The following is a 144179-nucleotide window of genomic DNA, read 5'->3' as shown; positions in this document are numbered from 1 at the left end:
ATCAAACGGAGGCAGGAGCACTCAGGGTGAGGGATGGGTGGGTGTGCTCTGGGCCGAGGCCAGAGTGGGTAGCCAATGGGCAGGTGCTGCCTGGAGATGAAATGAATTGCGAGAGGGGGCTTGGAGTAATGTTCAAGTCGCTCTCCAAGTTTGAAGAGCAGAGAATGCTCATGCTCAGAATCTTGTCCAGGAAGTCTTCAGGCTGGCCTTGGTGTCACAGTCATGCCCCTGCCTCAGGCTGAGTGTGTCCCCCTCTGAGATGCTGTTGCTGGGCACTGACTCGAAGGCCTCCTGGGTGCCTGCTCTTCAATTGCCCTAATCATTGTAACAAAAACAGCATTGTCTGAGCTCATTCTATGTGTCCAGCAATATGCTAAATATTCTGCATACCTCATCTCAGTGCATTTAATCATCCCCAACACTATGAAGTAAGTTTTATGATCTCCAGCTCGTAAAAGAGGAAGTTGAGATATAAAGATGTCAAGTCACCACCCAAGTTTATGTGTGAGACTAATGAGCAATGGAGCCAGATTTTGAGCCCCACTCTGTTTGACTCTGGGCTTCCCTGGTAGCTCAGCTGGTAAAGAATCTGCCTGCAATGCAGGAGACCTTGGTTCAATTCCTGGGTTGGGAAGATCCCCTGGAGAAGGGATAGACTACCCGCTCCAGTATTCTTGGACTTCCCTGGTGGCTCAGATGGTAAAGAATCTGCCTGAAGTTCGGGAGACCTGGGTTCGATCCCTGGGTTGGGAAGATCTCCTGGCATGGCAACCCATTCCAGCATTCATGCCTGGAGAACCCCCATGGACAGAGGAGCCTGGAGGGCTACAGTCCAGGGGATCACAAAGAGTCGGACACAACTGAGCGACTGAGCGCAGCACAGCTGTTTGGCTCCATGCCCTTCTGATTCTATAGCCCAAATGGCTATAACAAGGATGAGTTTGTTTCAACACGCGCAGGCGCAGGAGAAGTCATATACTAACAGCAAGATGCTAGTACCAGCTGTTACCGGGAGCTCTCACCTAAGCTCATTTTTCCAATTGAAAACAAGAGGCAAACTGATATGCCAAAGCTTTATGGGGAGTGAGTTAATCCCAGGCCAGATACTGAGGGAACTAGGACTGGGCAGACAAAGAGCAAAGCACATGCAAAGCGGTCCATTACTGAACTGACTGCGGTGCCACGAGAAACTGAACGAATGGCTCAGCCATGCTGAATGTCTCTGGAAGACCATGTGAAGTCACTGTACCCAGGAACAGTCTGCTCGGGAGAAGACTTAGGAATCTCTGTTGCTTCCTCCCTGTCTTGGGTCTCTTGTTGGTCAAAATTCAGCCTGTGGGGCATTAACTCTGTTGTACTTATGGGTCGCAAAGAGTCAGACGTGACTGAGCGACTGAACTGAACTTATGGGCTGTGTAGCTGGGCCCCCTGGGCAGCTTTGAGGCCAGACTCAGTGAGTCCAGGTCTGGATGGACATGTGTCCAGGGGCTGTTTCAGTTCCTCCGATCATGGGGGACATAATAAAGGTCATGCCCAAACCCGAAAATGACCCGAGGATGGCTGAGGCAGTCTGTTGTGTTAGGAGGTAAGGAACAGTCACAGCACAGCTTCTCCAATGAGCAGGGACAGGAAAAGAGCTTGGTGGGAGGCCTGTGGGCTGGAGCAAATTTACTTTCCATTCCCTTTAAGTCTACATCCAATTTCCTCGGCATGCATCCAGGACCTTGCATGGGGTGGCCCTAGCCTATTGTTTCAAGCTAGTCCACAGCACCTCCATCCACACCCCAGGCAGGGCCACCATCAGCCCATGAAGCACCTACATATGAATAAGAAAAAGGCACCTCTCTAAGTGGCCACAGCCCTGTGGCTCTGGCTCTGGCTGGCAGAATGGTGTTTGGGTGTAAATTAGAAAAATAAAACACTCTTCCTGGTCACAGCTCACACCAGAGTGTACAGCTGGATTTTCAAGTGTCCTCTGGCCACCGGGCACAGAGGCTTGGCCAACCACAGTAAATCCTGGATGAGGAAACAGGCCTACAGAGGTAGACGCCCTTGCCCAGAGTCACAGAGACCTGCCAGACACAGGGCTCAGCTTCTGACCTGAATTCAGCCTCTGCCTCCTACTTCACCCAAGGCTCAGCTGGGCAGCTTGGAGCGACCCCTCCTCCAGCCCACACAGAAATAATTTATGAAATTTCCCAGGTGTGTCTGGCATTGACCCCATGTTCTGGCCTGCTCTAGTGCCCACAGCTGTGAGAAAGGGTTGTACCCCCGCTTTCTCCCAGCCACCACCCCGTGACCTCCAGAGAATCAGCCCCTGGGGGCTGTGCCAATGACCTCATGGGGAACTGCTGCCCACTGACTTCCTGTTTTTATATTCTTTCCTCCTCTGCTTGTTTTTTCTGCTTTGTTGTTCTTTGATCATTTTTGGTTCTCCACCCCCCGGCCATTCTGCAGAAACTAAACTTGATTTTTTGTGATTATTTAAAATCCGTGTTTAGACAAAGAGATCTCATACTTCTCTTCTGTCCATTTGGGGAATTGGAGTTGAGGGTAATTGCCCCCCACCCCACCCCACCCCTTTTTCTCTCTCCTCATTCCCCATGGTTTATCTCCCAAATGACGTTCTTCAGGTTCCACAGCCCATGAGAAGCAAACTCAGAAACTGTGTCTGCAAGGACCATGTGACTTCAGGATTCTGCTTCTACTAGAGATCTTCCTTCAATTGGATGCTGTACTAGATGGAAGGGAAGAGATCTGCCAGCTTCCCCACTGTCATATCCTCAGCTCCAGGAAACTGCAGACAGAGCCCCTACGGAAAAAACCACACGCTTCTCCATTTCTTCCAAGATCAAGGGCAAATTCCGTAGCACGCATCAAAGAGCCTCCAAAGGGTGGGCGGCCCAGGGTCGCTTTCCACCCTAGTCCGTTGTTACTGCATCTGCTTCTCCCTCCTTCCACCCTCTTTTCTCTGTTCCAGCCACGCTAATCTCCTTACCTTTCCTGGAAACACTGTGCTCCTTCTTGCCTCCCCACTTTCACGCTTGCTGTTCCTCTGCCTGGAATTCTCTTCCCTTTCTTCCTTGGGAATTCTTATTTACCCTTCAAAGCCTAACTAAAACGTCACCTTCTCAAGGATGACTTAACCGTGTCCTCCAAGCTGAATTTGTTACCCCTTCTTCTGTGTTCCTTTGGCTCCTTTTTCCTAAGAGGAAATATAAATGTATTATAAAAGTAAATATAGGGAAGCCCAGTGGTTAAGAATCTTGCTTGCAATGCATAGGTTCGCTCCCTGGTCAGGGAACTAAGATGCCACATACCTGTGGCCCCCATGCCACAACAAAGACCCAGCACAGCCAAAAAGAAAAAAAACAGGAGTAAATATAAATGTTTATAACCTCATTCATCACTTCCCTCGTGGCTCAGATGGTAAAGAATCTGCCTGCAATGCAGAAGACCCAGGTTCAACCCCTGGAACAGGAAGATCCCTTGGAGAAGGGAATGGAAGCCCACTCCAGTATTCTTACCTGGGAAATCCCATGGACAGAGGAACCTGATGGAGTCCAGTCCATGGGGTCGCATAGAGCTGGACAGGACTGAGCGACAAACACACACAATTCAACCTCATTTAGGTGCTCTCTTAGGTGGTATTTGAGTCTCTTGAGCATTGCCTTTTTTGTTACTGTATAATAGTTTCCTCCTCTCCTTTATTGAATTAGTCCTGTGTGTTTATATTTATTTGCTTGTAAGTCTCTGAGACAAATGTTTCTCTTTATTCTGTGTATGCCTAGGAATGTGTGTGTGAAAGTTTGTGGTATGTATGAAAGTTTTACTGATTACAGTGTTGAAATATGATTTATGCCACAAAGGTCTGTGGGGCAATCCCTCATGGGAAGGCGTGAACTGAAAAGGTTGGTGACTCTCAGCGTTGGTCTCAGAGGAGATTATGGTTCATTTAACAGGAAGCCAGAACCTGTGGCAGGTGGGAAAGGAAATTCTTATGTCTTCAGGGCAGTGCTTATCAAAATATAGCTTGTGATCCAACCATATCAAAATCACCTGGGGATGGGGGTCGGGAGGTGGGACTTGTTAAAAATTCAGACTCCAGGGCTCAAATTCAAGCCTTTTGAATCTAGCTCTCTGGGGGTAGTTCCCAGGAATCTGCCTTTTAATAAACTGCTGGGAGGTTTTTCTGCACCAGCCTTTGAGAACCACTGATCCAGGTGTTTTGGGAGCTGGAGTGCATGCTACTGAAACCTGTGCTTGTCAAGGTCACTCGTTGTCACACCTTCTGAATGTTCAGTCTACTAGCTGCTCCCCGGCCTCATTCTCCGGCTCTTGGTGGTTTGGGACTCGGAGGAGCATGGCCTCTTTTTTGAATCTCTTCACTCCCTCATGTTCTGTGAAGCCCTCTGTTCCCGGTTCATATCCTGACTCTTGACTCATTCTTTTCCATAGTCCCCACCTGTCTCCTCTTCCTCCAAATGCTCCCTCACTCCTGGGGCCTCTCTCAGGTTTTGACCTCAGCCCTGTCCTTGACATTCCACACCACACCCGTGGCTTCCTCCGATGACTGTGGACACTGACGGTGGCCAAGTTTATGTTTCCAGCACTGATGCTCTCCCCAGATTCTGTCCTATACACATACCTCCCTATGGGAGGGTCCACTGAAATGGTCCAGGCCTCCCACATTGCACATTTCCAAGACCTTTCTGTGCATCTTCCTCTTATACTTCTTCTCTCTGTGGACCCTGAGCTGGACATCTAAGGGTCATTCCACCTCTGAGTGTCACCTTGGACAAGTGACCTATCTTTCTGTGCCTCCACCTCCTCATCTGAAATATGGGCATCATGATAGTTCCTGTCTTGATGGATTGTGAGGATTAATTGAATTTGTGCCTATAAAGGGCTCAGAATAGTAGCGGGCGTGGTGCACGTGCTCAATAAACACCAGCTATTAATAATAATGAGTCAACTCTTCGCGTGAGGTGGCCAAAGTATTGGAGTTTCAGCTTTAGCATCAGTCTTTCCAAAGAACACCCAGGACTGATCTCCTTTAGAATGGACTGGTTGGATCTCCTTGCAGTCCAAGGGACCCTCAAGAGTCTTCTCCAACACCACAGTTCAAAAGCATCAATTCTTCGGCACTCAGCTTTCTTCACAGTCCAACTCTCACATCCATACTTGACCACTGGAAAAACCATAGCCTTGACTAGGCTTTGGTTCGTTTGTTTCTAGGGATCTCATAAAAACAAAAGGTCCTATTTTATTGTGATTTTCATTACTTTATTGTTAACAGAATCAATCACCTCTTTGCCCTTTTTGATTATTTATGCTTCTTCTCTGAATTACTTCTTATTATTGAGTTCTTTGTCTTTTTTTTACTGCTATTTAGGAGCTTTTTGTGTGTCCAGGGCATCATTGGAAAAGACTCTGATGCTGGGAGGGATGGGGGGCAGGAGGAGAAGGGGACGACACAGGATGAGATGGCATCACTGACTCAATGGACCTGAGTTTGAGTGAACTCCGGGAGTTGGTGATGGACAGGGAGGCCTGGCGTGCTGCAATTCATGGGGTCGCAAAGAGTCGGACACGACTGAGCAACTGAACTGAACTGAACTGATTGATAATAATGGTGATGAGACTAACACTACATAGTAGTTATCAAACATTTTTATTGTTCTGGTCTCCTCCTCCTTCCCCTCACTCCCACCCACTAGACAGTCACCTTCCAGTTTCCGTCTCTAACACTTCCTCTCTCTGACGTCTGCCCCAGCTTCCCAGTCACCTCTGCTCAGTCTCGGTCAGAGTACCCTCATGTCTTTCCTGGACTTGTCTAAGAATGATCTCGCTCCTGAATTCTCATCTCCTTTCCCACCTTTGTGACCCCCTGAAGGGCTCATGCTTCATTTCTCTTTGGGTCTCCTAGCACCTGAGTGTATTTTAAGTATTTACAGGATAAATAGGTGAAATAGTGGATGAATGGATGGGTGGATGGACAAAATCAATGCATTACGTAGAAATCTTTGAAGATGGTAAGATGCCTTATAAATCAAGGTGGCAATGATATTTAGAAACTTGAGAAAACAAACTCTAAATAAGGTTGAATTCCCAGGGTTTCCCTGGTAGTACAGTGGTTAAGAATCCACCTGCCATTGCAGGGGACAGGGGTTTAAAACTTGGTCAGGGAAGATCCCCATGCCCCAAGGCAACTAAGTCCGTGGGCCACAAGTACTGGGGCCTGCACACCTGGAGCCCTTGCTCCACAACAAAAGAAGCCCGTGCACCGCAAAGAAGAGTAGCCCCCGCTGCCTGCAGCTAGAGAAAGCCCAGGCACAGCAACGAAGACCCAGCACAGCCAAAAAGAAAGAAGTAAGTAATTGTTTGTTTATTTTTTAAAGTTGAATTCCCATAAGGTGCTTCTGAGTAAAACAGTAGCAAGAGCTTCACCAGTCTGGGGAAACATGTCTCCCAAAAGGAATGGATCTGCAGAGATGTTGGAAGAGGAATCCCTGTCTACAAGCTGTCAGTGTGCCTCCTGTTATTCTCAAGGGAGACAGGCACTGGACCGGAGAGTCTGCGGTTTTCCCACTGCCGGGGAGAGGGCACTGTTGTCAGACAGAGGCATTTCATCCTCCTTTTCTGACTCGTGTGAAATAGCCGCTCTGAGCCTTCCCACTTACTTTCCTCTCATTCCACCCTCTTCATGGGACTGAGTCTTTGTGATGACCAATTTAGTCTCGGGAGCAGATAAGATTCATTATACCCTCAGAGAGTCCTCACGTTTTATTTTGCTGTCAGTATCTCACAAATGTGGTTCTTGTTGGTTTCCTCCCAAGAGACCAAGCAGCTCCAGATGCACTACCAACAATGAACTTCTGGACCTGTGAAGCTGGTGAAGAGATCTGTGGCTCTAGTAAAGTCACTTGGGACTGCCCCAGGCAAACCTGGATTGCCAGCTAGAGTCCCAAATCTTGGGTTTCCTTAGTCACAGAATTGTGTTCCCTGGTGATGTCAGCGGTCCCCAACCTTTTTGGCACCAGGGATATGTTTAATGGAAGACAATTTTCCACGGATGGGGGGTGGAGGTGGAGGGATGGTTTCAGGATGATTCAAGAGCATTACTTTTATTGTGCACTTTATTTCTAATCTAATGCCACCACTAATCTGACAGGAGGTACCAGTCTGTGGCCCGGAGGCTGGCCCTGAATAATGTCTGGTTGAGTTCACTCAGGTTCTGCCTTCACCATCACTGTTCCCAGGAAATGTTACCTAATTCATTGGAAAATCCCCTTTCCAATTGACCCATTAACATTTAACTTTGATGATTCTGCTTTCCTTACTCACTGACCACTGACTGATAATATGGAACAAGGATGGCACATCTAAGGCAGACATATTGCCTCTATGCCCACCCATGTTCTTTGTACACATTGCTAGAATCTTGGCTTTCTTTTCCACCAAGTTGTCCTCAAATTCTTCTCAACACAGCCTCCAGAAAGACACTACCAATCAATAAAATTGATAGATGGGATGTAACTTGTTTATCATTGCTGATCTAAGTTATATATATATATTTACAAAGAAGTAGTATCTCAATTATCTCTTATTGTATAACACGCCAACCCAAAAATCAGTGGCTTAAAACTACAATTATATTTTCTTTTGATTCTGTGGGTCAGTCAGCAACTTGAACTCAGCTCAGCAGGACAAGTCTTCTTCCGACTTTGTCTGACTGCAGCCATCTGGTGGCTTGGTAGGCACAGGAGGTTCTAAAACGGCCTCACTCACATGAACAGTGGTTAGAGCTGGCTGTGGACTGTGCATCTCTAGCAGCCTGGCTCAGGCTTCTTCATGTGGTGTGCATGTTCTGATGTGCTTTTCAAGCCCGTGTTGTATCATGTTTGCTAAGGTCCCATTGGTGCCAAAGCAAATTATGTGGCGAAGCCCAGAGTCAATGTAGAAGACATACAAGGACATGGACTCGGAGAGACATGATTCATTGTGGATCATTTCTGTAACCATACACCCCAGATTGGTTGGTACTTCATTGATCAGGAACTTACTGATCGGCAGATACTATGCTTGGCACAGCGTATAAAATGACAAAGAAATCTGGAAGAACTTTAAAGACTGGAAAGGCTCTGACTAGGTGCAAAGAGGGAAGAATTCAAACTGCTGTTTTTTTAAATATTTATTTATTTGGCTGCTTTGGATCTTACTTGCAGCACTTCATTGCATCATGTGGGATCTTTCTTGCTTTGCACAGTCTTAGTTGCTCTGTGGCACGTGGGATCTTAGTTCCCTGGCCAGGGATCGAACCTGAGTCCTCTGCATTGCAAGGCAGACTCTTAGCCACTGGACCACCAAGGAAGTCCCCAAACTGCTATTTGAATCCTGATGGATGCATTTGCCTCTATGCCCACATGTGTGTACATACTAGAAGGAAGAAGAGTGTTGAATCATTCAGAAATTTTTTTCTATTCTCCATTTCATGTGATCTATGCAGCCTTGGTTGAACGAGTAACGCTATTGTTGTCCATTGTGATCTGTCCTCTAAAGCTTTTCTTCAGACTCTAAAACGTTCAAAACAATCACAGAAGTGTGGTCTTCATGATTACAAAGAGCTACTTCAGGCTTTTTTTTTTTCCTCTAGAAACCTGGCCAAGTCCTAGGCTGAGGCCCAGGCTTGCTAACTCTGATCTCTCCTCCCTCCCCACATTCCTGCCACCCACAGCTGCTCCAGTGCAGAGTGAAAGTTCAGAGGCCAAATACTTACTGTCCAAATAGCTCTCCAGCGGTGATGGCAAAGAGACAACTCCACTTAGGAAAACAAACAATCACCCCTTCCACTTATATAGCTCTTGAGCCTGCTTTCCAATGCATATTCACATCCTTCCTCTCATTAGATCATCCCCAAAACCCTTTGAGGTGGGCAGGGCAGATAACAGATGGGGAAACTGAGGACCAGAGAGGGGAAGTGACTTTCTCAGTGAATGACAAGGCTGAAAGTAGAGCTCCAGCTTTCCCACTCTAGATCTCGGCATGTCCAATATGTTACTCAGCCATGAACTGAGCTGCATCCTCCTCCCAGGTCTAGGAACCCTGCTTTGAAATCCTGCTGGGGTTTTCTACTCCATACCTTAATAGTTCTACTGAAACGGAGCAGGGTCCTATGGCCCTTGTTCCCCACCCATGTCCTCTGCCTGCCTTTTGTCTGTGGGCAACTTTGGTCAAAGAACAAGTTTAATCAGAGCAGTGAGAAATGTAGAAACAAGGGAAAACAATCAAAGGAGACTAGATAATAAAAATGTAATCATTTAGCATAGTCAAGAACCTTTAGTTCTTTCTCAAGGGCTATAGACAATATTCTGAGCCATATCCTGTGAGCTGTCTTATACTAAAACACACAGGTGGCAAAATTAACTACATGATGACCAGACTGTACCCAGGACATGAGGTGCCACAATTCTGAGAACTGGCCTTAAAGAACAAACGGACCCTAGAATGAACAAAAGACCCTGAAACTGAAAATTAACTACCTAAAACAATTAAGATGACTCTGGTCAGACCACCGATGACCAATCTGAAGATGACAGTCAGAGCTGATTGTGCTATTTCTCCATGTAGCCCCTTCCTTCTGTCTATAAAAGCTCTTGCCCCTCTGGTTTCCCACTGGTTTCTTGGGGGCCATCAGCCTTTGGACAGACATCTGCCCTCCCCATCCCATCCCCCCCCCAGTTGCTGGCATCTGAAATAAAGCAAACTTTCCTTTCCACCAACCTAGCCTGTTTATTGACTTTTGAGTGGCAAGCAATTGGACCCTACACACTCTTTCAGTAACACTACTAATAGCCATTGATTTTTTTTAAACAGTGTTTATTAATTTATTTTTATTTTCAGCTGTGCTGGGTCTTCATTGCAGCGCAAGCTTTTCTGCGGTTGCAGCAAGCAGAGGCTACTGTTTATTTGTGGTGTGTGCCCTTCTCATCATGGTGGCTTCTCTTGTGGAGCACGGGCTCTGGGCCAGGGGCTTCAGTAGTTCCACCAGGTGAGTTCAGTAGTTGAAGCTCCCATGCTCTAGAGCACAGGCTCAACAGTTGTGGTGCACAGGCCTAGTTGCTTCACTGCAGGTGGAATCTTCCCAGATCAGGGGTCAAACCCACGGTTCCTGCATTGGCAGGCAGATTCTTCACCACTGAGCCACGAGGGAAGCCCCAATAGCCATTTAAAAGTTGCTTTACTTTCATTTCCATGGAAAGATTGAAGGGAAATATCAAACATTTCCCTGTGCACCAGTTTCTAAATCTTTTGTCACCAGAAGATAGAGGATTCTCTTTGAAGTTCCAATTTCCGAGCCATAAATGATCCAGGCAGCATCTTCCTGGTGGAAAAATAGGGGCCTGGAGCCAATGGCTCTATGATTACCCACTGAGCCTCCTCAAAACAAAATGTGATACAGAAGAAAATTTTAAATTAACATCAAGAGAAGGCTTGGAGAGGATAAGTCACATCCAAGAGTAAAAAGCGAGTTGACGAAGTCCTTGCCTCCGTGCTGCTAGAAGGCTTTGGTGCTGTGCAGGTCTGCTCCTTAGCACCAGTCAGCTCCTTCTTCCTAAACTCATTTTTCTTGAGAGAACTGGTTTTCTGTATCACCATCCTAGAGCACAGGAACCCTTTGGAAAGCTGGAACTGGAACAAATATACTGATTCTCGTACAGAAGGTCAGGGAGGGAGAGAGATCGTGGTACTGCTGCTTCCCACATTCCTTCTTTGGGGCAGACATGGCAATCTCTATGGTTGAGAATGGGAGCGGCTTAGCATCCTTCTCGGTATAACCCTTGATTAGGCTGCCATGCTGAATGAAATCCCTCTGTTAATTCCCTAGTTCCCTGTGACCCAAAGGCCTTGCAGAAAGGAAGAAGTGGGAAAGTATTCAGGTACATGTGAGGTGGACACTCCTCTCTCCTAAAGGCTCCCACGTGCTAGGTTTTAAATTCAGGGGGCGTGATCAGTTAGAAAGCAGAGCTTGTGGCTATAGAAGAGGTGACTGCAGGATTTTGACACTCAACATCAGAACATCAAAGTTTGCCTTGCAGTCTCTCCAGGCCATTAGTGTAGGATCAGTACTCAGCTGTAAGATTCAGAAAGCACAAAAGGTTGTGAGTAGTCACAAAAGGAGTGTTCCAAACCATGTTACTAAATAAACATCACATGAGGGAGGAAAACAGCGGAGCAGCTAAGGGAGAAAAGGATAGCAGAGCTCATTTGGTCTGGTGCCCCTGGTTAACTGATGAAGGAACGGGACCAGAGTAGGAAAGCAACTTCTTCAAAGCCACACAGCGCATTGACAGAACTGGAACCCTGTCTCCTCACTCCTAGCGTAACACGCTGTGGATTCACTGCATACCCTCTCCTTTCTTCTATACCCCTCACCTTTTGTTGTTTTGTTAATAAGTCACGTCTGACTCTTTTGTGACCCTGCAGACTATAGCCTGCCAGGCTCCTCTGTCCGTGGGATTTCCTAGGCAAGAAAACTGGACTGGGTTGCCATTTCCTTCTCCAGGGGATCTTCCCATCCCAGGGGTCGAACCTGCATCTCCGGCTTGACAGGTTGATTCTTTACTACTGAGTCACCTGGGAAGCCCTCCCCACACCAGTATTCCTTTATAAACCTGTTGCCGGCACCAGCACCCATTCCCTATCCAGCCACCTCCCTCCTTGGTGGGGAAGATTATTAGTTTAAAGAGTCAGCTCGATTTAAATTGTACTAGGGAAACTTCCCTGGTGGGCCAGTGGTTAAGAGTCCACCTGCCAATGCAGGGAACATGGGTTCTACCCCTGGTTTGGAAGATCCCACATACCGAGGAGCATCTAAGCCCATGAGCTGCAACTACAGAGCCCACACGTCCCAATGACTGAAGCCTGTGCGCCCTAAAGCTGGTGCTTTGCAACAGGAGAAGCCACCACATTGAGAAGCCTGGGCACTGCAACTAGAGTAGCTCTGGCTCACTACAGCTAGAGAAAGCCTGAGTGCGGCAATGAAGACCCAGCACAACCAAAAATAAATATATTTTTTTAAATTGTGAAAAATAAATAAATTATACTAGGAAGTTGGGGGTGGGGGATGGTGAGTGGGAAGAATCTTACCCTGTTGTTGTTCAGTCACTCAGTCATGTCTGACTCTTTGCAACCCCATGGACTGCAGCACGCCAGGCTTACCTGTCCATCACCAACTCCTAGAGCTTACAAAACTCATGTCCATTGAGTCGGTGATGCCATCCAACCATCTCATCCTCTGTGGTCCCCTTCTCCTCATGCCTTCAGTCTTTCCCAGCATCAGGGTCTTTTCCAATGAGTCAGCTCTTCGCATCAGATGGCCAGAGCATCAGATGGCGCTTCAGCTTCAGCATCAGTCTTTCCAATAAATATTCAAGGTTGATTTTCTTCAGGCTTGACTGGTTTGATCTCCTTGCTGTCCTGCTTTCTAACAAATCCGACAATTTGTGTTTCTGTTCTGAGCCCTCTCAGGGCAGAGGTGTGAAGTGAGAAGTAACCGAGTAGCCCAAGAGTACCCAGGACCTGGGGCTCTAGAAGGTGAGTAAGTCCCATAGATGACACGAAATTAAGAGCCTTTGCTTTTACAAGAAGCTATAGTGCAATCGTGTCCCCCGTGTGCACAGCTGGCCCCCTTCCTCTGACACTAACAGTCGGAGGAATCTGGTGCGTCCCTTCCTCATCTCACACAGCACAGACAGCGCTCTACCTGAAGCCAGGAGGTCTGGGCTCTGGGCCTGGGCGGTCTATTCTGCCACCACCCCCCGGTTTTATTCCTTTTGTAGCACTTTTGGCCAATCTCTGGGTTTCATTTTCCCAACATATGGAGATCAAAAAGTTGCAAGCAATTTGACTTCTGGGAATGGATTCCAAAAACGCATTAAGCATTTATGCAAATATTTAGCTGCATGAATGTTCATTACAACACTCTTATGAATAGAGAAAAAGTTGGAATAACGTAAGCGTTTAGCAATGAGGAACTGGCTAAATAAACTGAGTAATTTAGGTAGTAGGAATGTATGCAGGCATTAAAATGATGTGGAGAAATATATCTATAGCCTCATAAAATGTTAGGTAAGGGGCAGGGAAAAAAATTACAAAAACAGTATAAACAGGATGAACCCATTTTTGCTTGAAAAAAGTACATTTGGGGTGTGTGTGTATATAATTATATTATATATAATATATAGTACATTATGTATTTTATATAGTACAATATATTCCTTATATATAATAACATGTATACATATATATGGAGAAGGCAATGGCACCCCATTCCAGTACTCTTGCCTGGAAAATCCCATGGATGGAGGAGCCTGGTAGGCTGCAGTCCATGGGGTCGCTAAGAGTCAGACAAGACTGAGACTTCACTTTCACTTTTCACTTTCATGCATTGGAGAAGGAAATGGCAACCCACTCCAGTGTTCTTGCCTGGAGAATCCCAGGGACGGGGGAGCCTGGTGGGCTGCCATCTATGGGGTCGCACAGAGTTGGACACGACTGAAGTGACTTAGCAGCATACATATATACATATATATATTTACTGAGGAGGGTATTCTAATTATCTAACATGGTGTTAATAGTGTAAAATGTTATACCAATTATAAAAAAAATTAATATCATTATTTATATAGGGGGATATTTTAGCTATCTAACATGGTGTTACTACATGGTAATTGTTTAAAACAGGTGAGATTATGGATATTTGACCATTTCTTCTTTTCACTTGTCTGTATTTTCTCACTTATTTCTAATGAGCAGTGGTGCTGTTTAAAAAGAAAACAACAGGACGTCCCTGGTTGCTAAGGTAAGAATTCACCTTCCAAGGCAGGAGACTTGGGTTATATTCCTGGTCAGGCAACTAAGATGCTATTCATACATGCTGCGGAGCAACTAAACCCTCTCCAGACAACTGCTGGGCCACAACCAGAGAAGAGCACAAGCCGGTACGAAGACGCAGTGCAGCCAACAAATAAAAACCTTCAAAAAGAAAAAGCCAGTAAAAGAAATTTTATTTTGACAGAAAGGATCGCTTGACTATGACTGCTGAAGTTCAGTCATGCCCAAGAATTCTGGAAGGAAGACCCAATGCCGATAGAACGGTGGTGGGATGGCGAGAGGGAAGGATGCCTCGCCCTGGACTGAGGCTGGGGGAGCCACCATCACCTTGACTTTGGCCTGTACTCTCCCACGTGGATATCCTCTCCACCTAGCTCATGCACCATCCTGGAGTTACTCATCCCTGGCTTTCTGCTTATTTTGCCTCACTCCTCAGACTTCATCTAAAAGGAATTTCTGTTTAACCACAGCGCCCACATGAAGAATTCTACTAAAATTTCATTTTAACTAAATTCCAGCAGACAGATGACTAAAATAAGCTGCAGTGGACTCAGAGAAAGTGATGCTGCAGTTGTTGCTCATGGGCCTGATCAGCAGATGGGCAAACTCCATTTTATACACACGCCCTCGCCCCCTACATCCACAAAGTCCAGGCATCGGTTGACAACGTGCCCTTCGTTCTTGAATTCCCAGCGTGGACCGGTCGCCAGGGCTGGCTCCTGATGCGCCCCTGTCTCTACTCCAGCGGTTGAAGCGAAGCCCCTGTGGCACCAGGGGCACTTGTAGCCTTGGATCCAGAGTGACTTTGTGAGCTGTGGACGCACTGTTCCACCTCACAGGGAACCCTGCCATTTTCCCTGCATTTGGCTCGCCCGAATGCTGATTTTCCTTTCGGTTTATTTTCCCCCTCAGGCCCACCCAAGGAAGCTCTTCCATACCTCTCAGTGTGCTTCAAGAAATGTGCGTGGCCTTCAGCATTTTCTTGGCTGGCTCTTTGGGAAGGCCTTGATGTGCTGTTATTTTTCCTTTAATGTTAAGGTCCCCTGGGGTCCCCTTGACTCTTGTGGGCTGGTTACACTTGGCTCAAGACTGGACCCCACTGTGTGTGTGACCAGAAGCAGTGTAGCAGGGTAGGGCTGGTGGGAAATGGGGGTGGGGGACTTTTCCACATCTTTAAAGATAATATAATAACATCATGCTTAAGATGAGAATGGAAATATGTTCAGTTCAGTTCAGTCGCTCAGTATATAAGAGAAAGCAAGATTGTGAGACAGATGGGGAAAAGCTACCTGACCCACCAGTGGTGGAGGCTCTGCAGCCCCAACTCTACCAGCTTAGGTCTTGACCTCCCCTCTGCCTGTGACAACAAAGCTCTCCTTGGGATTTCTTAAGAGTCCTGGGGCTTATTTCCCAAGATTCCTCTGCTCCCTGCATCTGCAGTCTTTCTTTCTTTTAATTTTTGTTTTCAATTTATTTTTAACTGGAGAATGATTGCTTTATAATGTGTTCGTTTCGACCATACAGCAATGTGAATCAGCTATAAGTAAACATATGCCCCCACATTCTTATGCCTCCCTCCCACCTCCACCCCATCCTAACCCTCTAGGTCATCACAGAGCACCAAGCTGAGCTCCCTGTGTTGTAGAGCAGGGTCCCACTAGCTATCTGTTTTACACATGGGGCTGCCGTCTATGGGGTCGCACAGAGTCAGACACGACTGAAGTGACTTAGCAGCAGCAGCAGCAGTGTATGTATGTATATATACACACACACACACACACACACACGTATATATATACACACACACACTCTCAATGCTACTCTCTCAATTTGTCCCACCCTCTCCTTCCCCCACTGTGCCCACAAGTCCATTCTCTATGTCTGCAGTCCTTCTTGCAGCATGTCTCTGTTTAGCCCCATGACAACAACAGAGGCTCACCTCAGCCCTGCAGTGGTTTCCCAACAGCATCTCCGCACCATCTCCATCTCCCGTGCTGGCCTCCTGGACAGGTGCTCCAGCTTCTCTTCCTGATCCAGCACACTCTCTTGCTGACACTTAGGGTCTCCACTCCTTGCCCCTGCATCCCTTCACTCTATCCCTGGCACTTTCTCCCTTTCTCAGCATCAGACTTACCCCTTTTCTGCCATGAGGCACCAGGTCCTCTTCCTTTAGTTCTCATTTAACTGTGAATCATTTGTCAGGCAAATCGCTTCTCTGCCAGTGTCTGTTCAAAGGTGAAGATTGGCCTCAGCCTTCCCATCCTCCTCCCCCACCCCTCCCAATTCGAGGTTTCCAGGGACTACTTGGTGCCAACTTCTGCTTTTTTTTTTTTTAAGCTTATTATTATTTTTCTTCTAAGGAACAAGTGTCTGGAAGAAAAGTTATGACCAACCTAGACAGCATATTAAAAAGCAGAGACATTACTTTGCTAACGAAGGTCCGTCTAGTCAAAGCTATAGTTTTTCCAGTAGTCATATATGGATGTGAGAGTTGGACTATAAAGACAGCTGAGCACCAAAGAATTGATGCTTTTGAACTGTGGTGTTGGAGAAGACTCTTGAGAGTCCCTTGGACTGCAAGGAGATCCAACCAGTCCATCCTAAAGGAAATCAGTCCTGAATAGTCAATGGAAGGACTGATGCTAAAAGCTGAAGCTCCAATACTTTGGCCATCTGATTTGAAGAACTGACTCATTGGAAAAGACACTGATGCTGGGAAAGATTGAAGGTAGGAGGAGAAGGGGAAGGACATTAGAGGATGAGATGGTTGGACGGCATCACCATCTCAATGGACATGAGTTTGAGCAAGCTCTGAAAGTTGGTTATGGATGGGGAAGCCTGGTGTGCTGCAGTCCATGAGGTCGCAAAGAGTTGGACATGACTGAGTGACTTAACTGAACTGATTATTATTTTAAAATGAACACTATTTTATTTATTTGGCTGTGTCAAACCTTAGTTGTAGCATGAGGGATCTTTTGTTGCAGGGCACAGGCTTCTCTCTAGTTGCATTTCTTGGGCTCTAGAGTGAGTTGGAGAAGGCAATTGGCACCCCACTCCAGTACTCTTGCCTGGAAAATCCCATGGATGGAGGAGCCTGGTAGGCTGTAGTCCATGGGGTCGCTAAGAGTCGGACATGACTGAGCGACTTCCCTTTCACTTTTCACTTTCATGCATTGAGAAGGAAATGGCAACCCACTCCAGTGTTCTTGCCTGGAGAATCCCAGGGATGGGGGAGCCTGGTGGGCTGCTGTCTATGGGGTCGCACAGAGTCGGACACGACTGAAGCGACTTAGCAGCAGCAGTAGCAGCAGCAGCAGAGTGAGTGGGCTTAGATGCCCTGTGGCTTGTGGGGTCTTAGCTCCCTGACCAGGGATCAAACCCATGTCCCCTGCATTGGGAGATGTATTCTTAATCATCGAAGGAAGTCCCCAGGCTTCTGCTTTATACCTAGGATTTTGAATCATAACTAGTTTTCTCTCCTTGGACTGAAAAATGAGCTTGGTAAAGACAAGGACTGGGTCTTTCATCTATGCTTCCAGCTCTGCTTATGACTGTTGCCTTTAACATGCATTTGAGCAGGTATTGAGTGAAGTTGTGCTGGTGACACTGGAGACAAGACTGAATAATGCCTACTTGTAGGCTAGGTTGTCCATTTTGTGCCCGCCCACCAAGAGGAAATCCAGAAAAGTGCCTTCATGGATGGAAGAGAACTGGTCTGCAGTAAGTGGCGTATGGGTATGGTAAGGAAGGGAGCACCAGCCCATATGCCTCTTCTCAAAGGGGAGAGGTTCCCATAGCCTTCCCCAAGGGCCTGTTGGATGAGACTACCCTATCTTACCCTTGTCATTCATTCAACACCATTTATCAAGCATCAACTACTTCCCTAGAGGCTCAGATGGTAAAGAATCTGCCTGCAATGCAGAAGACCTGGGTTTGATCCCTGGGTTGGGAAGACCCCCTGGAGAAGGGAATGGCTACCCACTCCAGTATTCTTGCCTGGAGAATTCCACGGACAGAGGAGCCTGGTGGGCTGTAGTCCATGGGCTCACAAAGAGTTAGATACAATTGATCGACTAACACTTTAACTAACTACCTGCCAGGTCCTATCTCAAGGTTAAATGGGGAAACTGAGGCACCAATCAAGCCGCTTGTCTGAGGGCTCCCAGCTAGGCAATGGAAGAGCTAGAGGACAAGCGTGACTCCCATTGCAGAGCCCCTGTGTTTCGCCTCAGGGCCAGATGTTTGAGATGAAGAGCAGAAGCCTTGAGTGTTTCCTGGGTTTTGTTCAGCCTGGAATCTGCTGGGAATCTGACCTCCCTGCAGCTGGAGTCTGACAGTCTTTGGAGCAGCAGAGGGAAGGGACAATCTCTAGTGGAGTCACCTGTCCAGCTGGCAGCTGGCCTCAGCTGACTCTTGCTGGTGGTGTTTGGGCTGGGCATTTGTGGGGATCAGTGAGTCCACCTCCAGTTCTCAGGATAAACAAGCTGCACTGGTTGGCCAAGATGTTTGCAAGCGCCGTTTCCATTCAACAGCACAACCCAGATTTAGGTTTCTGAGACCTGCTAAGCAGCCACCCCCTTGGATCTTTATCCTTCCTCCTGTGTCCTTCCTGCCACCTGTAGTCTAAATTTAGAGACAAGCACAGTAGAGCACCTTCCGGCCTGGGTCACTCTGGCAGGCCCCTGAGCTGCTGATGAGCTGTACTGCACCATCTCTCAGCACCAACGGGGTGGGGAGTATGTGGGAGCCTCCTGATAATCATCCCGAGAGGGTCTCCTGAGCTAAGGGCTTTCTTGCATTGTTTTCCTTTGATTATACAAATGATATATAGCTTGGAAAATGCAGAAAAATATAAAGAAAAAATAACAATTCATTCCCTTTGTTAGGAGGTTTTCTTGTTAATATTTTGTTCAGGTTTGCTTCTTTATATTTAAATCATATTTTTATTTTGATAATAATAAAACTTATTGATAAAAAAAGATGATTATGAGCAAGGAAGAATCCTAGCCCCCAGAAATACCACTGCTAATATTTTGACATAATAGGTTGGCAAAAAAGTTCATTTTGGTTGATGTAAAATGGTACAAAACAACCAGAATGAACATTTTGGTCAACCCGATAATTTTTTAAGGTATTTTAAAATTTTTCTTTTTTTGGCTTACAGAGTTAAAATCATACCATACGATCAATTTTGTCTCCCACCCTCTCCACTTATCACTTTGCAAAATAAGCAGTCTCCAAGTTTTTATTTCAAACTCTTTAAAATCATTTGTCAACACAGTATTTCATTGCTTCAATAAACTATGATTTCCTTAACCATCTTGACTTCCTTCCATCTCCCTCTTTTGAGGTTGTTTCTGATATTTTGCAACTATAAATTATACAACTTGATGAACATCTTTATGCCTGAATGTTTAATGACATTTAGAATTACATCCTTAAGATTGGTATCTTAGGATTATAAGATAAAAGGCTATGAATATTCTTAAACATTGTGAGCCTTCCTGCCAAAAAGCTTTCCAAAAGACCTGGGTCATCTTTCGTGATCTGCTCCCAGTAGTGCAGTCAGCATTTTGATGTGCGTGAAACCAAGTTCAAAGAAAGAGAAAAAGAAATTAAATTCTTTGGCAAATAGTAACCTAAAGGAAAAAGTCAGAAAGGGAGAAAGTGAAGCATTATCTTTGCAGTGTGTTAATTGTTCAGTTATGTCCAATTCTTTGCAACCCTTTGGACTGTGGCTCTCCGGGCTTTTCTGTCCATGGAATTCTCCAGGCAACAATCCCGGAGAAGATCCAGGGGATCTTCCTGACCCAAGGATCAAACCTGGGTCTCCTGCACTGCAGGCAGATTCTTTACTGTCTGAGCCACCAGAAAAGCCCACAGAGAGAACAATTTTCACAAAAAAAGTCATAGGAATGAGACTCTTGGGACTTTTTCCAGATCAGTTTGGAAAGTCATCTGCTATTCCTTCCCTCACCGTTATGGATAACGCCCTTGTCCACTTCTCTTAGGACAGTGGCACAGCAGTCAGCTCCCCTGTGGACAGATGGCTCTTCCTACCACAGTCACCTTCCAAAAGGCAGAAACTTGCCAAAAGAAAGAGATCTGAAAATTTCTTTGGTCCAATCTTTCATTTTGTCAGATCAAAGTCTAGACAAATGATGTGATTTACCCAAGAAGTGACTCACAGCTAGTTTGTTGGAAAATGTTGGACTAGTACCCATATTTCCATCCACAGTTGATGATAAATAAAAGTCATTGTGTAACAGTTCAGCACAATCTTTGTATACGTGATTCCTTGTATACATTTCCCTCATTAAGTTTTGAGGATGTATGTAGCTGTCTACAGTTCTTAGAAGGTGCACTTAAGAAAATCTGAAAGAAGTTAAATTTTAAAGCCTCCCGACTGATTGGCATACATTACTAAGGCGAATGATTTCTTATGTCTTTGCAACTTGTCTGGATGCTCTTTAAGTTACCCTGAGGTCTACATCCACCCATGCTCCAATCCACATGTGTGCTTCCTGCTCTTGAAGTATCATGACCTGTCAGGGAGGGAGTTGCAGCACGTAGGTATGGGCGCTTCTTGTGGCCTTTCTCCTTTCACATGCATTGTTGTTGTTTAGTCAGAAGTCATGTCTGACTCTTTTGTGACCCTGTGGACTATAGCTGGCCAGGTTCCTCTGTCCATGGGACTTCTCAGGCAAGAACCCTGGGATGGGTTCCAATTTCCTTCTCCAGGGGATCTTCCCCACCCAGGAATCAAACCAGTATCTCCTGAATTGGCAGGCAGATTCTTTATCACTGAGCCACCACGAAAGTCCTTCACATACACCAGGACTCCTGAAGTGGGTTGAACCTCAGATATGCTCTTGCTGTTAAAAACTTAATCATTATTCAAAGATAAATTCAAATCCTATCTCTTTCAGGTAGGAAAAAAAAAATCCTTTGACCCACCTAGGCTAACATGTTCACTTTCTTTTCTAAACTTGGTCTGTCTATACCAGTGGTTTGAACAATCCTATTTGGGTATGATCATCTCTCTTTTTTAACTTCAAAAAATCTTTGCATAACCTACATCACAATAATTGTTCTTTTAGTACCTATTATAAAAATTCATGATGACCAAAGGATAGCATGGCAAATAGCTATGTATTTCACAAATCATAATATGTATTTGAAAAGTAAATATGTGTACTTTTTGAGATGTGTCTAAGTCATCTTATAGATATGTGGATTTCTGAGGCTTCGTTCAACCCATAAATTACAAGAGATTTGAGGTCCAAAGTTTGTGAATCACTGGTCTATGGATTTATTTGCAATGAATCACAGGTCAAGGGTACTGCTTGCATTGTCGCACAGCTCTTCAGGTTGGACTGTATTCTTCATTTAGACTGAATCCTCCCTGAGGACAAGAACTTCCTCTAACATGCCTTTGTACATCCACCATGCTAAATGGACCAATTAATCAAGGATCTTTAATTGAGCACTAACCATATCCAGGACACTGAACTTGATCCTGTGGGAGATACGAAGTGTAAGATCCAGTTCCTACCTGTGAGGTCTCACAGTTAGTAGAGACAGGACATATGTCTCTATAAATGGATTAATGAATGAAGGCTCTAAGAGAAAGGCTTGAGATATAAAGTAACAATTGGATTGCTAAACTCCACAGGCCTATAGGACGAATTATGAAATGAGTTGAACAGACACTAAAAGGTAAGAGCACAGAAAAGAAGGAAAGTGTGCCAGTGAGCAGGAAGGCTTTGTAGAGGAGAGCTCTGAGTATGAATCTTCAAGTAATCAGAACTTGACTGCTTCCCTCAGGCCTGGAAGGTGCTCAGAGAATAATTTAATGAATGTGCACAAAAAGCATTTTGGGTCATTTATACCTCTATAGATACAAGTGAAGTCCTTGTTCTAAGATGATGCTGTGAAAGTGCTGCACTCAATATGCCAGCAAATCTGGACAACTCAGCAGTGGCCACAGGACTGGAAAAGGTCAGTTTTCATTCCAATCCCAAAGAAAGGCAATGCCAAAGAATGCTCAAACTACCGCACAATTGCACTCATCTCACATGCTAGTAAAGTAATGCTCAAAATTCTCCAAGCCAGGTTTCAGCAATATGTGAACCGTGAACTTCCTGACATTCAAGCTGGTTTTAGAAAAGGCAGAGGAACTAGAGATCAAATTGACAACATCCGCTGGATCATAGAAAAAGCAAGAGAGTTCCAGAAAAACATCTATTTCTGCTTTATTGACTATGCCAAAGCCTTTGACTGTGTGGATCACAACAAACTGTGGAAAATTCTGAAAGAGATGGGAATACCAGACCACCTGACCTGCCTCTTGAGAAATTTGTATGCAGGTCAGGAAGCAACAGTTAGAACTGGACATGGAACAACAGACTGGTTCCAAATAGGAAAAGGAGCACATCAAGGCTGTATACTGTCACCCTGCTTATTTAACTTATATGCAGAGTACATCATGAGAAACGCTGGACTGGAAGAAACACAAGCTGGAATCAAGATTGCCAGGAGAAATATCAATAACCTCAGATATGCAGATGACACCACCCTTATGGCAGAAAGTGAAGAGGAACTCAAAAGCCTCTTGATGAAAGTGAAAGTGGAGAGTGAAAAAGTTGGCTTAAAGCTCAACATTCAGAAAACTAAGATCATGGCATCTGGTCCCATCAGTTCATGGGAAATAGATGGGGAAACAGTGGTAACAGTGTCAGACTTTATTTTTTTGGGCTCCAAAATCACTGCAGATGGTGACTGCAGCCATGAAATTAAAAGACGCTTACTCCTTGGAAGGAAAGTTATGACCAACCTAGATAGCATATTCAAAAGCAGAGACATTACTTTGCCAACAAAGGTTCGTCTAGTCAAGACTATGGTTTTTCCTGTGGTCATGTATGGATGTGAGAGTTGGACTGTGAAGAAGGCTGAGCACCAAAGAATTGATGCTTTTGAACTGTGGTGTTGGAGAAGACTCTTGAGAGTCCCTTGGATTGCAAGGAGATCCAACCAGTCCATTCTGAAGGAGATCAGAATTTCCTTCCTGGGATTTCTTTGGAAGGAATGATGCTGAAGCTAAAACTCCAGTACTTTGGCCACCTCATGTGAAGAGTTGACTCATTGGAAAAGACTCTGATGCTCGGAGGGATTGGGGGCAGGAGGAGAAGGGGACGACACAGGATGAGATGGCTGGATGGCATCACTGAGTTGATGGATGTGAGTCTGAGTGAACTCTGGGAGTTGGTGATGGACAGGGAGGCCTGGCGTGCTGCGATTCATGGGGTCCCAAAGAGTCGGACACGACTGAGCAACTGAACTGAACTGAATGGTGCAGTGACTCATCCAGGATCATATAACCATTTAGTAACACAGTTGGAACTTGACACCTGGGAGCTGGACTTCAAGGTTAGTGTACTTTCTACTGTATCCTGTTACCCATAGAATTCCCTCCCTTTTATCAAACTTTCCAGAACAATGTGTATAAGTTTCCCTGAGGCTAACCATTCACACCTCCTCCTTTTTCTAATCTCAGTGCTAGACATGCGTTTCTTCTCTTGCTATCCGAACATGCCCCAATTATAAATTAGAAGCAACTTCTGGGCCTTGGCCAATGCTTCAAAGGGACTGTGTATTGGCACCCACTATGCCAAAGCCATCTTGTAAAATACAAACTATTAATACAAAATCCAAACCATTGCTTTGTGGATTGTGGGGATCTCATGAGCATGGTGGGAGATGGGGGTGTTTCTGGAGGGGCCCTCTCCACTGCCATTAGGTTTCACCCACAACAGAGAGGGTTGCCTCCTTTAGGATACCACAAACCAATTAGTTTGGGACCCTTCCAAGGAAACTGTCACCATCTGCTGAATATTCAGGCAGCTTGGGTGATCTGAAAAGACAGTGGGTGGTCACTGGGATACACAGACAGGACTTACGGCCAAGGATGCTCCAGGCTCAGTAACCTGGAAGACAAATACCTTTAAGAAATTACCTCCAATCCCCTGGGCATCTGTGGCCTGAAGTCAAGCCATTGGTTTAGCTTGTTCCATTGTGAAGTATCTAGCAAATTCTTGGCTTCTCCTAACTGTACACTTCTCTTATTTCAGTGATAACTTCCTTTATTACTATCAAAGACTCCTGGGCTTCATACTTTCTCTTTCCTGATCTACCCCAATGAAGCCTTATTCTCAGAGCCTGAATCCATGAATCCACTCACAAAATGTATCTACTTCGCTGGCTTAGTACAGTGAAGTCACTACTTAAAGACCCCTGGGAGATGTGACTTCCTCTGATTCTACTGCTCACTGTGACTTGGGCAAGGCATTTACTTTTCTGGTCCCTCTGCTCTAATCTCCTTACATATAAAGTGAGGGAGTTATATAAAATGATTCTTTTTCATTCTATCTTTGTCATTCAAGGTAGGAGACAGAAACCACACCGTACTAGGAACAGGGAAGGTTTTGTATAAGGATTTATTGGCTAATAACAAGGAACTAGCAACTCAGGGGTAAAGCAAACTTCTAAGAATACTGGAACCACAGACAGAAGGAACAGCTTAGGGCCTGCCCCAGGGGCTGAGGCAGAGTACCCAAGGAAGGAACACATTTGGAGAATACCCACTTCCAAGGCTGAAATAAAGACCTTTAGCTGTATCCCGACCAATGGCACAGAGATTCACTGGGGTATTACAGAATGGGGCTGACAGGTGAGGGGTACTAGAAAAACTCATCGAGGAGCTGCCTGTCTCACGGAGAAGTCAGCTTGGGTGCTGGTGGAATTCCACAGATGTGCCTGTGGGGCGCTCCTGATACTCACCTGAGGTGAGCATGCCCCCAGCCCCTTGTCTCCACAAGAAAGCCGCAGGAGTAAGTAGAAAAGAAAACACACCCGGGAATTCCCTGATGGTCCAGTGGTTAGGACTCCGAGCTTTCCACTGCAGGGAGCTCAAGTTTGATCCCAGGTTGGGGAACGAAGATCTAAAGTAGGATTAAAAAAAGAAAATTTAAAAAAGGAAAGAAATCACACTAGAACCAGGAAAAGAAGTCCCTTTCCCCTACTTTCCCACAGTCTCTCTCCAGAACCCTCTGTGGTCAAAGCTTCCATCATGCTGTCAGATAAAGAGGCATGTTTTAGAGGGTCCAGTTTGCTGGGTAATGAAGGGTGAATTTGGAGATGAGAAGCAATAAGTCAATAACTGACACATCATCAGTATATAATGTGTGACTCTTTGATTTGTTCAGTTTTTACATTAAAATGTAAGAGAAAAAGCGAATCAGCTGTATTGTACCGAGCCTAGACATGATCTCAGCTTATTTTTCTATGCCTTCCTCAATAGTTAACAAATTGTTTCAGACTGAAACTACTTCTGAGTGAGATGACCTTTGACCTTAACACTCTAAACATGCCACAATCATGTAAGATCTAGAATAAATTTACATATGATTCTAAATATATATATATATATATATGTATATATATATATAAAATTGGTCATTCGCTATTAGTTATATCTATGCCAAGGACAGAGGTGGATCTGTGAGCTTCCAGGAGAATGACTAGAAGCTATCAAGGCCTTCCATATCCTTCCTGGTGACAGCAAATAACTCAGAGTTATTTGATTAAGAGTGAAGTTAATCTCAGACCAGATATTATCAAGAACCAGGTGAACAACAGAAACAGTGATAAAAGTTCATAGGAAGGAAAAAGATCCAAAGACTGAAATGGTCAAGCAAAGGTTTGTGATGGCAGCTGGACTTGAGACGAATGTTGAACCATGGACAGAAGTTGCACATAAAGTGCAAAGGAAATAGTCCAAGATGTGGCTACAGGTGAGAAACAGACTAACGGTCCCTCGACCCCGAATTGGCTAGCGTCAGCTTTGAACTGAGCCAGTCCATTGGCAGTGGATGTGTCATGCATGTAGGACAGATAGCAGGGACACCAGCATGCAGGACCTCCAAGAGTCACTGAATCTCCTGTGGCCTCTTTGAGGAAACATCATTACACGGACCTCCTCCATCATGTAGATACACCTGTGGTTCTCATGTCAATGGGTTGAGCGTTTGCTAGAATAGAGGATTTACTGTTCTAATAACTTCTCTGCACATTGTTTAACTGAAATACCAAAAAGTAAAGCAAACAGATGTCCCAAATAATTGTGATCAACTGCAAATTCAGTCTTGCCATGTCAGGCCATGTTGGGTGCCTTAGGTTTCTCTGTTCTCTCAGGACTGAAGATAGGGTGTGGCTCAGAAGTGTTCTGAGTGTTTGACAAGCTGTGCTCTGTGAGAATGACAGTAGAAAAGTAGCTGTTGACTTCTGTCTGTATCACTTGCACTTAGTATTTACTGGCATTTGGCCTCTCGACCCTAAAGTTTGCTGGCCTGCATTTCTGAATCCATTCTCTAAAGACTACCATTCCTTAGGCTCTGTCCTATGGTTTACTCTACATACCTCCTGGGCCTTCTTATCTATTCCTGTGGTTCAGATTATCATTTATATTTGCTGACAACACCTGAGATTTTTATCTTTAGTTCCAGACCAGAATGGCCTCTGTGCTGCTAGATAAGGATGCGTTATAGGCAACTCTAGCTCAGCACCAGAGAAAAGTCTTGAGCCCTTACAATATCCTGCTGGGAACTACGTGATGTAACTTTTTACTCCACCTTACTTCTCTCAGTTCATATCCATCTCTTGCCCTTTTTCATGTTGTTCCAGTCACATGGGCACGTTTCACTTTCTGTTCTTTGTCCTTCAGGAACAATGATTAATCTCAAGGAGTCTGAAGAGTGCCTGGCACTTGAAAAGTACTCAGCAAGTATTGAATGAATGAATGAGTGAATCCATTTTCTCAATCACAAACTCTCATATTGCTTAATTTTTCCTGTTTTTAATGATGCTCTTTGCTATTTCAATTGTTTTTTGAAATGTTTATGTAGAATCTCAATTTTAGACAGCATTGGCTAGATTTTTGCTTAAAGTGGACAAGAGAATGCAGGGCTCCTACAATACCAGGAACAGTCTTTTTCAACCCTACACTCTAAGTCCTGCTTGTTCTGACATGAATCAGGAATGAAAGCGGGAAGACATAATTTTGGAATTTCACATACCAATCACCAATCACCTGCGACTTTATAAATGCACCACTTTGGTGAGTATTCATAATCTTAAACCTGAGACAAGATGGTCAATGAATCCTTTGTTTAAGGTGACATTAACCTAAATCTTTGTGTGTGAGTTGTTTTCAGACAGAAAATTCAGTCGCTTACATTACCCAATGTCAACACCAACTTCTCAGCACTTATTTGAGGAAGCTGTAGGCCTCAAATTATACAGATATATTAAAACACAGAAAGTGACCACTCTGACTCTCTATATGTGATTATACCTTATTCATTTCATTATTTCAATATTTTGGGAAAAAAGACAGAAGATCTGAACAAAATGCAAACACTGGAACAAGATAATCTCTTACACCTATTCCTAATCCTAGTATCAAAAGTACATTAGAATCAGTGCTCTTATAGTGAGAGATTTCCTTTTATTTTATTCATTTAGCCCATAGAAGGGGTGCTATAATCTCAGAACAACTGAACTTTTGAGATCTCAAAGTCATCCTTGCTAAACATACCCAAGGAAGCATGAGGTCTGATGGTCCCAGAAGGTCTCTTACTAACTTTTTCCAATGGTGTGCTATAAGAGCTGATTCTTAAATTTTAAGGAATTTTTACAAGCTGAACTCCATGCTGACTTGAACTCCAAAGCAGGATTATTTACACTATGGGATTGAGCAATTACTGCAAACCCATTAACCCCACAAGAAAATTAAAAAAGCCAACTGTTAAACATTTTACCAATTCTGCACCACCAGTTGAATCACTTCTACAAAGTCACTTGACAGACTTTGTAGAATCAACTGGGGTTTCTAAATTCCCATTTATCCATGTTGGACTTTCTGAAGGATTTTAACTTTCTATAGCAAATTGTATACCTTTATAGGTATAGGTCTTTTATTTCAGTTTTGGCTTTATAGTTTTTTTCCCCCTCTGTGGGCAAATTATTAACAAGCATGAATACCTTATTTACTAATAGATTTGGTTTTGCATTCATTTACACAACATCTTTTCTAATTATATGGCATGATTAATAATGGTTGACTCTCTGTCTCTCCCATCTCATGGACAACTTCACCGTCTCTCATGTTGATACAATTTAGCCTTTGTAAGCTTCATATGCATTACTTATAAAACTGAGATAATAATAGTATGTGCTGCTCATTTAGTTGTTGGGAGTATTAAAAGAAACAACATAGGTAAGGAACTTAGCACTGTGCTTGGTACGTGGTGGTACCTCAATACATTTGACTCATGTAGTAAAGCCACTTGGACTTCCCTGATGACTTAGCAGGTAAAGAATCTGCCTGCAGTGCAGGAGACACAGGAGATGCAGGTTAGATCCCTGAGTCAGGAAGATCCCCTGGAGAAGGAAATGGCAACCACTCCAGTATTCTTGCCTGAAAAATCCCATGGAGAGAAGAGCCTGGTGGGCTATGGTCCAATGGGTTGCAAAGCGTCGGACCGACTGAGCAACTAAACACGAGCACAGTAATAGTAGTACTCATTAGTAGCACTTTGTGCGGTGGGGTACATACACAAAAAGGTGAGATGTGGTCCTTTGGTGGCTCAGTATTTTAACCCATCCCTGCTTTACAGCCTGGGAACCCAAATTAACCAATATGTGCTGCTTGGTGCTTTAGATATTGGGGGACCGTGTCTGAGTGGGTCCCTTTACTAGTAGAAATTTATCAGTTGAATAGTTATTTCATGCTCCCAGAATAACATTGAGGATCTCAGGTCAGGCAGAGAAAATTGATATTTTGGAGTCGTAAGACTGAAAGATATTGGCTCTTTCACACCTTCTCATTTCTCCTCAGACTTCCAAAAACCCCATTTCCTCACTGCTCATCTTCCCTTTAACTGATGATGATTCATAAGAAAATAGATGTAACCCACTTGAGACCTTCTATTTTTCTTTCCTCTAAATATACCAACCTCTGTGTACCTGTGCCTGTATTTTTTTTTTTTTTTTTTTTACCTTCCTTCCCGTTAATACAGATGATGAGTTCAGGCTTCTGTCTGAAGAATCAGACCCCCTTTTCACCTTCTCAAGGACGTAATCCCTATGAACAGCTCCCTTCTCTGTTTCATGAGTCCTTGCCCCTCTCCTGGATCATTCTCCTCCCAGCTTACAGAAAAGCTTCAGTAGCAATAGCTCCCACCTTAAAAAGACTTCTACTGACCTCTTGTTGCCCTCTAGCTATTATTCCCATTTCTCTGCTCCCTTTTACACCATGTTGGTCATAATCTCCACCCCATTACTTTCCATTCTGTCTTGAACCTATTTTAGCCAAATCTGATGGAAATTGTTTTGTCAAGGCTATTCTTACTGTACTTGATGCCAAGTCCAATGGTCTCTCATCTGTCTTCACGCTTCTCCATCTTTCAGCACTGTTTGGCAGAGCTGACCTTTGGAAATCCATCCTCTCTTGGCTGCTGCATCGCCACCCTCTGGGGTTCTGCCTGCTCTCTAGCCATTGTTTCTCAGTCTCCTCCTCCTCACCTTCTCCTCTCTTGTTTTCTAAGTGCTGCAGTATCCATGTTCTTGGCCTTTGGCCCTCTTCTTCCATAATAGAGCTCATCTGGTCCCATGGCCTTACATTTCATTTATTAGCTTTTAATTTCCAAATCTGTGTCTCCAGCCCCATCTCTCCAGTGAGTTTTACTCTGGCTGTTTAGATTGTCTAGTTAAATACTGCTGTTTAGATTGTCCAGTTAAAGTTCTTTTGGTGTTTTTCCATAACATAGTTCATTCATGGTTTTTCCATAACATCTTATGGGAAAACTCCAAGTGAACTTTTTGGCCAAACTAATATATCCCCACTGGGATGCCCAATGGGAAGTTCAAACAGCATGACCAAAAAATAACACTCAAATAACATTCAAAGTTTCCCTTTGAAACAGAACTCCTGTAGTCATTCCCACCCAGTAAATGGCACCACCATCCACCTAGTCACTTAATGTCTCCTCTCTGTATCCAGTCTACTAGCAAGTTAGTTCTAACTCTAGACTGTGTTCCAGTCCTGTTCATACCCTCCTGCTTTCCTTCTTGGTCATTTATGATCAGTTCTTTCCCCATAAATAGAAAGATATTTTTAGTATATAAAAAAGATCCCATCATCTCTTAATTAGCTTCCTGTTAGAAAACAATCCAAAACCTTACATTGGCCGAGAGGCCTTACTTGTGTTGGCTTCAGCCTGCATCTCCACACTCATCTTGCTCATATTCTTTCCCCATTATGTGCCAGTCATGCTGGCCTGCAGTGTGTTCCTTCAGCAGACTAACCTGGACCTCCGCCTTTGCATTTGCTGTTCCCTCTGCCTCCACAGTAACACTTTTTTTTTAGTTAAGATCTTTTGATGTGGACCATTTTAAAAGCCTTTATTGAATTTGTTACAACATTCTGTTTTATGGTGTGTTTTTTTTTTTTGCCACAAGGCATGTGGGATATTTGATCCCCAACCAGGGGTGGAACCCACACCCCCTGCATCGAAAGGCGAAGTCTTAACCACTAGGCTGCCGGGGAAGTCCTGTCCATATCTATACTTGGCAGGCTCCTTTAAGCCTGTTTGAGGAGGCTTAATTTGATCTCATGCAAACTTGAGGTCAAATTCACTTCTCCAAGAGACCTTCTTGAGTACCCAATCTGCAGTAACCCCCTCCTCCCTTATTCTCTAGCACATGACTCTTCCTATTTTCCTCATGTACCACTATCTGAATTTATCTTGGTCACTTATTTGTGTGTTTACATTTTCTCCTCCCTTCCACCACTCTTGCGAGAATTAAGCTCCATGAGAGCGAGTCCCTTGTCCACTTTGCTCCCCTTTGTTTCCTCAGCACTGTCTCACACGTCATCGGTGACTAACTAACACTTGCTGAGTGAATGATTGAACATCCTGGATGCTTAACAAAGGTATTTCTAAATACTGCAAGAGTAGACATAAGTGAGGAGATTGTCCACCACACCGCTCACTGTTCTGGATGCGACGCCACACCCATATGAGAAATATATTCTAGAATGCAGCATCTGGGAAACTTGACTTCTGGGAAGAACCTGTTGTGCCTCTTTCTTTCCTCATATTAAAGCTGTCACTGATTGTTTCCATTTTTGTTTTGCCCTAGCTGTGGACCCAGAACAGTGGGACTTCCCTCGTGGTCCAGTGGCTAGCTAAGACTCCATGCTCCCAGTGCAAGGGGCCTGGGTTTGATCCCTGGTCAGGGAAGTAGAGCCCACATATCACAATTAAGAGTTTGCATGCAATGACTAAAGATCCTTATGCTGCAGTGAAGACCCAGTACAGTCAAATAAATTAATAATAATAATAATAATAATTAAAAAAAACAGGCCAGCAATAATAGTTGTTTTAACAGTCCCTTCCTCTGGTTTATTTCCTACTTTTCTTAAGGAAAGTACGGTAGTGAGATTTGTTGAAAAAGTGAGTATTAGCCTTTCAGTCATGTCTGACTCTTTGTGACCCCATGGACTGTAGTCAGCCAACAGCCTCTGTCCATGGAATTCTTCAGGCAAGAATACTGGAGTGGATAACCATTCCCTTTTCCAGGGGATCTTCCTGACCCAGGAATGGAACCTGGGTCTCTTGCATTGCTGGCAGATTCTTTACTGTTTGAACCATCAGGGAAGGCTTTTATGTCACCTTAGTTTCTTTTTGGAGAGAAGTGTGATTTAAACGACAGCTTTGAAAGCATGGACATCTAGTGTTTACTTGGAGCAATGAGATATTGGATGGGAGCTTTCTGGCCATAAGGGCTCATGTGGCAGTGTGAACTTTGTTATTGTTAGGGGTTTGCTGTGATTCATATTTGGGGATTCCCCAAGGTCACTTTAATTAGGATTTACTTGGCTAATCAGAGCCCAACCCTTCAGGTATTAGGGTAGTCAGGCTTATTTGTATTTGTTGACTCAATGAATGTCACTTCAGGGTTATGAGCCAAAAAGCTGATGCACTTGAGAGTTTATTATTCTCTTCATGTCTCAGGAGCGGAAGAAAGATGCCTTTCAGTTTAGCCTTAAAATGCTATGCCTTGAACTTAGGGTAATTTATGAACTACACCCTCCTAAGATTCAAAGGAATAGTTCTTAATTGTTATTTAGGTCTAGGGATGGTCTTGAAGTTTATGGAAGATAATATGTAATGCTTCTCCTTAGTATTACAAAATTAGAATGTAACTCTTTGAAGTCCAGAGTGTGTTGATATTTTAATTGATTAATTATTTTATGTATTTTGCTTGTAGCAACAGCATTCATAAAACAGCAATTATGTAAGTAAAGGATAAATTGATCCATTATTATTGAATATCTTGATGCTTATAGTAAATTGATATCACTGATGTAAAGAATATATACGTGGTTAATTCATGAGGGCATGAGGGTGGACAAATCTCTTTGAATAGTTAAAGAATGCTTTTAAAACTGCCCTTACTGCTTATGTGCAGGGTGGGATAGTGCCACTGTACACAAGAACTGTATCTTAACTTAAACTTTTCTCTCAAATAAGCATTGTAATTAAGCATTACTTAGAAATTTGATACAAAATTAAAGTTTAGTTTTTGATAGTAATTTAAACATTGATGCAAGTAGTTTTGAAAAAAGGGTACAGACAAAAATTTTTTGCAAGCTTTTCTCATACAGGAAGCAAAAGTCTGAGTCATTTGGTAACCAAATCCAAACACACATAATACATAAATCCTGTATGATACTGTGCAAGTAACTGATTTTGAAGATTAACCTTTTGAAATACAAATTTACCCACACTAATATGGTTCAGTTTTTTATACGATAATTAGGACTTACATCAAGATTTGTTAATTTGTGAAGCTATTTTATGAAGAATTCCATTTTCAGTTTGCTGACTTTCTGAATAAAGTCACTATTACTTGCCTCAAAAAAAATGGGTCCTAAATAATGCTTAAAAATAATAATATAATATAATCTTGTATAATGTGAAATATAATGATATAGTATCTAATATACATAATAGGCTGTGTTCACATATAACTTTTTTAGAACATCTATTTATCCAGCATTTTGCTGTGACCTTTCTTTCAGCATAACCTAAACCACTATAGTTTTAATTCAAATGACTGTAAGATCATTGTTAAATATGTATCATAAAGCCTGGGACCTTTACCAAGCATATTTGAATGTGAGATTCACCTTGACTTATTGTCTGGGATGTTCTTTCATTAGCTTAAGTAGCAAAGATTGGCATGGAACAACTTATGGTATACAAGTAACATAATTTACTAGTAATTATTCAATCAAAAATATCATTTAAACTCTATAGAGATATTCTTTATTTACCATATTTTCAATTTAAAAGCAAGAAACCTTTCTATTCCTCTTCAACAGTGCTGAAGTCTTGAGAGTTTTTTGGCTCATTGTGAATATCCTGGTGTGCTGGCCAAGATAAGAAAAATCCAGGGTCTGGAATCCAGGAAAGTTTATCATGGAAGTCGGATGATTACTGGTTCCTGAACCAAATACCTTGCATTTATCTGGGTTCCAGGTTGAGTAGCCTGTTTTAAAAAAGGCAATCCAGACCTTCTACCACTCACACTGAGGGCCATCAGTCTCACAGAGAGAGGCCAGTGGTATTTCTGGAGCTTTGTGTAATCAAGACTCGATAATAAAGGCTACTTTTCACCAAAGGAGATGGGTTGGATTTTCTGACTTTAACTCTGACTGAGTTCAGAGAAAAAGTTATGGCTGTTTTTAAGTGTAAGCTCAGTTATGGCAGGGAAGTCTGGTTTTGTTCCTGACAACGCCTCTCCCTGCTCTTTCGCTCCCTCTTTCAGTATTGAAGCTCATGACACATTTGATGTGTCATACATGAATGACAGTCTGTAAACGCCAAGGAGGACAGGGAGATGGAAAGCAGTCCTCTTCAGGAGATAATTGGTAGGCTCAAGCTTGCTACAGCAGAACGCAAAACAGCCCTCAGCAGGAGATTAAAGCGTCTCTGAAGAGGGGAGCAGCTACCGCCTCTCCCTACTTTTCTTCTTCCCACTCTAGTTTTCCAGGATGGAGTCATTGGAGAGCTTACTAGAAATGCAGATGGGTTTAAAATTAGTGCCAAAGATGACCTATTTATTTTTTTTTAAAGCTGTCTTATGCAATGTGTTTTATAGTCTTGACTGTGGCAAGAGAAGAGGGTGTGAGAACTGCCTCAGGTCTCTCATTCCTGGGGCTGCCCTGTAAGTTGTGGGTGCAGATGCCTTTCCTCATGACCCTGTGGCCACACGTGGGTCTGCCACTAATCTGCTTTGGTATCTGAGCTGGGAGAGAATGACTGATGTCCTGGGATTCTCCACGGAATTACTGACTGACTTTGTTGGCAGGGTTCCCCGGGGTTACCAGGGGAGACAGGAAGTTCTGAAAATGAAGAGGGAAGTTGTTGGGCATAAAATTCATAAAATTCGCGATTAAAAGTAGATCATTTTAACTGTAAATTTTTGATTCTCTGTGCTTAATTTGTCTTTGTCATCATGTTGCCATTATCATCACATGGTTATCAACGAGCATCTCCCAACGGAACTCTCTTATCTGCTCTGGCTGGTCGCCAGGGAATCCTTTGCCTTCTTGGTGTTCCTTCTCAGTACACTCACTGAATCTTCTCCCAACCTTGGCTATTCTCCCGATCTTTCTCCTGATCTTTCCTTCCCTAAATACCACCCACATCTGCATTCTACCATAGTTTAGGAAGTAGTTGCTCTCCAGTTGAGCTGTGTATGTTAGCTTTGTCCCGCAGACTAGAATACAAGTTCCTTGATTGCAGGAGCCAGAGTAGAGGTGGTAAGGAGACTCACTTTCCCCCTTCTGTATTACTTGAGATGTCTTTATATTATGAATGTATAACCTATTAAAATAATTTTAAATGCATTTCCCTTCCAGATCTCACATATTATAAGAAGCAAAACAACAACCAAAAAATCACATAGATTCAGCATGGTACCAAATAAATTCCATCTGGATTTGATAAGTGTTTTTGCTCTGAAGGGGAGATAAAAAATAAATAATAGTGATAATGGTTAAAAAAAAAAAAAAACCTATCTGGCTGAATACTAATAAAAGTGCCTTTACTTCATGTGGGGAGCTTCCAGATCAATACAAAAAAGATGTACTGCACATTCAAACCAGTGCTATTTACTTAGCAGCTCTCGAATGGGAATTCGCAGACAACAGCTATCAAGTTTCTAGCCTGGAAAAATCCACAAAGGCCACTGAACACAGACACCATGGGGACATCATGCAGACAGTTTATAAAAATAACTTGCCCACGCATTTTTGGAAACTGATGTAAGCTGTACTTGTGGCTCTGTCTGCTTCCTTTGCTTTATCCAGTAACAACTGAAAAGAGACCAGTTACTAGGACTCCGAGAACTTGGATGCTCAAGAGACACCCAGCATTCACCACAGGGCAAGTACCAATCCTGTGTTACATGAATACACACAACAAACTGTAATGCAGTTAGTAACAAAAAAAAAAAAGCATCAATCTATTCAGAAATATTTATCAAGCACCTGACACATGCTGAGCACTCTGCTGCTGCTGCTGCTAAGTCGCTTCAGTCGTGTCCAACTCTGTGCGACCCCATAGACGGAAGTCCAACAGGCTCCCCCGTCCCTGGGATTCTCCAGCTGAGCACTCTAGGGAATTCAAACATGTATCAGTTACTCCCTGGGTTTGAAGAGTTTGAAGTCTAGTAGTGAAATAAGGCAATGGCACCCCACTCCAGTACTCTTGTCTGGAAAACCCCAAGGATGGAGGAGGCTGGTAGGCTGCAGTCCATGGGGTCGCTAAGAGTCCGGCGCGACTGAGCGACTTCACTTTCACTTTTTACTTTCATGCATTAGAGAAGGAAAGGGCAACCCACTCCAGCGTTCTTGCCTGGAGAATCCCAGGGATGGGGGAGCCTGGTAGGTTGCTATCTATGGGGTCGCACAGAATCGGACACGATTGAAGTGACTTAGCAGCAGCAGCAGTGAAATAATGCTTGTTCAGAACATATGTGTTAGTATCATCTGAGTAGTTCAATTTAATCATTCTGAAGTTGGAGAAATCACTTTCAGTTGAGCGATCAGAAAATGCTCTATTACAGGGGAGGACACTTGAAATGGATGTATGAGTTTAAAAAACTTTTTAAATTCAAGTATATATAAAAGTGCACATATCATAAAGACTACAAGCTAACTGATTCTATACAAACTGAACACATTAGTTATGTAATCCGCACACTAGTTATATAACCAGATAGACTAGTACAATACTCCAGAAGTTCCCATTGTGCTCTCTTCTGATCATTCTTGGCGGGGGGCAGTAGAATTTTGTTAGATGAATGTAGACAGAGAGAAATTACTGGAGGAAGGATTAGCATGCATAAAGATGTGAAAATTAAAAGGCAAGATCCATGTTTGAGGAATGGGCTGAAGAGTTTGCTTGGAGTATCAGCTGGAGAACAGGATTGGGTACATATTATACGGCCTTAAATGCCAAGTAAAAGAGTTAAATTTTATTAGCCCTGAAGCTGTTTGAACGAAGAAGGACTATTTTGTAAAATTTTGTGATGATTGGTAGTTCAGAGGTCAGCAACCTCTGTTGGAAAGCTTCTATAACATCCAGGTGTGAGATTATTTTGGATCTGCAGTGGCAGATGAGGACAGAGAGTAACTAGCCATCCACAGACACTATAAAGAGCCAACAAAACTGAATGACTGCAGATCTTGAGGAAGGAGGTGGAAGAAAACTTACTTCCATAGAACTAATCAAGAGAAAATTTAATAACTTTCTCTTAAAGTAAAGAAGTTAACTGTTACTTAGTGTTTTGTTAAGGGTAAACACAGGGGTGTTGTCTCTCCAAAACAGTTCTGAAAACCTTCTTACACTATTTGAATAAAATCTTTAGTTATTCTAAGGAAACTCCAAAGAAGCAACTGACCTTTCAGACAAAAAGAGTCCTTTGTTAGTGGGAAATGTGGACTGTTTATCTTTTCAAATGGGTGAATGCTAGAATAAATATTTTCCTGGGAAAAACTGACTCCCAGGAAGACTTCTGAAGATGTCACTATAACAGCAAATTATTGGGTGTTGCTCACCTGCCTGTTTATCCATCCAGATTTCTGGACAGGATGAATTAATTTCATTGTATACTTTCACCTGTAACGTGTTTCTACAGGAAACACCATCATTTTTTTGGAAAAAAGACAATGTTTTTTTCTTTGACAGCTTTTTATGTATCACTTTGGCCACGTGGGTCATTTTTGATTAAAGCTCTCCCCCTCCAACTTTCAACTCTTACCCTCCAAAGCAGTAGATTCTGGACTCAACAAATAATTATTGAGCACATGACACGTGCTTTGATTTTCTATAACGTTTTCAGTCTGTTCCTAATCCTTCTGTACAACCTTATTACCTTATTCTTCAAAGTCTGTTTTTTCTTTTTCTTTTTTTCCGGGAGTTTTGGATGCGAGTAGTTGTTTCCAGATACTGGGATCTGTCTAGCGAAACATCAACTGATGTAAGGGAAGTTGTGCTTGGAAGCCGGTGAGTGTGCAGGTGACCAAGAGTCTTTTCTGGGATCAGACGGAAGAAAGAGAAATTTACTTGGGAAAGAGCACGTGGGTGGGAAGAGGAGGGGAGTCCGGGTAGATGAGAGCTGGTGTCGGATAGACTCCATGCTCTCTCTAGATGTGACGCTCCATCATCCAGGTAGTCGTGGCGCCCACGGCCTGGAGCGTCTAGAGTCACTCCACATCGCTGGCTGCTCACCTCCACCGCTTCCCCAGCTGAAGTTCCAAACTTTTTCCTGAGGGGAGAGGAAGGGTGTTATTAAGTTTGAAAGGGAAGTCCCTCCCCTTCCCGGATTCCTATTGGTCAGAGCCAGCCCCATCCCCACCAGGATCATGGGCGGATTGGCTGTGGGAGGGGAGTCCCGCCGCAGGCCTGGAGCAGACGGCCGCCCGGCGGCCCCCAGGTGGCAGGTGGGGCCGGGACCGCCCTCGCCGCCGCCGCCGCCTCCGTGCGTTTCCAGCCGGCGGACTTTAAGGTTCGCGCGCAGGTCGGGGGCGCCGCGCTCGGCGGGAGTGGGACTGCCAGGTCTTGGCCATGAAGAGCCTGAAGTCCCGCCTGAGGAGGCAGGACGCGCCCGGCCCCGCGCCGTCCGGCGCCGCCGCCGCCGCCGTCAGCGCGGTGAGTTCCATGGCCAGTGCGCGCCCGAGCGCCCGGCGCTGCCCTCCGGCGAACCGCAGAGCCGTCTCTGCTCGGCTTTCCTTCACAGTGTCCCGCTGGGTCGGCCCCGGCGACTCCTCCTCCCTCCTCAGACCAAGGCTCCGCGTTGGCCGGGAGACCCCGGGGACCCTCCCCGCCGCTGCCTCCGGGGCTCTCCGGGCCCCTTTCCCCACCCCTCACCCTTAGGTCTCCCAGCTCCTGGCCTTTAGGATCGAATTGTTCGCTCTTACTCAAGTCGGTGTTTCGGGGTTGTCCACCACCTCGGCCCTTCTCCGGTGACCCTAGTCCCTGCCCTCTCCCCGGCTGACCCCCGCACCCCACGCGCGCTCAGGCCCGTCCCGGCTCTGCTGGGCACAGCGGACGCCCCTCAGTCCCCGGGCCTGCGGGTCCGGCGCGGGCTTGGCGCCCCACAGTCCAGGTGGGCAGGGCAGTGGACCCGGCGTCGCCCCGTCCAGACTCCGGACCTTTCGTGGGTGAGCGCTGCTGGGCTGGGTGGACGCCGTGTGCTGGCCGCTGTCGCTGGGTCACTGGGACTCAGAATCAAACACGCAGAAGTTTGATTTCTGAGTGATGCAGATGCATCTGGCGTAGTTGTAAAGACAAAGCCCCAAATGGGTGGTGATCCTGAAAGTGGTGGTGAAGTTGGGAAATTGTCTTATTAAGTCTCACCTGTGGGACAGACAGACCCCCGGCAGACCTGCATTCGGCGCTGATCCGCAGCCCGGCCTTTGCAAGCTAATAAGTTCTCAGGGCCTCTCTTCAGTTGGCAGGAGAACAGAAATGTTGAGAAACAGCCTGACTGCAGATGTTGGGATTTAGATAATTTGGCAAGTAGAAGAATGGCTGTATCTTCCACATTATATGTTGTTGGAATAAACGTTATTTTAAAAGTCTTGAGAGTCAGAAACGTTTACGAGGTGTAATGCTCAAACTGCCTGGTTGTCCCTGTGGAGTCATTAAAACAGATTTTAATAATTTAACATAGGTTTTACCAAATGATTAAATGCATTTTTTGAGACTACTCATTAATCTGCTTTGGTTTTTGAGTGAATTCAGAATTATGCCCTTCTCTCTACTTGACTACTAGGATGATTTTACTTGGGCTTAAAGGAAATTGTGGTGAAACTTGGCTCTTTACTTCCCAATTGAAAAAAAAAAAGAGGGGATAGTTTCAGATAGCATGATATTTGATGCTTTGATGTTGGTTAATATGGCATGAAGTCGTTTAAGTAGCCCATAGAAGGGACGATTACTTTCAGATTTTTTAAAAGAAAATAATTGACAGACTAGTGATTTAGTGATATCAGATCACTGTACACAGCTGAGTTGAAGATTCAGTTTCTTTGTAGTGCAGGTTGTTTTCAGCTTTAACAGTTACTTTTCTAGCATTATTCACAATGTTTACCCCATTTGGTTTGCACTAAGTTTGTACACCTTAATTTTAGCCTGTTTTCTTTTCTAGAGATGCAGAGTATTTAGTTGTTACTGATATTACCAGCATGCCGGTTTGCAGAAAATGCATCTTTCTGAGTGTAAATCTTTAGCACTTGTTACACTGGGCATTGTTGTTTTTAAAAAAATAATGTCATAAAAAATAAAGAAGAGTACATGGTATAAAAAAATAGAACCTACCTGCTTAGAAAAAGTGAACATCTCTCAGTCTCAGCTAAATTTTCGAATACATTTTGTAAAATATTTAAATGAAAATATGTAAGTGTGATGAGTAATAAAACCAAACTAAACATTGATAGAGTTTAATAAAGGAACAGGGGAAATAGATTCTGCTTTTCAGTGCATAAACCATAAACCCTAATGTTCTATTTGGTCACATGTGTATGTATTGTTATGATTGAGCATTTTAAAAAATCTTTTTGCTTTCAGAGTTATTTAAAATATATTAGTTTTTAAATAGATAATGTAACATATTTAAAAGGAACAAAATTATTTACAGCAGAAAGCCCTTCTCCCACCTGTGTACTTCAGTTCTTCTGCTTGCCCCCACCATTCCTCAGAGGCCATTGGTGTTATCAATTGCTTGTATATCCCACCAGAGAGAGTTTAGCATATACAAGCAAATATTAATATAAGTATTCACCCTTTATGTAAATGGTAATACACTGTACTTGCTATTCCATATATTTTTTTAAACTGTAGAATCTAGGCCCATTTAGAGCATCCCCATTCAAATCTTTGCTATAATGTACATCATGCTATGATGTGTAAGCCTGTGTATATGCAAGCATGTGTGTGTATACTTGCAGGATCAATTCCTGAAAGTGTAATTGCTAGATTAAAGGACATGTGCATGTATGATTTTAAAGAATGTTGTTGAATTTCCTCTGTGCATCATGTACCCAGTGTATAAGAAAGTATCATTTCCCATGCTTTTATTTAAAGTTTGTTCAAATTGTTAAGTTTTGTCAGCCTGATAAGTAAATATGGTGCCTCAGGATAGTTTGAATTTGCATTTCTTTTACTGTGGGTGAAGTTGAGCATCTTTTCATGTTTTTAAGAGCCCCTTCCATGTTCTTTTCTGTGAAGAGTTTACTCTTTCCATTTTTCTATTGGGTTGTCAATTTCTTTCATTTGTATGTACTTTATATCAGGGAAATTAGCCTTTTCAATATGAATTTTTTTTCTTAATTGGTTTTTTGTCTAATGAGTTTATTTATGGTGGCTTTTGCTATGCAGAGTGTGGCTTATTTTTATACAGTTGAATTTATCAGCCTTTTATTTTGTGACTTTTTCTATCTTGGCCTTTCCACTCTGCAATATTAAACAAAAATAAAGAAAAATCTCCCTGGTTTCATCTAGTCTTTGTTTCATTTTTAAAAATATTTAACTCTTTAATCCATATAGAATTTTTTCTGGTGTAAGATAAGAGGTATACATCTTGTTTTCTTCCTTCTCTTCCATTTCCCCCTTGTGGCTGCCTAATTGAATCTTAAAGCATTCATTTAATCATTATGGAGATGATCACAATTTGTACAACTTTAAAGATTTAAAAAGTGTATTTCATAAATAGTTTTTGTCATGCATTTATAGTATTTAAGGTATTTATCTGGAGACACATTAGAAATGAACTATGTAAATATTTTATGATATTATAGTATGAAAAATACAGCATATTAACGTAACATGCTAAATTATAATTATATGCTATATAAGGAATTTCAAATATTCTGAATAGTACCGTGGTTATAAATATGTCAGTGAGTTTAGAGTTCATGAAAAGAGGGTGTGTTTATACACATGAATAAATATGGTTCACAATTTTAAATTGTGCATAGAATACATGTAAGTGTCCTTTACTAGCTAAATCTAGAGATAGCTGCATCTTTTAATCATAAGACAATTTTTGTTGTCATATTTATTTTTAATTACTAAATTGGAGTTTCAGATTTCTGAAAGGGATAATTAAATAACTATAAATGCTACTTCAGATCTAGTCAATTATATGTACAGTCAATTATGTGTACAATTATATGTACAATGAGAAGAGGCTTGTTCCATTTTTACCTAGTTCAGATTAGGAAATTTGAGTAGTAATTAAAAGGACTACTGCAAACCCGTATTGCAAGCACACATTTTGGAAGGAGGTTCCGCTTTAAATTGTACCTATACTACTAATCTCCGACCTGGGAAGTTCCGCAGTGACAATTTTCGCTGCCATTTCTTTAGGCCGCTCTTAAAATGGGGCAATCAGTTTTATAAATCAGCAACCAAATATGTTCTAAAGCATCTCATTAATGTCTCAGTACCCTGAAAAACATTTTGGTATTTCTAAAAGAATTTGGAGTTATAAATATAGCAACTGAAAAATCTTCAAAAACCTTCTTTTGGTTCCCACCAAGAGCAGAAGTTTGAGATGTTTTGAAAAGCATAAAGGATTAAGTATTACTTTGTTTTAGTTGTAATTTTGAGAATGAGGCATTTGTGTTTTCCACTTGGTGATATGGGTGTGTTTGAAAGGATGTTATTGTTATTTTTGTATTGATGATTTTGTGGTAATAAGAAAATTAAGATCACAAATTGTTTTTAAACTCATGATACTTAATTGAGCAGTGTTTACTCATTTTCATTAAAGATGCCAACCTTTAGTCAAAATGTTTACCTTAATTAAAACTTTATTCAGATAGTTTCCCAGGATTATTCCTGTGTTGTATTTCTTGCGGTTTCTTGCAGGAAGAATTTCTTGCAGGAAGATCGCAGTAAAGAAGCCCTCTTTTTATACTTTTGGATTTCAACCCAGCAGCAGTTTTGCTCAGCATCGTGCTGACTTTAATTGCTGAACTTTATTATAATACCAAAGCAGGAAGGTTGAATTGCTTTGGTATGTCTTTTAGTATATAATGAGTCCAAGAACTTAAATGATGAGTACTTAAGCATTTTAATTACTTCTTTTAATAACAGTGGAGTAATGATTGTGCATTTATTTATTCCACATCATACACATTTTTCAAATTTTAATTCATTAGTAATAAGGCAACTGCTTTTTTACATTTGTGGCACATTTATGGCACACATAAGCTAGGCTCAAGAAGACTGAATTAATAATTAGGTCCTCTTTGAAGATATGGATAATTACAAACTGGGAGCAGAAAATGTGCAAGATGACCATGGCATCCTTCATCACACTAGAAGGCAAAGAAGTCATCAAAGATCAGGACTAAAATAAAGAGAAAGAATGAAACTAGTGCTTTTTCTCAGGGTAACTAAAGGTATTTTACCCCAGCTAATAGATTAAGATGGGATGATAGAATCATATCATAGTTTTTTAGCTCCTCATGAATCAATGGCTATAGAGTGCCGACAGGCATGTATGAGTGGCTACTAATGTCTCAGAAAGGCAGTTGGACATAGTTTATCTCCTGATGGAAACGTTCATTGCTACTAATTGTCTTGCCAAAAATGCCAAACCTGAATATGATCGGTCTCTAGACCTTAACCACCAGTTTACAGAAAATACAGAGGACAGAGAAACATGGGGGTGCAATGAGCAAAATTCTAATCGTGGAAAACTCTAGAGTAAGTGACCTAGTTTCTTAAAAAATATATATTCTAAGAAGAGGAAAAAAAATGGGGGAGAAATCTATATATTAGTAGATTTAGGGAGACATATTAACTAACTACGGTGGTAGACCTCATTTGACCCTGATTAAATAACTGTAAAAATAAAAGTTTATAAGACAGTGGAAGGAATGTGAACACCATCTGAATTTGTGTTGATAGTATATTATTATTTTAAAAGATTTAAGTGTGACAGCGCTAGTAACACAGTTACATTTATAAAGAGGTCTGTCTTTCAGAGAAACATTTGAGAGTATACTATTTACAGATGAAATGATGTGGAGTGTGGAATTTGCTTCAAAATAATCTGTGGGTGGGTGGGAGAAGTAAGTGGGGGATATAGTTGAAATAGGAATGGTTGTGAGTTAATAATTATTATAACCGGTTGGATAATGATACTGTTGTATTTACTTTTGTGATACTATTTTGTATATGTTTTAAAACTTCTGTAATAAGAAAGATAAAATCATAATTTTCATGAAGTTTTTTCAGAGAGCCAGACATAAAATAGTACTCTAGTATGCTAAGAGCCGTAATATAGGTGTGTATACATTGCTGTGAGAGCACAGATGTATAGGGCGGGGTCGAGGGTAAAGGTAGAAAGGTGAAGCTGGAACATGGTCAGACAGAGTTCGAAGGGCATTGAGGGCAAAAGAGAAGTGAGCACAATGTTTTGGAGTCGTGAAATTATATAGCCAATTGTGGGCATATTAGGTTTGAAAACAAAATTTGGTGTTCGTGTAAAGGATGGTGCAGATGAGTTACTGAGAAGGATTTCAGTGCAAGTGAGGAGTTAGAGGGTGACAGCTTGCGAGGAGAGTGAAAGGAAGATTTTTCTTTCTTTTTTCGTTTTTTTTTTTGCCTTGAATTAAAACTTCGAATTTCTTGACAAGCTTTAACCATTGTTTAGAGGGATCTCTGACTAGAGTCAGTTTAAGTTGCATCTTCAGAAATTATCCTGTTAATAACAAGTTCATGTTCCCTCTCATCCCCTCTCCTCTAGAATTAGCTAACAGCCAGCAAAATTTTGTTCTCATCAGCCCTGTTTCACTTATGGTTGTATCCTTGTTGAAGAAATCTAGATCCCAGAATATTAGATTTAAACATAACTCATGTGGTCTCTGTATCAGTAGCATATGGAAACCTTTAGCGTCCTGTTACAGATCATGCAAACATTTGTCTGTCCTCACATAAGGGATCTAACAGACTGGTGAAAATTCCTACCTGCGTGAGCTATCTGCGTGAGCGAAATCAAATTGATTTCTGTAATGAATTTGCCTAAAAATAGATGTTTGAAATGTACTTCCTGAAATGATAAGCAGAATGATAGGCTAATATACGCATTGTGTCTCTTCCTAAGTCATACAACATTTAAAAGCTTTACATAGATTTTATGTAGTTGCAAAAAGTAATAGGTCTTTAAGGTTTAAAAATATAACACAAAAACACAAGGGTAAACTCACTTGTTTGTAGTTACAAAAACAGTTTTGTCTGTTGGGCTTTTTTCTATTCTCAGGAATCCTGATTATTGTTGATGTGGACTAACTTATTTCCACAGAGTGTAGTCTCTAAAATGAAGTGTAAAACATGAACCAGTGCAGTTGCGTGACTAAAGCTCTGACCGAGGCTGGGATTTGATGAGCTGTGTTTATGTAATGGAATCAGACTGGCAGTGCCCTTGAGAGAGAGTAGATATTAGACTGAACCAGTGAGGATAAATGGCTGTAGATTTTAAAAACCTTTTTTTCCCCATAAAAGTCACACATGCTCATTTTAGAAAACAAAATATAATTGAAGATAAAGAACAAAACAAGTCAATTGTAGTTCTGTTCATCAGATTTTAAACCACAGGTAATGATATTTATTGAAAGATTCCATAGTACCTCTTTGTTATCCACTTAGCATTTAGTGACCTTAATGCCACAGTAATGATATGTGTATGTTTTTGAATAATATTTGATTCTAAGACATTTTGTACTTAAAACTACAAATAATTTGAAATGCTTTGAGCAGATTCAAATGTCCCATTAGAAGAACTCAGTAAATGCTAGTAAATTTTCTTAAAAATAAATGACATACAAGAAGTCCAAGTGCCAATAGCCAATATTTATTGAACGTGGATGTCCATGCATCATTTTAAGTGCTTTACATGAACTCACATACTCCTCACATTAACCCTAAGAAGTGAGTACTGTTGCCATTATTTTATAGATGGACGTTAAATAATTTACTTGCCCAGGTGCTATAGCTAAAAGTGGAGAGCCGGGTGGTCTGACTCTGGAACCATGTTTTTAACCATCGTGAACTGATATAATTTCAAACTGAAAGCTATGACATTTGTGTCTTAAGCCAAAGACCTAAAATATTGGGAGGCAGGGTATTTGGGCAGAAGCAAGACCTTTTATGGTAAGTCTCAAAACCATTTTGTGTTCTATCCAGCAGTTGCATTCCCCATACCCTTCCAATAATCATACTATGATTTAAAACATGTTTATTTATCAGCCAAAATATTATTGCTTTAATCTGTGTCTTTATTTTCCAGGGAGTGCGACAATATTCTTGTGATTATTGGCTCTTGCACTTGCATGTTATTTGACCATTTCTTTCTGTTGATGCCTTGTTCATATTGATCTTTGAGAGCTTTATATCTCTATTTTTGCTATTTTATGGCCCATCATAGCTTTGAGAGTAGTGTATCTTTGACTATAGTTGCGTTTCTGTCCTCTCCCCTTTATATTTCAAACAGTTTTTGCTTTATGTACTTAATTTTGTTTTAATTGATATTTTAAGGTTCCGGCTACTTTATATTCGTTGTAAAGTCTAATTAGTTATTATAAAAATCTTGAATTTGTCCCATTATAATTTTGTCTTGAATTGTTGATATTAATACTGTCATATTGTATCTCTTTGCCTTTTGCTGTTGTATATATGTGTATGTTCACCCAATAGATTATCCCATCATCCTTGGCTTTAGCATTAGTTGGAGGATGTATGGGTGAGGTAAGTCCTGAGTGTCCAATAGAACTAAAAATTGTTGGCTTACTGTCTGGAAAGGGGTGTGTGTATGTGTATGCATGTGAGTGCATGCTTGTGTACATGTGTGTCTAAAAGGGTATATGCTTTTTGGGGTGGGGGGAGATATGTTTTTAATATTGACCTTATTGGTATGTTGTCAAGGTCGACATTACTTCTGTAGTAAAGTTTTTCCTTTTGGATGCACAAACATATTTTAAAAAGTCTCATTGACTTCTGGTTAATTTTTTTCTTACCAGATTCTGGTATTATTAAAGAGCGGAAGGGAGGAAGGACATAAAACAATCATGCTTTCTAAACTAAAAAAAAGTGTGTGTAAATTTTCTTCTAGCTTGTTCTGGTTATTCTGTAGTTTTCTCATCCACATGATACTTAGCCTGGTAGAGGTTGGGGTATCATGAAAATACCGCAGCCTCTCTAGTGTGGGAGTCTTATGGCTGTGGTTCTAGTGAGACTGATGCACTCTGATCTTTTCTGCTGTGTACATGAGAAATAGCTCACAAACACTCGCTGATTGACACACGAGAAGTTTTTTTTTTTTAATGGGAGATTTTTTTTATGATTCACCTCTATTTTTTTGACTGTTGGATTCTTTTAAAAAATTAACATTTTGTATTTTAAAAACAGTTTATAATATATAAACAACATTCATGGCAATGGATAAGTAGATAAATGTGGAATGTGGAGTGTTTTCTCAGCCTCAGAAAAGGCACACTGTGGGCCCAACTATGCATAGTTTTTGAAACTTTGCCTGGAGCAGTGTGAAGGGGCAGCTGGTGTGGCAGTGTCCTAGGGTCAGGCTCTGCAGTCTGGTAGACTTGAACTTGGATCTTGCTGCTCCCAATAATCAGCTTTATGACCTTGGGCAAGTTACTTCAATGTATTTTGTTTCCTTATTTGGAATGTGGGGTTAATAATTGCAGTTAACTCAATAAATGGTGGTTCTTTTCATTACTCCCTGAAAAATCTCACCTGAGCTCATTCCATTTTTGTCCTTTATAACTAGATAAATAGCAGTCTTCCTGATCTTTTTCTTTCCAATTAATACATGCTCTTGTAGGCTTTTTATAGAACCGAGATCTTCAAAAGATTGTTTGCCCCTAGCCTTTTGCCCCCAGGGAGATAAGTGGTATCTCTATTTTTTATTGATTAAAAATTAATTCTTGAGGGCCTAGGCTAAGCACAGGGAGATGAGAAGATGAGGAAGATAAAGAGGCTCAAAATACTGTGTGGGAACTCTATTAATGGATAATACAAAGTAATAAGTGCTGTGATAGAGGAGTTTACAAGGTGCTGAACCAGTCTGGGGCTGAGGGGTCGGTGAAGGTTTTCTGTGTTTTTTGTAGGCTGGGCTGCTGCTGCTTTTTTTAAAATTAAGATGAGAGTCACACAACAGAAGTCATTTTAAAGTGAACAATTCCATGGCATATAATATAGTAACAGTATTGTGTTAGCACCATCTCTGGTTCCCAATCTTTTTCATCACTCCAGAAGAAAACCCTGTACCCATTAAGCAGTTGCTTTCCAGCTCTTCTCACCTACCCCTTGGCAGCCCCAACCACCAGTCTGCAGGATGAGCCTCTACATCTGAAGCTAAAAGAAGTGGGTAGGAGTGATCCAGGAAAGGAAGACATTCCTTTCAGAGGGAACAGCAAGAACAGAGGCATGAAGGGAAGAAATGTTGGAGTTGGGGGAAGGGGCAGTTGGATTGTCAGCTCAGCTTTTTGCCACCAAAATAATTAGCAAGGGATTGAAGGGGAGCTAGTCAGGAAGGGCGGTTGGGGCTAAATCTTAGAATGGCTTAAAATAGGCCAGGTGTTAGTGTTGGACTTTGTCCTGTGTACGCAGAAGTGGCGAGTCATATGATCACAGGTGTTTTATTAGATGGATTACTGTGTAGCTGTGTTCAGGATGGATTTGAGGGGGTCTGTCTTAGAGGTGGGCAGATTGTCTATGAGTCTACTACCATAGGATAGGCAAGGATTAGTGAGGGCCTGAATCATAACAGTGCTGGATGGGACAGAGAAGAGAGAATACGTTAGAGAAACATGGGTTGTCTGAGACCAGAGAAGCTGTGACTTGCCAGTCATACAGTTAACTTGCCTTGAGCAAGTCCCACTAAGCCCCCTGCCCCTGATGATGCAGTGTGGGGAAGGTACAGTCCCAGACTGGAGGTAGTAACTCTCAAGGTGGGAGTGGAGGGGTGGCTGGAGAGAATGCCATCTCCATCTTCCTGTATCCTAACATCTTAGCCTTGTTTTAAAGTACACTGATTCATAGTTTGGATGAATAGTTCAAAGTTCTGATGATATTGTTTGAAAAATACTTTTGAAAGCTTAACATGCTATGTTAGTAAAACATTATAAGCACATTATAAGCATTATAAGCACACATTGTTTATAATAATCATTATAAGCAATTTGTATAATTCTTATAAGCATTATAAGAACCCTCAATTTAGAGCATTTTGCTAGCCGTGGAAGACATTACTCTTGTATTTGATAGAGTTGAAGCTATAGTTGGTTTTTGTTTTTTTTTTTGGCCTCACTGCGTCACATTATAGTTAGTATTTTATATTTACCACTGTATGAGCTTATCATTCCATGATATCATTCATATCTATCAGTGTACTCTCCCACCGGTTAATACAGATAGGCAGAATCTGGCTTATTTTGCTGGGAACAAATCTTTGGAATTCTGTTGTGGAACATACTATATCTACTTGTATTGATATATCTGCCATTGTATAAATTATAATTACTTTGAGACTGAAAATTTCAGTTCCGCTCATATTTGTCAGACTTTCTTTCTTGGGCTTAAAACTTCTGTTGTTTGCCCTCATTTTCTTCTCTCACTCTCAGGAACTGCTCTCCAGTCCCTTGCAGATTGCCCCACCTTGGACCCCACTGTCAGTCTATCAGTAGCCTATTGGTAATGGTTAGCCCATTAGTAGCTGAGATTTAAAAGACTTGTCTTCTCTGTTCAGAGGAGTGAAGTTCCTGAAGGCTAACATACATATTTATTGTCTATTACGTTATGCTTTCATCCAACACATATTTATTTAGTACTTTCTTTGTGCCAGATTTGGTTTGGTTTGGTTTGGTTCCTTCCTTCTCCCTTCCTCTTTGCTTTTCCTCCCCTTTGCTTTTTTTTTTTTTTTTTGGCTAGATTTCTGTGGTGGGCATGACTGTCTCATACCAAAGTCAGTTGGCTGAATCCCTCTGAGATGCACTGCTACCCTGATCCCTGGGTTGTATCTTTAGTCGTCGTTTTCCTTAATGAACCTTGGGTGGAATAGCCTAAGAGCCAGGTTTTCATTTGGCCGGTTTACTCCTCTGCTCTTTAGAGCAAGAATCAGACTGGAGTTTTGTACTATAGAAGCTGTCACTGGTGTTAGGGTTCTTCACGTCTGGTTTACCCAGTCATTATGATTTGGCACTAACCTTTATTTCTATAGCCATGCTTTGCCTTTTGGTGTAGAAAATTGGCTCCAAAAGGTGATGATTTTGCAAAAACATGTCTTACATGTCTTTTTTTTTTTTTTTAAACTAGGGGAAAGTTCAGTTCCCTTTTTAATGTAACTAATTTTTAAATTCATATAATTTGATTTTCTTAATGAGTTTTAAAATAGCCCTTCACTTTATCTCTGTAATTTGTTTAAATATTAGATTTTTAAAAAGCATTTTAGGATTAGAAAGGACCTTAAAGTTTGACTGTTATCCACAGTTAGAATACATTTTCTATTGTGACAGAGAGGTAGTGGGCAGAATTCTAAAAATGGCTTTCCCTAATTTCCCACCTTAATCCCCAGGACTTTGAATTTGATGAGATATTATGCCCATGGTTATGTCTGTTACATGGCAAATGAGATTTTGCAGATGTAGTTTAAGGTTACTAACAACTGGACTTTGAGTTAGACAATAGGGAGTTTAACCAGGTGGACCTATTCTAATCACATGAGAATTAAAAAACAGATTTTTCTCTGGCTCACAGCAGAATTGGAAAGCAGAGAGATCTGAAGGACAGGAAGGACTTGGTATGTTGTTGCTGGCTTGAGGATGGATGGGGCCATGTGTGAACGAATGCAAGAGGCCTTGAAGAGCTGAGAGAGAGGCTCTGTGCTGACAGCCACCAAGGAAACAGAGTCCTTGACCTACAGCTTCAGGGAACGGAATTCTACCAATAACCTGAATGAACCGGAAGTGAATTCTTCCCAGACGAGAACCCAGCCTGGCTGGCATCTTGATTTTGGCCTTGAGAGACCCTAAGTAAAAAACCCAGTCAACCCCACTGGACTTGACCTGTGAACTCATAAATAAGTTTCGTTTTTAAGCCTCTAAGTTTGTAGTAATTGTTTTTACACAGCAGTAGAACAATGTAAGACTTTTGCCATAGTCTTATTTTGCTATATAAATGAATTCTATGGAAGAAATGGAAATCTTATAAGTGAAAGAAATCAGAATAAAAAATATAGGTACAACTTGATAATAGTCATATAAAAATTCACATGGGAAAAGACCAGCAGGGGAATACACAAAGGTGATCATCGTTATGGATTATGAAGGTTTTATGTTTCACTTCTTTGTTATGATTTTAATTTTTATAATTAAAATAGATTTATATTAATATAATTTTAATACACTTATTTATGAAAACTAACAGCTTAATTTTATTTGGGGATTTACTACTGGGAACATGTAAGTCCATAGGCCTCAAAGACTCTTGCTGGCAAGTGTTACATGTAAAAAGCTTCTGAGTGGTTTCCCTTGCCTTAATTATTGAATGTATATAATTAAGATAATTGGTAGAAAGAGCCCATTGGCAATAAGCTAAAACCCCTATATTCCTTAGCATTCACCCCATCACTGATTTGCTGAGGAAGTAGCCTTTGCTGTCCTGTGTTGTTGAGGGGAACACATAGGCCTGCACAGTTTTGGAAAAGAGATTCTGTGTAGGGGTCATGAGGTGGCCGTTGAAAAGATAGATTTAAATTGCTTACATGTGGCCTTTAAAATAAAGATGTGAAAGGACTTGTACCAAACATTACTAGTCTCCAAGGCACTTAAAGTGATCTAGCCTTAATAACTGGCATTATTGCAGGGGGTTGGGCAAGGTAAGCTTTGTTATCAGAACTCTTTCTCTGCACAGTTGAGGAAATGGAACAGCAGTTTTCCTAATTGCTTAGATCTAATAGCATTCCTGCTGTTGAACTGTTTTGATAGTGTGGGAAAGGGTGAGTCACAAAAGAGGAAGGAACTATACTTAGGACCCTTGACAAACACTTCTGGGCGTGGTGGTGTGTTTGGGTCTACTCCTGAGACAAAAAAGTGTCTCGTTTTATGTAATGAGACTATCATGTAGGGTTTTTCTTGTCAGTGATTCTAACTTATAAGATAAATTTCCTTTGTCTGCTCCTCAGTAGCGTTGAAGACCATAAGTAGGAAAAGAATAGTATTGCATCATGCAGATGAACTCCTACCCTATAGTTATTTTTGGATTGAAACTGATTTATTAAAACTAATTTTGCTAACCACAAGGTATACTATTGCTTTTCAGTGTTTCTAGTTGATAACACTGATTCAGTTAAATAGTGATAATTGGGAAAAGATGTTGAAAATGATAACATTTCCATTGAAAGTGTTAATACACATGCTTAAAAATTATAAACCACTTATAAACGCAAGGCCAACTTTATAAAGGACAATCTTGGAGTTCCTGAAATGCCCCTTTTTTTTCCCCCAACCTTCAAAATTTAGGTGTTCCAGTTGTATCCATGTGGGTGACTCTTTCTGCTGGATTCCCCAGTTCCTTGTTTGGTACCATCAGACTGACAGTCTAGGCAGGCCCTGTGGTTCTTTGAGGGCTCTCAGAGATAAGGAGAAAGGTATAAGTGCCAAGGCTCAGGACAGGACAGAACTTGGAGATGCGGAAATCAGGGTGCTGTTTCCTGCTGTTAAGTGCAATCCCTGCTGAACCGGAGGTAAGATTAAAACAGCAGTTGCTTTCCTCACATTTTAGCTTATTACCTGGCCATTAGGATGAGCCCTTCCTTAAATTTGGTGTCCTTAGCACTTTACTCCCCTTACCCTGGTCCCAGCCCTGCTCATTGGTGCATCACTGGGTTAGCAAGTTATCCCATTTTCTTTTCTCTGAAGGAGAAATTATTAGATTTTTGCCCAGAGAATCCAAAAGGAGGGTCTTTAAGTTGGTTCTTGTATATATGACTTCACTTGGCCAATGCTATCACAGATATGTATATGAATATAAGTTAGAAGATATTTAGTTTATGCATTTGAAGTAGTTTGGCTTGTATGTAGCATTTCCAGAACATAAATATTGTGAGAACAGTTTAGATCAATAAATATTTCGTGACTGTGACTGCAAGGTCTTCCAGTATGCCCAGGAATGTTCTGATTTGTTATTTTCTTCCTTCTTTTATTGAGACTTTGTACTCCTGTAATTTATGACAGAGGTTTTCATGGTGTGTTTCATCTTTGTAATTGCTGTTAGAGTGAGGGGTGGAAATGGGATGTATATTGCCATTGCCTTGAAATGGGGAGAGAGAGGATTGGACATGAACTGTAGTTTTGAGACAGAATTTTACCTTTGGAGATTGGGAGAGAAATATCACCATTTCTTGGTATTTATTTGTTGTAAAATATAAATAATAAACCAATCTGGGATTTATTTATGCACCATACTAAATCCTAGTGAAAGTGAAGTGGCTCAGTCGTGTCCGACTCTTTGTGACCCCATGGACCATAGCCTACCAGGATCCTCTGTCCATGGGATTTTCCAGGCAAGAGTACTGCAGTGGGTTGCCAAATCCTAGAGGTAGTACTATTAGTTTAGTTGAACTTCTGATAATTAACTTCTTTCATATTGATTGCTGAAATATGGTTGTGTTTTTGGTTAAATTAGCAGGAATCTTAAGTATTATCAGTGAAATTTTGAATTTTTAATATGTAAACTGTTAAGAATTTGGTATACATTTTATATATCTGTAAATAAAGTTTACCTTTTAGACTCATTTGAATGGCCTTTTAAAGTAAAATTAGGTTATATTGGCAGGAATAAGACCAAGTTGTCCATACTTTATTTCATTCCTTTTTAGCAGTGGTTCGAAGCTATGAGTGGTTTCTGTTCCCTGAGAGATATTTGGCAATATCTAGAGACACTTTTCGGAGAAGGCAGTGGCACCCCACTCCAGTACTTTTGCCTGGAAAATCCCATGGACAGTGGGCTGCAGTCCATGGGGTCGCTAAGAGTTGGGCACGACTGAGCGACTTCACTTTGACTTTTCACTTTCATGCATTGGAGAAGGAAATGGCAACCCACTCCAGTGTTCTTGCCTGGAGAATCCCAGGGACAGTGGAGTCTAGTGGGCTGCTGTCTATGGGGTTGCACAGAGTCAGACACGACTGAAGCGACTTAGCAGCAGAGACACTTTTGGTTACTACAACGTGGGAGTGTACCACTGGTGTGTAGTGGGTAGATGCCAGGGAGCCATGCTGCTAAGCATCCTAGAGTGCATAGGACACACCCTTCACAACAGATACTTACTTGGCGCAGAGTTTCAATAGTGCCAAGGTTGAGAAAGCATGCTTTATAGGATTTATAGCAACACATAGTTTATATCATCCTGTGTATATTTTATTCTCCTCACCCCCACATCTTAGATGAACCAGCGTTTTGAAATCGTGCTCTTGTCAGGTGTGATGTGTGGTAGACTGATTACAAAATGGTTCCATTCTCTACCCTTCCCCGTATCCATAGTCTTTGCAATGTGACTTGGCCTGTTTCCCTGCTTCTTGAATATAGGTTGTACAAGCGCCTTGCTTTGCACAGTGTTGTGCCTAGGTCTCAAAAGGCCTTTCATGGCTTCTGTTTTCTCTTGTGATCAAGCCCACACTTGCCTGGCTAGACTGCTGGTTACTAGTTGCTCCTATTGTCCCAGAAGGCATCTCAGCAATCACCAGACATGGGAAAGAGGCCATCCCAGTCCAGCCAGCCAGGCCATTTGACGGTAGACACATGCATTGCTGAGATTACCCAGCCTCACCAGCACAGCAGAACTGCCCCGCTGACATGTAGACTCATGAGCAATAATATTAATTCATGGTAGCTATTTTAAGTCTCTGTCTGGTTTTGCAGCAGTGGAAAACTGATAAATTATCATAGTAAGCTTTTTGAAGGGAATGAATGTATCTGCTTTTTCTTCTAATTATTAATAATTCTAGGCAGATGTCTTGTTTAAAAGCCTTGAGATGCAATTGTATTTGTTTTCTTTGTAATTTAAAAACAGGGAGACCATTAAAATTGAAGTGAGGTGAGCAAAGGGGAGAAAGTGGAAGGAAATTTTGTCAGTGATCTCTTGCAGGTACAGATCATGGGTAAGGATTTTGGATTGTATTTGGATCCCAATCTAAAAAGTCCAGTAGGCCAATTCTTCTGTTTGTTTGTTTGCTTTTTACAAAACATCCCACAGTTTGAATTGTCTTGATTGTTTCCTAATATCACTTTCAGGTTAAATATTTGAGAATACTAACTACTGCCTCCAGTAATAGCAAAGGAGTGATATGATCTGACTTCGATTTTAAAAAATATTCTGACTACTGTGTAGAGTGTAAACTGTAGCTTACAAGTAGTCAAGGGGCACAGATAGAGTGGGGAGGCCAATTCATAGATTATCGTCATAGTCCACAGTGATGCAGAAACTAAAAAAAAACACAAAACTCCCGAGCAAAACCATAACATGTGCGTGTGCTCAGTGGCTCAGTTGGTTCCAACTGTTGGTGACCCCATTGACTGGAGCCCATCAGGTTCTTCTGTCTGTGGGATTTTCCAGGCAAGAATATTGGAGTGGGTTGCCATTTCCTCCTCCACAGGATCTTCCTGACCCAGGAATTGAACTTGCGTCTCTTGTGTCTCTTGCATCGGCAGGTGGATTCTTTACCACTGTGCCAGTTCTTCTTATTGCCATTAATTAATAGAAATCAATTTTATTGTAGGCTATTTAAAACATTTTCTGTATTTTCCATATACTCTCACTTGAGAAATAATGAAATGTTTAAAAATTGGCCTTTTAAAATAATAAACTCATGGGTTTATTTAAAAGCTCATCTTTCCTCCAAACGTTAAAGAGAAAGATGAGAATGGAATAACAAACTATAAAATGTGTGAGGCTGTGTTATATCTATATTGTTGGAAAAGTCTAAGCAAATTTTTTATTGTAAGAGTGAACCTCTGAGTTTGGCTTGCTTTGTATTTAAGTACTATGACTGAACTTGTTCTTTTTAAAAGAAATTCTTTCATTTTTAAGGAAAAGGCTGTGATTGAAGTACAAAAGATATTCTTAAAAAGAATTGAACCATCTCGTATTTAACAAAATAATTATATTGTATAAATACATATAAGTAAGTAGATTTAGCAAGTGTTTTTGAATATAGGAAAAAAATACTGTGCAAGTTTAAAACTGAATAAAACTTATTAGGAAGAATGTAATAAAGTTTAAGATTTTTACCTCAAGAGAATACAGGTTTTTTTAAATCTTTAATGTGTATGTTTTATATAAGACTTCAGATGAAATAGCTTGCTCTTCTTGATTTGTTCACAGTATGAAAGTGGTCCCCAAAAAGGGTCCTGCTGCACTCCAAAGGGATAGACAGTCTTCTCAGTCTCACACTCTGAGCCCTGATAGCTGCCTATTCAGATTTGTTTCCCAGCTTTGAACAGTAGTGATTTTAAAGCACCGAAGCTGTGCTAGATCTTAGATCTCCGCCTCATTAAACATCCTTGAAATTCAGAAAAATATGGTGATGAATATGAGCCACCCTTGTACCTCTCACAGTGATCCTGAGAGGATCACTGGGCAACATGTGAGAACCAGTGACCTGAAACTCTTACTGCTCACAGCGCCTAGCCCTGCCGTTAGCAAAGTCATGAGCTTTGTCACTGTCAACTGAGAGGTTATAAACGTAAACATTTATTAACTCCAACTGGAATAATCACTGCAATAGAAGTAACTACAATCCTTTGTTAAGATGAGAGTAAAGATACTGAACTTTAAGCTCCATAATTTCATAAGTACAGAGTATTATTTGAAATCTGTTGAGTATGCCACTATTTTATTAAAATCAATACAAAATATCCCAATTCCAATTGTATAGTGAAATACAGTTAGAATAGTTTGCTATAATTTCATTATAAAATAATACTTAAATCATACTAATTTGAAAACTACTTATTCGTGCTAAATTCAAATTATTCTTCATATGCAGTTACATGACTGATGTAAAATATGTGAAAAATTCAAAATTGCTAGTAAGAGTTATTAAATATTTCCAAAACTTGAAGACTATAATTAAACTAATTATCCAATTTAGAAATCTGCCAGGGCTTCCGTGGTGGCTCAGACGGTAAAGAATCTGCCTGCAGTGCAGGAGACCTGAATTCGATCCCTGCGTGGGGAAGGTCTCTTGGAGGAGGGAATGGCTGCTCACCCCAGTGTTCTTGCCTAGAGAATCCCATGGATAGAGGACGCTGACAGGCTACAGTCCATGGTGTCACAAAGAGTCGGACGTGACTAACACTTTCACTTTCAGTGAACGTCCAGACCCCAAACCAGGCATGTTTCCCATAAAGGTACCTTCCAGTACAATATTAATGTTATAATCCCTAACGTTAAACTCTAAAATCAATTCACAGTACTTAAAATAACAAAAACACCAATGGAAGCATTTGTTATTCATTCCTTTTTAAAAACTTTGTTTTCTCTGATTATAGAAAATTGTAATCCTTAGAGATTAACATTTAGATTGTGAAATCATCATATTTACATATATGTGACATGTCAAGATATCCAAGATATATTTATTCTGTGAAAAAAGCAAGTTGGAGGATAGCCTATTAGTATAATCCTAGTTTGGTTAGTTGGAGAAGGAAATGGCAACCCACTCCAGTGTTCTTGCCTGGAGAATCCCATGGACGGAGAAGCCTGGTAGGCTGCAGTCCATGGGGTCGCACAGAGTCGGACACGACTGAAGCGACTTAGCAGCAGTTTGGTTAGTAGAGAATTTTTTTTTTAATTGGAAAAATATATACTAAATTCTTTATTAAACTCTTAAAAGTAGTTTCCTATATTTAAGGAGTACAGGAATATGGGGTTCTCAAAGATACTCCTGCACCACACTTTAAGAGGTGGGTTAGATTTGGTATCATTCTGTGTGTTGAATAAACTCACGTACCAGGTTATTTTGATGCTGATGGCTTACCTGCTACATACAGCTCAGCTTGCAGGGCTGAACTGCTCTATGGAGTGAGTATCTTAGGTGGTAGAGGACAAAGGAAAGAAAACAGTCAGCAAAGGGACCCTATTTTCAAAGAGAAACTCCTCTTCTTGATTCACTTCAGGACTTCTTTGAAAAATTTTTCTGAAATTAAAAAGATTTGAAAACCACCATCTGAGATTGCTGTCCACATCAAGTAGAAGTTCTAGAACAGTTTGAGGGTATTTAGTAATTAAAACTTAAATGTTTCTACCTTACATATATTTGGAGTTTTTAGTTTTTTAGAACATTTTCTGTTATTTTCATTTTAATCAATTTAATCTGAGCAGGATGGGAAAGTGTGTTAGAAAAGAAGATGTTTCTACCATGATGAAATATTTCACATAATTTATAAATAGATTGCCAATATAAATTAATCTGCTCTGTGGACAGTAAAGTTCAGAAGAAATATCTATTTAAAAGGGAACCAATCAGTTTTATAGTACTTCATATTATATATATGTGATGCAGTATCAGATAATTTCAAAGTAATCTGTTTTGATTATGTGCATTTTCTAATTGTTGTATAATCATTGTTTATGTAGTAAAAGGAGAAACTAAGGATATTGTGCTTTCTTAAATAATATTTTTACCATTTTTAGAAACATAAATATTAACTTTCCTTTTATTGGTTGTTCCTCCCCACCTCCAAATGTCGGGGAGGAGAGGGAGACTTCTCCTTTTTGTAGTCCTTTCTCTATACTGGCTTGTTGTTCTTTAGTCACTAAGTCGTGTCTGGCTCTCGCCACCCCATGGACTGTAGCTTGTCAGGCTGCTCTGTCCATGGGATTTCCCAGGCAAGAATACTAGAGTGGGTTGCTGTTTCCTTCTCCAGGGGGATCTTCCCAACCCAGGGATTGAACTTCTGTTTCCTGCATCAGCAGGTGGATTCTTCACCACTGAGCCACCAGGAAAGTTGTAATGTTGGCTCTGTCTAAAAACCATGTGTGTGTATTCAACACATAATCTAAAAAAGTACAATTCAGTCCGTAAGCAAAAGCTGCTTATTTTCCTAACCTTCTTATACCTAAACACACAGCCTTCTGCTTAAAATGAAGGAAATTTGGACTTTAAGGTGGAAGCAAAGAAAGCATGTCCATGGCTGACAGAGTGGAAGACATGCATGGACTAGAATTGAACAATGTACGTGGCAGAGCTTTGGTAGGCAGCTTCACTCAGACCTCTTCTTGAGTTTTCTGGAGCAGAATTGATGCCAGGTTCACCCTAGCTCCAGACTTGTAGAGCTCAGCTCAGCTGTCATTTTCTGTGAGATTGCTCTTCCAGCTCTTTGTTTATATAGCTTTATGATAAATCCAGTTTTTCTTAAGGCTACTGAATGGGTGTTTTTTTCTTGCAAGTAAAGAAGCTTGAATAAAACAATATTCATTGTAGAAAATACAGAAAATATAAAGAATTCAGGTCTTCTCTAATCCCACATTCCATAGTTGTTAACTGTTTTGCTATTTCCTTTCATTATTTTTCTGAATGTTTATTCCTTAAAATTGTGATCTTACAACCTAGATTAATGTTTGCATGCCTTTTCAGTGTACTGAGCTCTCTGATCTTATTTCTACTTCAGATGAAAATTAAAGCCAAGTGAAACGAGAATTGGAGAGACTAGTAGGTATGTACTTTTAAAACCTGAATTTTGGAGAGATTTAGTTTTATTTTTAAAAGAGCAGCAAAGAGGATGCTTCTAAGCTAGTGAGAAAATCGGTGCTATTTTCAGTTTTTACAGATTTCCTCAGTGTTGCTCATACATGTCTTGTAAAAGTGTGAATTTCAAGTTTTGTTAAGGGAGACCCAGTTTCCTCTTGTCAGGGGAAGCCTTTTTGTCACCTTGATAAATTCACATTAGGCTTGTTTGAGCAGAAGCTCAATCTTGATTGGATTCGAAGATGCTGAGTTACACTGAAAGTTCACTGAAGTATTAAATGTCATCTTATTGTATTATAAGAAGTAAGCAGCTGACTAGTGGGCTGGATACTTCATCCAGTCTTTCCCTATAGGGAAGCAAGTTGATCAGAAGCTTTCTTGGTGAAGGCAGTATCAGAAGAGTGGGAATGAGTCATACCATTCCAATGTTTGAAGCCACCATTGTGTTTTGATGACTTGGTGTCCTGTCATCTTCCTTGCAAGGTCAGTACCTGAATTTCTGAAACTTTCCCTCTTAATGCACCTCTCCTTTTGTTCCAGTTTTTTCACAGTGACTTTAGTTGTGCCTCTCACTCTTGATTCCTATTTTTTGGTTAAATGACAACATAGGAAAGGCATGGTTGAGCCTGATCACGGCCGTCCACCTCTGTGGAGACTGTGGTGCATTAAGAGATCTATCACCAGAGATCCTCCTCAAGGCTGAAAGTCCATCAAGAAAGTTGAAGGATTTCCTTTTCAAACATGGAGGAGGGAGATTTACCAGAATTTGTTGGCTATCTCCCTCCTGTCACAACCATCAGCAGCAAATGTTCCCTGTAACAATTAAAATCACGTGTTTTTCTCACATTTTGGACTACTGCTTTATTCTCAGGGAGGTCTGTGGACATCTTTGGTCTAAAGGAAAGAGGGCCAAGACTGACTTATCTATATTTGCCATGGGAGTGGCCACATATAATGCTAATTATTTACCATTCCTGAACTGGATGATCCCCCAACAGCTTGATTCTATTTTATATATATGAGCTTATTTTAAAATTTGATTTTCCCTAATGTAACAAGGAAATAATTTTTAATTTTCTATATGTCATAATGCAGCTTTGGAGTCATAAAAGTGAAAAGTGAAAGTTGCTCTGTCGTGTGCGACTCTTTGCTCTCCATGGACTATACAGTCCATGGAATTCTCCAGTCCAGAATACTGGAGTGGGTAGCTGTTCCCTTCTCCAGGAGATCTTCCCAACCCAGGGATCAAACCACCAGGGAAGCCTATTTTGGAGTCATAGGATCTGCTAAAATCATCAATAAAGAGAAAAATCTATCCAACACATCTGTCAAATGAGTTTATCAGATATTCTGTCAAATAAGATTTGAGTCTGGGAGGTGTGTTGCAAACATTGCTTTGTTTGGTTGGGGCTTTCCTTGTTGAGGAAAAGCTGTTTGGGGCAAAACTTCTATACTTGGGAACGTTTACTATATAAGGAAGGAGTTAAATCTATGGAAAGGTCACACTCTTTAAGGCAATTGGAGGTAGGTGTTGGTTTAAAATAGTGCAATATACATACTCGGAGAAGGCAATGGCACCCCACTCCAGTACTCTTGCCTGGAAAACCCCATGGACGGAGGAGCCTGGTAGGCTGCCGTCCGTGGGGTCGCTAAGAGTCGGACACGACTGAGCAACCTCACTTTCACTTTTCACTTTCATGCATTGGAGAAGGAAATGGCAACCCACTCCAGTGTTCTTGCCTGGAGAACCCCAGGGACGGGGGAGCCTGGTGGGCTTCCGTCTATGGGGTCGCACAGAGTCGGACATGACTGAAGCGACTTAGCAGCAGCAGCAGCAGCAATATACATATTTCTGGAAGAAACCATGAAGCACAGCTTTTAGCTGGTTATTGCTAGCTCAACTAATTTGCCAAGCACAAATTCCCTTGAAAAATAAAACTCTAATACAGTGTAAAACACTCAATTTTAGACAGATTTTCAATTGAATATTTGTTACAAAAGCAAGCCACAGACATTAATTAAAAAATTAAATCATAAGTATTAAAGGATTATCATATATTTAGGTTTCTGTGTTCTTAAAAATTCTTCTCTTTGAAGTGTACACCTTAGTTAAAGATATTTCTGTGTATTATTGTCTAACTTCATGAACAGGCTTTATAAGCAGCCTGCCTGAGAAGTTATACAAAGGAAAATATCCGTAGTGTTGTTTTACATTTATATGGCCACCTTTCTGTGTGAAGTAGTCAGGCTGAGAAAGAATTCTTTGATTTCAGTATTTGTTAATTAAGTTTATTCAGTCACTCAACAGATACTTAAGTGCCTACTCTATGCAGCCAAGTGGCAAGGCTATGAGGGTGCAGAATACTACTCCCTGATCTTGAGGAACTTGTAGACAGACAAGGGTGGGTCAGGAGGCAGTATTACAGGGCTAACACATTTAAATATACAGTTACAGCTCTGTGTGGTAATACGTAATAGGGATAATACATAATAGGGAAGGTCTGACTTGGTCTGGGAAGGCAGAGCAAGTGTCTCTGCAAAAGCTGAACTGAGATCTAAAAAAATGAGTTATTGTTAAGCAGCATCGAGGAAGGAAATGCTGTAATTAGGTACTCTGTGAAGGAACCTGGTACTTTTGAAGAACTTCACTATGAAAAGAGATTGGAGGACTGAAGGGAGAGTATCCAAGTTCAAGATTACACTCCAGAAGTTAGAAGGGGCCAGACCATGAAGAATCTTAGCGATCATTTTAAGGAATTTGATCTTGAGAGCAGTGGGAAGTAGCGGAGAGTAAGTACAGTACGTTTACATTTTAAAAGTTAATCTATTTGAATTTGATAACTGTATAGTATTAATAGTTCTTTAGAGGGTATGTTGTCTAATCCCGACTTAACCCCTTGGTGGTGGTGGTGACGGTAATAGCAGTAATACTTAACTGCCATGTATCTTGCGTTTAGTCTATTGATTCTAATTTTTATAACTAATTGGGTGGTTATAAATGCTAAGTGATATTAGCTTCATTTTACAGATGAGGATACTGAAACTCTGAAGGGATAAATAATTTGACCAAGGTCATTAGCAAATAAGTTATCAAGCTGGGAACTTGCTGGGAACTCAGTCGAGGATTTTCTGATGCTAAATCCCTATTGGCTAATAGGAGCACACTCAGTAATAGGCCATTGTACTCTTTCTGGCCAAATTATACATTCAAACAAGTTGTCAAAGATGTTTTTAATAATGATAAATGAGTGCTTCTCTGAGACTGAGTTAGTTTTTAAACAAAATGAATAATAATAAAAAGCTTCTCTTAGTGTCCAGCAGAGGGAGCCAGAAAGACTGGTATTTGAATACAGTGGAGTTCTCCAAGTTAGGAATATTCATTTACAAGCACTTCTGTTGAACTCATATTAAAAATAACCATGTAAATGAAATATGTGTATTTTGATTTAAAAGTAAATGTTTATGTATTGAAAATGAGGAAGGATGTGTAACAAAATGTAAAGTTGTTATTATCTCTTTAACTGTGGTTTTGCTAGGTTGTCTTTTCTGCTTTTCTTGAATTTACATCACTCTTGTATAATTTGTCTACCCTTTTCTTGAATTTATATTAGTCTTGTATAACTTGTGTGTTATATGATAAAAATAGCTGTCATTTTTTTGTTTATATGGGTGAGATAAGAGCTATTAAATGGTTCATAAAGTGTTTTAAATGCTCTTCTAATCTAAAATGCATCGCCATTTTCTTGCATTATTGATTTGCTTGGGAAATCTTTTTCATATTAACTAGGTAAATTTAGGCCATTACTTAACCTGAATCTTCAAAATTTTGAGTTACTATAATCTACATTTAAGAAAATATATTCAGTAGAAATAAAAGATGTATTATTTTAGATTCTTGGTTATCATATTAATAGGGACATCTTAGAGTATAAAAGAAAAAATTCATTCTGAATAATATGTTTAATATGATTTGGATTTAGAACTGAGCTCATGGCATCACCTTTCTCTTGCATCCATTTTGTAGAAATGTAAAAAGTTTAAAACCAAGATAACTCTTCTATGGACTGATGACTAGATAATCTTTGCCCTTTTTTTGACAGATTGGTATACAAAAACATTGAAATTTAGAATTAGAGAGTCTTGAATTTGAATTTTTACTCTGTCATTTGGTAGCTGTTTCACGTTGGCAAGTTACTGAATGTCTCTAATTTTCTTTCTCTTTACATGGAAAATGAAGATGGTAAGTAAAAGTCTTTTTGCTCAAGTTGAGGATTATGTGAAGGGAATGTGAAGTGCTTATTATTAATAATAAATGTTAACTTATCGGGTTTGCAACTTTAATTTTATTTTTGCTGCAACCTCACTTCCAACAACTGAACTGAACTGATTTATCCTTTATGGACTCTCTATTTACTCCTACCCCCAGCTGCTAGAGAAATACACATCTTTCACTAACTGTGCTAGCCTATAATCATAGGTATCTTGCCCTGTATTCAGCTACTAAAGTAATAGCTTCGCATCACAGAATCCCTCCACCTTTTTTTTTTTTTACCTTTTGCTTCATTTGATTTCTGTGTTAATCAACTTGGCTATAGAAATAGATAACTCCCAGATTTCGGTGGCTTATAATCAAATTATCTTACACAAAGACTTCGGGCTGCCTGTGCAGAGTGGCCCTGTTCCACGTGTTTTCAGTCTAAGACCCAGACTGAAGGAGCAGCCTCTGTCTGGACTTGCAATTTGCATGGTATTGAGAGCTCAGAGGGCTGACTGAAACTTCTGATAGCCCTTAAAGCTTCGGTTCAGGTGTGGAGTGCCTCATGACTGCCAAAACATGTCACATGATTAGGTTCAAAGTCAGTGAGGCACAGGGAGAAATATTGTTCCCACTGGAGGGTATAGGCAAGTTAGAATTAATGAGCAGGGATATAGAGCCTTTTCCAAGGATGGGTATGGTAAAGAGTGAACAGTAATGTAATCTGCCACAATCTCGCCTCTTGATTACAAATATTAACTTTCTTCCTTTCTGCGTACTAGATTTATTTATCCTTTCCTCAAGAAAAATAGCTCATGAATTTCTTCCAATCATATTAAAGTCTTGAAGCACATTAAAATTTCTACATCATTTCTGTATGTAGATTTTCTTGATCCAGAGACAAGTCATCTTCCACCCTCTGTCTCCCCAGTGTACAATGATGGAGCAGGGATAGGCTGTCCACAGTAAACCCATTTGTTAAGAAAGGGGGAGAATGGAGGCACACAGCAATCACTGTGCTGTGCTTAGTCACTCAGTTGTGTCCAACTCTTTGCAACCCCATGGACTGCAACCTGCCAGGCTCCTCTGTCCATGGGGATTCTCCAGACAAGAATACTAGAGTGGGTTGCCATGCCCTCCTCCAGGGAATTTTCCCAATCCAGGAATCAAACCCAGGTCTCCTGCATTCCAGGCAGATTCTTTACTGTCTGAGCCACCAGGGAAGCCCAAGAATACTGGAGTGGGTAGCCTATGCCTTCTCCAAGGGATCTTCCCAACCCAGGAATCAAACCGGGGTTTCCTGCATTGCAGGCAAATTCTTTACCAACTGAGCTACCAGGAAGCCATAGCAACACATTCTTAGAATTGCCAGGGTACAGCAATCACTGGATCCTAGCAATTGTAAGAATGTGAGTGTGTGTATGTGTGTGCGTGTGTGTGTGTGTGTGTGCGCGCGCGCGCGCGCTTGCGTGTGTCACACATGCTCAGTAGCTCAGTCATGTCTGACTCTCTGAGACCTCATGGACTATAGCCCACCGGGCTCTTCTGCCCATGGGATTTCCCAGAAAGAGTACTGGAGTGGGTTGCCATTTCCTTCTCTAGGGGATCTTCCTGACCCAGGGATTGAACCCACATCTCTTGTGTCTCCTGCATTGGCAGGTGGATTCTTTACCACTGTACCACCTGGGCAGCCCCAGTTATAAGAATATTCTTGGGTAAATACAGTGAGGCCTCCTTTTCTTCACACTAGGGGATGCTCCTTGACTAGGCCCTGGTTGTGCTCCTGTGTGAGGCTCCCTAGGTCATCATTTTCTGTGGCCGTTGGCTGTGCCGTCTGTGAAGTGTTTCCTTTAATATACTCATCCATATTGGAACAGAGTGTTGGAGGGTATACCCTTCTCAGCTGGGGAATGGGTAAATGGTGAGCAGCTTTCCTGGCCTGCTTCTCACCTGTAGAAATGTGGGGACCCATGATGATCTAGGAGAGTAATAGACTGTTAACTCAGGCTAGGGATTGTTTTGGAAGTTGTCTTTTGTCTTTTTATCTATTTGATTTCAGTCAGATCCATGTGCTATGAACTAATCCTCAATTCCTTGAGAAATGCATTTTTCTCTAGACATCAGTACAATTATCTTGAGCTTATCAGGCTTCTCTGGCACCACATCCTTAGTCTCTTCCTGTGGGGAGTTACCCTCCAAGCCATTTTGTTCCACTGAAAGAGTTTACTGGGTGAAAGGAAAACATTTGTTTCCTTTACTCACAACTCACTGAATAGTTTTGTATTCCCAAGTGTGTGTGGGTTTTTCCCACACCACGCAGTTCTCTCTGGATACCAGCTGGGTGTCCTATACTATAACTCAGTGTTGGCACTACCCAGAACTAGCTCAGACCTCACAGTTTCAGGGATCAGTCGTGGAACTATAGATGCTCCTCTCCCACTTGGTGGCTCTGGTTAGTTCACGGGGTCGCAGAAGAGTCAGACACAACTTAGCAGCTAAACAACAGCAACATTAAGGTAATAATGACCTTAAATTTTAAAAAGGATACTCTGATTTTTGTATGTTATCCAAAACTCTGTAAGAAAGTTGTGGTAGACAGTATAATTATTTCAGATTATCCAATCCCCTGCTTCCTTGAAGATGATCATATATGTGTCTGTGTGTGTGTGTGTATAATATATATCCCCACGTGTATGACTTTTGCATATCTCACAAAGACTAGACCTCCCACGGTTATTGATTTGGGGACTGCTCATGTCATATGCTTTGGCCAAATTTGGGCCAGCCTTCTTGTTTCAATACTTTATCAAAAGAATGCCCTTCCTATAAGGGTTGTTCTTTCAGCCTTGGTTTTGGAGGGGCGTCTCAGGCTATTTCTACAGAGCTGACCCACAGTCTACAACATAATGTTAATAGGATATACAAGTTTGTTATTTTGAGAAACCACTGAAATTCGGAGGTAATTATTACAACAAAATGAACACTGCAGGAACTGGAACCAGAAGTAGGGTGCTACCTTCAGTACCAGTACCACCAAAAATAATAAAAATATGTGATGTAGGCATGGAGGCCAGGGGGTGGGACATGGGACAGCAAGGAAACTGTAAGCACAAACCACATAATGTAGTGGTAAACAAAAAGGTTAGGTGTAAAATATTAGACAACTTGGTGAAAAGACTGGAGTTGTGATTGGCATCTAAAGTGGGAGTATGTAAAAGTAAAGTGTTAGTTGCTCAGTAATGTTCAACTCGTTGCGACCCATGGGCTGTAGCCAGCCAGGCTCTGTCCAGAGGATTCTCCAGGCAAGAATACTGGAGTGGGTAGCTATTCCCTTCTCCTGGGGATCTTCTCAACCCAGGGATCAAATCCGGGTCTCCTACATTACAGGTGGATTCTTTACCACTGAGCCACCAGGAAAACCCCATTATTGAATCAGGTAGGGTTCTCCAGAGAAATAGAATAGAAGATACTTATATATCTCTATCTCAAAGATATCTGTATCTAAGAGAGAGATACTTATTTACTTTAAGGAATTAGCCTAAGTGAATATGGGATTGAAAAATCTGATGTAAGGCAGGCCAGCAGACTGGGAACTCAGGCAGGACTTCTGTGTTACAGCCATGAGGCAGGATTGCTTATTCTCTGGAAATTTTCAGATTTTGCTCTTTAGGTTTTCAAGTGATTGGATGAGGCCCTACCCCACATTATCAAGGGTTATCTCCTTTACCTCCTTTACCTGATTTCAGATGTTAATTACATCTACAAAATACCTTCATAGCAACATCTAGACTCATGTGCTGTTTTGAAGAGAGTGGAATGTGAATACAGAAAGTACATTCTAATAAATCTCATGATAAGGCAGCAAACAAATTAGTTTGATCACAACTAATAAACTAGATGTATTTTGGCTGAAGATGTTTGAGCCTCTAAAACAGTGGTTGGCAACTGTGGCCCACTGCTTGTTTTTTTATAAATGAAGTTTTATTGTAACACAGCAATACTTATTTTTTGTATATTGTCTGTAGCTGTTTTCATTCTGCAGTGACAGTTGAACAGTTATAAGAGAAACTGCATGGCTTGCAAACCCTGAAGTACTTACCATCTAGCCCTGTATAGAAAGTGCTTGCCAGTGCTTAAAGAGTACATAGAAATGCTGCTTGTGGTTCTTCTCTGTTATGGTTCATTCCTAGTTCAATATTTCCCTTCAAGTATGAATGTATACTTATTAAACGTTACAGTAGCAATGTTTTGTTGTTGAAAGCCACAGATTTTACTAGTTTCATAAAATTTAATAATTTCTTAATTTTTCTTTGCATGGACATTCAAATTTTCTCTTAGATCACTTGCTGAATTCAGTTTTTATGGATAAAATATATATGAATGCTGTTAGTTTTTAAATGAACACTTGTGTATCTTTGGGAATGAAGAGAAAGTACTTTTTGTACAAAATTTGGTCAGCTTCATATTATTACAGTTGCAGAATTCATTGTTTGTCTCTATTTTCCTTCTTTTAAGATGGTAAAAAGGTATATTTCTATGCCCAGCTCATCCCCCTTTTTTTAGATAATGGATTAAAAAAAAGTAAGCTATTTTTTAATTTGCTCCTTTATCTATAAAATGGAATCAGACTACAAGATACATTTGTTTGCTAGCCAAATAATAAATTGCAGCTTTAGTAGGTAGAGAGAGTCTAGGTCCTGGATTCAGACAGCCCTTGGTTTAAATGTAGTGGTTTGAAACAACAGCTATTTTACTTGCTGCTGACTCCATAGGTCAGCAGTTTGGGCTGGGTTCCACTGCTTGGTTGTTCCACTGGTCTTGTCTGGGATTACTCATGTGGCTGCCAAGTCATCTGGTAGTGCCTCTAAGGCTGGGTGGTCTAAGTTGGCCACGCTAATGTGTCTGGCAGTTTTTGCTAGATTGCATGACTGGGTAGTTGGGCTCTTCCTCTTGTAAGATCTCTCATGCTCTAGGAGGCTAGCTTGCTTACACTGTGTCAGCAGCAGCCCCAGAGGGGAAGCTGCAAGGTCTCTTGAGACTTAGATTCAAAGTTCTACAAGATCACTTCTGCCACAGTTCAACTTGTCAAGTCCAGCCCAGATTTAAGGGATGAGGAAATAAATGCCATCTTTTGATGAGAATCATGGCAAAGTCATATTGCAAAGGATGGGTTTACAGGAGAGGAGGGAATTAATAGTAGCTGCCCAAGCTAACACCATCAGTTGCTTAGTTCCTTTATGCCCCGTTTGGAAAGTAGAAATAACAATGTGACTTAGAGAGTTTTTCTTATAGTGTAACAATTATGTCTGTAAAGCACTTCGAAGTATTTCTTAAAGAATTTTGAAATTGAATCTTTATTTTAAATGCTGTGTTTTATTATTGTATGCTTAAATATCATCAGAGTAGTCATTCGTCCTCATTATTAATTTTGTCATGTATTTTTAATGAAGAGAAACATATTAAGACTCATTGGGAACAAATCCTGTGTAAAATAACTGTGCAGGAAGAGTTAGGCATATGTGTAGAACTATTATCTTTTTCATAGTTAAAAAGAAAAGCAGTTAACTTCTAATATGTTTGTAAAAACATGTATTTTCTTATGACCCTCTGTCTACATATCTTTGTATTTCCAACTTTCAATTTTAAAAATACTGGCTAGTAGGGTAAGATTTATTATCAGTTTAATTCTTGAAGGGTCTTTTTAGTTCTAGCAAACATATTTTTATTTAGCTGTTTCTCTGCAAAGCCAAGAATAAATAGAAAACCAAAGAAACAAAAATATCTCTTTATTTTTCACTGTAGTCAAATAGCATCAGAGGCTCTTTTATAAGTGTATCTGTTTTGCTTTTTACTTCGTCAAGAATAAACATAGAATGTTTCCTAAATCTGTCCTGTTTTCAGACATTAGCAGAAATGTTTGTTAAAACTTACCAGAAGTATTACTGTGTTCTTTGGTGTGTGTAAGGTGGGGTAGGAGGCATAATAGACCCTTCTTGGTTTTTACCTTTATACTGAATAAAATTCACTCATGACACTTAGATGTTAGAACTAATTTGAATACATTTTTCTCTAAAATTTTCTCAGGAGAAATTTTTCTCCCAAATAACCAATTGCTTAGCATTTTAAAGGGGATCTTAAATAAGATCTTTTATATCCAGCCTAAGAGCTCTATTCTTGTATGATACACATTTATAATTTGTTGTGTTCAAGATCTGTGTATATATTTACTTTAGAATTTGACGCTTCTTCTGTTACCAGAAGAATGTTAAAATAAAACAGGAAGGGTGAAATATGTAATATTATGAAAAAAATGATACATATTAAAATTGGAGAGGCAATTTCCTATCTATTTTAAACAACCTGTTTTGGGCCCCTAGACAGCTCTAATAAAGGAGCAAATACCTGCAATAGTTCGTGGTAGACAGTCTGGTATTTATACGACAGACTAGAATAGAATCAAACGGAGTGGTCAGGAAATCTTATCAAGGCAGTGCTGAGTCTTTTAGACTGTAGTTTGTTTAAAGTTATTTTATTTATTTATTTATTTTTAAAATTTTATAGCATCTTCAGTATTTAAGATGTTAGATTTGTTATTTAAGTAATAATAATAATTATTGTTGATTTTTCTTGACATTTTTATGTAGAGAAATTCAGGAAAGCAGGATTTAGCCTGTTAATGTCTTGGTCAGAAAAATGGTTGACAGGATAAATTTTCCCCTTCCTCTAATTGTTCCAGTGAGTCCTGACTAAATAGTGCTTTCAGATGACATAGTGGAAGACTTGAGTAGATAAGATGGGGCCTAATTAAATAAGGAAAAGGAAAAATCAGAAAGGGAAGAGAGCCTGGCATCTAGGAGAAAGATACTGGATGCACAGCTTTTGTTTTCCTGTTTTATTTTAACATTCTCTTTTTTTTTTTCTTTTTCTGTTATGTAAGATCTAACTTGCTGTTATATAAGAAAGAAGAGTAAATAACCTTTGGACTAAATGGAATGGGGGAAATATTTCTAACTATCATCAATCCAGTGAACTGTAGAACAGTTCTTAATTGTGCAGCCTAATCTTCAAGGAATGTTTATGCTTCATGAGCTTTGCTTTCTGCTGTTCGCTCCATTTTCAGTTGGGGCTTGTCTTGGGTTTAGTAATGAGAATGGTGATAATTGTAGTGTACTGTGGAAGCCTTAAACTCATTGAGTTATGTACTTTAAATATGTACTGCTTTTTACATGTCAATTATACTTTAATAAAGTGGTTTAAAAAAGAGAGATTTTGGCTGTCTTATTCACTTCTGTATCTCTGGTGCCATGCCTGACATATATTAGGTGCTTCATTGAAGTTTGTGCATGCAAATATGGAAGTTTTTATTTTTTTGATGTAAAGGACATCTAAGTTTCTGAGGCTTAAATTTTTAAAAGATACTTGCTTTTTACATCAAAGATTTATTTTCAGATGATTTGAGAAGTTGAAATTTCTTAATTAGTAGAAACCAGTGGACAGGTCTAACAAAAGAATTCTCTAATCATTCTGCAGCTAACTGCAATTGCCTTATACAGAATCCCATAATCTCCCAGTGACTCAGTTTCTGCATATATAATATGAGAATCAGTTAGCATTTCAATATGAGGAGGCTGAAGGAGGTAGTGGGGATAACACTATTCAGGGATTTGTAGACATGAGCATAGCCTGGTGTGCTACAGTCCATGAGGTTGCAAAGAGTCAGACATGACTAAGCAACTGAACAACAACAGGACATGAAGGAATTTGTTTTTCTCCTCCAAGAATAGGAAACTACTGAAAGATTTTCAGTGAGGTGGCAGAGGGCGTTTGAAAGGGAGTGGTGGTGGTGTGATTTGGTGTGCATTCTGAAAATCCCTTTGACTACAGTGTGGAGAATACAAGGGAAGGGGCTGGAATGAATCTGGACAGACTGTTTAGGAAATTAATGCAGTAATCCTGGTGAAGGATGGTGCTGACTTGAAGTAGGGTGATGTTGATTGACATGGAGCTGAGCAGTTGGATTTGAATAATGGGGAGGTACTCATCTCACACGCTAGTAAAGTAATGCTCAAAATTCTCCACGCCAGGCTTCAGCAATACGTGAACCGTGAACTTCCTGATGTTCAAGCTGGTTTTAGAAAAGGCAGAGAAACCTGAGATCAAATTGCCAACATCCCCTGGATCATCAAAAAAGCAAGAGAGTTCCAGAAAAACATCTATTTCTGCTTTATTGACTATGCCAAAGCCTTTGACTGTGTGGATCACAAGAAACTGTGGAAAATTCTGAAAGAGATGGGAATACCAGACCACCTGACCAGCCTCTTGAGAAACCTATATGCAGGTCGGGAAGCAACAGTTAGAACTGGACACAGAATAACAGACTGGTTCCAAACAGGAAAAGGAGTACGTCAAGGCTGTATACTGTCACCCTGCTTATTTAACTTATATGCAGAGTACATCGTAAGAAACTCTGGGCTGGAAAAAGCACAGGCTGGAATCAAGATGGCTGGGAGAAATATCAATAACCTCAGATATGCAGATGACACCACCCTTATGGCAGAAAGTGAAGAGGAACTCAAAAGCCTCTTGATGAAAGTGAAAGAAGAGAGTGAAAAAGTTGGCTTAAGGCTCAACATTCAGAAAACTAAGATCATGGTATCTGGCCCCATCACTTCATGGGAAATAGATGGGGAAACAGTGGAAACAGTGTCAGACTTTATTTTTTTGGGCTCCAAAATCACTGCAGATGGTGACTGCAGCCATGAAATTAAAAGACGCTTACTCCTTGGAAGGAAAGTTATGACCAACCTAGATAGCATTTTGAAAAGCAGAGACATTATTTTGCCAACAAAGGTCTGTCTAGTCAAGGCTATGGTTTTTCCAGTGGTCATGTATGGATGTGAGTTGGACTGTGAAGAAAGCTGAGCGCCGAAGAATTGGTGCTTTTGAACTGTGGTGTTGGAGAAGACTCTTGAGAGTCCCTTGAACTTCAAGGAGATCCAACCAGTCCATTCTAAAGGTGATCAGTCCTGGGTGTTCTTTGGAAGGAATGATGCTAAAGTTGAAACTCCAGTACTTTGGCCACCTCATGCGAAGAGTTGACTCATTGGAAAAGACTCTGATGCTGGGAGGGATTGGGGGCAGGAGGAGAAGGGGACAACAGAGGATGAGATGACTGGATGGCATCACCGACTCGATGGACGTGAGTCTGAGTGAACTCCGGGAGTTGGTGATGGACAGGGAGGCCTGGCGTGCTACAATCCATGGGGTCGCAAAGAGTTGGACACGGCTGAGCGACTGAACTGAACTGAAAGTCTCTGAGATTTGGTGCCAGGGGAACAAGGAGGGTCTGGTGTCAAGACTCATCTCTATATTTCTGTCTTGTACAACTAGATGGATAATAGTATCATTTACTGTGTTAGTGAAAGTTGGAGTAAGATCAAGTTTCAGGAGGAAGAACATGTTTATAGTTTGAAACATTGAGGTACTTTTAAGACACTGAAGAGGGATTGTCAAGAAGAAATTTGAATATGTGGGCCTGAAGCTTAGAGAAGCCTGGGTTGCAGATGTGTATATGGCAGTCGTATGTGAACAGATTTTTTAATTACAATATGATGAAGTGCTTTGTCTACAAGTTGTGTTTAATTTTCTAATTTGTGGTGTTATTTCAAACCTGGTGATTTTTCTACTCATCTTTTTTTTTTTTTAATTTTAATTTTTTTAGAATGACAGAAAATATTTTACTAAAACATAAGATTTACAAAAGTTTCCAGACAAGCCACACAAAATGATCACAAGGTTTTTCTTGAAGGGAGAATTCTACACTTGACAGGAAGGTCACAGTGTTACTAATAAGGGCTGTGATATTTGTTTAATGTTTCCATTTTAGTTCAAATGATAGAGCTTGTCCATCTACAGTGTCTAAATAAAGTTAGACTTGGCTGGAGAGCATATTCTAAAAAATTGGCTAGCTGTTTTTACCCAATGCAGTTAGATCACCATAAGACGGGAGAAAGGAACTCATTAAATAAACTAAAACTACCTTCTCCCTCACCAAAAAAAAGTATAACACCCGCACCCCTGCTGCTAACCCTGACCACCACCTTTATTCACAGTGCTTTCTATTTAAACCGTGATGGGGGAAATGAGTAAAAGCAGAGAGGGGTCACTGCTTTTGAATGTTTCACAACATCCAGATAATACTTGTAGCCTCTACTCAGGCTTTACAACAGTGAATCAGGGCAAGACATAGACTTGCTAATGTGTATTTAATCACCAAAGGACTGAACCTGTCCAGGCTTTTATTCTGTAATGTTTTTAAGACTGTGTCCATTAAATGCAAACAAAAAAGGAAGACGTCTTGGCAGAACAGAAGTCATGCAGACTTGATGATCGGATCAATGTAAATATTATTCATGGCATATAGCCTAGTCCATGCTCTAGCTGTTTCTATGGCTTGGGCTTCGTTGGCCTTCCAGTGCTCTTATACTGTTTGCTAATGGATTATCTGGTTTGGAAGCACTTAACAAAGCCAGGATCCATAGCAGAACTGTTCATATGGCAGTGCTGGGGACCACCTATTCAAAATATCTAAACATATTCTTCCCAGCTTGTCTACATTAGGATGATAAATTTTGGTTACAAAATGTACTTTAGGGGCTGTCATTGGGTACTCTTCTGGAAGGAATAGTTCAAGTTTAAAAGTCCCTCCCTCAAAGGGGGAATCCTGTGGGCCAGCAGCGACCACATGAAAATAACAGGCATTGCTTTTCTCTGGTTCTGCTCTATGCCAGGAACTGGTTCTGCCAGCAGATGCTGGGTTTCCTTGATAATCTTGTGGGGCAGCCCGGCCATCTTGTTCGATCCTGAGTTCGGCCTCTGATCTTGTCTCCCTACTCATCTTTTAGTAGGTAGTTTACTAAACTATCTACTTTTTTTCCTACAATTTTTTTTTTTCTGATTTTCTCTCTTTGGAACTATTTCTATACCTTCCAGGTAATTAATGTAGTATTACAGCAGGGAGAATCCCATAGACAGAGGAACCTGGCAGGCAACAGTCCATGGGGTCATAAAGAGTCAGACACAACTGAGCATCTGAGCATAGAACATAGATGGCAGTGTATTATGATTATTTGCATGTTTACATATGTATCTGTCTTTTTCATATTGTGAGAGCAATTGAAGAAAATAACTGGGTTTTATTCCTGTGAATTGCCTGAGGCCAGGTCTCATGTATGTTTTGTTCCCTATTTTATATCCTGCACCTGACTTGTGGCATAGCACATACCAAATGATAATGTGTATTTAAATCCTGAGTCAAGTATTTAAATATATCCCTTTACACATAATGCTTGGTAAATTTTTACTGAACAAAATAAATTATCCCATCTTCTGACAGTTATTCAGTATTTTAGAAACGAAAGACAAAACTCCTTTGCTGCTTCTCCTTATCTGTGTTAGCGGTTTTTGACTTGGAGTTCTTGGATTCCATATTTGTAGAGAGATCAGTGATCCTCCAAAAATAAATGTAAATTATTTTGATTATGTGCTTATATATACATTTAAAAAGAGTGTCCATTCCTTTCATCTCATTCTTGAAGGGGTCTGTGACACTAGAATGATCAACAACTGTGAATTAGTTTAGCATGTCTTTTTCTTGGTTTTAAGCAGTTTCTATGAAAGTTTTGTGGTAATCTGTGAAAGTTTTCTGTATGTTTCTCTTTTGGATAATGCATCTAAAATGGCCTTTAGGCTAAAACTGGTCTTTAAATAATATTACCTGTGACCTATTGAGTCTATCCCTTAAATATATAAATACTTTATATGAATTTGCATATATTTTAAAGTCTACTTGCTTATTTGCTTCTATAAAGTTCTTCTCAAGAGACCTTCTTTCCTAAATATTGAATAAATGAAGCAACTGTTGGACTCATTTATATTTAAAAATCTTAACCAGACCTTTTAACAGAGAAGAAATTAGAGGTTAGTATACAAAATTTTTAGTAATTTTTTTTCTGTGTGGTGGAATTTCTATTTTTATATGTAAAGTTAAATGTATTACAAATTTTCTACATTAGATATGTATTATGTAAACATTTTTAAAATTTCATTTAATTTCTGAAAAGTTATGAATTTGCAGTTGATGCTAGTATGAGGAAATCACTGTTGAAACTTTTAAGTGATTTTCTTTATGGTGACTTAGTGTTTAAAGGTATCATCTATTTAGGTCTACCTAGAATCTTTGTGTTAGAATGTTTTATTTATTCTCTAGAAACAACTGTATTTTGATTTTTACCATAGATGTGTTGGCTTGGTACATTCTGAGTTTAATGAATAGCTTCTTTTCAAACAGTACAGTACTGAAGTACAGAAACATATTTATTATAATATGTGGTAAATACTTAATGCTTTAAAAAAAAAACTGCTTCTTTTCAGAATCCTTTCATTCAGTAGCACAGGACTCATCTTGTAAGTATATGGCTGTGAATGAAAATGGCTTCATTTTAATCCAGAGAGGACTGAGTGGAAAGGATATACTGTGTTTCCTGCCAAATTAATGAATCAGTTAAGGGCCTTGGTGAGAGGCATGTTAAAAAATTTATACATCAACCACATTTATTGGACCAAGTGTCAAAAGTGCATGAACCAGAAGTTGAGAGAATAGTTTAGCCTAGTGAACCCCTGATGAACCTGTAACTCAGCTTTAACAATTATTGACCTGTGGTCAATCTCATTTCATCTCTATCTTCACCCTCTTAATTTTGTTTTTAAAAGTTTATTAATTAATGTAAATCATGCTAATGATATTGTGAGACTGCATTCCTTTTGTTTTCTTTTGAATTGTGGTAAAAAGCACAGACAGTTTACCATCTTAACCATTTTTAAGTGAACATGTCAGTCATGTTAAGTATATTCACACTGTTGTGCAAATTATCATCAGAAAATTTTCACCTTATAAATCTAAAATACATCCATTAAATAACAACTCCCCATTTCCCTCTTTCCCCAGATCCATTCTATGTTTTGTTTCTCTGAATTTGACCACTTTGGATACCTCATAAGTGGAATCATAGAGTATTTGTCTTTGGAGGGCTGAAGTTTATTTCACTTAGCATAATGTCAAGATTCATCTGTGGTGTAATATGTGAAGAATTTCCTTCCTTTTTATGCCTGATTGCTATTCCAATGCATGTATATACCACATTTTGTTTATCAATTCACCCATCAATGGACATTTGGGTTGCTTCCACCTCTTGGCTATTGTGAATAATGCTGCAGTGAACATGGGCGTGCAGATACCTCTTTGAGACTCTACTTTCAATCCATTCAGATATATACCCAGAAAAAGGATTAGTGGATTGTGTGGTTCTATTTTTAATTTTTTGAGGAATCTTCATCTCGTTTTCTGTAGTGGTTACACTGTGTTCATTCCCACCAACTGTGGGAAGGGTTCAAATTTCTCCACCATCTATGGGAAGGGTTCAGATTTCTCCACATTCTGAGCAGAACTTACCATTTTCTAATTTTTTGATCGTAGCCATTCCAATGGGCGTGAAGTGATATCTTATTACGATTTGATTTGTATTTCTCATTTAAGGATGTTTAACATCTTTTTATATGCTTATTGGTCATTCATATATCATCTTTGGAGAAAGGTCTAATTTAACTCCTTTGCCCATTTTTAATTGGGTTATTTGTTTCTTTATAATTGAGTTACAGTTCTTTATATAGTCTCCTTATTAACTGTTTATCAGATACATGATTTGGAAATACTTTCTCATTCTTTGTCTTTCATACGGGAGTTTTTAAGTTGGATCTAGTTCCAGTTTTGCTTTTGTTGTCATATATAAGAAATTACTGTTAAATCCAAAGTCATAAAGCTTTTCCCTGTATTTTCTTTTAGGAGTTTTATGTTTGAATGTTAAATTTAGGTCTTTAAATTTAGTCTTTAATCATTTTGAATTAAGTTTTCTATATGGTGTAAGGTAAGGGTCCATCTTCATTCTTTTGCACGTGGATATCCAGTTTTCTCAACAGAAATTGTTGAAGAGACTGTCCTTTCACCGTCAACTGGTCTTACACCCTTGTTGAAGATCATTTGACCTTATATATTAGGGTTTATTTCTGGTCCTTTATTCTACTTCATAGATCTGTGCTGTGTGTGTTCTTAGTCGCTCAGTTGTGTCTGACTCTTAGCGACCCCATGTAGCCCACCAGGCTCCTCTGTTCATGGGGATCTGCAGGCAAGAATACTGGAGTGGGTTGCCATGTCCTCCTCCAGGGGATCTTCCCAACCCAGGGATCAAACCCAGGTCTCTTGCATTGCAGGCGGATTCTTTACTGTCTGAGCCCCCAGGGAAGCCCAATGAGCTATGTATCTGTTCTTATGACAGTACCATACTGTTTTGATTACTATAACCTTGTAGCATGCTTTGAAATCAGAACATGTGAGACCTCAAACTTTTTCAAGATTATTTGGCTATTTTGGTTCCCTTGAAAGTCAATATGAATTTTAAGATAAATTTTTCTATTTCTTAAAAAAAAAATGCCTTTGGAATTTTGATAGAGATTATATTGAATCTGTGAATTGCTTTCAGTAGTATTGACATTAATGATAGTAAATCTTCCAGTCTAACATGAACTGTCTTTTCATTTATTTGTTATCTTCTCTAATTTCTTTCAGCAATGTTTTGTAGTTTTTGGTATACAAGTCTTTCACTTTATTGGTTTAGTCCTAATTATTGTATTATTTTTGATGCTATTGTAAGTGGAATTGTTTTCTTAGTTTCATTTCTGGATTACTCCTTGTTAGTGTATATAGAAGCATAATTGTTGTGTGTTGCTTTTTTATCCTGTAATTGTGCTGAATTCATTGATTGGGTCTAAATTTTTTATTCTTGTGGAATTTTTAGGATTTTCTGCATATAACATCAAGTTCCCAGGTGGCTCAATGATAAAGAATCTGCCTGCCAATACAGGAGACCTGGGTTCAATCCTTGGTCAGGAAGATCCCCTGGAGAAGGAAATGGCAACCCACTCCAGGATTCATTCCTGGGAAATCTCATGGACAGAGGAGCCTGGCGGGCTACAGTCCATGGGGTTGCAAAAGAGTCAGATATAACTTAACAACTAAACAACAACAACATATACCATCATGTCGTCTGCAAACAGAATAATTTTACTTCTCCCTTTCCAATTTGAATGCCTTTTGTTTCCTTTTTTTGTCTAATTGTTCTGGGTAGAACTTCTAATACTTTGTTGAATAAAAATAGTGAGAGTGAGCATCCTTATTTTGTTCCTGATGGTAGAGGAAGTGTTTCACCATTGGATATGATGATACCTATGTGCTTTTCACATATAACTATTATTATGTTGAGGTAATTTCCTTCTTTTTTTATGATTTAGTTATCTTTGGCTTTGCTGGGTCTTCATTGCTGTATGGGCTTTTCTCTAGTTGCAGTGCAAGGGCTTCTCATCTCCATGGCTTCTCTTGTGAGCACGGGCATGCAGGATTCAGTAGTTGTGGCTCCTGGGCTCTAGAGCATGAGCTCAATAGTTGTGGCATATAGGCTTAGTTGCTTCATGGCCATGTGGGATTTTCCCAGACCAGGGATTGAATCCATGTCTCCTGCATTGGTATATGTGGTGTCATGGTGTATAATCCTTTCCATGTGCTGTTGAATTCAGTCTGTCCCCCTGATTATTTTGATTATTTTTGAAGTAAATACCAGAAATAGGAAGTAGGCTAATAAATGGGTAAACATATGATATGCTGGCAGATACTGGTAAGTATTATGAAGATGGATGAACCAGGGCCGAAAGATAAAGAGCGGCAAGGGTAGCATGGGGCTAGTGCTGTAGATACAGTATTTGAGAAGTTCTCTGAGGAAGTGGTATTTAAGAACTAGAATGAAGGTAAGGGAAGAACCTTATTGGCACAGGGGACAGCAGAGGTGGGAATTTGTCTTGAGCTCTTGGGAAATAGCTGAGAAGGAGAGAGAGAGAGTAGGAAAAGGAGATTGAGAAACAGAGGAGGTTCAGGATATCCACAGTGTAGGAGGGTCCGTCATCCTGTCTCCTGAGCCTTAGTTATTACAGAAGACAGCTCCATATATAGCTGTTATTACTCCTTGCAGATTTCCCCCTTTCTTTTTATTTGCTTTGCCTTTGCTGTCCTATTTCTAGAAAGGATGTGCTTGCTTTGTTAACCAAAGGATGGGGCCTGAGTTCTATCCCACCCAGATTTCCTCTGAAGAAGGGTGAAATGGAGTGGGCAGAGTCTCTGGGTCCAGCCAAGAATCCATTGTGATGTCTAACGTGATTTGGGGGGAAAAAAAGTTGTTTCAAAAATAATACATGATGGCATATGATCTTATATATCTCAGAATATGTACCTAATATTTCGCATGGTAGAAAATGGCTTTCTTGATGATATCCGTAACAGAGTTTAGCTGGCGGCATGCTCTGCAGTGTAGCCCTTGCCTCCTTCCTGTACACAGTTGTATTGGGCGGTTTTTCATTCCCATGGAATGGTTTTCCCAAATCTGACTTTTTGGAGGAAGTGTAAATTACTCTTGTGCCAATGCGGGAACTAGAACAGAAACAATCCCTGGAGCTTGTGGAAATTTGTCACCGTCCTTGATAATGTAAGGGATGTTGTAGTACAAGCAGGTAAAACATCAGGAGGAGGACGTGAAGAGGTTGTTTACTTTGTCCCCAAGTGGAGTTTTATTTACAGTCTAGCTCAGTGGTTAATATGCATTTGCTTCCTTTAATATTTAATCATCTTATTTGTTTTTTAAAATCCCTGAATCCAGATAATTTGATTTTCCACTGATAAAATATTTACTTGCTATATCAGGCAGGGTGCTAAACTTGGAAATTAAGAGCAGTGAGTTAAATTTAAAATTTGTTGAAAAGTATTCATCATAATGCAGACTATTTAATGTCTTGGCAGTGCCTCGCTCTTCTCATTTAACATGTTAGGAGACAGACTGGCAGCAGTTGTAAGCTGAAACCTGGTTGCATGCAGAATGAGACTGAGGGGGTACAAGGAAAATGGAGAAAAATCTGAAAATGTTTCTTTGTGTGTGTGTTTCCTTAAAGTGTGATTCTATTTGCCAAAAATAGAATTTTATATTCTGTTTATCAAGGTTATTATAACTTCTGTTTAGACAATCCTAAGACTGAAACGGGTTTAAAATGTTTTTTTGTGGGAATAACCAAATTTGTCTGTTAACAATATTGTTGTAATGTCACGCAAGTTGCTTTGATATAAAAAGCATGTTTTACAATGTGTTTGAGTCATTTTTCCCTCGCAGACCTTAGGTTTATTACTCAGAGGAGAAGCATGCATTTACAGTATATTCTTAGCTGCTCTTCTCTATCCATCACTCAGCTGTCAAGGCCTATGGAATCTAAAATAGATCCTGACCAATGGGAGACAGTCTACACGCTGTTTACGGGATGATTCGGATGTGGACAGCTTTATTGTGCACAGACGCTGGTCTGTGCCGCAGTGTTGAGGCGGCAGGATGTAGAGTGTTGTTCAAGCTTTCCAGTGGAGTCCCCGAAAAGGGAAGGCAGAGAAAGACAGCTTCTAAATAACAAATAGGAGGAGTTACAGTACCTGACTTGGGGCTGCTCTTAATCAAGTGCTGCCGCTGCAAGGAAGATAATTTTCAAGAGTTATGAAGGCGGAGAAGGATTCCGAAGACGAAGAAAATATCCTTAGAGATCCAAGCTAAGTGTAGTGCAGCATGAAGATTGCAGAACAGGAAGAGTTCTAAGAAGAAGGACTGAGTCACTAGTTAGGAGTTTCTCTGAGGGCTCGCTTTGTGAGCCACAGTGATTTGTAACTTAATGCGAACTAATTTGCTGTTAGCAACAAGAAACTAAATCCTGTCTATGATGAGCTGTTGGTTTTCTTGTGCTCCTAAGAACAGAGTAGGTATCCCTGTAGTCAGTGAAACAAAAGCGTCTTGGCCAGGCTTTCTGAACTGTATTCTTTTAAAACGTACTACTTTTTTAAAAATTTGGTTTCTTTGTCTTACTCTGTTCTCTCTAGTTTATTTGATTAGCAGGCTGGGGCTAGTGATCGAAAACAAAAGTGCTTGTTTCTTTTTCTGGATTGAAAAAGCTCATAATAGAATTTTAGTAATTGAGCAGTATTTCTGTTAACTGACAGTGGACCAAAGTGCTTGGTAGAGAAGAACTGAAAATCACAGGATTAATACCAGACTTTAATCTCGTTTAGTTATCTTTTAAAGAGCCTTACCTTGGGATTTTGCAATTGCTCTAGTGTTTTAGATAGCTCCTTTCTCCACCGGCTAGTTTACTTGGAAATAAAATTGGGATTGTTCTAACTGCAAGGGTAAACTAATCAATTTAGAGCAAGGGTTTGTTTGCTAAACGTGACTTAATCCCTTAGGCATTTGAAAACACAAGAGCCTGCATCTACTACCACTCCCCAAATTAGAGCCAGTACACTGATTGTTTTGTTTTAAAGCTAAAGAAAGGGGAAGCTGAAAATGTTGTTTAGACTGAGGCAGTAAGTAGGGCTCCTAGGACTTGTATCATAGTTGATAGTTTGAACTTTTCAAGTTAGAAGGAAGTAGTTCATCTCCAAATTTGACTGCAGACAACAATTCTGAAGTCTGTGTAGATACTTGAACCAGATTCCATTGAAATGTTACATTTCATTGGTGGGTTAAAATTTTAATATATCTGTCTTTTTTCATATTCAGTTTTTATATTTTTCACTTCAAGTATTTAATGGATACATTATTTATTTAGCTAGAAGATTGGTTACTTTTTTGTTTTGTTTTAGAGAAGAGTGGATATAAAATAATCCTGTTGATCAAACATTTGCTTTATATAAGGTGATTCATTTTTTTCCTCCAGAGATTTGTTATTGTATTTGTGGACATAGGAATTGCTTTGTAAGTTAAGTGAAAGATGTGTACATTGTTTTTTGTTCTAAAAATGATATTGAACTTAGCAAAGAAGAATTTAGCAATAAGTTTACTGTACAGAATTTTAAAAGGCTAAAACCTTACTTGTTTAAATAATGTATATTTTAGTTCTGAGTAATACATTTCTACTTACTAAGAAAAGGTTAAAGTTATTGGCTTCAGAATATCTAATATCTTGAATGTATTTTCTTCAATTAAAACTTGATAACTTTGATATAATTAAAATATATATCATTTGATATGTTTTTCTATTTTTAAAAAAATTGCCTTTAATGTTCCTTTGAAATACATATGCACTGTTTTTGTTGAAATCAAACATTTTTTTTTTAATAAAAAGCAGTATATGTTGAATGTAAAGAAGCAAGAAAATGAAAGTCATCTCTGATCCTATAATTTTAGGGTTTTTAAGTAGTTAATATTTTTAGAGCTTTTAAAAAAATAATCTGTGTATATGTTTCTTTTTATCCTAATATATAAGCATAATGGATTGCTTTTCTAATTGCATGTATGTGTGTACAGTTTGCTTCTATAATTATATTTGCAGTAGTACCTTTTAAGCAACTGATGCTGAGGGGAGAGGGGTGAGTGTTCTTAAATGTGTACAGAATTCCACTGCCGCTAAAGGTCTTGGGCGATAGGTAACCAGGGCCAATTTCAAAAGCATGAATTACAGAGTAGGAAACAAGCGCACTGCTTTGGGAAGTCATGAGAAGTCAGAATTGGGCTTGGCCTCTTAAGTCGTTTAATATCCCTGGAGCCTTGATTTTTCTCACCTGTTAAATGGAGGTGATAAATCTAGTTGACTAGGGTTGTTCCAGTAATTTATACCTGGCACATGGTAGGTATTCAACAGTTAATTCCTTTCCTTTCTTTGCTCCGAAGGCAAAGAAAACAGGGCAGAAAACATGAGAAACCCCCTTTTTCTCAAATATATAATATATAAAATATTTCTTGTATATTGTGTGTTTTGGAAAGGCTCTTTTCATCAAGTTAGAATAGCGAGGAGAAAGGAATTTGAGACACATTTGACAACCGAATGATGCATTAGACAGCACTGTTTCCCTTCCCGTTCTCCCTTTGGAGAGCCTTTCTAATACAGTATGTAGTGTGCTATGTTTACTTTTTTCTCCTTTGTTGTAGCACGCAGCAGATTGGAACAAATACGATGACCGATTGATGAAAGCAGCAGAAAGGGGAGATGTAGAAAAAGTGTCCTCAATCCTTGCTAAAAAGGGAGTCAATCCAGGCAAGCTAGATGTAGAAGGCAGATCTGCGTGAGTATTACTGGTGGTAATTCTCTCCAGGGGACACCCTTGGCATACAAATGAAATTTGTGGATTACGGTTATCAACATGCAATTTAAAAAGTCTTTATCAAAACCCACACTCTAAAATCTTTCAGACATGACTTTCATCAATTTGGACTAATAATTGTCCTCAATATGAAAGATTTTCAAAGTGAGAGAGAGACTACTAGAATACTACCCAGTGGTCTAGTTGTTCGGGCCCTATGGCAAATCACAGCCTGGGTTATTTGGTGCAGTTTTGTTTATAAGCTTTTTTTTAATATTCCTTATCATGTTTGATCCTCACAGTGGTCTTCTGAAAGAAGTTTACAGAGGCTAAATAACTTGGTGTCTAGTCTCATTAAAATTCACAGCCTGGGGTATAAACCCAAGTTTTCTATTTTGGAAGAGTTCTATAAATTACTTTGCCTTTCCCCCTTAACCCCAATCCATTTTTGTATTGGGGTAATTAATTTAAATGAAGACGTCTAGGACAATAGAGAGGCAGAATAACCGGTGTGACTTAGGGAGATACAGGCAGTGATCCTGCCCTTTTGTGTTACTGAAGGCTGCTGGCTTGTCTATATGCTTATAAACCAGGTATCTTTTCTCCCACCGCTTCCTAGTCTTCATTATTTCCCTTGATGTTGAGGATAGGGAGCGGTTGGGTTAAAGGGTAGATCTAGATTCTGTTCCTATCCTCTATAAATACAGCAATTCAAACCTTATCTGGGAAACCTTCCAAAGTTAGAGGTGAAAAGTCTCATTTCCTTAAATTCCTCTCTGCCTTATACTTGCATGAGTTTTTTTTTTTTTTAGAGAGTTTTTTTTTTTTTTTTTAGAATTCTAGAAACCAGATACTAAATATAGAAATGATATTAGGAAGTGAATAGTTAATGTTTGATGTAGAATGCTTAGATACATGAATATAATAAAAATAGCAGAGCATGACTTTAAGTTATTTATAAGAGCATTGAACTTTGAGAAGTCCCAATTTTTTGTACTGTTTCAGTTTTGTAAAGTAGGCAATTTGATGGCTGCAGAAACTGGTTATTTTGAGTCCTGCTTCTATTTTTGCTAAATTTTAAGCCATTTATAGGGCTCACAGTATAAATAGTAAAAATTTAATATCAAAACTGTTTTTTGTATTTTTTCCTCCAAGTGCCATGATGTTAAGAGTTCAAAGGATCTTCTTTGTGATGAAAATCTTCAGTGAAACCTTATTTCTTCAGTTTTGTCTGCCCATGCTTTGCATGTTTTGAATGAATGGTTACTTGAGATTTTGTTCAGACTTTTTTGATCGAAGGTTCAGTTTTGAGGGAAATTACTTATATTAATCAGATCAGATCAGATCAGATCAGTCGCTCAGTCGTGTCCGACTCTTTGCGACCCCATGAATCGCAGCACACCAGGCCTCCCTGTCCATCACCAACTCCCAGAGTTCACTCAGACTCATGTCCATCGAGTCAGTGATGCCATCCAGCCATCTCATCCTCTGTCGTCCCCTTCTCCTCTTGCCCCCAATCCCTCCCAGCATCAGAGTCTTTTCCAGTAAGTCAACTCTTCGCATGAGGTGGCCAAAGTACTGGAGTTTCAGCTTTAGCATCATTCCTTCCAAAGAAATCCCAGGGCTGATCTCCTTCAGAATGGACTGGTTGGATCTCCTTGCAGTCCAAGGGACTCTCAAGAGTCTTCTCCAACACCACAGTTCAAAAGCATCAATTCTTCGGCGCTCAGCCTTCTTCACAGTCCAACTCTCACATCCATAAATGACCACAGGAAAAACCATAGCCTTGACTAGATGAACCTTTGTTGGCAAAGTAATGTCTCTGCTTTTGAATATGCTATCTAGGTTGGTCATAACTTTCCTTCCAAGGAGTAAGTGTCTTTTAATTTTATGGCTGCAGTCACCATCTGCAGTGATTTTGGAGCCCCAAAAAATAAAGTCTGACACTGTTTCCACTGTTTCCCCATCTATTTCCCATGAAGTGATGGGACCGGATGCCATGATCTTCGTTTTCTGAATGTTGAGCCTTAAGCCAACTTTTTCTCTCTCCACTTTCACTTTCATCAAGAGGCTTTTGAGTTCCTCTTCACTTTCTGGCATAAGGGTGGTGTCATCTGCATATCTGAGGTTATTGATATTTCTCCCGGCAATCTTGATTCCAGATTGTGTTTCTTCCAGTCCAGCGTTTCTCATGATGTACTCTGCATATAGGTTAAATAAGCAGGGTGACAATATACAGCCTTGACGAACTCCTTTTCCTATTTGGAACCAGTGTGTTGTTCCATGTCCAATTCTAACTGTTGCTTCCTGACCTGCATAGTTGTGCAAATCTGGTGTAATATGATGAACTGTGAACTTTAGTTTATGATGAACTGTGAGCTTTAGTTTATGACATACTTGAGTAGTGTAAATTTTTGAGGTATTCTCTATAGAATTAGAAGTCTTTCTAGGATTCACAGGATAAAATATTTTCCTTTTGTTATTCATACACAAAGGGTTTCTTAATTAAAGCATTTCATATTTAGTTAAGTACAGGACATACTACAAATATATTTTCTATAGTTATAAAAATAGTTTAATTTTGAATTTTTTTTTTTTTTTTGGTTTTTAATTTTTGAAAGGTAAGGCAGAATTAACAAGTCCTTCTTGATCTCTGAAGTGAAAGTGTAAGTCACTCCATCATGTCTGACTCTTTGCAACCCCATGGACTGCAGCCCTCGAGGCTCATCTGTGTGTGGGATTCTCCAGGCAAGAACATGGGAGTGAGTAGCCAATCTCTTCTCTAGGGGATCTTTCCGACTCAGGGATAAAACCCAGTCTCCTGCATTGCAGACAGATTCTTTACCGTCTGAGCCATCAGCAAAGCCGCTCTTGATCTCTATACAGTTTCAAAAATGAAATATTTGAGGCTTTGCGATAGTCATTACAAGAATCTATTTTATTCCTGGTCACCTCTTTCCCAGGGATGTAGCCCTTTGCCAATACAAAATGGGGCAAGTTCACCTAGAATCCCTATTGGCTCTTGGAGAGCTGTGGGTTCCAGTTCCTGACTCGCCTTCCCCTCAGGCTGTCAAAGGACTGTTCAACCTCTTAGTTCTTTTCTCTCTAACCAGCAAATGCTCCTAGAGAAAAAGTAGCCCCGTATTCCAGGTTCAGCTCTCTGGGCCTCTGTGCTTCCCTGCATACTGTCTTAGTAATTTTTCACTATCATGTTAGCTCACTGATACCTTCAGGCAGATTTCTTATTTTGTATGCTTTTCTGGTTGTCTTCAGATTTGGGGACTGTCCAAATTACGGGGCTCTCCTATTATAGTAGTAATACTTGTCTTGTTTTTAAAAAGAAAAAGTTGATTTTTTAATTGAAAAAGCATATTTCTATAAAGCAGTTTTCCAGATCTCCTTTGCAACTCTGCATACAGTGTAATGGTTGATGTATCTTCTTTCTGAAGCACATCTACTATTCATAGCACACCCATATTAATAATGCATTGTAGATTTGCTGATTTCTGCCCTCGTAGTGCATCATTGGTATAATGCGAAGTTATTTTGGTGAAAAGAAGTCTTTCCAATTTTGTGAGCTAAGAAGTGAAAACAGGTAGACAAAGAATGAGATCTCCAAAGTTGTTTGAAGATGAAAAACCTTTGCTTGAAGGAAATTACCATTCCTCAAAAAGTTCTCTCAGTGCATTGCATAATATAATTCCCCACTTCAGTGCTGCAGAAAGAATTGATACCCTCAGCCTTATTGCAGTTTAATTCTACTATAAGGAGAACTTATCTGACTTTTAAGAACAGTATATTCTTTTTATCAGAAGTATCTCTCTCTCATTCAAACTGTACACAAACCTGGTTTACTTTACTTAGTGCTTGGTCTCTAGTTTGCATTTATATTCATCATAATGCTAATGGAGGCATAATTGAATATCTGAAAATGAATTTGCAAGGTATCTCTACATTTTGTCTCTAAGCATTCAGTTATTCAAATATTTGAGGGTCTATCATCTGTCTGGTGGGCTTCCCAAGTGGCTCAGTGGTAAAGAACCCACCTGCCAATGCAGAAGACACAGGTTTGATCCCTTGGTTGGAAAGATCCCCTAGAGAAGAAATTGACAACCTACTCCAGTATTCTTGCCTGGTAAATCCCATGGACAGAGGAGCCTGGTGGGCTACGTGGTCCATGGGGTCTCAAAAGAGTCGGACTCGACTTAGTGAATAAAAAACAATACATCTGTTTGGTACTTTAATTGGTTCTGGGAATATAATAGGAAGCAGAACAGCCAAGAATCCCTGCTTTCTTAGAGGAGATTAATAGACCATAAAGAAAATAAAATTTGAATTTATATATATTAGGAAATGCATAGTTACATTTAAAATAATGAAAGCAGGGATGAGGGAGCTAGGAGTACTAAGGTTTTAGGGAGTGGGAAAGTATAAAATTTTTAAGTGGTATGGTGAGGGAAGACCCCTACTGCAGGGTATGCTGCCGAGTGTGTCTGTATCCAGGCACCTTGCTGAGCCTTTACCTCCTGGCATCTTCACAGTGGTTACTGTACTTGTTTATGGCCTGAGTTCAACGTCCTTTGCCAATAAGTCTTATTGTATTTACATACAGTATCAGTTCTTAATGCACACAAAATATTTCTGTATTTGTTCATTAAGAAAAAGTATTAGATGATCAAAGAAACACTGGGATATTTTATCCTGTATCTTGAATACTTGATGACTTAAAGTTATGTTTTTAAGTAGGTTTTCCTTGCCTTATTAGAAAAAGTGTTCAATTCTGCCTGTTTGTGTGAAATTTCAACCAGTCACACAGATCTCTTGAGTGAAAGGAGGAATTATGTGGTAGTACTTTGGGGGAAGAAGATGATGCCAGATCTTTTGTGGCTTTCAAGTATAGCTTAGCTTGTTTTGAAAACTTTTCTATGCCAGCTTTAATATAATAATTCTAAAGAGATGGATAAGTGTTTTGATCTCTCTTTGGCCTTAGCATTCTGTGGTATCTTCATTTGTTTTGGCAGTTTCCGTATATTTGAAATTAAGTAAAATAATCTGATAGAAAATTTTCAGTGCATTTAAGGTTTAAATACCAGTGCCTCTGCTATTGAAATGATAAACTATAGGGGTAGTGATATAAATATGGATTAAAATGAGTTTTTCAGTAATGTGAAATAAGTTTCTTTTTTTCTTGTATTAAATATGTAGGTGTTTAGTGTAGCCTTTAAAATGCATGTGTGTACGTGTGTGTATGTAGGAGCATTGAATATAAGATGGCATGAATGTAACATTAAAGTTGACCTTGGGTAGTTCCCATGGCGTAACAAAATTTTCTTTTTGTTTAGCTTTCATGTTGTGGCCTCAAAGGGAAATCTTGAGTGTTTGAATGCCATCCTCATACATGGAGTTGATATTACAACCAGTGACACCGCAGGTATGTTTGCCTCCATAGTACAGAGAAGACAAGCGCTGTCCACTGATAAGGCTCTCAGTCAGACTTAAATGTGATTTACCGATTGAAGGCTGTAACTTTGTTTCTAATTAGTTTAGGTATTGTGGGGGAGAGGGCAGTGTAGCAGAAAGCATGACTGAACAGATTAGCAGATGGAGACCTGAAGTCTAGGGTTTGTCTTGGTAGTGTTGTAGGATTCTAAAAGAATCTATAGGGGCCATTTAATTTATACTTATGTACTATTCATGGCTCAGTGGTAAAGAATCTACCTGCAATCCCAGGAGCCGTAGGAGATGTGGGTTCGATCCCTGGGTCAGGAAGATCCCCTGGAGGAGGGCATGGTGACTCACTCCAGTTTTCTTGCCTGGAGGATTCTATGGACAGAGGAGCCTGGCGGGCTACAGTCCATGGGGTCACAAAGAGTCATGCATGACTGAAGCAACTCACCACACATGCATGTACTATTCAGTAAATAATTTCTTGCTGTCCTAAGGCCTTTGGTTAGACTTGTTGGGGAACTAATTGCCTCATAACAGCATCACCAATAGTGATCATAACAAGAATAGATGATGCTTTTTTAACATGATAATAGATGATGCTATTCTGCTAAGCACTTTACATGTACTAATTCATTTTATCCTCACATCAAGCCAATGAGTCTGCAAGGCACTGAGTTGTTAAGTCACATGCCAGGGTCCTTCTGTGTATGAGTCACAGTCAGAGTCGGTGTTCTTAACCATCAGGTCTCATGAGGAGACCTGGTCTGTTTAGCTAGCTATGTTTATAAAAAATTATTTCTTGTAGACAGGCCGCTTGCTTAAACTTAGTCATATCTATGTCTGTCTTTTAAAATACTATAGCATAAGTTTGTTTGCATATCACAGGAAGACTTTAAGTGTTTGAATATAGCTATCCCTTTTCTTTAGTGAATGTTTTAATTTTCCATTCACATAGACAATCACTAGAACTTATACTTTGTTACTCAGTGAAATATGGGAGTTGACCTAGAGCAGAGAGTTTCCTTAACAACTTTAATGTTTTATCCTGTGACTTCATATGTGGACATTAAAGCTCTGTTTGGAAATGGAATGCAGGGAGGGAGAGAAAGAGAGACATCACAGATGAGTTAGTGAGGTAAATCTTTACCTAAAGGTACATCAAACTCTTAATTGAAGACCAAACTTTATTTACTTGCCACCTTTGAATGAAGAAAAAACTGTTTATTACACACAGACGCACACACACACACACACACACACACACACACACACGTGTGTGTGTTTTCCATTGATGCAGAATATTCATTTTTAGAAATTTTGGACTAACCATACCTTTTCAGAACTCATAAAACTTTATATGTGTATTGTGCTGATTCCAACTCCGACATATGTCTTTCTTGTTTTTGTCTGTGTTCTTTCTGCTTTGGATGTTTTGCCTAGTGAACAGTCTGAGTGATTTTTGCCATCCTTCCTTCAGTGCAAATAAAGCGCAAACCCAAAGCATGCCTATAAATGAAGTCGTCTGTCAACTGATTTTGGAAAAATCAATCACATTTTTAAGGGGAATTCACATGTGAAGAAAATAACCCTTATTGTATATTTAAAATGATCTCTTTTCTAGGAAGGAATGCTCTTCACCTGGCTGCAAAGTATGGGCATGCACTGTGTCTACAAAAACTTCTACAGGTAGTAAAAGTGGTTAATACTTTGACTTTATTACTTGGACTGCAAATAGTAGATGTGTTTTCAATGCATTTTTGGGACTTGAGATCAAAGAAAATAGTAGGCTAGCTTTGACTGTTAGCTTACATAATATTTTTTCCATCGTTTGTGAAAGAATGTGAACAATAAAGAGCAAAAACTCTGAGGGAAGTGAATTGCATAACTCAGTGTATTAAAAATAAACAACAAAGACTTGACCTTCCTGTTGACATTAGCTAGAGATTGGAATTTTCTGTGGTCTGGTATATGACTTGAGATGAAGTGGCACAGCGTAGGATCTATATGTTTCTGTATAAACACCAGTAAGTCAGACTGTATAATAGCATCATTAGCTAAGCTTGTAATTGGGCAACCACAAAGTTCTATGAACTAGTGGGCTAGATTAAGTTTTTAGTTGAAGAGTCTAGTCACACGTTTCCTTTAACATGTTTGCTATTGCGTTTCACAGCAGAGCTCATTTGTTTTTTTCTGATTCAATTGTTCAAGTTTTAACCGTTACAGGAAAAAAAAGCAAAACCCAAACAATAGCCGTTTCTGTATTCCATGCTATTGTAATGTACCATATGTTTTCCTGTTTGCTGGAATACTGTTAAATTTATAGTATAATGTTATTGTATTTGTCACATGTCAAAATATTTATGACTTGTCTAGTACTCTTTAGAGTTTTTGATAAATGCAGTATTTTTGAGATGCAATAACAGCTGTTCATTTGAATCACGATATTTAATTTGAAAATAAAACTTCTTACATGACTAAATTTCTGTGTTTTAACAGTACAATTGTCCCACTGAACATGTAGACCTGCAGGGAAGAACCGCACTTCATGATGCAGGTAAGCAAAGGTTTCAGTGGGACATAAATCTTTGTTAAAATGGCTGGGCATTTAAACTGACTTCAGAGTTTAACATACATATGTTTTTGTAATCCGTGGAGAAACAGAATGTTATGAATTTTTTATTTACTCAAGTTTGAAATTGGGTAGATTGTACAGCTTAAAAAGATTCATTCAGACAGTATTTACGGGCCAAGATGCTAGATACTGAGAGTCCAAAGATGAACAAACCATAACCTTGTTCTCAAGGAGCTGTAAATACCATGTGTGTGCTTGGGGACTGGTAGGAGAAATGGAAGAAGGAAGACTTTTTTCTTTCTTAAAAACTGTATTCACCTCATGAACATGTCTGTGCCTCATTTTCCTCATCTACTGAATGAAGTTAATAATGCTACTGCCTTGTGTGTTTAGTCGCTCAGTCGTGTCTGACCCTTTGTGACCCCATGGACTAGCCCACCAGGCTCCTCTGTCCATGGGGATTCTCCAGGCAAGAATACCGGAGTGGGTTGCCAAGCCCTCCTCCAGGCGATCTTCCCAACCCAGGGGTCGAACCCAGGTCTCCCGCATTGCAGGCGGATTCTTTACTGTCTGAGCCACTAGGGAAGCCCAGTAGTGGTTATAACTGAATCATGAATAGTGCCTGGCGTGTAGTAACTTCTCAATTAATGGTGGTGGTGCTTGTTTTGGTTTAGAGGTATCAGTGCTGAATCTGATATCATTGCAGTGTACTCTATTTTAAAAGAGATTTATATTAGTAATTTCAAGGATTTTATTAATATCAAAGTTTATCTGCATTATTCTTTAGGTGTCTTAAAGAAAATGAATAGAAAAAGTTAAATATTTAAGGAGTTTTGGAATGTAAGATAGTCTGACCCCTGGCTGGACTCTTCTAAGACTGAAATTCCTAGTTAAATAGAAGTTCAAAGAAAAGGAGGGAAAAAAAAAACCACACTGTTTCCTTTCATGTATATGGAATAATGTGGTAGGTAGAGTGGTCCCTTGAAAAATGTATTATACTTCAAATTTCCTTCAAACTTTCATAACTTGATTTTCTTCCTTTAAAAAAATATGTATTTTTATGATAGTTTAATCTCTTACACAGTGCATTTTTAAAAATTTTGGAACAGAGTACTATTATTTGCAAAGAATTTTTACATACATTATCATTTGAGCCTCACAATGACCCTTGTGAGTTTCTGTAGTTTTTTATTTTTATGATAATTTTGTATTGCTACTTGTATAAAAATAATTAAGTAATTAAAAAAAATAAGCCTAGATTCGTATGTAATATACTTATCAGCTTGTGTAGTAATGGAATCACCAGATTTGTTTAAATTTGACACCATAAAATAAATACACTTCATTTCTGTAGCACTAATTTATTGTGCTTGATAGAAATATTAAAATGATTTTGCTGCTTAATGAAGTATGAATTTGTGTCATGTGATATTTGTCTTCTCCTACCACCTGTTCATAGTTATTTTTTAATCCATCCAACCTTATTAATAATCATGTTTTTTAAATTATTAAAAAATTTTTATTATGGAAAATTTCAAACATAATGTTTAACTATCATATTAAAATACCTTATACTGTTCATCCAATTTAGACAGTTGTGATCACGTGGCTGATCTTGATTTATTTATACCACCACCCATTATTCTACTCTCCTGACATATTTTAAATCAAATCCAAAACATAAACAATTCAGTTTTTATCTTTGAAAGATAATGATTCTATTTTGTAACCTAAATATAATATCATTATCACACTTGGTGTGTTTGAAAATAGTTTCAATATCATCTCAATGTTCAGCTTTCCCCAGTTATTTTTACTTTTTTAAATACCTGAGGTATAATTATTATATAAGAATTTAGATAATTATATACTATAATAATGTATTGCATATTATTAATGACATAATATTGTATAATTTGAAATATATTAAGAGGGCAGAATATTTTGATAAATATTCTCACCAAAAAAAAACCCCTCAAGCCCCAAAAACACATACACACAAAACGACACAAGGAAACTTGTGGAAGTGATCCATATGTTTAGTATCTTGATTGTGGTGATGATATTACAATGTATGCTTTAGTCCCAACTCATCAAAATGTATACATTAAGTGTGTATAATTTTTTGTATTTTATAGATTTTATTATCCTTGTTTTTAAAACTGGTACAAATGTATTCTTTTTAATGGCTGAGTAATACTCCATTGTGTATATGTACCATAGTTTTCTTATCCATTCATCTGCTGATGGACATCTAGGTTGCTTCCATGTCCTGGCTATTATAAACAGTGCTGCGATGAACATTGGGGTACACGTGTCTCTTTCCCTTCTGGTTTCCTCAGTGTGTATGCCCAGCAGTGGGATTGCTGGATCATAAGGCAGTTCTATTTCCAGTTTTTTAAGGAATCTCCACACAGTTCTCCATAGTGGCTGTACTAGTTTGCATTCCCACCAACAGTGTAAGAGGGTTCCCTTTTCTCCACACCCTCTCCAGCATTTATTACTTGTAGACTTTTGGATTGCAGCCATTCTGACTGGTGTGAAATGGTACCTCATAGTGGTTTTGATTTGCATTTCTCTGATAATGAGTGATGTTGAGCATCTTTTCATGTGTTTGTTAGCCATCTGTATGTCTTCTTTGGAGAAATGTCAATTTAGTTCTTTGGCCCATTTTTTGATTGGGTCATTTATTTTTCTGGAGTTGAGCTGTAGGAGTTGCTTATATATTTTTGAGATTAGTTGTTTGTCAGTTGCTTCATTTGCTATTATTTTCTCCCATTCTGAAGGCTGTCTTTTCACCTTGCTAATAGTTTCCTTTGATGTGCAGAAGCTTTTAAGGTTAATTAGGTCCCATTTGTTTATTTTTGCTTTTATTTCCAATATTCTGGGAGGTGGGTCATAGAGGATCCTGCTGTGATGTATGTCAGAGAGTGTTTTGCCTATGTTCTCCTCTAGGAGTTTTATAGTTTCTGGTCTTACGTTTAGATCTTTAATCCATTTTGAGTTTATTTTTGTGCCAATACAGTATACTAACGCATATATATGGAATTTAGAAAGATGGTAACAATAACCCTGTGTACGAGACAGCAAAAGAGACACTGATGTATAGCACAGTCTTGTGGACTCTGTGGGAGAGGGAGAGGGTGGGAAGATTTGGGAGAATGGCATTGAAACATGTAAAATATCATGTATGAAACGAGATGCCAGTCCAGGTTCGATGCACAATACTGGATGCTTGGGGCTAGTGCACTGGGACGACCCAGAGGGATGGTGTGGGGAGGGAGGAGGGAGGAGGGTTCAGGGTGGGGAGCACGTGTATACCTGTGGCGGATTCATTTTGATATTTGGCAGAACTTATACAATTATGTAAAGTTTTAAAATAAAATAAAATTAAAAAAAAAACTGGTACAACTTAACCAATTGAAATCTAAATATTTATTCATTAGGTATATTGATGAAGTTAGAATGAAGACTGAGTTGATGTAATAAAAGAACTTCAGTACCAGCTGCTTATTAAAAAAATGTTGAGTGGTATATAGGTTAGCACGTGGTTTGAGGTCTTTCATGCACTGAATTCTTTCCATCTTGTTGCTCCACTTTCCTCTGGTATCTTTCTCAGCTACGTCATTGCAGCTGGATTGTAGTCATACCCATGTTCCAGCTAGCAGCAAAGGGAAGGAGAACTGGGGGAGCAAATGCCCGTGATCTAAGGCCCAGATTTGGAAGTGGTAAATAGCCCTTTATTCATAATCCATCAACAAGAGAAAAGTCAGTTGGTGGCCTGCAAAGGAGGCCCGGAAATGTAATCTCTAGATAACTAGTCACGGCCCAGCTGCTCCACTGTAGAAGAAGGGGAGAACAGATTGGTAACAGTCGCCACAGTCCAGCCTTCTGGCCTTCCAAATATTCCCTCAGCCCTACTTCCCACATATAGAACCTTTGCCCCCTCCCCAAGGAGAGGATACATAACCAATCCAGTTACTGAGGCCACCTCAACGTCGGGCTTCTGGGTGCTGTGCTCTTGTTGGCTCTGAAATGGCTCTTCCTGGTCCAACAATTTGTAAACTCAAAGAAAAGAAATCTACTCTTCATAATATATAGTGATGAAACAAGAACAGGATAAATAAACTAAAGTGTCTTTCAGAAAAGGGAGAACTGGGAAATACACAGCAATCACTAATCAATAGCAGGTATCAAATGCTGCTGAGCAAAACATGCAAAGGCTTTTTCAGCTGAGGTCTTGGAGTAAATTTCTTGGTTAACTGCTCCATGTGCCCCCCCTGGTTCTGTTTCCTGTGAGAAATCCCTTGTCATTGTCATCTGTGGGCCCTAGCACTGCCATCTCGGAGGTTCTTACTTGTCTATTGTCCTCTAAGACACAGATAAACAAATAAATGCTGGAAGGTATGCCTTCTATAAAGGCAGCTTAAGTGCAGGAAGAGTTATTGGTTTAGCTGCCTGGGCTTTTGGATTTGGGGATAGTATATTCATTCCCTCAAAACCTTGGTAAGTTTCTCGCCTGTTTGTTGCCAGCCACTTTCATATACCAGAAACCATTTATTTTCTAGACATAAAAATTTCAACCCTCCTTTATTTCTTGTCTTTATTTCTAGAGTCATGATTCTCTACCTCATTTTATTTTTTTGGCCAAAATTTAGAACATTTATTTATTTATAAAATGTTCCATATAGTGTAGAACATTAGATTAATTTACAAGGTTTTAAAAAATTGTTATTGGAGTATAGTTGATTTATAGTGTACAAGTGTACAGCAGAGTGAATCAGTTATGTATATTGCCACTCTTTTTTTTTTTTTCAGACTTTTTCCCATATAGTCCACTATGGAGTATTAAGTAGAGTTCCCTGTGCTATAGAGTAGGTTCTTATTAGTTATCTATTTTATGTAGAGTGGTGTGTATATGTTGATTCCAACCTCAGTTTATCCCTCTCCTCCATCCCCTGGTAACGGTCAGTTTGTCCTCTATGTCTGTGTCTCTGCTTCTGTTTTGAAAATAAGTTCATTTGTTCTCTACTTCATTTTAATATTGCTGTCTCAAAGTCATCTGAAATAACAGTCTTGTATAGGAATATAGTATCCTCAATTTGATCTTTATTCCAGGACTGGACCTTTTTTTTCCCCCCCTTTCTTTATTTTCCTTATTGCACAGTCTTTGAGAAAAGTTGTGCCCAGCAATAATTTTAGATCTTGCTGTTTGGTATAGAGAAATAATTGGCTTCCTATACCTGTGAGGTCCCAAATATCTAGGCACTCTGTTTGCTTCCAACAATGTGCATAACTAATTCTTGCTTAACCTCATCACTTTCTTAAAATCCCTTACTAAAAGCAGTAAGCAGCTGTCAAGATGTACTAAAATTTTGGCTCTTTTCTTTTGCTTCACCTAGAAAGGTTCCATAGTCGCATGGTGTACCTTTTAAATTGGAACACAAGATAAATCTAGCAAATGTTTTGCTACAGCGTGAGAAAAATCACAAGGTTCCTAGCCTGAAATACATTTTACTGACTACCTAGTATCCATCCAGTAAACCGGTGACATATAATTTAGTTATTTGTTTAGTTATTAGCAGCACCTGACTCCCAGTAGCAATTTTTGTCTTTATTAGGGACAAGATTCTACCACTGTGACAAAATAACATTGGCTTTAAAAAAAAACACAGTTTCTTTCATGTCGCAGCCCTGATGATCAGCTTGGCTTGTTCCTCTGCTCCTTATGGTTCTGCAGGGACCCAGATTTCTTCCATTTTGCAGTTCTGCCATTGCCTGGGGTGTTGTCCTCTTTTAAGGCTGAAGCTGACTGCAGGTATCTGTTTTCCTGCTAACAGGAAAGAGAAAGATTATGGAGGAATGTATAACCACATTTTGCAGCCCTAGCCTCAGAAGGTAGCACACATCCCTCCAGTCAGACTCAACTGGCACTACCTAACTCATGTAGTCTTGCCTGCATGCAGAGGGGACTGGGACCTATGGTCTAGGTGAACCACGCTGTGACCGGCACAGTTATTACCACGGAAGAACGGAGAACAGCTAACATTCTCCATCATAGCACCTCTAATACTGACTTGACTTATGCAGTATGGTATAACTCTCAAATTTTTTATCCATTACATTTGTTCATTTTTATTTGAACCTGAATGGTTGTTCATTTCATAATTCTGGAATTAATGTATTTGATTTCAGTTTTATCTTTTTTAAAAGGTTGATGGTATATTTTATATAAAAGATTGCTGGATTAAAGACAGAAATGAAAAATTTACTTGATTTTTTTAATGTATGTTTGGTTTTACTTTATTGAATTTTACCAAAAAAAAAAAGAAAATTAACTTAGTTGTTTTGTACAGATAACCTAATATCAACTCATAGAAATTTGTAAAAACTCATGGGAAGTATAAACACATTTTATGAATTTGACCATTTTTTCCTGATACAAAAATGAACTCCAGTGTCAATCAGAGAAGCATGATGTGACTTTGTAATATAATTTTTAGCAAAATGACCCTGCTTTTTGCATAATTAAGGTCAGACATTGCAGTTTCTGCTTTGAAAAGGGCATGTGAACTGTATGAGTCATACTCTATTAACTGTAGCTCTTCTATTTAAAAAAAAAAAAGAAAGGATATGATTCTTTTAAAAAAAAAAGAAACCTCAGCTAATACTTCAAGGGTCCAGTCAGTCATAGCCATATTTTAAAATATACTCTAAATAGAAAATTTAAGTTAGATTTTCATTGTCAGTGTTTACCCTTAGAACAGCAGTATATTCTTATCTTCTATAAGAATGACAGTATTCCTTGGTTCTAATAAATTATACAGAACTTACAAAATGATCTTGTCTAATCCATTTTCAGATAGAAAAATCGATGCTTATAGTGCTAAACTGAGAGTGGAGGATGTAAAGCTTGGTATTCTAGGGATTGAAGAATTTAGGCCTTATATTATAGGGTCTTGCAAAACACCACGTGTTAGCAGCAGATGTTCACCATTTATCATCTTCCTTTGTCCCTCAAAGCTATGGCAGACTGTCCTTCTAGCATACAGCTGCTCTGCGACCATGGGGCCTCGGTGAATGCCAAAGATGTAGTAAGTCACTTTATGTTTATTGTCATTTCAACTCATGGGCTCTAACTTTCACATTTTGGGAGATCTGTTGTCTTAATGCTGTCTTATTTTTTTGTTGCTTAGGATGGGCGGACACCACTTGTTCTGGCTACCCAGATGTGTAGGCCAACAATATGTCAACTGCTGATAGATAGAGGGGCGGATATTAATTCCAGAGACAAACAAAACAGGTAATTGTTTTATCAAGGTTCCCTAGACACGAGCTGGATGCCCAGTGATCCTGTGACCTGGCCTTTCCACTCCCTGTGGTTCTCCCTTCCTTGGAATTAGCATTCACTACTTATTTTTCTTCAGAATTGGCTGAAGAAGAGGGGAGAGGGAAATAGGGGATGATGAGAGGATGAACTCGAAATATATGCAGTGACTATGGCCTGTGTTTGAGTCAAAGAACTGAAGAAAGAGGAATTATATCCTAGTTATTTTTAACTTTTAAAATAACCTTTAGTGAAATGGGCTCAAATAAGGAAGAAGAATAAAAAGCTACATCTACAATCTACTTCTTCATTAATGAATCTTTTGAGAGTAAAGGAGTTCTCGGCTGTCCTGGAGATGGACATGTTTCAGTGTAGATTTTCTCAAGCTGTTTTCTCTCCTTTCTACCTGGGCACCATGCCACCTCCGTCTCTGAAACTGAGTTCATTTCTGTACCCCAGTACAGATTCCATTCATTTACTTCTGCATCTGTATTTGGTGTTATTTTAATTGATGTCCACTAACAATTTCTGTCTGTATTTCTCCCTGTCTTCTTTTCTGGGCTTAGTGTATCATGCTACTTGCTATATTGTAATTCTGATGTTTATAGTCACAGAGTTTCTGACAACAAAGTATCTAAAATATGCCCATTTCACCAGGTGAAGCATTATAATAATTTATGACAAGTTTCTGAGACTTTTATAGATGATTACTAGTAAAATTATTGGTTTCTTTTCAGTTAATTTTATTCTTTTAAACATGTATTCTATTGTTTGCAGTTCACTGGAAGTAGATAAGTATAATAGTCTTTGGATGTCAGATTTTATAGCTCTGATCGTTTTTACTGTTCAGGCATCCCAAAGGAGGAAATTCTGAAGCAGTTAAATCATTAATGTGATTTTTAAGAAAGTGACTTTTTTTATATTACTTTGTTTTTGTGATACTATAATCTGGCTCCAAGCATGATTAATAAAATTTGATATAAAAATAAATTTTAGATCAGAGAGGTGTGATCTTGGCTGATCCACGTATATAATGTCTTATTTAATACATCTTATGTTTTTCCAAGTACGTTTGTCTCTTTTTCATTGCTGTGTTGTGCTCAGTCACGTCCGACTCTATGTGACCTGATGGATTGTAGCCCGCCGAGCTCCTCTGTCCATGGAATTCTCCAGGCAAGAACACTGGAGTGGGCAGCCATTCCCTTCTCAGGGGGTCAGGAAGATCCCCAAGGATTGAACCTGGGTCTCCTGCATTGCAGGAGGATTCTTTACCATCTGAGCCACTGTAAACTAAGAGAAGCCCTGCAAACTAAGACACAAGCACATGTTTTTATAAATGCAATGGAGTTAAAATATAAAATAAAAATATGAAGTCAAATCTGTGTGTGTAACAATATAGCTTTTTAAAGTCATATCTGTTCTTTAAGAATGGGGCCTCTGAAAGAGATTTCTGAAATGTTTTTTGGATCCTCCTTATGGTCTTTTATTCTTCCGTCTTCCCCTGTAGGACTGCTCTCATGCTAGGATGCGAGTATGGTTGCAAAGATGCAGTAGAAGTCTTAATCAAAAACGGTGCTGACGTGACCTTGCTGGACGCCCTTGGCCATGACAGTTCTTACTATGCAAGAATTGGTGACAATCTGGACATTCTAACCTTACTGAAGACTGCATCGGAAAATTCCAACAAAGGTACCAGCAGTTTTCTGTCATTAGCAAAGTGCTAGTTAATAAAGCGTGCTAATAAAGAATAGCTTTTTAAGATTTACATGGTAGAGCTACAGTATTTGTAAGGGGCAAAACACTCCTTACCTTAAGCAGTACTGGTTCATCTCCCTCTCTGCCTGAGCTGTGCGGGTTTACACTTCAGTCACTCATTTTGAGGCAGTGTGTGTTACATTTACTGTCTAGCTTATCCAGTCAACCCTACTCTACTGTGGAGTAATTAAAGAACTGAAAAGAAAGACCCAAATAAAGGGTTTTACTAATACATATTTTTTGATGAGGGGTGAGGGATTTAAGGTCTTATACTTAAAAAGTTTTAAAGAATCATTGTTTAAACGTGTATATAAAATATTCAACCAAGATTTATTGAATACTTGTGTCAAGTACATTTCTATGCTTATTAAAGAGAAATTGGAAATTACAGAAAAACACAGCAAGTAAAATTAGCCACTCATTCTGCCACTTGGCTGGTAGCTCAGATGGTAAAGCGCCTGCCTACAATATGGGAGACCCGGGTTCAATCCCTGGGTTGGGAAGATCTCCTGGAGAAGGAAATGGCAACCCACTCCAGTATTCTTGCCTGGAAAATCCCATGGATGGAGGAGCCTGGTTGGCTGCAGTCCATGGGGTTGCTAAGAGTTGGACATGACTGAGCGACTTCACTTTCACTTTTCACTTTCATGCATTGAAGAAGGAAATGGCAACCCACTCCAGTGTTCTTGCCTAGAGAATCCTAGGGACGGGGGAGCCTGGTGGGCTGCCGTCTATGGGGTCGCACAGAGTTGGACATGACTGAAGTGACTTAGCAGCAGCAGCAGAATCACTTCCTAGAAATTGAGTCAGGTGGTTTCAGGTTATGCACATTTCTTTAAGCTTTTGATATATATCAACAAGTTGCCTTCTCATTTAGGAGTGTTTTCAATTTTTCATTTTTCACCTCCCTCCGCTCCCTAGCATTGCATATTATCTACATGGATGTTATCATAGGAAAAAAATACTGTACCAATTAGATAGGCAAAAGTGATGTTTCACTATTGTTTAACTGTAAGGTAGTAAGCTATAAAGAAACTTAGAAATTTATTTCTTTAATATTGACTTAATTATATAATTAGGGAATGGAAATCTACCTGAGTTAACCTTCTGTCTCACTGTTCCTCTTTCTCCTCTCTTTCCCTCTCTTTAAATCTTCAGGGAGAGAACTTTGGAAGAAAGGACCATCTTTACAACAGGTTAAAAATTATGTATATTGTACAATTTAAGTGAAGTGCTTAGCAAACCTGGTTAATAGTTATGTTTAACTGTTTTGAGTTTAAATTAATGTTGTTCTCTCTTCTCAGTTAATCATGCCCATGTAGAACCTAGGTCATGAGATCCTGAGGCTTTATACAGATACTGTCACTCAGCTTGAGACAGTGGGTCTGAATTACAGTGAATATATCCAGTGGGCAATAAGCAACCTCCTGATCGCTGAACATCCAGCACTTTCAAGTGTGAAATGTTGCGCCTTGTTGAGATTCTTTGATGATGAATGTTAGGCTGGCAGACTGTAGACAGCTTCCTATTCTCGCTTAGTAACAGAACCAAATATATCCTGATGTGGGAAAATTCTGTCAGTGCAACAAGAAGTGAAGAAAACAATTCAACAAAGATTATGTATGTGATTTCAATGCCACTGTTAACATTTTGGTTTTCTTTTTTGCTGTGTGTATTTAATTTAATGAGGACTTGACTTTAAAAGGGGCTTCCCTTGTGGCTCAGCTGATAAAGAATCCGCCAGCGATGTGGGAAACCTGGGTTTGATCCCTGGGATTGGAAGATCCCCTGGAGAAGGGAAAGGCTACCCACTCCAGTATTCTGGCCTGGAGAATTCCATGGACTGTATAGTCCATGGGGTCGCAAAGAGTCGGACACAACTGAGCGACTTTCACACTGACTTTTAAAAAAACACAGTACATGAAGTAATTCATCCCTTGCACTAACTTAATTATCAGATCACTACTTAACCCTGGTTTTGTGTCTCAGTAGATGTCTGATTATTTCCCCTGATCTCTGAGTTAAAACGAGTGGGGTTGCTTTACGCACTCTAACCATCTTGCCCAAAGCTAGTGTAGGCAACTCTCCTCTTCTGCTGGCTGTTCCCTTCCAGGCTTTCAGCTTTTCTCTAGTGAGAAGGACCTGAACACTTCCAAACCCTGAAGAGAAAGTAATCAGGTACCTTCTCAGCCATCCTGTCATCATTCTGCATCATTTCTCTAGCCTGCACCTGAATCTGAAAGCTATATGAAAGCATGCTGCCCTTTCAGTCCATCAGAATTAAGTGATATGTCCATGCATGGGTCATGTCTGCTGTCACTTTTTTTCCATCTGGAGCAGTTGTCTCCTTAGATAACCTAAGTTGGGGTAGAGGGAAATAAAATGTATACTCTTATAACTGTACCAGTCATCTCACCCAGATTCAGAGAAAAATGATTCTGAAATATACAGGTATTTAAAAGAAAGAATTATTGAATATTAATATGGGAATGGTATCTTAATGAATAAGTTATCTAAATGAATTCATGGAATTAATATTCTAAGAACAATGAAACTTATTTCAGTTATTTATTCAATACATTTTATAATAGCTGTTATAAATAGGATTTGTTTCTGAACTAAAGGGTATGTAATCCTTGTTATTAAGAAGCCTATAGTTTAAAAATAAGATGTATTCAGTTATTGACTTTATGCCCATTACTGTTCTAAGTGCTGGAAATATCAGTGTTCAAAGTCCTGCTCTCATGGAGCTCCTAGCCTAGTGAGAGAGATGAATAATAAACAAATAGGTATTTAGTATCCTAGGAGATGCTTTGAAGACCAGCAGAACAGGATGAAGGGAGGCAGAGACAGAGGGCAGGAAGCTATTTTAGATGGTGTGGTCAGGAAGTGACATTCCAGCAGAGGTCTGAAGGAAGTGAAGAGGGAGCCAGGAGCTCTGTGGGTGAAGCCTCAAGGGCAGAGGGAATGGCAAGTACCAAGCCTCTGACAAGGGAACGTGTCTAACACATCCAAGGGGCAGTAGAGGGACAGAGGGACAGGAACCAGGGACCAGAAGGGAAGGCGAGGGCAGGACATGGTATGATGAGACTGGTCAGATTCCACATGAGAACGGACCTTTGGTAGAAGCAATGAAGGAAGAAATGTAGTTTGGGCCAAACGGTGGATACGAAGTATCATCTTAATAGGAACTTTTTTTCACTCTAATTCCAAATCCAAGTTCATTTGAATGATAGTTTAAACACTTGATTAAACAAAACTCAACAAATAATGCAAAACATAATTACTTTAGAGAATTAACGCATTTACTTTTTTATTTGGTTTTTTAGCTCTCAAATTATTGTGTAGATTTACAGATCAATTTGGGCAAAAAAAGGTTATTTTCTCTCTTGTTTAATGATTGTGTTGTGTTTTTATTAAAGCAAGTCTCTAAGCTGGAATAAAGTTTCAAAGCAGTAAGTGTACAGAAACAGATCATGTACCAGCCAAGTCATTTAGAAGTCTTTCATGTAGCTTTCGTCAGTGCATTGTCTGTCTCTTTCTTATCACACCTTTTGATATTTTATTTCATCAGTACTCAAAGAAATAATTTCCATATTTTCTTTCAATATTAATATAACTCTCCCTTCTCTTTTTAAATACCAGTTCCCTTGTTTTGGGAATAGTAGCTGATGCTTTTTAGTATAACTTGAGTTTTGCCTCTAGTATAAATTCTTTTTAAAATTTTGTGACTTTGGTGAAAATAAATAGTTAATAATAGAGATTTCTAAATTCTGTTATTTTTTAGTATTTAAAAACAGACTACATTTGATTCATTTAAAACCTGTGTTAAATCTTTTCCATTTGGAGTTTAAGTGGAAACACTGCCACCTTGTGTTTTGCACAGGAAAATTAGAACTTGGATAAGCTGAAAATCACTAATTGGGTATATTTCCTATTGAGGAAAATGTACTTTTCTTTATTCTCACACTTGCTAACCTGTGTTTTCATGTTTTACCAAAGCGAAATTTGTCTCAGATGCTAGATGAAGTAAATACGAAGTCAAATCAGAGGGAGCATCAAAACATTCAGGTAAAAAGAAAAACATTGGTATCTTCCTTTGCAGAGAATTCCAGTGTTGTTTGTAGTGAGGTTTGGGACAAGAAAGGAAGCAAAAATGGGAAGTGGTGTGGATAAGTAAGGGCAGAAAGAAAAGCTTGTTATGTTTTGTGATTCTGTTTCTTGCATAATTCCTTCTAAATGAATTGACTTTTGATATGAATGTTTGTGTCAGTATTATCTTACAGTAAGTATTGTTTTAATATACATTAGGAAGTAAATAACTTTATATAACTTTTTGTTGATATAAATATGTCTGTTTTAGGCCATAAATCATACATTTGTATTTCAGAAAATTAATTGTAATGACAAAATGATTATCACTGTGAATAAAACAAAATCTGAACATTTTCTTAAATTTTAAAATTTTGACTAAAAAAATTTTTTGTTATCCACACAGTAATTTTACCTTTTATGTTCATTAAAGTGTTCAAAAAATAATTATTATTTGGGTTGCATTGGAAGATGAGCCATAATTAAATGGTTTACTTTGTGACAAATACCATTAAAATATAAGTTGAATAACCATTTCTGTACAATGAAACAAAAACAATTTGGGAGGATTTTATAGTTTACTAAGTAGTGTTAAGAAAGTGAACTATAGCCTTAAATGTTTTATCAGAGCACTGAAGTGATGATTAGGTTAACAAAGTGTAAGAATATTCTTCACTTTTTTAAGCTCATTAATTTGAGAGGTGTTTGGCAAAAGTTAAAATGACATATTCTTCTTCTATTTTCTATTTCTAGATGATGCTTTTATTTCTTATTTATTAGAATCATGATTTGCTATCTTATATATATAGTTGTGTTTATTAGTTATCATAGGACTGTAATTTTCTACATTATTTCTCATGTATAGATTTTGTTATTTAAATGTCATTGAAATTATTGTATCTTTATACTTAAAGCTGTTTGTATATGTATATGATAGTGAGCTGCTTTTAGAAATTTCTTCCTTAAGAGTTGCTCCTTTAAAGTTGGTCTAGCGCCTGTTATCTTTACTGTTGAAGGATCTGGAGATTGAAAATGAAGATCTGAAAGAGAGATTGAGAAAAATTCAGCAAGAACAGAGAATATTATTGGATAAAGTCAATGGTTTACAGCTACAGCTGAATGAGGTAAATAATCTGCACGATACCAAAAACATCCAGAACTATTTTACTGTGAGTGTTCATCATTGTCAATAACAAATTGTTAACGATCAAACCCTCCCAGCAAGTCACGGTGCCAGATGCTAAAGGAGGTAAAATCAGGTCATTGCCCTTGAGGAAACTTATATCTTATTGAGACCTTTGTGTGAAACTTAATGTCAAATCTAAGAACAGAGAACACTGTTGGTCTATGGTCGTAACACTGGAGTTGTGGGATTGGAGAGGAAGGAATGGGCAGAAGTGAGGAGGAAGAGCAAGTAAGAGTTGTAAGGAATTGATAGGTTGTCAGAAAAGTGTAAAGTGCTTGTGAACAAGGTTAGTGAGATGAATGAATGACAGTGGAGAGCACAGACGTGGTGGCACAGGCATTTTCTTCTCACATCCTTGACCCCACGCTTAATGACATGCACATCTTTTTAGAAGATATTTGCTAAGCTCATGCTTCTTAAACTTTCAAGAGTGAAAATGTATTTCTTCTTCTTTTTAAATTTAGGAAGTAATGGTGGCTGATGATCTGGAAAGTGAGGTAGGATGATTAAGTTTTACTTTAAAGCTATAAAATATTATGTAAATTGAAGAGAATATTGCAGTAGAAGTTTTAAGTCCTAAATTGAGATGGAGACAGAATTTATCTTTTGGTTAATTGTTCAAAGGGAAAAACAAAACCTATGTGTGACTGTAAAATTATGTTTTGAGAATAGTGGCATGGGTTATTATAGGCATTTTGTTCTGTCTCATTTTCCATGAGACTTGTCATGAAAAGATATAAAATTCTAAGCATTATAAAGAAAATGTCTGAAAATAATATGACTTAAAACAAACCACAGAAATTTGAATTTTTCATAATGTTGTTTGTATATTTTGTATATTATTAGTATATTGGTATGAAGTTTGACTAATAGTTAAAAAATCTACCAGGTTAGAGAATTCATTAATGATAGTCCTCAAAGTAATTCTAATGCACATTTTCTGTAATACATTTCACGCACATGTATTTCAAGCACAGTATGATTTTGTGCTGTGTTTATTCCTTTTCATTTCAGAAAGAAAAGCTGAAGTCCCTTTTGGCAGCCAAAGAAAAGCAGCATGAAGAAAGCCTAAGAACTATTGAGGCTCTGAAAAGTAGATTTAAGTATTTTGAGGTACAGAAAGCTTAAGTATTTTGTGTAACTTACAATGGAAGTGGTAAAGGGCTTGAAGTCAGACTTGAATTTGAATTATCACTCTCTCTTTTATAGTGTGACCTCAGGTGATTCATTTAAAGTCTCTGAGCTTTTTGCTGCTTTGGCAAAATTGGGGTGATTGTTCCTTTTCCCAGGGAGTTGTCGAAAAGGTTAAATGAAATAATTGAAATTGATTAAATCAACATTTAGTTCAGTTCCAGTTTCTCTTCCCCAACCTTCCTCTTTGTCCATTTTTACCATTTCAAAACGTCATACTTTTACCTGTAAAATTACAGTGATTCTGATGGTATTAATAAAAAGCATCATTTAAATGAATAGTGGTAATTCCAGGATTATCTCAGAAAGAGCCTTGTGCATATACAAACTTGTTTGGTGAGGGTAGTGTGTTAATAAGGTTCAGATCATATACTTATCTTTTGTTGACTCAGTTAGCTCTTAGTTTTTCCAAGACTATGTTTTTCTAAAAACTTTTAATCAAAATACAATATACGTTAAAAAGTACATGTTAAAATGGATAAGTTGAAGGATTTTCACAAATTTCACAAATCAAACCTCCCAGATCAGGAAATAGCACATCACCTTTATCCAGAAGCCTCCTCATGCTCCCTGCACCAAGGGTGACCACTCTCCACACCTGCAACTGTATAGATGTATTTTTCGAGGCCATAATACATATTTTTATAAATGTTGTTCAGCACTGGGGTCACTGAAGAGAGTAGCCGATTCGATGTGAGTCTTTTTATTGTGAGATACAACTCCAAAATACATAACAAAAGTCAGTTTTTTCTTTGTAAATAAATAAAAAAAAGAACGGGTACTGCTATGAAGAAGAATATAAAGACAGGGATGAAACTCACAGATATAATGTTGCATGAAAGAAATCAGACGCAAAGAGCACATACTGCATCATTCCTTTTTTATGAAGTGCAGAACTAGGCACAGCTCATCTATGCCGACACAAGGCTCATCTATGCCAACACATGGCTCATCTGTGCTGATACAAGGCTCATCTATGCCGATACAAGGCCCATCTATGCTGATCCGGCATTCTTAGCACCTGACCATCCTTTCAAACCTTTCTTTGTACATGTGTGTGTGTGTGTGTGTGTGCTCAGTCTCTAAGTAGGGTCTGACTCTGTGACTCCCATGGACTGCAACCCACCAGACTCCCCTGTTCATGGGGTTTTCCAGGCAAGAATATTGGAGTGAGGTACCATTTCCACCTCCAGGGGATCTTTCCAACCCAGGGGTTAAACCCGTATGTCCTGTGTCTCTAGCATTGACTGGAGGATTCTCTACCACTGAGCCACCTGGGAAGCCCCTTCTTTGTACATAACTTGTGTTATACACATGAATTCATCAGATGGATTCTTTTTTTTTTTTTTTTCCAGATGGATTCTTATTATACATCCTATTTTATAAGTTTTTGCATTCAGTATAATGGGGACATTTTCCCCAATCAAATGAATTTTTATGCTAGAAATGATTTTTAACCATCCAAGAGAAAATTATAAAGTGTTTATGAAAGCCGTTATTAAAAACTAAGGAATCATAATTTGTATGGAATATCCACTGCTATCTCATCTCGCTTGAAAGTCTTCATTAACTGCCACCAGCATTGCTGTATTATGTGTAATACTTAGTTCAGTTCAGTTCAGTTGCTCAGTCATGTCCGACTCTTTGCGACCCCATGGTTTACAGCACCCCAGGCCTCCCTGTCCATCACCAACTCCCGGAGTTTACCCAAACTCATATCCATTGAGTCAGTGATGCTATCCAGCCATCTCATCCTCTGTCATCCCCTTCCAGCCTTCAATCTTTCCCAGCATCAGGGTCTTTTCAAATGAGTTGGCTCTTCGCATCAGGTGGCCAAAGTATTGGAGTTTCAGCTTCAACATCAGTCCTTCCAATGAATACCCAGGACTGATCGATCTCCTTTAGGATGGACTGGTTGGATCTCCTTGCAGTCCAAGGGACTCTCAAGAGTCTTTTCCAACACCACAGTTCAAAAGCATCAATTCTTCAGCACTCAGCTTTCTTTATAGTCCAATTCTGTCATCCATACATGACTACTGGAAAAGCCATAGCCTTGACTAGACAGAACTTTGTTGGCAAAGTAATGTCTCTGCTTTTTAATATGCTATCTAGGTTACTCATAGCTTTTCTTCCAAGGAGCAAGTGTTTTCTAATTTCATGGCTGCAGTCACCATCTGCAGTGATTTTGGAGCCCCCCAAAATAAAGTCTGATACTCTTTCCATTGTTTCCCCATCTATTTACCATGAAGTGATGGGACCAGATGCCATGATCTTAGTTTTCTGAATGTTGAGCTTTAAGCCAACTGTTTCATTCTCCTCCTTCACTTTCATCAAGAGGCTCTTTAGTTCTTCTTCGCTTTCTGCCATAAGGGTGGTGTCATCTGCAATCTGAGGTTATTGGTATTTCTCCCGGCAATCTTGATTCCAGCTTGTGCTTCATGCAGTCCAGCATTTCTCATGATGTACTCTGCATATAAGTTAAATAAGTAGAGTAACAATATATAGCCTTGACGTACTCCTTTTCCTATTTGGAACCAGCCTGTTGTTCCATGTCCAGTTCTGACTGTTTCTTCTTGTCCTGCATACAGATTTCTCAAAAGGCAGGTCAGGTGGTCTGGTATTCCCATCTCTTTCAGAATTTTCCACAGTTTGTTGTGATCCACACAGTCAAACACTTTGGCGTAGTCAATAAAGCAGAAATAGATGTTTTTCTGGAACTCTCTTGCTTTTTCCATGATCCAACGGCTGTTGGCAATTTGATCCCTGGTTCCTCTGCCTTTTCTAAAACCAGCCTGAACATCTGGAAGTTCATGGTTCATGTATTGTTGAAGCCTGGCTTGGAGAATTTTGAGCATTACTTTACTAGCATGTGAGATGAGTGCAACTGTGTGGTACTTTATGTAGGCATTTTCCTTATTTTTATAGAACAAGTTTGGGAAACATGGATATTTTAGAACAATGCTAATTTTATGTTGTAACTCATGCATTTGTTGTCATTTGAGTCATCAAGGCAAGGTAATATGTCCAAACTAAGGTTTTGAGTTTCTTATGTGCCATGGCCTCCCTTCACCCATACATGTTTAAGCCCATTTACCACCTATTGCAGATTCTAGTATTAAATATTATTTAGAACACAGAGCTTACCTTAGTTTACAGATCTTTTTCCATACCCTTGGGGCAATAAGTATTAGTGGGACATTAATTTAGTTATTGAACTGTGGGCCGTTTTTATCATGGTCACTTATCAGAGTTTGACACACAGCCATTAGTATGAATATAGAAAAATATAGAAACATGATGTACATCTGCATATCTTTACTCTTGACAGGATAGTATTTTACTTTCTGTTAGGTTCTTTGTACTTGGCTTACTTGGGATAGGGAGCAATCCAAGTATACTTTAACTCAGAGTATCTAAATTTTCTCTATTATTCTCCTTTTCCTAACTGATGCATTGGTGGGCTTATTATGAACTGTATGCAGCTCTTTGCCTCAGCTCTTTGGTGTTTTATAAATCTGAAAGAAAGGGTTAGGCTAATGTTTCATAGTTGATGAGGTAAGGTTTCTGCTCCCCAACCGTGATATAGCAATTGATTTCTTGGTGCGATTGTGGCATTTCCTTCCTTTTGAGGTAAAGAAGCAGCAGAGAGTACGTATTCAGAGTTGTTTCAGTTCATTTGGAGCTTGCTTTTCTTTTGAACAGTCAAAGTTTTTTCTTGAAATACTTGTCTGCTTTTATTAAAATGCTTAGTGAAGTAGTTTATTCCCAACTGATCTCGCTAATTGTGCTTTGCCTTTTTGTGAGTTCGAGTAGAATAATGCCCAGGAGAAACAAGGAATGTTGAAAATATGGTTTTATGGCTGGATCATTTAGAGCTGAAATAGATACAGAATTTAACAAAATGGATTCATCTAAAATGTTTTAATGTATTCTTCTGATTTCAGAGTGATCATTTAGGATCAGGAAGTCATTTCAGTAAGTATGAAAGTATAGATTATCATTACAGTTCACCCAGTTGAAGCAAAAAAGAATGTTTATGCCTCTTTATTTTGTCTGACTATATGATACTCCTGCTGTAAAACTTCATCAACTGCTTGTATCTTATACCTCAGCATGGCACAGGGAAGAGGTTAAAATGACTCCTATAGTCTCTTAGCAGAAAATCTGGTAATCACTAAGGCTCTGATTTTCCTTAGGACCTAAATTTTTAAATTGTGTATTGTACAAATTACCAAATTTGCATATTGATTGTTAAGACATTTAACCTGTGATATTTGGGATTTGCTCTTTATTGAAAGAGACATAAACATAGTTTTCTGATTTGGAAAAATCTTTGGATATAGCCTCATGCAGGTAAGCATTTTAGAATTGTTTAGATGTTCCATAAATACTTCTTTATTATTTTAAGACTTTACATAATTAATCTTCACTGTGTTTATTCTCCAATTTTAAAGTTTCTCTATAAAATCTAATTTTTTGCTTCCTATTGAATATTAAATTATTCCTTAGCTAAGTACGGTTGTAATATTCATCCTATAAATTGCAAATGATACCATTTTTATTTTGACTATAATATACATGTTTTATAATCATTTAACTTATTTAGTCTAACAGTTTTACATAATTCTAAAAGCCAACTTTGTATCTAGTCAAAAGACTATACATACTTTCCTTATGTATATAGAAAAATAAGTAAAAATATGGCCATTTTATAACAGGATAATTTTATTTTGTAAGTCATGCTTCTTTTTTGTTTGAATAATAAAGGAGATAATAACACCAAATTAATGCTTAGCCTTCTTTGGTATGAATATTTAAGGTATCCTTTATTTGGATTTATTTAGGGAAAGAAGATATGCTTCTTAAACAAGGTCAAATGTACATGACAGACTCACAGGTAATGTTTTGTTTTAGAAAATATTTATAAAAATATTTGTGCCTTTTTAAAAAGAGGAAAGCCACATTGTTTATTTATCATCTGTATATACATTGAATTAAGTTTTCATTATCAAAGAAAAATTGGTCCTGTGGTCTTGAGTTTAATAAAAGCAGATACGCTGTGTTTAGTGCCCTCTAGAGTATTTTTGGTGACAGTGACTTAAAAGATTTGAATTACAGTTTCATTGTCTTTGATAGTAGGCCTCTATTCTTTAACAGCAGTTGGCCAACTCTAAGTATTTGCCCATTTACAGGGGAGACAGGTATGAACAATTCAAAAAGCATTCTTTTGACTTTGAGAGGTATTGTTCCTTGAATTCAAATGTGTATTCTATATTTGGGAAATTTATCTCAAAATAAAGCTTCCGAGAGGGAGTGTTGTCTGATTCTATGACTTAACTGCTCTTCACTTTTAGTTTCCAGTGGATACAAGGTTTGCCTTCCTAGCACCCTCTATGGACTGCAGGACTGATAAATATTTGGTCTTTTAAAGGTTTTATATATATACCTTCATCATCCATGGGCAGAGTGAGTTAGCCTTTATGATGTCTAGGATCACTCTAAGTTGGAAATTTCTAAGATTCTAAGTTGAGAGAATGGATGTCAATTAACTGAATAATATTTAAGAAGATAAGATAAATATTTGATTATAGTAAAATAAGTATGGAAATTGTGAACCTGTGTAAGTAATTAGTTGGTAAATTATAGTAGTCTTAGTCTAAAGATAACTGGTAAGTTGAAAGTAGACTGAGGCTGAGAAATTATTCCATGTTGTTAATTTTCTTCTTTGGGTTTCCCAGGTGGCTCAGTAGTAAAGAATCCACCTGCCAACGCAGGAGACATGGATTCGATCCCTGGGTTGGGAAGAGCCCCTGCAGGAGGAAATGGCAACCCACTCTAGTATTTTTGCCTGGAGAATCCCATAGACAGAAGAGCTTGGCAAGTCACAGTCCATAGAATTGCAAAGAATCAGACACGACTGAGTGACTAAGCACAGCATGGTTTTCTTCTTCATCAATGGGAAGGCAGTGTTAATTGAAGTGAACAACAGTAAAACCTGCCTATTAAAATAGTGGGACACACTCATAGCACATGGCTTTTATCAGTACTTTAAAAGAGCCCTTGCTGTAATATGGTGGATAGGGAAAAATAGAAATAGTTAAATTTAATATTTCATGGTTATATGTTCTGTATTCTGGTACTTATGAAATATTTCAGTGAGAACTTAAATTATACTTCTTTTTGTCAGCATTTAATAGAAGAAACAAGATGTTGATTCAATTTTGTAGTAAGAGCGTATGCTAAATTCTAATTTATCATTCTGTTTGAAAGAAGAAAACATGATTATATTTTGTGAATTGATTAATATCATTCTCTTGATTCTTATACTAGCTAGGTTTATTTTGGTATTATTTTTATAATTTAAACATTACACTTGAGTTAGCATTGAGGGAACTCAGAGGTCAATATATGTTATTAGATAATAATATATCATTGTATAAAGTTATTTGCAGATTTAAAATTGCAAAACCCTTGTTTTTACTCAAGGGCTCTGATGACTTTCTTCAGAATTTGAAGTTCTAAGCACATCATGTTCTGTAAAACATAGAAATAGTAAATGTATTTTGATCAGTTGACATTTATTGGTAGATATTATGAAAAGAGAAAGAGAAAAAAGTCCCCAGAGGCCACAACTGTTTCCTTCTTTGGTCTGCCAGAAATACATGTAAAGTGAACAGGCTTTCAAAATGTCACTGCATCAAGGAAATCATACCTAGAACTGTTTTTCTTACCTCAAAAATCAGTACTGCTATATTTTTCTAATATACTAGCCTGGAAACCCTTTGGCTACTGATGATGTGGCAACTTTAAAGTTTGGTAAATAAGTGTCTTCTTTAGGCTTTGGGATTGATATTTTATTGTGTTACTATTATTTTTGCAGTGTACTCCCACAGGCATGCCAGTCCATATGCAAAGCCGATCTATGTTAAGACCACTGGAGCTAGCCTTACCTAATCAAGCCTCATATTCGGAAAACGAAATTTTAAAGAAAGAATTAGAAGCAATGAGAACTTTCTGTGATTCAGCAAAACAAGACAGACTCAAACTCCAAAATGAACTGGCTCACAAGGTGGCGGAGTGCAAGGCCTTAGCATTGGAATGTGAAAGGGTGAAAGAGGATTCAGATGAGCAGATAAAGCAACTAGAAGATGCCTTGAAAGACGTGCAGAAGAGAATGTATGAGTCGGAAGGTAAAGTGAAACAAATGCAGACACATTTTCTTGCCTTGAAAGAGCACCTGACAAGTGATGCGGCCACTGGGAACCACAGGCTGATGGAGGAACTGAAGGATCAGTTGAAAGACATGAAAGTGAAATACGAAGGTGCGTCCGCAGAAGTGGGGAAATTGAGAAACCAAATCAAACAAAATGAAATGTTAGTTGAAGAGTTTAAGAGAGATGAGGGCAAGCTGATGGAAGAGAATAAGCGACTGCAGAAGGAGTTGAGCATGTGTGAACTGGAGCGAGAGAAGAGAGGAAGGAAGCTCACTGAGATGGAAGGCCAGTTAAAGGACTTGTCAGCCAAGCTGGCCCTTTCTATTCCAGCAGAGAAATTTGAAAACATGAAGAGCTTGTTATCAAATGAACTAAACGAGAAGGCAAAAAAATTAATAGATGTGGAAAGAGAATATGAAAGATCACTTAATGAAACTAGACCATTAAAGAGAGAACTTGAGAATTTGAAGGCCAAACTGGCTCAGCACGTCAAACCAGAGGAACATGAGCAGCTCAAGAGCAGATTAGAGCAGAAGTCAGGAGAACTTGGGAAGAGGATCACTGAGTTAACATCGAAAAATCAGACGTTACAAAAGGAAATTGAAAAGGTCTGCCTGGATAATAAGCTCCTTACACAACAAGTAAATAACTTAACAACTGAAATGAAAAATCATTACGTCCCTTTAAAAGTAAGTGAAGAAATGAAAAAGTCACATGATGTAATTGTTGATGATTTGAATAAAAAGCTTTCAGATGTGACACACAAATATACAGAAAAGAAGTTGGAAATGGAGAAGTTGCTTATGGAAAATGCCAGTTTAAGTAAAAATGTCAGCCGCCTGGAAACTGTGTTCATACCTCCCGAGAGACACGAAAAAGAAATGATGGCTCTGAAATCCAGTATCACTGAACTTAAGAAGCAGCTGTCTGAACTTAATAAAAAATGTGGTGAAGACCAAGAGAAAATATATTCACTCATGTCTGAAAACAATGATTTGAAAAAGACCATGAGTCATCAGTATGTGCCCGTGAAAACCCATGAAGAGATTAAAACTGCCTTGAGTAGCACATTGGATAAAACCAATAGAGAATTAGTAGATGTGAAGAAGAAGTGTGAAGATATAAATCAAGAATTTGTGAAAATAAAAGATGAGAACGAAATATTAAAAAGAAATCTGGAGAACACTCAGAACCAAGTAAAAGCTGAGTACATCAGCCTAAGAGAGCATGAAGAAAAGATGAGTGGCCTAAGGAAGAGCATGAAGAAGGTCCAGGACAACAGCGCTGAAATACTGGCTAACTACAAAAAAAGCCAGGAGGAGATTGTCACCCTGCATGAGGAGATTGCAGCCCAGAAGAGAGAACTCGACACGATACAGGAATGCATCAAGCTAAAATATGCTCCGATCATCAGCTTGGAAGAGTGTGAGAGAAAATTTAAAGCCACTGAGAAAGAACTAAAAGAACAGTTATCCCAGCAGACACAGAAGTGTAATACCAGTGAAGAAGAGGCCAAGAAGTGCAAGCAAGAGAATGACAAGTTAAAGAAGGAGATCCTCACTCTTCAGAAGGATCTAAAGGATAAGAATGTTCATATTGAGAATTCTCATGAAACAGAAAGAGCATTAAGCAGAAAAACAGAAGAGCTGAACAGACAGTTAAAAGACCTGTTGCAGAAATACACAGAGGCAAAGAAGGAGAAAGAGAAGCTCGTGGAGGAAAATGCCAAGCAGACTTCTGAGATCCTTGCAGCACAAACTCTTTTGCAGAAGCAGCATGTTCCGCTGGAGCAGGTTGAGTCCCTGAAAAAATCTCTTAGTGGTACAATCGAGACACTCAAGGAAGAACTGAAGACTAAGCAGAGATGTTATGAGAAAGAGCAGCAGACAGTGACCCAACTGCGGCAGATGCTGGAGAATCAGAAGAACTCCTCTGTGCCCCTGGCTGAGCATTTGCAGGTTAAGGAAGCATTTGAGAAAGAAGTTGGAATCATAAAAGCTAGCTTGAGAGAAAAGGAAGAAGAAAGCCAAAACAAAACTGAAGAGGTCTCCAAACTCCAGTCTGAGATTCAGAATACTAAACAAGCGTTAAAAAAATTAGAGACTCGGGAGGTGGTTGATTTGTCGAAATATAAAGCAACGAAAAGTGATTTGGAGACACAGATTTCCGACTTAAACGAAAAATTGGCCAATCTGAATAGGAAGTATGAGGAAGTATGTGAGGAGGTTTTGCATGCCAAAAAGAAGGAACTGTCTGCTAAAGATGAGAAGGAATTGCTCCACTTCAGCATAGAGCAAGAAATCAAAGATCAGCAGGAGCGATGTGACAAGTCCTTAACAACCATCACGGAGCTACAGAGAAGAATACAGGAATCTGCCAAACAAATCGAAGCAAAGGATAATAAGGTAATAATAATACTTTAGGGAAGCGTGGCTTGGTGTTGGCAGCCCCAGGGCAGAACTGCCAGGGTACGATAGGACTCTTTACTGTAGCCCTCCACAAGACAGGTTTACCAAAGCATTGACAAAGTGGTCATTAAATGCCACCTTTTTAGTCTGGCTATGAATATGCCAAAAACAAAACAGAGTTGAGAAGAAGGTAAAGTTACACAAACAGAAATCAAAAGCAGTTTTCTTTTTGTTTTCTCATCTGGTTCAGCCAAGAACTGAACCAGGACGGATAGGGAGACTCAAGATTCACTTGCCTCAAAAATGAATTATCAAAACCCAGGGAGTTTTAGGCCACCTAAAGAATGGGAAAGGAAAAAAAATTAAACTATGTTTCTGGGCTGCAAGAAGCTGAAGACACTGCACAGCATCCCAGAATTTGAAGCCTCCCAGAATCTTGAAACTCACTCATACCAGTAAATTGAGCCCTCCAACTCACTGTACATTTTATCTTCCTTTAGACAGAATGTCTTTGTGCCTCCTTTCTACCTGCTTAAATTCTCTACATTCCCTAATGCCCACATCATCACTTAACTCTCCTTCCTAAAGCCTTCATTGGCCAATCTAGCCTACAGTAAACGGTTCATCTCCTAAAATGTATGTTGTGTTTTGGGTTTGACATCTATTTACAGCATATATATTACCATGTCAGAATGATATGGGTTGTCTTCCAGCCAGTTTTTAAGAGCAGATTCATAACTTTTCTTTCCTTCTTACTGTTCATCCTCATTGTACAATTTACAGAACAGGTGCTCAATAACATTTTCAAAACTGGTAGTTGAATAAAGTATGTACTAGGAAGATGAGAAATCAGGGAGATTGGATGCAGTTTTATTTTACCCATTCCAATAATTATTAAATGCCTTCTACCTGCCAGGTGCTGTGTTCAGTGCTGGGAATACAGGGACACAGCCACAGCTTCAGCCCAGTCAAGTGGTACAAGTCCTGACCTTCTGACATATCTGCTCATATGACCTACAACTTTAGTGCCCTCACCTTGTTTGGAAATCAGTTATGAATATAATAACAAATTATTAATTTCCACTTATAATTGTTGCCACTTATTAAGCACATTCTACATACCAAGGAGCTTCCCAGGTGGCACTAGTGGTAAAGAACTTGTCTGCCAATGCAAGAGACGTAAGAGACACAGCTTCGATCCCTGGATTGGGAAGATCCCCTGGAGGAGGGCATTGCAACCAACTCCAGTATTCTTGCCTGGAGAATCCCATGGACAGAGGAGCCTGGCGGGCTACTGTTCATACGGTCGGACATGACTGAAGTGACTTAGCACGCACACCCATACACCAAACATATATTAGGATTTTACTTGATTTTCTTAACTATGAAAGATTTTCCCCGTACTGGGAGGAAATCATATACTGCACATACTGTTGAAACAATCTTAACAGTATTCATTCCTCAATTTTCTGGTATATAAAGGTAAATTTTGTGTCTCAGAGAATGAGCTCTGTGTAAAGATGTTCCTTATAAGTGAATAGATGACTAATACGTGTTTTTCCCACAATCTTTTTTTTTTTTTTCCATAAGATAACTGAACTGCTCAATGATGTGGAGAGATTAAAACAGGCCCTCAATGGCCTTTCCCAGCTCACCTATGGAAGTGGGAGTCCCAGCAAGAGGCAGAGTCAGCTGATTGACAGCCTGCAGCAGCAGGTCAGGTCCCTGCAGCAGCAGCTGGCGGTGAGTACCTGGGACCTGCAGGGCTTCATGCTGGGATGTGCAGGGTCACCTTTGCTTGTTTGTAAAATCTTATTTAGAAATCAGATTAAACCACAGATTTGTGGCTGTGTTCAGATCCAAGAATATAATCATTTTTGCCAGAAGTTATTTCTACCAGTGCTACGATATCATTTTGGTGTGCTTGTCGTGTACCAGGCACTATACTAAGCGTTTTGTGTACTTGATCTTTAAACTTGATCTTCTTCACAGTCCTACAAGGTTTCATTTAGCCCCCCATTTAATTCTTAAGGAAACAAAGACGAAAATATGCCTGAGGTCATACAGCTAGGATTTAATCCTGGGATTTACTCCAAATCTGATAGCTTTCCAACTGTTGCAGATTCTAAAATACTGGTCCACTTCTTCCCTGATAGCCCAATTGGTAAAGAATCCGCCTGCAATGCAGGAGACCCCTGTTCAATTCTTGGGTCAGGAAGATCCGCTGGAGAAGGGATAGGCTGCCTACTCCAGTATTCTTAGGCTTTCCTTGTGGCTCAGCTGGTAAAGAATCTGCCTGCAATGTGGGAGACCTGGGTTTGACCCTTGGGTTGGGAAGATTTCCTGGAGAAGGGAAAGGCTACCCACTCCAGTATTCTGGCCTGGAGAATTCCATGGATGGTATAGTCCATGGGGTCACAGAGTCGGACACCACTGAGCGACTTTCACTTTCAAACTAAAGGAAGCTTCCCAGGTGGCACAATGGTAAAGAACCTGCCTGCCGATGCAGGAGACGCAGGAGACCTGGGTTTGATCCCCGGGTCAGGGAGATCCCCTGGAGTAGGAAATGGCAACCTACGGTAGTATTCTTGCCTGGAAAATTCCAGGGACAGAGGTGCCTGGTGGGCTACAGTTCATGAAATCACAAAAGTTAGACATGACAGGGCACACTTTTTAAAATAATCTTTTATCCTTATGAATAAAGGTAGGCATTCTTATGGTTTTTATACATTATATCCTTATATATTAAAAGAAAATATCTGTATGTGTGTGTGTATATATATATATACACACACATACATTCATAAATACCTGTGTGGTTATGTATCTCCTTTATATATTAAAAGAAAACATCTGGATTAAGAAGGTAAAGTTGGGAGCTCAGTTCTAAACCCTGCCACTTAAAAGAGAGTGACATGATACATTCCCCTTAATCCTTGGCTTCCTCATCCTTAGAATAGGATAATATGAACTGATTGCTTGCTTGTTTCCTTTTTTTAGTTGAATGAGCTGTGAGGCTAAGTAAAATGTAACCCAATCAAATGTAAATTGTTGGGTACTATTTTTCTAATCTATAGGAATTTGTTGTGAGTTGTTTTTGAATAGAAGAAAGTTATTTTTTCAAGTGTTCATTTTATAACACTCTTGGCCTATAGATTAATGATGACATATTGCTGATTTGGATCTTACCAAAAGGATGTGGTAGATTTTTCAGTATTCGGAAATATTTGTTTATTATTTATTATGTTCATGACACTGTGCTAAGCACTGTCAGGGATAAAGAGAGTAGACAGTCCCTGTCCCCAAGGGTTCCGGGTAGTTAGGCAAAGTGTATCTCCATAAAAAATAAAATAATGAGACAAAAATATCAGATATAGAATTGAGTCTACAGTCCCGGGATCTAAGGGATACGAACTCCCAGGAAGGAAAGGTTACTGATGTGGTGGAGCTGGTTTGAACGAGGGAGGGAGTACCTGGGCTGCACTTGTATATGGATGGTGTCTTGGTAGGTGAAAGGAAAGCGGAGCCTCCCTCAGGCAGAGGAAACGGAGTGAAGCAGGGCCTGGAAATGGAATCAAGTGGTGTGCATGCCTCAGGGCAATGAAAGGCCTCTAGGTTGGCCAGTCCTGGGAGCTGCGTCTGAGGCCCAGTTGTGGAGGCTGTTGAGAATCAAGCTGATGCATTCCAGTTCCCTCTTACAGATATGAAATATTAGGTATTAGCTGATGAGGTATCACCCAAGATTTTTGAGTGAAAAGTGATGTGAGGACAGAGTTACTTGAGTCTCAGTAGCATGAAAGGAATAAAGTCTAGAGACAGGTGATGAGACGGGAAGTTTTTGCAGTAATCTAAAGCATACGTTAGTAAGTGTCTGGATAATTTCCTGGCATTAGATGTAATCTAAGGCAATAATTTCATATTACCTAGGACGAGTGGCATTGCTTTCACTGTGAATGTTCCCACACTTTCTTTAGAAAAGTTTATACTGTTGTTTTGGTATGGAATTTTGCATCTGGTGGGTCCAAGGTGGTTTGTTATCAGAATATAGCAGGAGCACTTTAATAATACTACTGCTTAGAAGCATCAGGCCTGAGGACAGCATTGTTACAAACCTCCATGTGTTTGAAAACATGAATGCTGATAGTCTGACCTCCCCATCTTTCCACACTTGTAGGATGCCGACAGACAGCACCAAGAAGTAATTGCAATTTATCGGACCCACCTTCTTAGTGCTGCACAGGTAAAGTAGAACTACTCCTTTGGATAGGATATCATTTTAGAGAAAATAATTCTTTATTTTCCAGTAAATTTATGTGAAAGTCACTGATGTTTAAAGTAGTTGTACCCCCATATGCTTATTTTAAAGTAATTGTTTCTTTTAATCATGGGTTGCATGTCTTCCGGAGAAATTTACAAAGCTGTGTGGCAACACAGCATCTTAAATTTAGTGTTGTCTCCATCTGCTTGTCACTCGTTTTGTAGACAGTTTGGCAACATGTGACGGCAGCACACAGTTCTAGTATCGCTAGCTGGAGAGAGTGCCTGACATCCACACATGGCTGTTGCTGAAAGAGGAGAGGAGGAAGAACTTCACTGTTTCTTGGTAGCTCAGAAGTGTTTCTTTGAAATGTAGAGAATACCAAAAAAGTGACAAGTGTGCACAGAATTGTAATAATACAAGAAAGAGAGGTTCTGTTAGAATATCAGTAGTATTTATTTTTTGAGCCTTAATCTCAGTGAAGTATAAGACCACAGATTGCCTTCTTGAGGGGTGTAATGAGAACACTATTTAAAAAATCACACTAAGAAATATGTTTAACATATGAAGTGTTTTATACTTAATACTCTGTAGAAACACCATCAGCATCTCCAAAATTCTCAGGGTAGATTTTTTGGGAAGACAGTCGAGACAATGTTAGAATAGCAATAGGAGGTGAGATGTAATAGAAATTGTTTAGGATTTGAAGTGTTCACACTGGGGGAAAAAAAAGAAGGTCATTTTTAGAAAAAGAACTAGGTAAAATAAAAAGAGATTTTTACAGTATCAATTTCTTAAAAAGGCCTGCCTTTTCTGTAGGAGATAAAGGGGAAACCAATGGAAAAGGACGAATAATATGGAAAAGTCTCTTTGGCTGCTTTCTTTTGAGTAGATAGAAGATGACCTGGGGTTTGAAAGTTATTATTGTAATTACTAGAGAAGACTGTTGACGGGTAGCAGGGTGGGGAGTTCTTTGGAGGGAAAATAGTAGAAAAGTATGGAAGCTCTGTGTTAGTGAGGGGGAACTTGCTTGGCTCTGCTTCTGGCCAAGGCGGGGAGCAGCATACTGAAAGACAGCAAACCTAACAAGCCTATCAACTTTTTATCATGTATGCTTCAGAAATTCGAAATTTTTTTCTACTGACTCCTAATGAAACATAACAAAAGCAATTGGCATATGAAATAGTCTTGCCTTCTGGCATCATAAAGTTAACTAAGAAATTCAGTTTAGTCAACTATGGCTAATGTTTGGAATTTAAACATCCTGCTGTTATAGAAACAGATTTTGGAAGCTAAACTTTTTATATTAATAGGAAGTGTTATGCTGAAATCCATTCAAGTGCTCAAGCAAAGGAAAAGGGAAGGGGGTGGCTGTTATAAGCCCACCATATTGACTTGCATTTAATCAACCTCTTGCCATCATTTTAACTTTAAAGTGCTCTTTCTAAATATAAGCAGATAACATTCATGTTAAAAGACCTCAACATAACTAGTAAAAGGGGAAATAAACAAGGAGGTAACCATTTTTCACTGCTGGGATTGGCAAATATTAAACAAAAGGATAATCTGTAGCACTGGCCAGGGCATTGTGGGAAATGGACACTTATACCCTGTTGGTAGGAATGTAGCTTGTCATTATCTCTGTAGAGGGAAATTTTGTAGTACTTGGCAAAATTTAAAAATTGAGGCTGCTTTTTTGACCCAGCAATTTCTTCTCTAGGAACCTGCTGTGAAAGATTGGAAACTCCATAAATGTCTATTTTTGAGAGAATTAATAAAGAAATTATCATACACACAGTAGAATATTATACAATAATTTAAAATAATTAAGGCAGGGAATTCTAGTGGTTAAGACTCTGGCTTTCACTTCCATGGAACCAGGTTCGATTCCTGGTTGGGGAACTGGGTTCCTACAAGCCATGTGGTGTGTCCAATAAATAAATGAATAAAAATAAGCAGTAACTTGAAAAAGATTTCTGTAACACTAGGTGGAAAGGCAAATTGCAAAATAATATATATGATCCTACTTGTGTAAAAAATATAAATATAGGAATTTTCATTAATTACTTTTCTGGTAAAAAAAACTTGGCGGAAGCAAAAGAAACTTTTCCTTGTAGTAGTTTACTTTGCTCATCTGTAACTTACGCTGCCTCTATCACCTGAGCCATTAATAAAAAGAGAGAAAGAAGTTTGTCCATCTGTTCTCTGATACTAGACATTTAGAGTCACTGGTGTGCACTACTTTTACATTGATTGTCCTTTCTATGATAGAGCTCTACTCTGTTTTCCAATAAAATGTTTAGAATGTCACCACGATGGTGAGGATTTAGCATTTGGTGAATCACAACCAATAAGGACCTGTTTATAAAGCCCTGTGTCTTAAGAATTTGTGTGTGAATGAAGATGACATAAAATACTTCTCCCCTCTCCTCTTTCTCCCAGGGTCACATGGATGAGGATGTGCAGGCCGCCTTACTGCAGATCATACAGATGCGGCAGGGGCTCGTGTGCTAGTCGACACCCCCCAGCCCACAGTGGCTTTCCCTGCTGGTGCTGAGCATTCTGTGCGCAACTTCATGGCCTTTCTGGGCCTCGCTGTGCTAGTATAATTAAAATAAAGTGTATTTTGATCCATCAGTAGGTTTTTAATTTAGACAGATATGTTGCTGAGTTCTTCAATATGAGTTCAAATCTTATATTCTGTGTATGTTAATTTTACAATTAGACAAACAACATTAACACTTTGCCTTGGATTGTTTGAATTGATTGAGTACCCAGTAAAACCTGAGCCAACTGAGTGGGTCCATTTGAAGAGGGGTTAGGCGGAAATAATTATTTAAAGGTTTCTTCCAGAGAAATTAATTGGGTTGGGAGACTCTTTTAAGTGCATCAGAAGATCTTTCAGGTCTTCAGTCAAGCCATGAGACCTCATGAAGTTTCAAGGAACACATGGTAACTTGGCCAAGTTCCATTTTTATTCAAGTAACTTAATGAGTGCCTTTGACTTCTTTTGGAGATACACATTTTTTTTCTTTTTACACTAGTAACATTTATGCCTTTTAAAGTAAATTTCATTTCACAGATGGTTTGCAGTGCTAAATTACATTTAGGTTAAGAACAGGCAAGGGTGGAATATATCAGGAATTCATAATAAAATTGCCTCATAATCTCCATAATGGTATCTTGATTTTCACTTGTGGTGACTTTTCTTGCCAGAGTATGTAGAAAACTGTGATTAATGGTATACTAGATTTTTCAAAGTGTCAAAAGTTTTAGACTTTTTTTTTAGTAATTACTCTGACATTTGCTACTATAGTAACCAAGCACTCATTATGTATGCATCCTCCAAATGTTTTGTACTTATTTATAGGAAAATTGCACTAATGAGATTAATAATGTAAAAGGCAGTTTTCTTGCAAAATTAGCATTCGAGAATGGATTTTAGAGGACAGATCTTTAAGGATTTAGACAAAGTGCAGTAACATAGTAAACTCTAAGAATATAGATAGCAAGAAAATAATGCAATTGGACATGTTTATAGTAAATATTATAACCAACCATTTTTATTATTTCTGTCTCCTTAAGGAAAGTTTATATGTTTTGTTATTTTATTAATATTTTATTTACAATTCAGATTGAAAATTACTAATTTGACCATTAGCAAATAAACTACACAAATGAATCATTTCAATGCAAGTTTTTTTTTAAATTGCAAAATGTGCCTTAGCAATAATCTTTGAGCATCCGGAACCAGGTTTTTGATCCCATTTTTGTCAATTGCAAGGACAAAGGACCATCAGAATAACTTATCCCACCGAAGGATAGACTGTCATAGTTCTTCAATGTAGAAACAACAGCGCAAAGTCAGAAATGGATTTATCTTTAATTCTTTAGTTAAGTATACACAGTTTTCATAAGCAATATTTAGATTCTTTAAATTTTATGTTAAATGTTGTCCTTCAGCATGAGCTCTATTTCATGAGTTTTAAGTCACCTATTGAAGCTCTGGAATAGAGAAGTTCTTAACTGAATAATTTTCAGTGTTATACTTTCCTTATTAGGGATGGTAAGGGAACCCCTGTATGGGTTTATATATGTTTTATTTTGTCTTCAGCCATCAAAAAAAAATTTTTTTTCTGTGGAATATTGTTTTGAACATCCTTGTGAGAGATTTACAAGGCGATCAAGTCCATTTGCTATTTTTGGAGAATTTTGGGTAGAGAATGATGGGGTGCAAAGTACAGATCAGTTCATTTCAGTTCAGTCGCTCGGTCGTATCTGACTCTTTGCAACCCCATGAACCGCAGCACGCCAGGCCCCCCTGTCCATCACCAACTCCTGGAGTTCACTCAAACCCATGTTCATCACATGACACCTATTTTCATTTAGCTATGTAGAATGCAATATCAAGTAACCTCCTTGAATTAACCTCATTTTCTCATTCACTCACCTCTGGATGTCAAATGCAGAGCTCGTACAAGCCTTAACAAATGAAACATACAATGTGTGATGCTGGTCCCTTTGCTGTTCTGTATTCAGAAAGACTGAAGTCTGAACTTAGGCCAAGAGGAATGTCAGTTGTCTAAGATACAAGTGCTCTCTGAAAGAATCACTGAATCCCTATGGGAGTGCAGCCCTTCGTTGAAAGCTTTATTACTGTTTGTTGCTTGTTGTTTTTTTTTTTTTTAATCACTCTTACTTCATCAGAAAAGCTCATTCCTTTTAACAGAGGGTTAGTATTATAAAGAACCTTTAAAATAAAATATTAATGCAATGAACATCTTAAAATTTAATAATCCAGTGACTCTAAGCACTGGCTCAGTTTCAGTTCAGTTCAGTTGCTCAGTCATGTCCGACTCTTTGCGACCCCATGGACTGAAGCACACCAGGCTTCCCTGTCCATCACCAACTCCTGGACCCTACTCAAACTCATGTCCATCGCATCGGCCTTCTCTTCCTGCCTTCAATCTATCCCAGCATTGGTCTTTTCCAATGAGTCAATTTGTCGCCTCAGATGGCCAAAGTATTGGAGTTTCAGCTTCAGCATCAGTCTTTCCAATGAATATTCAGGACTGACTTCCTTTAGGATTGACTGGTTGGATCTCCTTGCAGTCCAAGGGACTCTCAAGAGTCTTCTCCAACACCACAGTTCAAAAGCACCAATTTTTTGGTGCTCAGCTCTCTTTATAGTCCAGCTCTCACATCCATACATGACTACTGGAAGAACTATAGCTTTGATTCAGTTCAGTTCAGTCACTCAGTCGTGTCCGACTCTTTGCGACCCCATGAATCACAGCACGCCAAGCCTCCCTGTCCATCTCCAACTCCTGGAGTTCACTCAGACTCACATCCATCGAGTCAGTGATGCCATCCAGCCATCTCATCCTCTGGCGTCCCCTTTTCCTCCTGCCCCCAATCCCTCCCAGCATCAGAGTCTTTTCCAATGAGTCAACTCTTCGCATGAGGTGGCCAAAGTACTGGAGTTTCAGCTTTAGCATCATTCCTTCCAAAGCAATCCCAGGGCTGATCTCCTTCAGAATGGACTGGTTGGATCTCCTTGCAGTCCAAGGGACTCTCAAGAGTCTTCTCCAACCACAGTTCAAAAGCATCAATTCTTCGGTGCTCAGCTTTCTTCACACTCCCAACTCTCACATCCATACATGACCACAGGAAAAACCATAGCCTTGACTAGACGAACCTTTGTTGGCAAAGTAATGTCTCTGCTTTTGAATATGCTATCTAGGTTGGTCATAACTTTCCTTCCAAGGAGTAAGCGTCTTTTTATTTCATGGCTGCAGTCACCATCTGCAGTGATTTTGGAGCCCAAAAAAGTCAAGTCTGACACTGTTTGCACTGTTTCCCCATCTATTTCCCATGAAGTGATGGGACCAGATGCCATGATCTTCATTTTCTGAATGTTGAGCTTTAAGCCAACTTTTTCATTCTCCACTTTCACTTTCATCAAGAGGCTTTTTAGTTTCTCTTCACTTTCTGCCATAAGGGTGATGTCATCTGCATATCTGAGGTTATTGATATTTCTCCCGGCGATCTTGATTCCAGCTTGTGCTTCTTCTAGCCCAGCGTTTCTCATGATGTACTCTGCATATAAGTTAAATAAGCAGGGTGACAATATACAGCCTTGACGTACTCCTTTTCCTATTTGGAACCAGTCTGTTGTTCCATGTCCAGTTCTAACTGTTGCTTCCTGACCTGCATACAAATTTCTCAAGAGGCAGGTCAGGTGGTCTGGTATTCCCATCTCTAAGAATTTTCCACAGTTTCTTGTGATCCACACAGTCAAAGGCTTTGGCATAGTCAATAAAGCAGAAATAGATGTTTTTCTGGAACTCTCTTGCTTTTTCCATGATCCATTGGATGTTGGCAATTTGATCTCTGGTTCCTCTGCCTTTTCTAAAACCAGCTTGAACATCAGGAAGTTCATGGTTCACGTATTGCTGAAGCCTGGCTTGGAGAATTTTGAGCATTACTTAACTAGTGTGTGAGATGAGTGCAATTGTGCGGTAGTTTGAGCATTTTTTGGCATTGCCTTTCTTTGGGATTGGAATGAAAACTGATCTTTTCCAGTCCTGTGGCCACTGCTGAGTTTTCCAAATTTGCTGGCATATTGAGTGCGGCACTTTCACAGCATCATCTTTCAAGATTTGAAGTAGCTCAACTGGAATTCCATCACCTCCACTAGCTTTGTTCGTAGTGATGCTTTCTAAGGCCCACTTGACTTCACATTCCAGGATGTCTGGCTCTAGGTCAGTGATCACATCATCGTGATTATCTGGGTCGTGAAGATCTTTTTTGTACAGTTCTGTGTATTCTTGCCACCTCTTCTTAATATCTTCTGCTTCTGTTAGGTCCATACCATTTCTGTCCTTTATCGAGCCCATCTTTGCATGAAATGTTCCCTTGGTATCTCTAATTTTCTTGAAGAGATCTCTAGTCTTTCCCATTCTGTTGTTTTCCTCTATTTCTTTGCATTGATCGCTGAGGAAGGCTTTCTTATCTCTTCTTGCTACTCTTTGGAACTCTGCATTCAGATGCTTTTATCTTTCCTTTTCTCCTTTGCTTTTTGCTTCTCTTCTTTTCACAGCTATTTGTAAGGCCTCCCCAGACAGCAATTTTGCTTTTTTGCATTTCTTTTTCATGGGGATGGTCTTGATCCCTGTCTCCTGTACAGTGTCATGAACCTCATTTCATAGTTCATCAGGCACTCTATCAGATCTAGGCCCTTAAATCTATTTCTCAGTTCCACTGTATAATCATAAGGGATTTGATTTAGGTCATACCTGAATGGTCTAGTGGTTTTCCCTACTTTCTTCAATTTAAGTCTGAATTTGGCAATAAGGAGTTCATGATCTGAGCCACAGTCAGCTCCTGGTCTTGTTTTTGTTGACAATATAGAGCTTCTCCATCTTTGGCTGCAAAGAACATAAGGCTTTGGGGTAGTCATATTGAATGCAGCACTTTTGCAGCATCAAGCACTAGCTACACCTGTGCTATTGTGAAATTTCAGATGTGTGTGCGTGTGTGTGCGTGTGCTCAGTCTTGTCCGACTCTTTGTGACCCCATGAATTATAGCCCCCCAGGCTCCTCTGTCCATGGGATTTTCAAGGCAAGATTCCTGGAGTAGGTTGCCATTCCTACTCCAGGGGATCTTCCCAACTGAAGGATTGAACCTGGGCCTCTTGCATCTCTTTAATTTGCAGGTGGATTCCTTACACTAGCACCACTTGGAATTAAGGTTAATCTTTCTTATAGCTTGTTTTTTATTTAAACCTTTCCTCTTGTCCCTAACCAATATTATACAGTTTAAATTTTTCTGTAATTCTGAATGCATTGGATCATTGGTGCTTTAAAAAGCTTGCAGCTTTAGAACATGAGCACTTTTTCTTCCCCCAGTGTTACCACCGTTCTTCTAACAAAGACCTGAATATTGGTCTATACACGTGCTTCTTACCTACAGAGAACATGGTTCATATTTTCAGTTTGCTTGTTTCAAAGCAGAAAAGGGAAGAGTTTCCAATTAATTTTTGGTGTCCATGATGACCAGATACATCAGTGCCTGCTTACACTAATGCAAGTGGGCAGTATTGACAGTAGTGATTACAGACTTCTTTTGACATCTGCTTCCCCATGGTGGAAGAAAACTGTTTCTTGCAGTGTCTTTATCTTCCTCATCACTGGATTCTACAACCTTGTGGTGATCCTTTTCATCCTACAAGTTCTGTATATCAAAGTAAAGGCACCAAAATCAGGATCGAAAGAGAATTGCCTGTGATAATTGTGCAAATTATGGTTGCACATGTATGGCAAGGAAAGAAGAACCTGGACCTTGCTCCTGGCTGCTGAATGTTGTGAATAAATTTCAGAGAGGAAAAACAATTACTGCGAGTAATTTTCAGAAAAAGAAAAAAAGCAAACGGCACCAGAAGATATGTCGTGCACAAAATGCTAAATAGATATTTCAGCTCCCACTTCATTCAGTGTTGTTCCCAACTAAACTGGATTTAAGACTTTGTTGTTGGAAATTAAATTCTTCCTTATGTTTTGGGCTTGACTATTTGAAACAAGAGTGTCTATACTAGCCTCTCCAGGTACATACTAACCTGCTTCTTAACGTGGCTCTGTTTCCTACTGCATGTATGGATCTTTGGCTCATGAGAATCATAAATGTAGAGATTTAAAGAAAAAAACTTCAGCAAAGATGGCACTCCAATAAGATTCTCTGGGCATTAAGACTGTGTTTAGCATAATTGGATGCGTGGCATCACTTACGCATTAGAGGGCACTTTCATTATTTATGCCTGCATGAACAAACATCGATGATGAATGAATTCCACCAAAAAGGCAAGGTTACAAAAATGTCATATGTAAATGAAAAAGAGCCAGGACTTGTGAGGGTTGCTTCTCCAGTTATAAGTGTGTATCTGTGTACACATACCTACAAACACATATATAGTGAAATAATAAAGGAGATAAACATCTATAAAAATAATGTTCCTTATAACTGATATTTAGCATCAAATTGTACTTAATAGGCCCAATTTTTATTTTATATTTTAAATAGGTTTGCAGTTTCTTTTTTTTTCAAGATAGCAGTCCTGGGAATATTCTGAATTCAGGAAAGAGTTTAGAGAGGTTATTGCCTTCTTAATAATTTAGAGCCTCTATTGCTCTGCCAAGTCAGAAGATTAACATTTAATAGAAAAAAATTATATATCTATAATTCAGTCACGGCTATTAGATCAGATGGATTTTACATTAAGTGAAAAAGATGTCGAGCATTTAAGGACCATTAAACTACAGGATTCTTTTATTGGGTTTTAAGGCCTCCAAGCCCGGGTCCTGCTGCGAAGAGTATTTATTTTACATATACAGAACACATTAAGGATGGGAAAAGGACATACATTTTAAAAGAAAATAAGCCATGAAAAAGTGTGATTTTCCACATTGTGAACAGCTACCATACAGATTCAGTCTTATTTTATAATAATTAGTTTTATGCATCATTAAGTAGCTTTCTCACAAACTGAAGGAACATGGTACAGGCCACTTTAAAAGTGGTACCTGCAGGGAATCCCAGGAGCTGGGTACTCTCTGTAGACATTTCACTTTGAGGAACCATACGTCTAGTAGTTTCAGGTAGCTCAACATTATAAAGAATTTAAGTTTGAAAATGCATTCTCTGGTGGTCCTTAAGAACTGTGGGGGGGGGGGGGGGGGGAACCTAGAGAGAAATGACTTAATCAGCTTCTACTTTTCTCTACTGATGCCCACATTACCTTCTAAAGGCTGGAATTCAACTCGAGAAAAACAACTCCCCTATGGGAAGAGATTCTGTACCATCCAAAAGTGTACCATCCCCCCCTTTTATAATTAATTAACTGGTTGCACTGGGTCTCAGTTATGGCACACAGGGTCTTTGTTGCAGCATGGGGGAACCTTGAGTTGCAGCCCGTGAACTCTTGGTTACAGCACGTGGATCTGTTTCCCGGACTAGAGATGAAACCTGCATTGGGAGTGTGGAGCCTTAGCCCCTGGATCACCGGGAAAGTCACTGCACTGGCCCTTTTGTTAAGTGCCCGCAACACTTGACTTTGTTGCAGTTAAAACGCGACAAGCTGTATCTTAAGTAATATAAACTCTTCTTACTATTTACATTATACCTCCTGTCCCATCCCCACCTCCAAACACTGAGGAAGAATTTTATGTAAGAGTGTAAACAAGAGCAAATACACTCAGGAAGGATGGAGGAAAGGACTTCATGTAATTTGTAACTTTTTTCCCTACAACGTCCAAACAAATTGTGTGATTCTCTTTCTTGCTAGCTATTCTAGGCTTTTTTTTTTTTAATTGCCTCCGACTAAAGTGGCACCTTCTGGGCTGCTTCAGAAATTCTCTTTAGGATTTAAAAATGAAGCCGATTCATATTCAGAATCTTCCTGCTAAAATCTGTTAAGCCAAAATAAAAATGACGGCTACTTAAAAATTTTCCCTCTTTGTTGTTGCTACAAAGATTGTCTCAACAGAGTTGCGAGTTCCCATCAATGTACAATTAAAACCTCTTGTACAAATGGACAGGGATGAACCATCACAGGACTGCCAGCACACGTCCTGAGGATTGAAGTGATACGCCTCAATCAAACAAAGAAGGGCTGCTCTCTTGAGCTTGGAGGCTTATTTTGTAAAAGTGAATTGTTCCAGTTGGCCTTAATCCCTAAGCAGTATAGCTCCTTTAAAGCCATCGTTATTCATTCACACCAGTTGACACTTTGAGAAATTCCCCCAGCTACTGTTCATCTAAGTCTAAATATATCTGTTAGAGTTGAATGCGTTTAAGAGGATTTGCAATCTGTGATTATCCAAAGTACTATTCATTGTCAATATTTTTGGTGTGCCATAGCCAATCTTGTTATTATAACGTACATAGCCACTTAACTGCAGCAAAGCCAAACTACATCACAGCAACGGGAGTAACCTGAGGAGGGCTTGTCTCCGCTCCATGCTACCATTCTGCCACAGCTTGCTGTGTGGTTATGAACATCAGGAGGAATTCCTTAGTACGCTCTTGCTCTCCCTCCACAGACCCTTTAGGGCGACATCACCCTCTGTGTTCTCCAAGCGGAGAGCAGTTACCAGGACAACAGAGAATCTGAGGAAGATTTAATTGTGATCTGATGTCTAACCAGAATAGGGAGCTAGTGTGTTGAATTTACATTTTAGGTTCCCAAGCAAATGTCAATATGCATATTTATTACTTTTTGCCCTACCTCATTACAAAAAAAGGATTTTAAGGTGGCTTGCAATTTTTTTTTCTTAATATGGGAGAGGAAAAGAGGAGTGGTAAATACTAAAAAGACAGGAAAAACAAGAAACAACTTGGGATCTAGAAAACATGCCATAAGCACTATAATATTCTGCTTACATTTCTGGAACTGACCTCAATTTGACAGAACTTTCTAGCAGCCAGTGTTAGGAAGTGGACATCACACATGTGAGACACTGTGCCCACTAGGTAGAGCAGTTATTCCTGGTTCTGAAGCTGGCCAGCCTTTCCCCCATGTGTGCAGCATGTCATTTCAAACTGGAGTGAAAACTCCAGGATATGCAGTGGGATGAACAGGGTGCGTCTTCCTAAGTGCTTCCATCAGACCTGATGGTAAAAGTTTAAGCTATTTTGTAATAATTTCTAAATTTTGGAATAATTAACCTATGGTATGACTGAATCAAGTAATGCTCCACATTTTGGATCCACTTGGGTCCATGAGGAAGAATTTGTATTTTTCTTTCACCTTATATTTCTTATTGAACTACTGTTGATTTGCATTATTGTGTTAGTTTTAGGTAGATAGCGTAGAGATTCTGTAGTTTTCCAGATTATGTTCCCTTGTAGGTGATTCCATGATTTGTGTGAGATCCCCTGTGCTATACAGTAAATTCCTGTTGCTCACCTATTTTATACATAGTTTCTGTTAATCCCGTACCGCTATTCCCCTCTTTGGTAACCACAAGTTCTCTATGTCTGTGAGTCTGTTTCTGTTTGTATATAGACTCATTTGTATATGGCTTCGCTAGTAGCTCAGTTGATAAAGAATCCGCCAGCAATGTAGGAGACCGTGGTTCAATTTCTGGGTCAGGAAGATCCGCTGGAGAAGGGACAGGCTACCTACTCGAGCATTCTTGGGTTTCCCTTGTGGCTTAGCTGGTAAAGAATCCGCCTACAATGTGGGAGACCTGGGTTTGATCCCTGGGTTGGGAAGATCCCCAATCATCTGTTGATGAGCACTTCGGTTGCTTCCATGTCTTGGCTATTATAAATAGTGCTACTGTGAACACTGGGGTACATATATCTTTTAGAATTAGAGCTTCTATCTTTCCTGGATATATGCCCGCGAGTGGGATTGCTGGATCATATGGCAGTTCTATTTTTAGTTCTTTAAGAGATCTCCATACTGTTTTCCATGGGGCCTGCATCAATTTACAGCCTCACCAACAGTGTATGAGGGTTCCCTTTTCTCCACACCCTCTCCAACGTTTGCTATTTGTAGACTTTTCGGTGATGGCCATTCTAACAGATGGCTCTCTCCTTTTTCTTGGTTGACAGATACTGCAAACAAAGTTTTAAAGTCGCTGTCTGTCTGTGGTATTTTTTGCCTTCCATTCCGCTCTTTTTGTGCATTCACTGCCCGTGTCCTTTCTGGCCTCCTATGCTCTCACCATACCCTGAATCCTCCATTTTGCACCCCCTTATCCAGGTCTCACATGGACTCCAATTTTCCTTTATCTCCCTCACCTCTATTCCAAGAAAAGTAATGGTGAAGCTTTCAGAGACAGGAGTTAAAAAAGCAGTATGACCAAAGGAATATATTTGTAAATTATTTATAACATGTTAACTACTATATAAAATGTTTTACTTAAAAAAGTTATGTTTAACCCCAAATAATGTATTAATTAGCAGATAATCTTAGAGACAGTAATAAAATTACTGGAAGAAATTCTATTTTTAAGGGGAGAAGGAGATAATTTTTCACACGAGGAGCCATCTTGGCTGCCTGAGTTACCCCATCACAATTCCCTCTAAACTGCTATTGCTTTTCAGATTCCTACCTCCCTCTATATTTTTTATGAAAATCTCCAAAATGTATTATGAAGTGGCCAATTAATTTTCCCTTGACCACCAGCCTATGAACCACTTTTCCGTGTCTAGGGCATTCTCTGCCTCGTGTATCTTAATGAGATAAAGAGATATCCACCCACTATAAAGGCTGCAAATGCCAAGGGTTTGTTTTTCCCCAGCATACTGTGATGTAGGCACGTGACCCAAGCCAGGTAATTTTGCCAGCTGTGCCCTTGACTTTGACTGGGGGACTGAAAGTAAGAGGGGGAGATGGCACTGGTCTCTCTTTCTGGTTGCAGGGACAGTTGGGTTTGCTCCAAGACAAGTTCCTGGTGCTGAGATGGAGGTGATCCCAAAGATTACCATCTAGTCCTTGATGGGACCACTGCTGTCTTCTCCTCAGACTTTCAAATATAATTTGGAAGATTTTTCTGTCCACTTAGGCCCAAGTCTGGTTTCCACCTTCTCTATAACTTAATGAGCTTCCAAATGCATTTTAAAAATTATGTAAAACAATTTTCTAATCCAGTGCATTCTTAATAAATCCCCTCGTTATTTAAAACAGCCAGAATTGAGTTTTGTTGCTTGCAAATAAGAATCAGGGCTGATTAAACATTTTCCCCCTTATTCCAAAAAAACGTATATTCAATTTGAAATCTTTTAGAAAATACAGACAAGAAAAAGGAAAAAAACAATTCACCCTCCAACCCTTCCAAACCTTGCTATACCCATGGTTACTGCTTTGTCTCTTTTCCAGGCTTCCTGTATGTGTCCTTTCCAAGGAAGACTATCCTGTAAAACAATAATAGTATAGCATTTGGGGGCACTTCCTTCTTTGATCAGGGAATCCAATAAATAGGCTTCCTCCCATTGTTTGAAGAGTCTGAAGCTGAGAGTGCTTAATTGAGTTGGACTATGTAGGCAAGCATTTGCTCTCAACTCCTTTAAGTTTAAATTATGGTTAAATTTAACCTAAGAATCACCTTCAAAAGGATGTTAATTCTCTGCCAAATAGGCTGTAATTTTTCCCCTCTGATTTTGTTATTTTCCTTTTAACTTGGCTTTTCTCTCTCATTTGCAAGTTTAGATTTTGTATTCAAATTTGTCAGTCTTTTATGGTTTCTGGCATTGATATCATACCTTAAGCTTTCTCAACATATGGATCTATATTTTATTTAGTTCTTTAATTATATTGTTGTTTATATTAAACAAGGCATTTGTACTTTTTTATGCTATCACATGAGGTACAGATTCAGCTTAATTATTATCCATATTTCTATCCAGTTTGTCTAATTAATTCAGTTATCTTTTTTATTCAATGCAATAATATTGGTTTTTTCCACTCAAAAGTGCAATAAGTTTCTATTTGTGGCTGTTTTTTAATCTTTATTATGTTCCACGGGTCTATATATCTGTTAACCTCCACTTCAAAAATCTATATGTTATCTCAAGTTCCAAATCTTTTGGCAGTTACTCTAAGAAAGATAAAGAATAATATTGGATAAATAGGCAGGGATTGAGGTAAACCTATTGATTAGAACCATCATTATGGAAAACTGTCCTTTAATGTGAGCAGGAGATGGAATGCTCTGGTTAATGTAGAATTTTGGTAAAGAAGCAAGTGTATTGAAGTAATTTGACTTTGCCTTTGAGAATGCATAGGGCTGTCGAGACCTTATTGTATTTCAGGATCATCAGCAACAGCACAGACACTAATTATCATTATGCTCTAGACGCACTGATGTCCTCATTAACAGAGCTTGGGCAGAATACTGGATACAGCAGAGCTGACTGAATTTGCTTTTGGAGTGCTGAGAGTGAAGTGAATGTCAGGGTCCTGGGAGACAGATGGCAAGTCCATCAGTTGGCTATGTGCATTACCAGATCTACACTAAGCTGCGAGTTACAGTAACCAAGACAATGGTAAACAGTTGATCAGTAATTCATGGAGCCGTTTCCTAGGGGAAGAAAAAGGTTCTTTCTTTCCTGCTTCACTCCAGATAGCTTTCTGGTAGGGAACCCAAGAGAACCCACTTGGATTATGACAGCACACCACAGAATACCACTGCTTACACTCAGGTCTTAGACAAATAGTCTTTAAGATTATTGATAAGATTGGTTGCATTGGAGGAAAACCGGTGAAAACCCACACGTAGGCTGGGGGAACCAGGGCATTTGTACTGCAGTACTTTCCCACTTTTCCCCATAAGGGCCTTCTTCTATCCCAGATAAACTGGGCCAGGGTCGTTGCCCTCAGAGTCCTAGGCTTGCCCACGTCCTTGCTTTCCCCGTTGTATTCCTCCCACTTAAAATGATCTCTCACTCCACTTCTTCCCTTTATAATTTACCCGGTTCTTTACTACTGCTGCTGCTAAGTCGCTTCAGTCGTGTCCGACTCTGTGCGACCCCATAGACGGCAGCCCACCAGGCTCCCCCGTCCCTGGGATTCTCCAGGCAAGAACACTGGAGTGGGTTGCCATTTCCTTCTCCAATGCATGAAAGTGAAAAGTGAAAGTGAAGTCGCTCCGTCATGTCCCACTCTTAGCGACCCCATGGACTGCAGCCTACCGGGCTCCTCCATCCATGGGATTTTCCAGGCAAGAGTACTTTAAGAAATAACTTAAACTCCCATGACCTTCACTCCCATAAAGCCTTCTAGGAATTAGCTTTTGGGAGAGTTTTTCCTTTTATTCTGAATACAAAGAAGTTCACAAAACATTTCTTGAGTGCTTGCCTTGTATCAGAAAGGGATGTTCTTAGTTGTCCTATTGGTTTCTTCTGATGACTGTAACATACTACAGTGTGTGCAGTGGTTTCAAACAACAGAAATTTATCCTCTCACCTTCAGGAAGATGGAAGTTCAAAATAAGTTTCATTGATTTTTATTAATATCTCCTGAACCATTTATAAGCTACTGGACGTGGTGGTGGTTTAGTCGTTAAGTTGTGTCGGACTCTGCAACTCCAAGGACCGTATAGCCACCAGGCTCCTCTGTCCATAGAACTTTCCAGGCAAGGATACTGGAGTGGGTTGCCATTTCCTTCTCCAGGAGATCTTCCCAACCCAGGGATTGAACCTTGGTCTCTAACACCACAGGCGGCTTCCTGCAGTGCAGGCAGATTCTTTACCGGCTAAGCAACCAGGGAAGCCCTACTGGACAGTAGAGATCCTGGAAGAAAAACTCTTTCCAAGTGGTGGCTACCCCAGCCCAGACTCTTCCACTTGAATAAGTGAATGTACAAATAAAGTAGAAAATTGAAATGATCTAGAGAAAAAGAGATGAGTAAACAAATAATTGTACTTCAAAATTACATTCACCTTTGCTGACAACAAAGCCCAATTATACAACATTTTCAAAATGACAAAATTATAGCAATGGTAACAAATCAGTGGTTGCCAGGCATTGGGCATTCTGGATTATATACCATTTTCAAAATGACCAAGTTGTAATGATGGAGAACACATTAATGGTTGCGAGGGGTTAGGGCCCATGGAGGGACGGGAGGGAGTGTGACTGGAAGGGGCGGTACAGGGAGGTCTCTGGAGATGGAATGCTTTTGTATCTCACTTGCAGTGGAGGTTACAGAGATACAAGAATGTGGTAACATGACCTAGAGTTTTACACACACATTGTACTGGTATCAAGTTCCTGGTTTTGGTGTTTTACTATATTTATATGACGTGTAAACCATTGGAAGAAACTAGGTAAGTGAAAAGCAGCTTGTGCTCAGTCATGTCTGACTCTTGGTGACACCCTGGGCTGTAGCCCTCCAGGTTTCTCTGTCCATGGAATTTTCCAGGCAAGAATACTGGAATGGGTTGCCATTTTCTACTCCAGGGGATCTTCCTGACTCAGGAATTGAACTCTTGTCTCTGGCATTGGCAGGCAGATTCTTTACCACGGCACCGCCTGGAAAGCCCAACAAATGACAAAACTCTACTGAAAAACCTGGTTACTTCATCCAGATCAATAGGAATTAATTACATGGGGCTGAATGAACTGATGAGTATCATTTACAGCTGTGTGACTTTTGGGAAAATATACTAGCTTTAATCTTTGTTTCCCAGAAAACCTTTATCTCTTAGGCTATGACCTACAACAAGTTGATGAAGTATACCTTTGTAAACAAACAAACAAAAAATTAATAACAGGCATAGGGTAAAAATTCAAATCATACAAAATGGTACAGAATGAAACCTTTAATCTCCATGCCCCTCAGTCAAGTGAGGATTTTGGGAATAAACATACAAGCAAAAATGCCTATTATCCAAACAGGCTGCCCTGCTCTTTGGGGCTTTTTTGGTTTCGGGTCTTCTTGGTCAAACATAAGACAAGGCTGTTGCTGCTGCTGCTGCTAAGTTACTTTAGTCGTGTCTGACTCTGTGCGACCCCATAGACAGCAGCCCACCAGGCTCCTCCATCCATGGGATCCTCTAGGCAAGAGTACTGGAGTGGGTTGCCATTGGCTAAACAGCTAAAAATACAGAAAAATTCATTGAAGGCTTCTACCCTTTCAAAAAAGAGTCTTATGAAGAAAGCAGCAACTACTACTACTACTACTACTAAGTCACTTCAGTCGTGTCTGACTCTGTGCGACCCCATAGACGGCAGCCCACCAGGCTCCCCCGTCCCTGGGATTCTCCAGGCAAGAACACTGGAGTGGGGTGCCATTTCCTTCTCCAATGGATGAAAGTGAAAAGTGAAAGTGAAGCCGCTCAGTCATGTCCGACCCTCAGCGACCCCATGGACTGGCAGCCTACCAGGCTCCTCTGTCCATGGGATTTTCCAGGCAAGAGTACTGGAGTGGGGTGCCATTGCCTTCTCCAGAAAGCAGCAAGGGAATGTAGAAAATAGAATGAATAGGGTACAGGAAGGAAAACATATAGAATGCAGGACACAGGGTCTGCATCCTGAGGGGCCTGGCTGGGGAATTAGAGTTTGCATCCACATTGTCAAATCTCTCAGGCTTTTACACACTTGTTTTGAAACAGCTAAAGCCACCCAGCCATGCGCGGTTCTCAGGCCTGGTTTGCCTCAGCACGTAGGTTTCTCAGGACAAGGAAAGCTGATCCCAGGGGCCTTCCATTGGAATGTGGCAGAGCCAGGGCAGTGTGGTTCCTGCTCTTGGGAAATGAAAAGCAGAGCCTCTCTAATACCTTTAAAACTTTCAGTGACTCTGTAATTATTTGAAATTTAAATATGGTAAAAATAAATTCCCCTTGTTTCTCAGAAAAATAAGAAATATATATGGCAAGGTAAAATTATATTAGGAAATTGAGGGTGAAGAGAAAGGGGAGGGTAATGTCCTCATAGCATAACTAAACTTGACCTGCAGAGTTGGCTCTGAGCTTTCTGGAGTCCAAAGGAAAAAGTGGCTCTGTTAGGGTTTTCTGTGTCTTTCCCTGGGCTACTACTGTAATCCAAAGGATAGCACATTTAGCACCTGAGTAGGTCAAAGAACTTTTTCTGTTATTTTGTGTTACAGTGAAAACATTCAGCAGTGGCCCATATCCTTTCTCTTCTGCATTTGAACGGGGGTGTATTCAAGATCATGAACTTCCCAGTTTATGCCTTGGCTATGCTGGTCAACAGGAAAAGCCAGGGCCCATGATGGAAAAACTAAACATTAGAATTTCAAAGTGCAAAGTCTGCTGAGAATCTTCTAAAATGGCATCATGTAGGAGAAGAGATTAAAGTCCTGGGGGAAGAAATTAGCTTTAGATCAAGTGAGGGATGTCTTTTAGAAATTGGTGAGCTTAGCTGGAAGTTGGGACTTGTCTTTATATAGAAAGCCTTTTGTCTTACTGGATACTATATGCATGTATGTGTATATGGTCATGTTAGATATTATCTATGGGCTTTTCTGGGATGTATTTAATGATGAGAATTTATAAAGTTTTGTGAAATGTATGGATGTAAGCAAAATTTTGTTCTGGTTCCTAGGTATACTCTTGATGATTGGTGTGACTTGATATCCAGACCTGAGTGGGAAGAGAAATGCTTTGATTATTACAACAGCTCTTCTTGGCATAAAAGTTTTATGAAAAGTTCTACTCCTAGGATGATTGTTGGTTTTTCTGAATTATGAACTTCAGGGTTGTTTTTTCTGACTCAGTTTGGTTTGAGATGTATGTGTGCTGGTATGCGTGTCCCCAAACCCCTCACCACTGGTGTTAAGGAGTCAGTCCTTGCTTACATGTATTAACAGAGAGGAAGAATACGGGGGAGAATCAAGCCACTTTGGGTATAAGAGCTCCCTTCCAGCCTCTACAACGGTGGCTGGAAGACAAGCCATATGACAGGAAAGATTAAAGGCAGAGAGAGTTCAAAGAGCTCAGCAAAGAAGTAGGAAATCAAGGCTGGAAATAGACTCATTCAAAAAGGATTTCAGAGTTGTTCAAAGTGGCTCGTCATTTCGCTTCAACCCACCACATGCGCAGAACTCTGTTAGTGGACGGCCCTACTTCCTGTGTCGTTAGTCCAAAAGTTAGAATAAGACTCTGCTACTTCCCCTGAGAATTATTTATATGATATCAACCGAGGGTTTTAGTCACAAGAACAATTGTCTGATTTAAGAAGAAAGGCCTGTGTCGCTTCAGTTGTGTCAGACTGACTTGGCAACCCCATGGACCGTAGCGCACCAGGCTCCTCTGTCCATGGGATTCTTCAGGCAAGAATACTGGAGTGGGTAATTTCCTTCTCCAGGAGATCTTCCCAACCCAGGGACTGAACCCTCATGTCTTACATCTACTGCATTGGCAGGTGGGTTCTTTACCACCAGCGCCACCTGGGAAGCCCAAGATGAAAGGCAATTTATTGAAACAAATACTGGGAAGCTCATGGAATCACTGGAAAGATGGAAAGACAGAATCTGAAGGCTGGACAGCCAAATCACGTTGCGGAATTGGTTTGGTGGAGATGCCACTGTTGATACCACTCAGTGCCAGACCCCAGGCAGGTTTGCATCCCAGCTGCCCCTAACCTGCTAATTGTGAGGGAGGCTGGGAAGATGAGCTGAGGGCATCATCAGCACCACCTCATACTAAGATTCATACAGTGGGAGTTTCCCAATTAAGTAAATGGTTTCAAATTCTGGGAAGCCCAAAATCAAGCCAACAAAATACACATATTCACCAACTTCCCTCTGGTGTCCAATCCAGTAAACCCCTGTTGCAATGTTATAAGTAAATTCCCTCCAAACTCAACTCTTGTAAAATGGGGAATATATTCGTGTTAAAAATAACTGGGTGAGATAGCAGAACTAGCTGGATGGTGATTCTGAAAGTCCCTGCTGCCTGATTCAAATGGGGCCATGTCCCAGCTGCCATATGGCATGACTGGGGGCAGCTGTCAGCTCCAGCTGAAATGTCAAGAGAAGGATTCTGGATTCTGTAGTGTGCAGGGATTCCAGAGCAGTTACAATGATTCTGCAACTCTCCTACTTAGTCAGTTCTCATCTAATTGCCCTGATCTGGAGAGAAAACCAGTGAGTGACGTAGGAGTAGAGCCTCCAGCTCTCTCTTGAAGAGGCTGCCTGCTGCTTTCCTCCTCTGCTTCATCCTCCTCCCATATTCCTCCCTCCTGCTGCAGAAGTAGAAGATGACAAATTAAGCCCACCTCCACTGAGAACAGAGTTGGTCAGATGCCTGAGGCAGTCACCGATTGTGCTGTATCCTGGTTTTCCTTAAGAGATGATGTGTTATTGTGGGACTTTGGTGTTTAGTTGCTAAGTCATGTTCAACTCTTTTGCGACTCCATGGACTATAGCCTGCCAGGCTCCTCTGCCCATGGGATTTCCCAGGCAAGAACACTAGAGTGGGTTGCCATTTTCTCCTTCAGGGCATCTTCCTGACCCAACGATTGAACCTGTGTCTCCTGCATTGGCAGGTGGGTTCTTTACCACTGAACCATGTGGGAAGCCCTTACAGTCAAATAAATTATATTAAAAACAATGTAATAAATACCCCAAGTTTGTCACTTTCTAGTTATTTTATATTATCTATCCTTTTGGGGTTATTTATTATCTTGGTATGTATTGTATAAAAACCACATAACGGTGGGCTGCTGTTTGTCTTAACTGCATGTTCAGAATGCTGTAATGTCATATTGATGCTTTGAAATTGGCCACAGGAGGAGGTTTTACTCTAAGGAAATTGGCAAACAATACAATTCAATGTCATCGATTACTGTTTTCATTCTTTTTTTTTTTTTTTCCTGCAACTTTACTATAATCATTGATTAGTTCTAGTAATTTTCTGGTGGAATCTTTAGGGTTTTCTATGTAGAGGATCATGTCATCTGCAAAGAGTGAGAGTTTTACTTCTTCTTTTCCAATTTGGATTCCTTTTATTTCTTTTTCTGCTCTGATTGCTGTGGCCAAAACTTCCAAAACTATGTTGAATAGTAATGGTGAAAGTGGGCACCCTTGTCTTGTTCCTGACTTTAGAGGAAATGCTTTCAATTTTTCACCATTGAGGATAACGTTTGCTGTGGGTTTGTCATATATAGCTTTTATTATGTTGAGGTATGTTCCTTCTATTCCTGCTTTCTGGAGAGTTTTTATCATAAATGGGTGTTGAATTTTGTCAAAAGCTTTCTATGCATCTATTGAGATAATCATATGGTTTTTGTTTTTCAATTTGTTAATGTGGTGTATTACATTGATTGATTTGCGGATAATGATACTGTTTTCATTCATTTTTAAGAGAAGTCCCAGGGGATCTTCTAAGTTACATCTATACTTTTCCCTTCCTGAATTATGTCGTAGATGTTGGGGACCCCCTGGAGAAGGGAATGGCTACCCACTGCAGTATTTTTGCCTGGAGAAATCACGGACAGTGTGTTCCAAATGGTTACGTTACGTACTATGTTACAACACCACAGTAGTATGAGGTGGTGAACAGCCACGTTTTTGAAACCTTTATTTTTGTCTCCTGATGGAAACATTCTCTCAAGACTAAAATCTCAAAACAAACAGAGCCCTGAGTTATAGGGATGGGAAGCAAAAATTTGGGGAGTCATTAGTTATGAAAGTGACAAGTGAGCACCTCCACTTCCATGGCTTGGTTCCTGGCCCTGAGTATTAGTTGCTGGTTCAAAGCATGTATCATATGCTGTAAGTCAGTGTGGTAACCTCAGGTGTCATCTGTCCAGTGGCATTACAACTTGAGTTTTATACCCTCTGTAAAGCCAGTGGGGCTTCCCAGGTAACTCAGTGGTAAAGCATCTGCCTGCAGTGCAGGAGATGCAGGTTTGATCCCTGGATCAGGAAGATTCCCTGGAGAAGGAAATGGCATCCCACTCCAGAACTCTTAACCTGAAAAATTGCACGGACAGGGGAGCCTGGTGGGCTACAGTCCATGGGGTAGCAAAGAGTTGGACACAACTTAGCAACTAAAAAACAATAAAGCCAGTTGCCGCTGAATAATTTGGTAAATGGTAAAAACTTTTGAATGAGATCTATCAACCAACTTCCTAATTTTGCACAAAGGATGGATTCCTTAGAAGCAAGGTGGTCTTTGATCCTGAGAATGTGTAGAAGGTGAGTCCACAGATGGGTGTGCTAGCAGAGACATCATGTGCGTGGACACAAATCCGAGTGTGTATCGGTGAGGACGAAACACCACGCTCTCCATAGGGTGCTCCATGAAGCCTCTGGTTGGTCACCATTGGCAAGGTGAGCTTATAAAATCAAGAACTTAGGGTTCAGAGC

The 144179-nt window shown here is 39.6% G+C and overlaps 1 protein-coding gene, 1 long non-coding RNA gene and 1 pseudogene across 5 annotated transcripts; 1 reads left to right on the top strand and 2 right to left on the bottom strand.

Annotated features, from left to right (window-relative positions):
- Positions 1–35184: 35184 nt before the first annotated feature.
- LOC133255715 (uncharacterized) lies at positions 35185–39050 on the bottom strand. Its single transcript, XR_009739033.1, has 2 exons — positions 38952–39050; positions 35185–37860 (listed from the first exon to the last, which is right to left on the bottom strand). It is a non-coding gene; the product is annotated as an uncharacterized LOC133255715 (long non-coding RNA).
- On the top strand, positions 37986–123974 carry UACA (uveal autoantigen with coiled-coil domains and ankyrin repeats). Of its 4 annotated transcripts, none has more exons than XM_061430227.1 (19): positions 37986–38243; positions 83735–83868; positions 89229–89317; positions 90956–91020; positions 91831–91888; positions 98930–99000; positions 99103–99209; positions 100741–100922; positions 102147–102184; positions 104991–105059; positions 106097–106204; positions 106731–106763; positions 107281–107379; positions 111402–111432; positions 112302–112354; positions 114338–117076; positions 118670–118822; positions 121254–121319; positions 123780–123974. In XM_061430227.1, the coding sequence occupies exons 1-19, from the start codon at positions 38160–38162 to the stop codon at positions 123849–123851; spliced, it is 4251 nt and encodes a 1416-aa protein (XP_061286211.1). In that variant the 5' UTR covers positions 37986–38159; the 3' UTR covers positions 123852–123974. The 4 variants fall into 4 exon arrangements, with proteins under 4 accessions (XP_061286211.1, XP_061286213.1, XP_061286212.1 ...); XM_061430229.1 differs by lacking the exon at positions 37986–38243 and adding an exon at positions 80208–80320; XM_061430228.1 differs by lacking the exon at positions 37986–38243 and adding an exon at positions 81079–81566.
- On the bottom strand, positions 73769–74876 carry LOC133255713 (ubiquitin-conjugating enzyme E2 N-like; annotated as a pseudogene).
- Positions 123975–144179: the final 20205 nt, after the last annotated feature.

The sequence above is a fragment of the Bos javanicus genome, chromosome 10 (assembly GCF_032452875.1).
Source record: "Bos javanicus breed banteng chromosome 10, ARS-OSU_banteng_1.0, whole genome shotgun sequence".
Lineage (NCBI taxonomy): Eukaryota > Metazoa > Chordata > Mammalia > Artiodactyla > Bovidae > Bos > Bos javanicus.
The sequence above is the reverse complement of the archived record's forward strand: the minus strand, read 5'-3'. Positions and strand labels throughout refer to the sequence as shown.

Bases quoted from the DNA above. Each gene is read 5' to 3' on its own strand.
- UACA (XM_061430227.1), top strand. From the start codon at position 38,160: ATGAAGAGCCTGAAGTCCCGCCTGAGGAGGCAGGACGCGCCCGGCCCC. The intron at 106,764-107,280 runs GTAGGATGATTA...TTTTCATTTCAG, and splicing joins CTGATGATCTGGAAAGTGAG to AAAGAAAAGCTGAAGTCCCT. The intron at 121,320-123,779 runs GTAAAGTAGAAC...TCTTTCTCCCAG, and splicing joins ACCTTCTTAGTGCTGCACAG to GGTCACATGGATGAGGATGT.